This window comes from Capra hircus, chromosome 28, assembly GCF_001704415.2.
Source record: "Capra hircus breed San Clemente chromosome 28, ASM170441v1, whole genome shotgun sequence".
Lineage (NCBI taxonomy): Eukaryota > Metazoa > Chordata > Mammalia > Artiodactyla > Bovidae > Capra > Capra hircus.
Window position 1 is genome coordinate 18879284 of NC_030835.1, and position 144179 is coordinate 19023462.

At 51.0% G+C, this 144179-nt stretch overlaps 2 protein-coding genes across 6 annotated transcripts; one reads left to right on the plus strand and one right to left on the minus strand.

Moving 5' to 3' along the window:
* PALD1 (phosphatase domain containing, paladin 1) lies at positions 17906 to 106495 on the minus strand. Of its 5 annotated transcripts, none has more exons than XM_018042536.1 (21): positions 106348 to 106495; positions 100182 to 100290; positions 60826 to 61039; positions 55601 to 55703; positions 54169 to 54348; positions 52988 to 53152; positions 51969 to 52129; positions 51692 to 51767; positions 50860 to 51062; positions 50417 to 50516; positions 50121 to 50213; positions 48140 to 48235; positions 47576 to 47704; positions 46981 to 47097; positions 46746 to 46901; positions 46254 to 46436; positions 45127 to 45267; positions 44817 to 44888; positions 40287 to 40427; positions 21687 to 21842; positions 17906 to 19743 (listed from the first exon to the last, which is right to left on the minus strand). In XM_018042536.1, exons 3-21 carry the CDS (start codon positions 61008 to 61010, stop codon positions 19591 to 19593), a joined length of 2610 nt encoding a protein of 869 aa, XP_017898025.1. In that variant the 5' UTR covers positions 61011 to 61039; positions 100182 to 100290; positions 106348 to 106495; the 3' UTR covers positions 17906 to 19590. The 5 variants fall into 5 exon arrangements, with proteins under 5 accessions (XP_017898025.1, XP_017898023.1, XP_017898027.1 ...); XM_018042534.1 differs by lacking the exon at positions 106348 to 106495 and adding an exon at positions 105948 to 106297; XM_018042538.1 differs by lacking the exon at positions 106348 to 106495 and adding an exon at positions 105948 to 106296 and having other exon boundaries at positions 50860 to 51011.
* On the plus strand, positions 136918 to 143894 carry NODAL (nodal growth differentiation factor). The gene is made up of 3 exons (XM_005699147.2): positions 136918 to 137113; positions 141436 to 142127; positions 143742 to 143894. Exons 1-3 carry the CDS (start codon positions 136918 to 136920, stop codon positions 143892 to 143894), a joined length of 1041 nt encoding a protein of 346 aa, XP_005699204.2.

The following is a 144179-nucleotide window of genomic DNA, read 5'->3' on the forward strand; positions in this document are numbered from 1 at the left end:
ACCATGCCATGCCCCACTCAGCCCAGAACAGCCCTCAACCAATGCTTGATGGGAGGTGGTATATAAATACCCCAGCTCTCTCCATCTCAGGGCTGGAGTGGAGGTGGGGATAACTCCAAGGGACATACTCAAATTCAGTGACTCCCAGAGTTTCCCAACAGGGTTAAGCTCCAGTATCCACAATGGTGACCTGCTTGACCACCCATGCTCTCTTGGCTGTCTCCCTTCCCTGGCTCAATTCTCCACTCCCCTATGGGGTATTTTCTGGGATTACTTCCTACACAAACAACTCTCATTGGCAAATCCCTGTCTCAAGGTTTGTCTCTGGGGAAACCCAGCTAAGCAAACCACACCACTGCCTCACTTAAAACTCTTCATTGGTTTCTTGTGGCTCTTGGGATAAAGTTCAAAGCCCCTAGTGTGACCCACATTCTGCCCTGATCAACTCTGCCCCAGCCCATCCCCCACCAAGCCCTTCCTCGCTGAACAAGCTGATTCTTCTGATGGCTACACTGTCTCTAGCCCTTCACGTGTGCTGCCTCCTCTTTCTGGAATTTTTATCCTACACCCAAATTAAGTCCTCCTCAGCCTTGGGCTCCAGCTTTCAAAGGTGGCTTCCTCCAGGAAGCCTTCTTGCAGGAAGCCTGGCTTGCAGGTCCGGGTCATGGCCCCCCATACCCTGCTCCCATAGACCTCATCATCTCCCCATCACAGCACTGTGAGGCCAAGGGCCATTTCTATCTTATTCACAGTTGAATCAATTAGTCCAGCTCCTGACATCAGTTTGATGCTTGAAAAACATTGGAAGATCAGATGAATGAATGAATTCTACCAAAGAATCTTCTAGCCTCACCTGAATTCTCCCAGAGATAGAACTCATTACCTCCAGAAGTTGTTCTACATATGGAAAGTTCTAACCATGAACCATCACGTGACATAGAAACCTGCCCCTTTATAAAGTCCAGCCGTGATCACAGATCAGGGATATTGTGTCTAAATATACAGTCCCATCTCTCACTTGGTTGGGCAGAAGGACCACTAAGCTGACTCCAGTCCAGGCAATGGCTGTCCCTCACCCCTCTTTGTTTGAAGGAGCCACAGAAGGGCCACCCACTGTCCAGGTCAAGGTGGACAGGGGACTGGGTCAGTCAGCCATCCTCCTCTCACAGTGAAAACAAGAAGCTTTCATGGAAGGTGAGGGATGGCTCTTGGTTATTATCTACCCAGACCTTTTATTTCTCAATGGGCTCAGTCACCAACTGAGAAAGTCCCAATTGGGGCATAGCTGGTACCCACTTGGTCTAGGCAAGCTGTGACCCCAGAAGGGCCAGGCCCACCACCTTAACCTGCTCATAGAGTTCTCCTTCCCCCATCCGCCTCTGCCCAAAGAGGTCTTTTCCAGCTAAGACTTCCACAGCCCAGGCAGCCACACGCACAGACAGGGGCAGACTGGGCATCTGCCTGGCTTCTCATCATTAGGGAGAGGGTGATAGGGTGGCAGGTGGGTGTATACAGATGAGACCAGGGTCACAGGTGATATTCTCAAGGGGTGATGAGGGTTAGTGTTGCACAGAAAAAGACCAACCTCCATCAGAGACAGGATCCTCAAGAGCAGCCAAGGACTGATGGCCAATCCAGGCAGCAGTGAAATGACTCCAGCCACAGGTTCACCCCAAACTGGCCACAGAAACTCAACCATATGAACCTTGACTTTGATCCAACACTGAGCCCCAACCCCAACCAGTTCTCTTCTGCACCTCATAGTCACATAAAACTCCTTTCAGGCCCCAGGTCCCAGCTGTAGAACATGGAGCTAGAACAATGATTTCTGCGTGGTTTTCCAGCTAGGAGGGACTTGACCCTAGGTCCTCAAGTCGGCTGGTCCTTGACACTAAGTGGGTGTTGGCTGAAGAACCCGATAGCCCTGTTACCCCAAATCTACTGGGTGGGCAAACCCCACAATCACTGCCCCCACCCCCCATTCTCAGAAGTACTGCTCCACAGGCGCTTCTCTTCACAAAGCCAGATTTGCAACCCTGGCCAGCCAAACCAGAACAGCTGCTATTGTTTTGCAGACTATAATGGCAATCTGTTTACTGCCGGGCTTGACTGCACATCTGGAGCTCTCAGTTAATCTCCACAACAGCCGGTTCCCTGTTTCTTCTTAAGAGGCCCATGACGTCAGCTTACTGGCAGGACACTGACTTCTCCCCTGGGAGACCCAAACTCCCCATGAGATCCACCACCATGAAAGACGGCTGGCCCCCCAGGAAAACATATTTGTCTCCCTCTCCTCTCTATTCACAGGACTCATCACCTGGTGGATGGGGGACCTTCCCCCAAGGTCCCGCCTCCGTGGAGGCCGTCACTAAGGATGTCACTCCCACCTCTGCAGATCCTTCTCCCACGGGAATGTGGGGCTTCGTGAGACTTCATTTTGTGAGGCATTTTTCCAAGTTGCAGTAATTGAGAGACCCCCTACTGCCTCTGAGAAGGCAATGGCACCCCACTCCAGTACTCTTGCCTGGAAAATCCCGTGGACAGAGGAGCCTGGTAGGCTGCAGTCCATGGGGTCGCTAAGAGTCGGACACGACTGACCAACTTCACTTTGACTTTTCACTTTCATGCATTGGAGAAGGAAATGGCAACCCACTCCAGTATTCTTGCCTAGAGAATCCCAGGGATGGGGGAGCCTGGTGGGCTGCCGTCTATGGGGTCGCACAGAGTCAGACACGACTGAAGCGACTTAGCAGTAGCAGCAGCACACTACCCTTATTTTTCTCTTACTAACACTACAAGTAAAATACTAATAAGTGCTTGAGTGCTTATGGTAGAATTTTGATGGCTCTACGTGCATTAGCACATTTAATCTTCCCAGCAGCCCTACGAAATGGATGTATTCATCCCTGTTTTAGAAATGAGGTCTCCCAGAAAGCTGAGGAGCATGCGTCTCTGGCTGTCCCACTGTGACTCCTGAGATGTCCAGAATGTATTCTGCACCACGTCCCCTAACGTCTTGTCCTCATAGTCTTCCCAACCATCACCACACAAAGCCGTCATGTGAAGAAGACTCACTTTAGGGGGATGCTCTCAGGACGAGCAACTCCCTGATGCCACCAGCCACTCGTTTGTTGTTTTTTTTTTTTAACTTAATATGATAAGACAACATACAGAGCATAGTAGGGCTTCCCTGGTAGCTCAGATGGTAAAGAAGCCACCTGCAATATAGGAGACCCAGATTCTATCCCTGGGTTGGGAAGATCTCCTGGAGAAGGAAGTGGCAACCCACTGCAGTATTCTTGCCTGTAGAATTCCATGGACAGAGAAGCCTGGTGGGCTATAGCCCACGGGGTCCCAAAGAGTCGGACACAACTGAGCAACTAAGCACGCACGTACAGAGCATAATATTTATCATTTTAACCATTTGAAAGCATACAGTTCAGTAGCATTAATTACATTCATAATGTCGTGTAAGCATCACCTCTATTTTTTATTGTTCAGTTGCTAAGTCAAGTCCCGACTCTTTGCAACCCCATGGACTGCAGCATGCCAGGTTTCCCTGTTCTTCACTACCTCCCAGGGCTTGCTCAAATTCATGTCCATTGAGTCAGTGATGCTATCTCACCACCTCATCCTCTGCTGCCCCTTTCTCCTTTTGCCTTCAATCTTTCCCAGCATCAGGGTCCTTCCCAATGAGTCTATCTATGCTTGAAAGAAAGAAAAGTGAAAATGAAGTCATTCAGTCGTGTCCGACTCTTTGTGACCCCATGGACTATAGCCTACCAGGCTCCTCCATCCATGGGATTCTCCAGGCAAGAGTACTGAAGTGGTTTGCCATTTCCTTCTCCAGGGGATCTTCCTGACCCAGGGATTGAACCTGGGTCTCCGGCACTGCAGGCAGACGCTTTACCCTCTGAGTCACCAGGGAAGCTCATCAATACCTGAAACTTGTTCATTATCTCCAACAAAAACGCTGTTCCCAGTAACAATAACTCCCCCTCCTCAGCCTCTAGTAACCTGTATTCTATTTTCTGTCTCTATGAGTTTGCCTACTCTAGGTACCTCATGGAGAAGGCAGTGGCACCCCACCCCAGTACTCTTGCCTGGAAAATCCCATGGACAGAGGAGCCTGGTGGGCTGCAGTACATGGGGTCACGAAGAGTCGGACACGACTGAGCAACTTCACTTTCACTTTCCACTTTCATGCATTGGAGAAGGAAATGGCAACCCACTCCAGTGTTCTTGCCTGGAGAATCCCAGGGATGGAGGAGCCTAATGGGCTGCTGTCTATGGGGTCGCAGAGTCAGACACCATTGAAGCGACTTAGCAGCAGCAGCAGCAGCAGCAGCAGCAGCAGCAGGTACCTCATATGATCGGAATCATACAGTATTTGTCTATCATTTCTGGCTTCTTTCATTCCACATAATGTTTTCAAGGTCCATTCATATTGTCAGCTGTGTCAGCCTCTATTCTTTTATGGCTGAGTAATAGTCCACTGTATGGATATTTCACTTTGTTTACCCATTCTTCCTTGGATGGACATTTGGGTTGTTTCTTCCTTTTGGCTATTGTGAATAATGCTATGATGAACACTAGGGTACAAGTTTCTGTTTGAGTCCCCGCTTGCACTTTTAGATCAACAACAAGGAGTGGAATTGCCAGGTCAGATGGTATTTCTGTGTTTAACCTCTTGAGAAACCACCGCTCTATTTCCGGCAGCCTGCCATTGGCCTCTCAGCTGGCCTCTGCCTTGACGTTCCTGTGTCTATCTTCCCACCTGTCAGGCCAGGACCTAAAACAAGATCCCACTCAGCTCTCCACCATTAGGGAGACCAACCTCATGCTCATGGTAGGGTCATGAGACTCCAAGCCTTCCAAGCACCAAGGACCTAGCCCCACTCACTGCTCCGCCACCCCTCCCAGAACTCCCTGTTAGAGCAATGCTCCACCCTGGGGTGGGGGGTGGGGGGGGCTGTGAAGAAAGCCAAATGGGTGGGGCTGTCACTAGGCCTTGAGACTCTTTTGCATGGTACTGTCTTGATCATCACTGCCTCTATGTCCCTAATAGGACCTGGCACTTAGCAAGTACTCAACAGACACTGCTGAATGAATGAATGTTGGCATATATTACCCCCTGCTTCACGTAACTGTGAGCTTGTGGGGTGAGGGGGAGACAGAGACCAGGGAGAGTGGGAGAGCAAGCACTGGAGCCTTGCTCCTGGAAAAGAAGAGTCGAGGGTGGGCTGGAGAGAAAGCTTCTGCTCCTCCCTTCCCACTGCCCCCCATGGCCCCGAGCCCCCCAAAAGGCCAGCTCCACCTCTACTCTTCCTCCTTTTACCTTGAAACAATTTGAGATCCCCACTGTGGGGAGCCAGTATTTGGGAGGAAGGGACTTCCGACCAGAGCCAACCCCACTCTCATGCACAAGCTCATGACAATACCAAGGTGAGGATGAGACTTCAGGGTTTCTCGTTTGGCTTTACCTTTATTGACCACTTCTTAAAGTGCCTACTGTGAGACATGTGCTGTGTAAACACGCACGATTTCATTTATTTTTTCTAAGAGCCTACTTTGTAAGTGAGGAAACTGAGGCTAACCAAGATTTGAGAACTTGTCCAAAGTCTCCCAGCTGCTCATGCTGGGAATGGAGAGATTCGAACCAGGGGTTCTGCTGCTGATGGCGCTGGGTATGTCCTGCTTCTGCTCCCACTTCCCCACCTCCCCATCTGTCCTCCCCGGGCATCCACCCCTCGCTCCTGCAGGCCTGTAGCAATGCCCGGGTGCCCTCGGCCACTCCTCCTGTCCTGGCCAGGGCATAGGGCTCTCCCCAGGACCCCTCCACTCTGGTCCACATTAAACTGGAGGCTCCTAGCCCACCCTGGTGCCCCCATTGTCTTCCTTGGCACTTGAAAATGACACCTGCAGGTTTGTACATTGCTTCTCCAGGGGCTAGAATGAGGGGTGCACTTGGTCCCCCTCCCCGGGGCACTCAATGAACCAGACCCCCAACTCCCATGCCCACCCTCTGGATCAGAAGAGGGTGGGGAGGGCTGGCTGGGGATTCCAGGGACCCTGGAGGGAAAGCAGGGGGCACGAACTCCCTGGGCATCCCTGTGTCAGGCACCGTGCTTCTGTGTCACTCTAACCCCCTTGGCTGCCAGGCAGAGACCCCACAGGCAGGGCAGGAGTGGGACTTGCTCCAGGCCACAGACACTGACCCAGAAGGTCTCACTCCTCATCAGCCACTCTCTTTAATTCCCACAACCCTCTCCTCTCCCAGGAGGCCAACTGCTAAGGGAGCAGCCAGTTGCTGAAGGCAGCTTACAGGAGGGGCCCAGGGACAGGACTCCGACCCAGCTAGAAGCCCCCTCCCTGCCCCTTAAAAGCAAGCTGGGGAGAGAAGAAACAGAAAGCCTGTGTTTAAGCTGGAGCCAGCAGTCTAAACATAAGCGTCTGTTTATGATTTCAGAAACAAAACAAAAACACAGTTTGCTGAATCAGTTTGCAGGGCAAATGACATGGCGGGGGATTCTTTACCTTCGTTAGGAACGCAAACTGCTTTTAAGTCTTTTGGAAACCATTTAAAACCATGTAAGCGTGCTTATTAAGCAAATCATGCAAATCAGCTTACAAACCAAGAGTAATCCCGCATGATTCTTATCTGGTGTTTAAGCAGGTGCTGCAGGGCCCTAGCTGGGTCCAGACGGTAGTTTATTCTTGGTTCTCATCTGTAATGTATTTGAAAATAACACTAGGGCTTTCCTTGAAAAAGTTCAATGATTCAGATGTTCTGGTCCATTCTTCCCTAATTATGTCCCCCAACTGCTTCCAAAAAGCATTTGTTTACTGTTTCGTTGCATCAACAAACTGGGCAGAAGGGCCTTTACTGGTCCCACCTGGAGTGAAGAGCATTTTCACAGCCCTCCCAGACTAGATGTGTGTGGCAGGCTATGCTCTTGCTTGCTACATGACCTTGAGCAAGCAGGTTCCCCTCTGGGTCTGCTGTTCCTCACGTTGTCCAGACACACTGACAGCTCAGGCAGGGTGTAAGATCACACGTGGGCTCCTGTGGGGGAGAGGACCGGATGTAGAAGCACCTTACCAACACTTCGGGTACAGCAGCAGCATCGGAAAGGGGCCCAACTTCCAGGTGGATGCCTGTCCTGCCCCAGATCCCACAGGCAGCTAGGGAATCCTGCTGCGCAGCAAGTCAGGGTGTGGAGCAGGAGAGCACTGTCAGCTCCTTTTAGAGACACAGAAGGGGGGCTGCGGTGATTTGTCAGGAACACATGAGATGCTCAATAGCACCCGTCACTCAAGAAACACTCACACAGATGCTACCGTGAGTGGTACCACAGGAACCACAAAGACACCACCGACTGCAGCAGCCTGTGCTGCTCTGCTCTTACCTCTGCCCCGAGACACTGCTGCTCGCGACCAAGCCCCTCATCAGTATGCCCTCCCTGGAAAACCTCTTCATGAAGCTGCAAGCCTGCCCGTCCGGCCAAGGAGAGAGTGCACCTTGCCAGAGAGAACGCCACCCAATGCCCTGATAGGGGAATCTGAGGCAGGAGGGACAAAGGCCTGCTCCTGCATCAGCAGAAGATGGACAGAGGGACCCAGGTAACCCTAAGGGAGTGGGGTCGTCTCACATGGCCACAGCCTCCGCCCCCGCCCAGTACTTCCTTTCCCAGGGAATTGGGGACAGGAGATTGCTTTTGTCACTTAGAGCATGCAATCTCCTGAATTTCACCCAAAACTCTTGTGAGAAAACTTAAGCCAAGAGACAATGATATAACCTCCCCATGTGACCAGAGTTCATGCCAATTGGCAGTCAAACTAGTGGAAATGCCACCCAGGGATCCAAGAGAACCCACGCCCAGCCACCACCTGTAGGGGGTGCCTTTCAGGAGAATTCTACACAGCCACCAGTACACAAGCTCTAAGCAGCTGCTTCTCAGTGGAGGGCAAGATTCCCAAAGACTGGCCTACACTGACTTCTTCAGTCAAGAGTAACATGAGCAAAATAAGGACCATGTAGGGTGTTACAGCTATTGCATCTAATTGGGAGGCCCATGATTTTTATACCCCAGAGAATCTGTCCTTGTTTGGAAAGGTTAAAAATACCCTTTTATGATATGATAGTGTTATAACAGGGGTTCATTCCTTTTTAGTGGGGCAACTTTGCAAAAATTTACAACCTAATATTCTTTGAAAAATTCTATTTGTCTCTGCAATCAAGAAGTTGGGGAACCACAGAAGAAACACATAAAGGAGCCCCCACCCACTTCTGGGGAGTCCCAGTTTTTGTATTTGTTTTGAAAGCCGGACGCAAACACTGGATCCTCTCCTGAGCTAAGTATATAAACACCATTCCACACACAGCTTCAAGCATCTGAAGCCCATGGGGATCTTCAGTGAAGAAGAAGAAAGACAGGCACCATGAGCTAGGGCCTGGGAAGACACCCACACAGCCTTAGGAAAGGTGGCTTCTGTGGGTCTCCAGGCCCTGGGTTAGTGAGTGGTACCAGTGCAGATGCTCAGATAAATCTGGAGAGGAAGGGGAAAGAAAGCGCTCTGCAGGGAGTCAGCACACTGGTCCCTGCACGACTTGGGCTGTCATCGCCCTTCCAGCTGCAGACCCCTCCTCTGCTAAGTGAAGAGGTGCCCGAGCGCCCTTTAGGTGTCATATTCCCATGGTGAATGAATTTCCAGCAGCGAGTGACATATTCCAGTAGTATGAAAATACTCAGCAAAGGTTCATTCACTCATTCTTTCCAAAAACATAGAGTTTACCTGCTAGAGTGTACCTGCTAGTTGCCAGGTCCTGGGACATTCAGAAAAGCTCAAGCACAGTCCCCAGCCCCAAGTAGCCTCTAGGCCACAGACAGGGCACGGAGTCACCAGCATGGGTTTGAGGGAATCTTGGTGTCCTGAATCCCAGATCCCTTAGGGATATGACGTGAGCCTTGAGTAAATTACAGAACCTCTCTTGGTCTCATAAAACAGAGATCGTAATCCCAGCCTCATCTGTTTTGGGAGGCTCTGGTGAAATAATGAATTCAGTGCCCCAACAAGATCTATGAAAACCACCCACAGGCATTCAGTAAATGAAACTCCCCTTTTCCTGAGAAACACCAAATGCCTTGTGAATTATCAACTCATCAAATATTTACTGACCACATTCCGTGTACCAGGCCATCACAGACCCTGAGATACAGAGTCCCCAACCTCCGGGATCTAATGCCTGATGAGCTGAGGTGGAGCTGATTTAATAATAATAGAAATAAAGTGCACAGTGAGTGCAAGGTGCTTGAGGCATCCTGAAACCATTCCCCCCACACCTCGTCCATGAAAAAACTGTCTTCTGTGAAACCAGTCCCTGGTGCCCAAAAGGTTGGGGATTGCAGCTTTAAGGATCTGACAAGTTAGAGGAGGTTTAGACAAGCTTTTGGACAATAGTGTGAAAGTGTTTTTGAGAAATGGGCACAGAGGTACAGACTGTTCTCCATATAATACTTCCAACCTGCCTGTACTTTTGAAATTTTTGTAATGAAACGCTGGAGGTAATGTGGGCACAACATCTTGAGAAGTCAGAATCCTTTCTCTACATATCTTACGGGTACTTAGATGGCAGGGGTGAGCAGACCTGAATCAAACTGAACTTGAACCATCAGGAGCAGTGGGCTAGAGAAAGGAGGAAAAACAAAGGGAAGAGCAGAAGGAAAATCTGGAGGTATCACTGGATCTAGGTGCCTGAGCCTCTTTTGTGAAATAAGGAACAGGCCGACCTCCTTGGGCTGTCGTAGAACTACAGGAGGTGATGACATACTTGGAAGAGGCTGCACTGGCTCTCCTGTTGACTCTCCCCGCTCCCTTTCTCCAGAGGCTGACCCACCCTGCGGACCATGCCACTGGCGCCCCCTGCAAGCAAAGGAAGGGACTGATGGGAGCTCAGAGGACAGGAGAGGACAGCAAGGCAAAGTATTTGCCCCTCTTCCATCAGTCCCATGTTCAACGATGCTGCTCTGGCTGTGGTTACCCCCTCAACTCAGTTTCTGCTGGATGGTCCCGAGTCCCCTGCAGCAGGGGCAGGAAACACAGTGCTGTCCCTTTGCTCCCTTAGGTCTAGGGACAGTTACAGCTTCCCCCTGTAACTAGTTCCTCAGCACCTCACCATGGTTCCCTTAACCCTGCCCACACCTCTGCAAATGGTCCTTTCATTAAACTCTCTTCACCGTCGGATCTCAAGTTTGTTGCCAGAATCCTAACCATTACAGGGCAATAGCTACATAGTGTGAGTGATTTTTATACATAAATTACGATTGAGCATATGTTCTGATTTCCCCCTCCCAACCCACAGTCCTCAAAATATCATTTGAAGTATTTATTTGTTAAATTCTATGCCAGTGCTCGAGTTAGAAGGGGTCAGAAATGGTGAGAAATCCCTGAAAGACAGAGGTTGACAGAACTGGATGGGCAGGGGAGGTGACAGCCCACAAGTCGTGCAGGTGAAAGCCTCTGAGAGAGGAGGAACCAGCTTTGAGGAAGCCTGAACACCCATCAGGACATAGGCTGGAGCATTCCAGCGCAGTGGCTGGAGAATTTGGCTCTCCTTGTGCCCCCTGAGGAGCCCAGGTCAGGTCAGGGTAGTGTGTCGGCAGGTAGTAGCAGTGAGAGGGGCACTCGGGGCAGCAGCCCAGGGCTGATACCCACCCTTGTCCAGAAGGACAGCCACCAGTACACGCTGTCACCAACACAACTCATCCCTGCCCAGCAGTCAGTCGTCTGGGATATGCTAAAGAGTCACAGGTCTCACAAACAGGATAACCTCAAATCTCAGGACAAAGATGAGTGCTCAACCAAACTCAGCAACCACTGTGGAAAACCAGCAACATGAAAAACAAACCCCAAACTCAACAAAGAGAAAAACTCACATCCAATAAAACAGAGCTAACAGAATAAACCTTCACATACGGATAACTAATGTCTTCAGGGGATCCCAGGTGGTGCAGTGATCAAGAGTCTGCCTGCCAATGCAGGAGATGTGGGTTCCATCCTTGTGTTGGGAAGATCCCCTGGAGTAAAAAGTGGCAACCCACTCTAGTATTCTTGCCTGGAAAAAAAAATTCCATGGTCAGAGGAGCCTGATGGGCTACAGTCTATGGGGTCACACAGTCAGACACAACTGAGCATCCACACCATGCTAATGTCTTCGAGGAGACAAGGCGTCTCATGCTTTTAGGCTTCCCCTAAGAAATGAACTGAAAATCTTTAAAAGTAAAAATGTGACCTGGGAGGGTGGCAGTAGGAAGTGAAGTGAAGTGAAATGAAAGTCGTTCAGTCGTGTCCAACTCTTTGCGACCCCATGGACTATGCAGTCCATGGAATTCTCCAGGCCAGAATACTGGAGTAGGTAGCCTTTCCCTTCTCCAGGGGATCTTCCCAACCCAGGGATCAAACCCAGGTCTCCCACATTGCAGGCAGATTCTTTACCTGCTGAGCCACAAGATGGTAGGAAACATACCCATTACACACCTATTAGAATGACTGAAGTTACAAAGATTGACAATTCCAGGGTTGGTAAGGGCGTAGAGGCACTGGAACTCCCACATGCTGCTGGTGGGGATGAAACCATCTGGAAAATAGTTTGGCAGCTTCTCAAAAAGGTAAACATACATATACCACATCATTCATTCTCTCCCTAAGTATTTATCCAAGAGAAACGAAGACATATGTCCATACAAAGACCTCCACATGCTCATAATAGCTTTACCTGTACTAGCTAAAATTTGGAAATGACCCAAATACCCGGCAACAATTTGGATTAACCAACTGAAGGTATAGCCATATGGTGGAATACCATGCAGCTGTAAAAAGAATGACCAATTGACATATATTAAACATAGATGATTTCAAAATAATCATGCTTAGTGAACGAAGCCAGATAACAAAGAGTACAAGTTGATGATTCCATTTATATAAAACCCTGGAAAAGGCAAACAAATCTATGATTTCAAAAAGCAGATCAAAGTGTGCCTGGTGAGAGGGATGGGGAAAGGGGAAAGGAGGAATAACAAATGGTCCTGAGCAAACTTTTGGAGATGATGGATATTGTTCATTAACTTGAGGATCATTTCACAGGTGTGTATATATATCAACACTTAAAAAATTATATACTTTGTGGTTTAGTGTATGTCAATTATACCTCCATAAAGTTGTTTTTGAAAAACTTTATGGAAGTGTGAAAAAAAAAGACTGGAATATTTGTAAAAGAGTTTTAAAATGAACAATATTCTTCTCATCTATTTTGTGTATGCTAATTTATATAGGGGGTAGGGTACCTCAGGGAGAAGGCAATGGCAGCCCACTCCAGTACTCTTGCCTGGAAAATCCCATGGACGGAGGAGCTTGGTAGGCTGCAGTCCATGGGGTCGCTAAGAGTCAGACAGGACTGAGCGACTTCACTTTCACTTTTCACTTTCATGCTTTGGAGAAGGAAATGGCAACCCACTCCAGTGTTCTTGCCTGGAGAATCCCAGGGACGGGGGAGCCTGGTGGGCTGCCATCTATGGAGTCACACAGAGTTGAACACGACTGAAGTGACTTAGCAGTAGGGTACCTCAGAGTAAGAGATATAATTAGTAGTCACTTGACAAATCATAATAAACTTTTCAAAGCATATTTTCCAGAAAAGAGAGAGTTAATGACTCTAATATCCAGGCAATAGATCCTTTTGCAATTTAGGTGTTTTCCAATTCTCTGCTTATAAAAAAATATTACAGGAAGGCTTCCCTGGTGGCTCAGTGGTAAAGGATCTGCCTGTCATTGGAGGAGGCAGGGGTTCAATCCCTGATCCAAGAAGATCCCACCTGCCATGGCACAACAAAGCCTGTATCCCACAACTATTGAGCCCACGCTCTAGAGCCCAGGAGCTGCAAGTTCTGAGCCCCCATGCCTCAACTACTCAAGCCAAGAGCTCTACGGCCTCTGCTTTGCAACAAGAGAAGCCACTGCAATGAGAAGCCCGCACAGTGCAACTAGAGTAGCCCCCACTCGCTGCAGCTAGAGAAAAGCCCTTGCAACAGTGAAGACCCAGCAGAGCCAAAAATAAACGAATAAAATTATTTAAAAAAATTATAGGTGTACTCCCTTGATTGACAGCTAATGAAAAAAAATTTTTAATGTTTTACAGAGATATCATGACGTGATTTTTGGCATATTACTCAGAAGAGGTTCACAGAATCAAGCAGCATGACTATAGCAAAAATTCACCTCTATTACTTTACGTGATCACAAACTCTCAGTGTTCACATTTATAAGAATGAAAATAGCTTATTTGAAAGCAACAATTGAATAGAGAAACCTGCGAATGTAACCAAGAAAGATATGTAAGATATTCATAAATATTAAAATTGAGAAAGAAGATAGTCACACATGAGACTCTTTGTGACCCCATGGACTGCAGCCCACCAGGCTCATCCATCCATGGAATTCTCCAGGCAAGAATGCTGGCGTGGGTTGGCACTTCCTTCTCCAGGGGATCTTCCCAGCTCAGGGACTGAACCCCAGGTCCCCTGCACTGCAGGCAGATTCTTTACCATCTGAGCCCCTGGAGAAGGCCCACAGATGCAGAGGAGGCTTTTAAATATTTAAGAGAATATTACATATGATTTTACATTAAGAAATTTGAAATTCTTGACAGATGTCCATATGTTATTCTGGGGAAATGTTGATATTTTATCAAAATTGACCCAAGAAAAAGTAAAAGGCCAGAAAAGAGTAAGAAAGATTTAAAAAGTTAAAAATCCAGTCAAGATTTTTTTAGATTAGGATGGAAAGTCAGAAATGGTGGCTGGATGATGAGTGAATGCTATAGGCAATGGCAACCACATGTCTGTCGTATGGACCCATCAAATGACAAGGACTGCAGTTCAAGGAGTAGAGAATCTTGGCTACTCAATAAATTAACGTGAGCCAACTGGATACCCATTAAAAAAAATAAATTATATTCTGTCCCTCATGTCACTCACAAACTTTTATTCCAGGTCAATGAAAGAATGAAACATAAAGGACAGTATTGTACAGTGATCAAAGAAAACCAGAAATTAGATCAATAATCCTAGGTAGAGAAGGTCTGCTGACACAAGACACAAAATACAAAAATTTGGCAAAAGACACTCCAAAAGAATTACGAGACCAGATAAATGAGGAGAAAGAACTGGCTACAGATCTACCTACCTACAAATGAAGCAGATTATGTTAATATCTTACGCCTATTAATTTAAAAAAAAAAAGTAGAAAAAATAAGCAAACACATAAGAGAGCAAATCCAAATGGCCAACAAAGGAATAAAAAGATGTTCCATCTCATTCGTAATTGGGAAAATCATATTAAGATAAAAATAAAACAGCTTTCTCCCTTATCAGATGGGCAAAAATTAAGAAGACTGGTGACCTCAAATGCTAGGGTGGGAAAGGAGAGATGGGTGTTTTCATAAATTATTAGTGTCTAATTCAGCCCAGAAGATGGTCTCATTTAGTTCAAAGAAAGAACGAAAATTACTTTTGGATAGCATGGGCACTCTGTCATGTACGGCAGGTCAACGGGTGAGGTGGGCAGATGGTAAGGGAAAAAATACGCTAAGGGGAGGCACAAAATGAAACTCAAAAGCCCCTGTCACTGATAATCTATCAGAGTGACTCATAGGAAACAAGCCCTTCTTGTGGGTGTTGAGGGGAACCTCTTGAAAGGACACAAGGGTTTGAAAAGCATCGAGTCTGAGAACCACAAGACCTCATGGGAGGGTTTTCAAAGCAATCATTCTTTCCCTTCATCCCCCTCCCAACCCGCCCCAGCAAAGGCACGCTTCCAGAAGGACTGACATTTCTCTCCTATCACTGAAAATGTCAGAAGGGATTCCAGTACCCAGAGCTGGCACCAACATTCATCTCTAAAATGAGCGCAGGCTTGGAGTCAGATACTCTCTGGGCACACAGATGAGCGGGACAGAACAGGGAACCTAGAAATAAACTCATGCACTTATGATCAATTAGTCTTCAACAAGGAGGCAAAACTATCCAATGGAGAAAAGACAGGCTCTTCAATAACACTATGGAGGGTCCTCAAAAAACTAAAAATAGAGCTACCATATGATCCAGTAATTTCACCCCTGAATATATGTCCAGAAAAAGAACAAAGACACTAATTCAAACAAATGTACCCCAATGTTCATTGCAGCACTATTTACAATAGCCAATACGTGGAGGCAATCCAAGTGCTCATCAACAGACAACTGGATAGAGAAGATGCGGTCTGTGTGTGTGTATAAACTAACACACACACAATGGAATAGTACTCAACCATAAAAAGAATGAAATTCTGCCATTTGCAGAAACATAGATGGACCTAGAGAATATTATGCTTTGTGAAATAAATCAGATAAAGAAAGAAAAATAGAGTATGATGCCATTTATATGTAGACTCTAAAAAATTACAACAAACCAGTGAATATAACAAAAAAAAACAAAAGCTGACTCATGGACATAGAGAACAAACAAGTGTTACCAGTGGGGACAGGGAAGTGAGGAGGGGTAATACAAGGGTTGAAGAGTAAGAGGTACAAACTATTAGGTATAAAAAAGCTACAAACATATACTGTACAACACAGAGAATATAGCCAATATTTTACAAGAACTCTAAGTGAAGTATAAGCTTTAAAAATTATGAAAACTAATATAACATAGTTGCTTTACAGCAACTATACTTCAGCAAAAATTAATTTTAAAAATTATAAATCACTATACGTCTTAAGTGTATAATACCGTAGAGCAACTATATTTCAGTTTTGAAAATAAGTAAATAAACTATAAAATTAAACACATATGAAATTCTATTTTGAGCCACAAAACTATCAAGAACTTTAAAAAAAAATGTAATAGACCTGGATGGGAGGGGAGCTTGGGGGAGAAGGAAAACACGCGTATTCATGTATGGCTGAGCCCCTTTGATGTCCACCTGAAACTATCACAACACTGTTAACTGGCTATACTCCAAAATAAAATAAAGTTAAAAAAAAATGTAATAGCAGTGCTGGCCAGGCTGGAGAAACACTAAGCTCATTAACTGCTATTTGAGACCATCAGATAGGACACTTCTGGAGGACAAATGAAGTACATCTTGAAAAACCTTTATAATGGGCATTCCCTTTATTTAGAAAATAATCAGAGGTTGGCACCGCCACATGCAGATTTGGGGGTGATCCACCCAGATCACACTGAGCGCCTCAGGCCTGCCTTCCCCACCCCACCCTCCTCTATACGGAAGATGAGTAATCATTTCCTGCCCTTCCAGCCACAGTCCACAGGCCCAGTGGCCTTACACTCAAGATGGAAGGGCAGGGCGATGCAAAGAGAGAGAAAGGCAACTGATTCTGGCTGGAACTATAACATATGAAGTTGGAAACCGGGCTGGTGGCTTCCCTAGGCAGTGCCAGAGAAGGCTGCCTTCACCAGAAAGAAGGCCAAAGCAGCTGCCCAGAGAGACAAAGATGAGGGTGAGGGTGTGTCCCTCAGATCCTAGAGCGGCAGACACTGGGATTCGACTTGCAAGAGATTTATTTGTGGAAACCCCTGTGGAGGATGGAGGAAGAAGGCAGGAAGAGCCAAGAGAACCACAGTGCAGGTCTGACACCCACGAATAGAGAGGGGCAAGGAAGAGCCCCACATAGCAGGGCGGGTCTGAGGAACGCCCAGCCAGACCAGTGGGGAGGCTCCAGGCAAGGCTGCCATGGGCAGCAACAGTGCAGCTAGTGGCTCAGAGTCCTGCCGGGCTCGGTCATCTTCCGGGAGAACCCGAGTAGGGAGGGTGCTGTACAGGGAGTGCAGCCTTGGCACGAGCTGGATCGAAGCTGCAGCGGCTGGAGGTTGTGCCGACTGCTCTCACAGCTGGTCCTCCTGAGGGGGAACCAGAGCAGTGTACCCCGTGGATGCTGCAGAGGGCTTCTGGGGGTCCCTGGGCAGTTTTCCAGTTGCCAATCCAGGTCATCCCAAGAGCCTGCCGCATCTCTATCAAGGATCCCAGATTTTTGTACTGATCATATTTTTATAATCCCTTCATCCCAGGCAGAGAAGTTCAGGACCACCCCCTCACACTTACACACACACACATGGATATACACACCACTGCACTCATTCAGAAGCCACACAGAGCATCCTTGGACTCAGGGCACTGGGAAGTAACCCCAGGAGGCCTCCCTTCACCCAGGGTGGGGAGAAACCCAACCTTAGTGCAGTCGGGGCTCTGGATTCCATTCTGACCTTGAAAATTCCATTCCAGCTGACCTCGGAACCACAGCCCAGAGTTCTGATTGCCCCTAATCCTGGAAGAGCCTAGGGAGAAGCCTGGGTCTGCACTCTGCCTGACTCACTCTCCCTCCTGCCTCTTTACACATCCATTTCTCAACACAACTGTGTTTGAGCCTTTGAGGGGCCTAAAGGGACCGAGAAAAGTCTGCAGGGATGAGAAAAGGAAGTAGAAGCTGAGGACCACCCGGCTTTCACTCTGCTTCATAGCCCATGAAATTCAATTTTGCTCCATCTCCCTAAATATAACAGTCCTTCACACTTTAGTGTGAATTAGCCTGTTACATTACTTTCTTCAAGGAGGGGCTCCTCAGCACGTCAGCCCTGGGCATCCAGAATGAGATGGTCATACATGATTGGGGATGTGAAGGAAAGAGAATGATGTCCAGGAAAACCCACCTTCTCTGAGAGTCAGGTGCACAAAGGGCAGGTGCTCTTGGCTCACCCTGCCCTCCCACCCTACTCTGAGGAAACAGGGACCTCAGCTGGTACCAGTTCTGTAATACCTGCCCCACACTAAAGACATTGGCAGCCAAGCACACTTCACATTTAGCCATTTTTAATGCTCAAAAGATCTGTTAAAAAAAAAATCACAAATGAATCCTCACAACACCCCTGTGAGGTAGGTAGGCAAGTATTATTCTCCCATTTTACAGATGGGGAAACTGAGGCAGAGAGGTGATGTGACCGGCGAGTAATCCCAGCACAGCTGAAAGTCAGGGCCAACTATGAGAACACAAAGGATCCCTCCCAGTTCAGCCCTGATCTCTGACCCCTCATCTAGACCTTGTCTGCAGAGAAATTAACACTTTTTACTACATGCAAAAATAAAAACCAAAAACAACAAATCTAAAAAGGTAGTGAAAAGACATACAGTAGATTTGCAAAAGAATTCAGCCAAAATGGTCATAAATTTTCCAATACTAGGTAGATATGAACAACTTTGGCCTCATCCACCTTTTCAAAATACCACGACCAGTGATACATCATCTATTTTTCTGCCCAAGTGCTGGTGTCCGACCAAAAGAGGCCTGCCTGGCCCCAATGAGCCAGGCCAGGGGGACAGAGTCCACACCATTCAGCCCCTGCATTTTAGGGGGAGACCAGTCCCTGGAGGGAGAGCCACAGGCTCAGCTCAACAGCCGCCTGCCTCTCTGAGCAACCTTCCCACCATCCACACAGAGTTGGTCCCAGCAGCTGCCAACTCGGCAGGCCTTGGCCTCTTCTGTTCCCATCACAAGGCACCTTGAGGGTGCTCAGTGAGGATGGCCTGCAATCCACATGCCCCCTTGTGCCATCCCTGGCCCACTCTCACACACCCCACTGCTCACTCAGGGTCACCCAGGAGTCCCCACGGCTCCTGCCACACCAGGTGGGGGCTCAGACCACTGTTGGGGGGCCAGGCAGAGCAGGGAGGAGGTGCTTCCCCAAACCTCCCCCCCATGCTTCCAGGGAAAAGGAGCAGGCCTCTCCCACAGGGCGGCATGCACCTCTGGGAGCTCTTTCTTGCCGCCTCCAACTCCAAGAGGGATTCCCTTTTGTTTTCAGCTCCATGGAAACCTCTACAGTCCTGCCAGCCCAGGGGAGGGGAGCGGGCAAAGGCAGGAGGGGCAGAGGCCTCCACTGAACCCGCAGGGAATGTGGTTCTCTTTTCTCATGTCTTGAGGTTGAGACAAGGAATGAGAGGCAAGAACACTGCGGAAAACTGCCTTTAAGGTAACAAATCTAGCCAGAGCGAAGTCCACCTCCCAGGGCCCATCTCCCATCTCCCAGGGAGCCCAGGGCCACCAGGGCAACGCTCAGGCAGCAAAAGGGGAGAAGCCATGTGGGAGAGCTGCAGGGAAGGAACCAACACTGGCCAGGACTGCTCTAGGCCAGGGGCCATCAGAACTGCTCAGGGCAGAGGGGAGGACAGAAATGGCGAGAGGTTTGACTTGGCAACTTGGGGAGTGAGCGCCTTGGAGAGCTGATGCCACACCGGACCTTCCTGCAGGCCCTCCAGGAGCGGCCATTCACAAGGCATCACTGTGGCCAACTATCCTGTAACAACTCTTTCAAAAAGGGGATCCCCACCCACCCTGGTCTCTGGGAAGCCGAGGAGTCGTTTCTCAGGGCCACTGCCACCGAACAGCATCGGGTACCCCCAGACCACATGGGGAGGGAGGTGGCCTGTGGGAGGCAGTGATAACAGGGGCAGGGGGAGCGCATCCCACAGGAAGCCCCCTTCCTACAGGAAGTCCCCTGCTGCGGGGAGCTCGGGGCCACGGTTCTGCTCCTGCCACCGGCAGCGCAGCCTCGAGAAGGGCTGGTCCTCTGGTGTCTCAAGCTCGGGGAAGCCCAGCTGGTTGAGGATCTCGTAGACGCCGGCCTTTGCTGCCACCTGGGGAGGACAGGAGAGTTTGCTCGAGGGGAGGGAGGGTGTCATTCGGGTCCCGTGCCCTCCTCTGTCACACCCCTCACCGGGCTCCGCTTACACATGTGTGAGTCTGGGACCCAGCACTGCCTCCCACCAGCTCAGCAACCTGCACAAGTTTGGGTCTCGATTCCTATTAACTACTCCGAGCTTCCATTTCCTTGTGATGGCAGAGCACAGCGTGGAGGGCTGTGCTGCACAGAAAGCGCTCGGCAGGCAGTAAGGGCAGGTAGGAAGCGGAGAGCAGAGGGGGAGGCCAAGCACACCCCATGCCTTCAGCCCCGATGCTCCCACGGGCACACTCAGGAGCACAAGCCCAGCTGCTCCTGGTGTTACAGCTGGGCCTGCGGGGAGCGCTGGGGAAGCCAGCGTGGAAGCAGCAGCCAGCAAGAGCCCTTTTGCCATGAGTTCCAACTGTGGACCCGGCAGACCCACCAAGGGCCTCAGCTCAGGCAGGTTGACTGAGGCCTCCCTAGACACTCTCCATACAGCTGTAGGGCCCAGGCCCTGGCCTTAGACTCAAACCACTCAACAACCAGCCTTCTCCTCTCCCCACCATCCTGGGGATGGGGAGGATGTAGGCTCCACTCCAAACTAACATCCCCAGGCAACCTTCACCCCCTGCCCCTCTGCTCATCCCCTGAGGCTAGAACCTTGACATCTCCCATGACCCACCACCCAGCTTCAGCTGGGGAGGGGATCAAGCTCCTTCCCCCTATTTCAGCTCTCCCAGCAGAAGTGTCCTAGGTCCCCTACTACTGCCAAGAGGAAGCTGAGCCCAGGCCTCCTCAAGAGGGTGGCCCCACTGTGACCTTGGTGTGACCCACCCCCACATCAGGACTACCTGAAGGCCTGTCTTCGGCACAAATCCCCAGCAGCCACCCGTCCTGGCACCGGGCCCTGCAGTGGCCTCCCAGCCTCTGTCCCCTCGTAGCTCTGACCCCACCTGCACACCTCCTGGAGCCCCACACCCTTCCTACACCTGTCACTCCCGCCTTCCCGTCCACCCTGCCCACGGGAGCTAATTCCAGCCTGGAGTCCAGATGGCAACCACCAGGACAGGCCGGTGAGGTCAGCAGGAGCCAGCGTCCCAGTGGAGGGGTAATTACAGGCCACTCTGCCAAGCAGGAAGGGAGACCTTTCTCCTACCCCAGAGGAGCTGAGGTGGCCACTCTGCCTCTAAAACTAGCCAAGCCGGGAAGAGCCAAGCAGAGGGGAGGGAGGAGGTGGCAGGGGACATGTCTGTCCCAGGCCGGAAATGGTGGACTCTGGAGCCAACCAACTGCTCTAGCGCTGACTATGGACACGGCACTGAACCCCTCTGCGCCCAGACCCCTCCTCTAGAGCAGGAGCGGCCAGCGGCCACGGGAGGCAGGCCGGCTGACGCGAGCTGGGGCAGACGGCCGTGCGCGACTCTCACAGAATCCCCGCCGCGGCCTCCTGAGGGGGCGCCCACTGTGCCGACAGTACTTCCGTGGTGACTGAGGACGGAAGCCCGGAGCGGCTACGCGCCTTGCCCACGGTCATGGCTGGAAGGCGGCAGGGGAGCGGGAAGCCAGAGGGCGCAGGTGAGGGATGAACACGGCGGTGGGCGTGAAGCACCCAGGCGACGCTGCCCCAGGGACGCAGGGCGCAGGGGCCCAGCCCAGCCCCCGCCCGGCTCTGTCTGCTCCTCCGCATCCCCCGCTCACGCATCCCCCGCTCACGCATCCCCCGCTCACGCATCCCCCGCTCACGCATCCCCCGCTCACGCATCCCCCGCTCACGCATCCCCCGCTCACGCATCCCCCGCTCACGCATCCCCCGCTCACGCATCCCCCGCTCACGCATCCCCCGGCCTGCCAGCGCAGACGCGGGCTGGACCAGAGTGAGCAGACACAACCTCGGGCGCAGGGAGGACCCGCCCTCACCTCCCGCATCCAGGCGCTGAAGGGCCTCTGCCAGGAGCCGGCCTTCTCCAGGTGCAGGTAGGCGCTGAAGAGCACCAGGCAGACGTAGCGCTCCAGGTACTGCAGGCTCCGCAGCCGCAGCCTCCGGGCCTCCTGCTCCGACTTGGCCACTTTCGCCTGCAGGACGGACGGCACGGGACGGGGGTCAGAATGGACCTCATCCCCACCCCAGCACACTGCACACCCACACACACACACCACACACGCTCCACAGGCACACACGCCACACACACACACACCACACACACCACACAGGCACACACGCCCCCAACTCACACACCACACACACTCCACACAGGCACGACGCCCCCCACTCACACACACATCACACACGCTCCACAGGCACACACGCCACACACACACACACCACACACACCACACAGGCACACACGCCCCACACTCACACACACATCACACATGCTCCACACAGGCACACATGCCACACACACACACCACACACGCTCCACACAGGCACACACGCCCCACACTCACACACACACCACACACGCTCCACACAGGCACACACGCCCCACACTCACACACACATCACACATGCTCCACACAGGCACACATGCCACACACACACACCACACACACACGCTCCACACAGGCACACACGCCCCACACTCACACACACATCACACACTCCACACAGGCACACACACCCCACACTCACACACACACCACACACGCTCCACACAGGCACACACGCCCTCCACTCACACACCACACACGCTCCACACAGGCACACACGCCCCACACTCACACACACACCACACACTCCACACAGATACACATGCCCCACACACACACCACACATTCTACACATGTACACACACCCCATCCTCACACCATATATGCTCTACACATGTACACACACCACACACCCACACACACACCACACACACTCCACACATGTACACACATCCCACATTCATAAACACACCACACACACTCTACACATGTACACATGCCCCATACTCACACCACATGTACTATACATGTACACACGTCCCACACTCACACACATGCTCTACACATGTACATATCCCCACCACACACACCATACACATGTACACACACCCTATCCTCACACATACACACACTCTACACATGTACACATGCCCCATCCTCACAAACACCACACACAATCACATACACCACACACTCACACATACCCCAGAGGTACTCAGTCACACACCCCACACACACTCACAGAGCCTCACAATCACACACACCACATACACTCATGCACACATACCACACACACTCTACACATGTACACACATCTTAATCTCACAAACACCACACACTCACAGAGCCTCACAATCACACACCACACATACACACACACCACACACACTCACAGACTCTCACAGTCATATACACCATACACTCCACACACACTTTACACATATACAAACACACCACTCACATACTCCACACCTACAGACTCTCATAATCACACACACCACACATACACTCATGCACACACCCCACTCACACACCACATTCTCATATACACACCACACACAGATCCTCACAATCACACACAACACACATACACTCATACATACACACCCCTCTCACACACCACATGCACCCAGTCACACATACCACACACACTCACGGACTCTCACAATCATATATACACTATACACACTCTACAGATATACAAACACGCCACTCACATACTCCACACACTCAGACTCTCATAATCACACATTCAACACACATCCCACTCACACAGACTCTCACAATTGTACACACCACACCCATACTCATACACATATATGTATACACTCACAAATACCTCACTCACATACCACATACCCTCATTCATACACCCCACACAACCAGAGTCACACACACACTGCATACATACACGCACACAAACAAAATCTCTCTCACACACACACTCTCTCCAAGGCTGGGGACAGGTCATAGAAAGACCACAGAAACAGAATTAGCAAGAGGTGCAGCACTTCAGGGAAGGAAGAGGCTGGAATGAGACACAGACCCTTTCAAAGAGTGACCCCCGAGCACATTCTAGGAGAAGAGCACGAGGTCCCTGCTAAGGGGAAGAGAGACAGCCAGGGGATTAAAGAGCTTCCCAGAGAGCGTGGATGCAGCTGGACCATGAGGGCTTCCATGGACTCCGATGGACAGTAAGCAGCAGAAGGGGAAGACAGAGGTGAGGGTGGTGCGAGGCAGGTGGGCATCAGGAAGGGGCCAGCTTGGCTGGAAGGAGGGTGCGAAGGGGTGGGTTGGCACCCACTGGCAGCAGCCCTGGGCTGAGACGGCCACCCTCTAATCAGCTGCCCTGCATGCAGATGGCTGGGCCCCACCCCAGACCAGACGAGCATCTCCACAGGCTGGGCCTGGGCTTTGGATTGTGAAAAGTTCCCTGGGCATCTACGGAGCTAGGGCTGAGGCTTCAGCACTGGGGAGCCACTGAAGGTCTGAGACTAGGGGTGACCTGTTAATGGAGGACTCACAGGAGACTGATGCGCAGGAGGAAGGAGGCTTACTCGGGGGCCTCTCCAGGTTCTCCTCAGCATGGGGGTCAGCGGGCAGCCGGGGGCACAGGCTCAGGACAAACAGGGCCAGCTCCCCCACTGTAGGGTGTCCACCCCAACACCTGAGCATGCCCCTTCAGCCCACCACAGATGGATCGCCACCCAGGGGGAGCCCCAAGGACTGAACGCCACACCTCACCTCGCACCCTCCCTCTTCTCACCACCGCGCCACCATTCCAGGCCTGGCCACCATCCAGGGCCCACAGCAGCCCTCTCTACTCCAGGAAGAGGGTGCGGCATAGCGGCTGTACCTTCAGGCACCAGGAGCACCCAGGGGAGGGCATAGATGGCTCCCAGCCCCCAGGAACCAGGAAGGGCGGTCTCCTAACAGCTGGGCCACAGCTGGAAGCCTTCCCACGCAGGCACACAATGTCAGTCTCATGCATCTCCTTCGGGAAGGCTCCCAGGCGGGCCCTTACCCTAGACGTGACACAACCCACAGCACCCTGAACAGTGAGCTGCAGCAGACAGGCTCGCGGGGCCTGTGGCCCCTCCCACTTCTGCCTCGGGTGATTCGGCCTCTGGGGCCTCTGTCATCATTGCTCCAGGGTCGGGAGTGGACGCTCACTTGCACAGCTGGCCCCTCCCATTACCTTCCAGAAGCACCTCTGGAGGCTTGCGAACGGAGCAAGGGTGGAAGGCAGACAGTGAGTGGGGCCCCACTGGGGCGAGGGGACCACAGCCAATGCCTTGACTCCCTGGGAGACGGGACTGGGTTCTGGTCCCAGTTCTGCCATTTAAACTCTCAGCCTCACATCGCCAGGGGTCAGATAGCTCAGTAAAGTATGGTACGAGGAAACACCTATAAGCCCTGGGGAGCCACACGGGTCCAACCATTCATGGAACAGGGGGTTGGGGCCCAGCACAAAGGTGGGGCACACACAGGCCCTGCCCGCAGAGATGCCTGTGGTCTGGGGGAGGCGAAGGACAATCGGCAAATACCCAGAGCAGCCGGATGGCGGGGTCAAGGCAAGATAGGTGGCTGGAAGAGGAGGGGGCTCTGAGAAAAGGAGGATTTGAGGTGCGTTAGGAAGAAGGGGGCAGGAAGGTGTCCTGAGAGAGGAGGAAAGGGTCAAAGAGTGAGGTGGGTTCAACGGAGGGAGTGGGGAGGGGTTTGTAGCAGCATGGGACCTAGAGCCAGGGGAGGCCTGGACCCTACAGACAGAGGAGCCGGTGAAGGTTTCCAGCGGATGTGAGGGTGGGAATGGCCCCATGGCTGCTGCCCTGGGAAGATGACTGGGCAGGGTCAGGCCAGGATGCCTGTTGTTCTAGGAATCAGGCAACCAAGTGCTCAAAAAAAAAAAAAAAAAAAAAAAAACCTTTTGTTTAGAAATTAAGCAGTGAACCAAAAATTTTAAAAAAAAAAATTTTTACCTAAATACCAACTGTGGCCAACACAGCACAATTCTGCCTGTCTCTAAGGATGAATATGTCATGCTGAGAAGCACTGGGCATCCACCACCCCATCCCTTACCCTGCTCCCCAATGTCCATCCAAAGGCCAGAAGCCTAGTTCAATACAGTTTCTTAGAGAGAAGGAAAGGAGTTCACCCACTGTCCCATCAGGTGAGAGCCACTGAAAACTACTTTCGAGCACTCAGAAGTAAGGTCCTGGGGTGTGAAGAGGCCCCAGCTCTGGGCTCAGCCCAGAGGCACAGCCACACCAGCCCTTATCCTCTTGGCACCCCCTGCAGCTGGTCGGGGGGACATAATCCTGCTGTGCCCTGAAACTCCAGCAAGGATTCTGAGGACCATCTGGGGTGGAGAGGTCAAGTGATTCCTTCCGAGTCCTACTGGCAAGGTAGGGTAGAATTATCTCTAAATTCAGACCACCGGGTCAAGGTGACGCCTGACACCCCTCCGGAAGGTTCCTTAGGTGCATCCTGCCAGACCGCAGTCTATGATTTGAGACAATGACCCACCTTCCTAGCAAAGCCCTGGTTTCCTCAAAATCACCCCGTGTCAGCACTGTCTGGAGAGGAAGACAGGCCAGCCGCCTCCAGTAGATAAAAATAGTGGCTGTTTTTAAGTGGCCCGGCAGGCCAGGCTGTCATTAGCTGTGGCAGAGCAAAGGTTTCCTCGTCCCATTGGGGACTGAACACTAAAATAGACAGGGCCCGGGAAAGGAGGCCCAGGCGCTGGGGAGGTCAGGATTCTCCTGCCTCCATTCTACCCAGCATCAGCACGGGCCCAGCAGTGCCTGCAGTGGCTCCCCTGAAGCTCTGCTGCTTGCTGGACCACCTGGGAGAGCCCCACAGAGGCTACAGGGCCCCTGGGTGCAGGTACCAGGTTGAGCACGTTCATGCAGATCTGATGATGAGATTCTGATATGCCCTCCAGCGACCCCATGAGGGAGGAGGGTCATCTCATGTTGCAGATGGGGCTCTGCAAGGTCGCAGAGTTCTAAGCTGGGACATGAATTCCAAAACTCCAGCTTTCCTACCAGCACCCTAGCCCCCTTCACCACATTAGAGTTCAACCACTCCCTGCCTCACTCTTGGAGCTGTACTTTTACCCTCTTTCTTCCTCCTGTCTGGAATGCTCTCTCCCTTCACCCGGCCAGGTGATGTTCATCTTGTCCCTCCAGGCCCTGGACAAGCCCCTGTTCTCCCAAGGCTCTGAACCATCCAGTCCCACAACCTGCCCTTCTTGGCTCCCATTCTCTGCACCAATTCATTAACTACTACAATACATTCCATCATGAGGGTTTCTTTTTTTTTCCTTAGGCCATGTCATACGACATGCGGGATCTTAGTTCTCAGACCAGGGGTTGATTGAATCCATGACCCCCTTCATTGGGAGCTCAGAGTCTTAACCACTGGGCCACCAGCGAAGTCCCATCATGAAGGTTTCTGACTGCTTCTCCAAGGCATGACTGGTCTCCTCAAGACAATGATAAGTTGGGGAAGATGTCAGATTATAAGCAGGTTTCCATCTCTGCCTCCCCACCACAGCCCCAAGTGTCTGAACAGGACCCGGTGTGCAGAGGGTGCCTGACTAGTCAATGGACACTCACTTCCCAGGTCATGTCACCCTTTCAGTGTCACCAAGGACCGAGAGTGCAGGCAGGACCCCGTGGACTCCCACACACACACCTGCATCAGGACTCAGACGTGCAACCGCTGCTCATGAGCTCCACATGGATACAGTTCAGACTCCACAAATTCCACCCGCACCCCAAACGGACCTTGGGAGCCCTCCCCAAACCTGACCCGCCCATAACTTGCCCTCTTAGAGGAAACTCCATCCTTCCTGCTGCTCAGGCCCAAACTTGACATTCCTCCTCGACCTCTCCCTTTCTCAGCCCCAGTTTCGTTCAGTTCAGTCACCAAGTCATGTCTGACTCTTCAAGACCCCATGGACTGCAGCACGCCAGGCTTCCTGGTCCCTCACCATCTCCCAGAGTTTGCCCAAGTTCACATCCATTGAGTTGGTGATGCCATCCAACCACCTCATCCTCTGTCACCCTCTTCTCCCTCTGCACTCAATCTTTCCCAGCATCGGGGTCTTTTCTAATGAGTCAGTGGATCCCAGCCCCACATCCAACCAATCAGAGAATCCCACTAACTCTACATCAACACACCCCCAGAAGCTACCCACCTCTCATGCTCCGGTAAAGCCATCACATCTCAGGGACAGCTCCTGCCTGGCCCCCCTGCCGCTGCCCTCACCCCCGTCCCTGCCATCTCTTCTCCCCACAGCACCAGAGAGAGCCTGAAAGATCATGAAACCATTACTGGAGCCCCCTGCTGCCCTCTCCCTGCCTGCTCCCCAAGAACAAGCCCTCCTCTGGTTACCACTGCTCTCCAGTTGAAGCAGGGTTCAGACTGGTCAGGAGACTGACAGCACTCAAAGATGGTCAGTTTCTGGACTTCCCTGGTAGGCCAGTGGTTAAGACTCCAAGCTTCCAATGCAGGGGACATGGGTTCAATCCCTGGTCAGGGAACTAAGATCCCACATGCCGAAATACGCAGCCAAAATATCCAAAAAAAAAAAAAAAAAAGATGGCAGTTCCTAAGGGGCAGGGTTCCCGAATTCAGACCCCACCCTTCTTCTCAAAGTTCAATGCTACCCTCTCCTTGGGGGCTCCACATGAGTCCCTACAGACTCCATCCTCAGGCCTGTGGGAAAGAGGGGCCTCAAGCCCAAGGAAGCTTTCCACACCTAATCCCCAAGAGGGATTAGGCCCTCAGCGCAGACGTGGGTAACTGGCTTTCTGAAGATGTCATATTTGGATCAGCACTTTCAGAGCATGAAGGAGCTGAACTTGGCACCATGGGCTTCTCTGTGTGCTGTTTATCCAACAAACGCTGGCGCCCGGAGGCCAGGCTCTGGGATTCAGGGCCGACCAGATACGGTGCCAGCCTCAGGAGCCCACTGTCCCTGCACACGACCCAGGGAGTCTGCCTGGTGTCCCAGCTACCCTACAGCCTACACCCACATCATCCGTACCCAGGCTGGTGCTCACCACCACCCCTCAAAGCAGGCTGGGCGGCAGCAGTGAACCCAAGTGATAGATGGAAAAACACAGATCCAGGCAGGTCAAAGTGATGGGCCCATGGTTGCACCGGAAGTTACCAGCAGAGCCTGGGCTAACACCCAGCTTACCAACCCCCACTAGGGCTCTGTCAGTCACTGGAGAAGAGCGCCCTCTCCTGGAGACCAACAATGAGAACAAAGAACCAAAAGGTACAGAGATGGTGGGGGCCAGTTTCCTGTTTAACCACACAGTGACTAGTCCCTCGTCCCCCTTCCATCCACTTACGGGCAGACATTCATGGAGCCCTGCTCGAGCCAGGCAGGGTCTGAGTCAGGGTCAGGATGAGCCCTTGTGCATGGAACAGAGATGATCAGCAGAAAGAGTCTACTTCAGTGACAATCACAAACTTGACAACAACAGCTGTGAGCACACAGGCTGGGTATCAGGCGAGTGGGGAATATGCTGGGGTTGAGAGGTGAACCCCTTCTAAACCACTGAAAACCCCAAGTCTGATGGTGCCTGCTCGAAAACCAGGCCTGGCACACCATCCGTGCTCACTGGATGGACGACGCTGTTGAAGAAACCAGGCAAGTACGCCCGGAGGATGGAAGCAGTTCCAGCTCAGCCATATGACAGGAAAGAAGGAAAAGCTAAGGAGGCCTCAGACTGAGAACATGAGCCTACTCACACTCATTCATACATTCACATTAACACACAGACCTACAAACACCCACCCCATCTGAAAGCTGCTCACCAATCCACTGGCTCTATTTTGGGCCGATGTTAAAGAGCCTCAGGAAGGATCCTTCTGACATGCTTTACGTGACAGCTCACAGCACTCCAGGACTGCTCTAACTGCACGACCTGAGACATTTTACCCACCAGAACGAGGTCTCCAAGGAACAACTCTGGCCAAGCCAGAGTCTTGGAGAGACTGAGAGAGACCCCATGTGGGGGTCAGGGCCAGAGCTGTCTCGCTACATTTTTCTTAAAAAATAATCTTAGTCTCTGGGGCACTGAGCTGGACCTCTCTGACCTCTTAGCAACCCAGGGTGGTGCATCCAGGAAAGGCTGGTGGCTTCCTTGCCAATCCTTTAATTCTGCCACAAGAGAACCGTTCCCTGGGTTGTGGCAGTGAGGGAAAGGAATATGGGCCGAGGAGTTGGAAGACAGGTTCTGATCCTGCCTTCAGCTGGTCACAAAACTTCATTAGGCTTCAGTGTCTCCCTCAGGAAAATGGGTCTAATAAAACCCACCCGCGCCTCCTCACCAGCTGTTCTGTGGACCCAAAGAAAGAGAGGGAAGTTCTCCGAAAACTCAAAAGGAACAGCTCAGAGTTAAAGCATCAGTCTATAAAACAAACCTCAATTTGAGACCAAGGGATGTTTACGTCTCCCTCTGTGGCTACCTTCACCTCAGATTTTCCTCAGCCTCTTTCTGAAGGAAAGAGAGACACACCATACTGCTTCAAACACAGAACCAATACAGAATTAGCATCCCTAGCCAAGGCTAAGGAAAAGTACCCCTGGCACTGATGATTCTAACAGGACTTCCTGCAGGAGCCCTGACCTTGGTTTCTGTCACAAATATTTTCCCTTTCCAGACCCAGCAGGAAACAACTCATTCACCAGATGGTGTCACCACTGTGGGCTGGTGGCCATCTTGGATTCTCCTCAGTCAGGGGCCCAGCCTTCTCACCTCTACCCCAACTTCATGGAGTGCCTTAGTTCAAAGGATTTTCTCGTTCATTTTTCCGTTTGAGGTATTTTCTTTTAAACACCCTGAGCATTCTGGCCCCTTCGCGTAAGTGGGGTGATCGGGCCCAGACCCAATCTCACTGACACTCTGGAATGGAGGAGGCATCATGAGCTGCAGCCCAGAGGCCCGGCAGCCTGCGGCAGGCCTCAGTGGACAGAGGTGCCCAGGCTGCTGCATCAGGGAAGGTCTGTCTCTACGGAAAACGTGTGTGCAGGTTTGGTCCCACGCCCTTCTGTAGCCGTGACCTGAGTCTGAGATGAGTTCTTGTCTTCTGGCCTCCTTCCCCTGCTCAGGCTGGGCCATGGTTTCCAGGTGGTACTATTCTCCCAGTGGGGCTGGAGGTGGGCAAGGGAGGGGAAATGGTGCCTTCTCCTCCTCGGGCAGCAATGCAGCACAGCAGCCAGGGCCTGACCTGGGAGTCAGGGGCTGAGGTCTCGCCCTCCTCCCGCTGTCATCTACCAGCTGTGTGTGCTTGGGCAAGCCCAGTGCCTCCCCTCCTCAAATGGAGGTAATGTTACAGGCTGCCTTGGTCAGGCACAGCCACACAGTGAAGACTGAGCCAGACCATGGATGTGAAAATGTACAGTCAGCTTGGCAAGGATACCTCCCAGATGGCCAAGGACACATGAGGCCTGGGTCTTCCCACCTCCAGCAACTCCCAGCCTCCCATCCACCTCCCCTCTCTCAGACCACCCCCACCTAGTCAGCCTCAGACCCTCAACACAGACTCCATTGCCATCCGAGTCTGCAGGAACATTAGGGCCCACCAAGTCCCTCCCTTCGGCTTCAGAGAAGCACCTCCCAAAGCTCCTCTGGGAATGGCAAATCTACGGGAAAGCAAGCACTGGCCCTGCCTTCGTGTCCTCACAGCATTTGGGGGGAGTCCCTTTCTGGAAGCACTGCAATCGATCAATGCAGAGGGAATGAGAGAGCCAAGATATCACCGCTTTGTAAACCCTGAAGAAAATAAGGAATCCAGAAGATGAGCGCTAGAGGCTGCCAGCTCACAAGAGAGACCACAGGACCTTCCAGGGCCCTGCGGCAGCACCAGCATCACCCACAACTGTGCCAGCCAAACACCAAGCCAAATCAGATTGAGCCAAAGCTCTAGGTTTACAGGAAGCACAGGGACTGCAACACAGGCTCAACCAAACCCTGCGGTGCAATCAACAAGATCTAGACTATGGGCCGCCCAGGAAGATAACCGGTTACCTCATCACCTTCACTTCAGGGGAGGAAAGGAGGGGAAATGTTCTGTGTTCACTGAGACTTAAGGTCTCATCAGATAAAGGCCACGTGTGGATCTTTTGGGTCCTGATACAACTGCAGAAAGACCTTGGGAGACCAGTAAGAAAATCTACCACCAACTAGGTATTGCAGGATGAGAAATCACTATTGTTTGAGGTGTGATAATGGCATATGACAGCCTTTTTTAAAAGATCCCTTCTCTAATGTATATGCTGAAATATTTCAGAGAAAGTAATACTCAGTCTAGGACTTGCTTCAAAAGAATCCAGAGAGGGTGGTGGGCAGCACTGGCAGGGCTTCAGATGAGATAAGACTGGTCTTGATTCCTGAAGCTGGGAACACAAGCGTTCATGGAATTATTCTCCCTGCTTTGAAATTTTCCAAAATAATTACAAAAAGTAAGTTCCTACTTTTCAATTCAGTCAATAATCCTACTTCTAAGAATCAGCCTACAGAACCAAGCCACGTGGATGAAAGAGCGGCACACGCTATGAGATCCACGGTACCATCACCTGCTCAGAGAACAACAGGGAGCAACCTCACGGGCCACCTCCACAGGAAGAGCAGAGGATGCTGCGACATGCCCACTCCACCACGTTATCATGCCGACATTACATATGGGGATATAAAGGGTATTCAACAGACAGGCTAAAAAGTCCACGAGCCCCAACTACTTATTAATGAGCCTCTCCTCGTTCTACTAGAAGGTAATCTCAGTGAAGCATCACTCACTCCAGACACAGGACAGGCACTCAGTAAGCAATGTGCTAACAATGAGTACACGTTTCGATCCAAGAACATCACCCAGGTGAACACACAGGACAGCCCGGGCACACATCACGATCCTCCTGTTAGAGGAGGTATGTGCACAGGCACAAAAGACTAGAAAGAGAAGGCAAACTGAAACCATTCCTGGGAGACTGGGTAATGGTCTGATATCGTTCCCATAACCACACAAAAAAGCAACAAACAGTCCTCATCCCTGTTGTGTGACCTCACCGTGCAGACGGAGACTCACACACGCTCTGAGCCCTCCCTCCTGACCCTCAACAGAGCAGCGACCTCCACATCCTCCCGCTCGTCCACCGAGGGCCCTGAAATGGTTTTACTGCCGGCAGAAGTGCACTCGCCAAGTTCCAGGAGTTGTTTTCTTACTTGCTTGTGATTAGGGTGTAAGCTGACTGTTGGACCTGGCAGGGAAGGGAAATGCACTGTTTGAGGGTTCTGGGGTGCAGGGCAGGAAGCCATGTGCTGCAGAGGGTTTCAGAATCCCAAGGCGGTGGGCTCCTGGGAGGAAACCTTGAGGTGAGCGGAGTGTGGACTGGACCTGGAATGTTGCCAGGCACATGGACAGCTGATGTAGGTGGTACACCCATTGCCAGGCAGAGGTTCTGGGGCTCTAACTGGGCAAACAAGCGTATACATACAGCACTCTGGCCTGTGCAGTCTCCACTGGAGAGCACCTCAGGGCTTCCAGCTTGAAACCGGAGGGCAGGGATCTAAATACACAGCCACGTACCAGAAGTGAGACACAGCTGCCAAATTCCAGAGGAGTCAGTCCATCGGGGGAAAGGGGAGAGAGAAGAGTTGCCTTCTGGAGCCTCAGCAAGCCCCGCACAGCCCACTAGGGCAACAAGGACCAAGACCGCGGGGTTAAGGCATCAGGGGAGGGGCTCAGGGCTGGGAGTGAGGGTCTTTGCCTCTCACCTCTGCTCTGCCTATGATAACTCATGTGGGAGCCTGGGCATCGCATTCCTCTATTCATCTGTAAACAAAGTGGTCAGACGCTCTCTCAGTCCCTGTGGCACTAAAATCTGAGAGTCTGTTCAGGGGGTTAAAGCTAGGAAGATATCACAGGATACGCTGCCCGACAAAGATCCTTGGGGCTCCCTTTCTGGACCATTCACTTTGCACCCCCCAAGCCCTGTGCTTCCAGTGCCCTTGCCATTCCCACACACAGCCCTACCAGGAAGCAGCCACATCCAGTCTGGCAGGTGGGGACACAGGCGGCCAGAGAGGATGAAGGTGGCCCGGTCAGATCCCAGCTCCCTCCAGCTCCCACATCCTCATTCCCTGCGCCAGTCCACCCAGGACAACCTAACTTGCTTCCTTCCCGTCCACACAGGGATCGACAATCATAGGGAAGTCCATTCCAGGGTGCATACACATGCACACGTGCACGCGCGCACACACACACACACACACACACGCAGGAGGCCAGATGCTCCTTCAAGTCTGGAAGCCGCTGAAACAGCTCAGGTCACCCTGCTCCCAAGCAGGACAGGGACTCTGGGTCCAGTCAGGCCAGGGCAGGTGCAGGGTGACCCTGGGGGAGGCATGCTGCCTTTCGAAGTAAACAGCAGCCTCGTTGCCAAAAGCTGCAAGTCCCACATCTAGGTTCACAACCAGTTCCCCAAGTCCACAGGTATTCAGACATACAAATCTCTTCAAGGCCTGTCCTCTATTCAGAGAACAGTCACTCTACTTTTCTGGTATTAAAATAGCCTTTCTTTTATAAACCACCAACCATGTTAGATAGTAGTTGGGTGTTTTCATTTTTGCTCCTTTCTTCCTTTAAAATGAACACGTTTAACAACATCACATATTGGCAACCCTTGAAAGGTCCTTACCTTTGTTTACTCTGGTGTGTGAAATACGGAATAAGGTCTTCAGGTCCTGTCTTTGTTCTACAACAGCACTTCTGGGAGTCTATGATTAGATGGCCTCTGAGATTAGTGTCCTCATAAGAAAGGAGACCAGAGAGCCTCCTGCCTTCCCCCATCTCTGCACACACACACACACACACACACACACACACACACACACACACACGCACACACAGGCCATGTGAGGGCACAGTGAGAAGTCAGCTGTATGGAAACCAGGATGAGAGCCTCACCAGAAACCTGATCAGCCAGAATCTTGGTCTGGAACTTGCCAGCCGCCAGAACCGTGAGACAGGAAATTTCTTTTGGTTACGCCATGCCGTCTGTGGGATTCTGGTATGCCAGCCCAAGCTGACTAACACACTTGGGATGCCCTCTCTCCCTCTCTAGGCTTCTGTGTCCCCGTCTGTAAAAGTTAGAAGGTAACACTGTATGGGTAGCTTCCCTGGTGGCTCAGATGGTAAAGAATCTGCCTGCAATGAGGGAGACCTGGGTTCGATCCCTGGGTCAGGAAGATCCCCTGGAGAAGGAAATGGCAACCCACTCCAGTATTCTTGTCTGGAGAATCCCACAGACTGAGGAGACTGGCAGGCTACAGTCCATAGAGTCACAGAGTCGGACATGACTAAGCAACTAACACACACACACACATACACACACACACACACACACACACACACACACCATTGTATGAGGCCAGCATCACCCTGACTAAGCAACTAACACACACACACACACACACACACACACACACACACACCATTGTATGAGGCCAGCATCACCCTGATGTCAAACCACACAAACACATCATAGAAAAAGAAAACTATAGATCAGTAGCTTTTATGAATTTGATGCAAAAATCCTCAACAAACCAAATGCAGCAAGACATAAAGAAGATCATACACCATGACCAAGAAGGATTTATCCCACAGATGCAAGCTCAGTTTAACACCTGAAAATCAACTCCAATAATACACTCCACCAACAGAATAAGGGCAAAAGCCAAAGAATCATCTCAATGGAAAGAGAAAAGGCATTTGATAAAAGTTAACATCTCTTCACTAAAAAACACACTCAATAAACTAAGAATGCAGAGGAACTTCTTCAGTCTGACAAAGGATATCTGTGAAAAACCCACAGCTGACATCATACTTAATGGTGAAAGACAGAAAGCTTTCCTCTTAAGATCAGAAACAAGAGAAAGATATCTGTTCTTGCCACTTCTAGTCAACACTGTACATGAAGACCTTGCCAGGGAAAATTTAATAAAAAGCATGTAGATTGGAAAGACAAAAGTATCTATTTGCTGATGACATGATCTTGTATACATAAAATTTAAGGAAATTCACTAATAAAAAGTATTAAAACTAAAAAATATGTTCTACAAGATTGCAAAACAGAAGATCCATATATAAATACCAGTTGTATTTCTATACAGTAGCATTAAACAAACTAAAAAATAAAATTAAGAAATCAATTTCATTTATAATAGCATAAAAATAACAACACACTTAGGAATAAAATTAGCAAAGGAAGTACAAAACTCACACTCTGGAAACTACATCATGTAAGAAATTAGAGACCTAAGTAAATGGAAAAATACCTCATTTTCATGGGTTAGAAGAGTGACTGTTGTTAAGATGGCAATACTCCCCAAACTGATTCCCTGCCTCTTCCCAACTGACTCTGTCAGCAAGAGCACCCCACCTCCCCTTCCTCTTGGATCTGCTGGACCCCCACTCAGGGACCTTAGGGAAACCCATCACTCCACACTCTGCCAGAGCACCCAGTCACTGCCTCCTAGAGGGGCAGAGAGACACATAGTCTCCCATACAGGAGGCAAGGACTTCAGGTCCTATTTCACCCACAAAAGTCCTCAGTGACCAGGTAAGAAGCCATCTAATCATCTGGACCACAGCTATCATGGGTTCAGTTCAGTTCAGTTCAGTTCAGTCGCTCAGTAGTGTCCGATTCTTTGCGACCCCATGAATCACAGCACACCAGGCCTCCCTGTCCATCACCAACTCCCGGAGTTCACTCAAACTCATGTCCATTGAGTTGGTGATGCCATCCAGCCATCTCATCCTCTGTCATCCCCTTCTCCTCCTGTCCCCAATCCTTCCCAGCATCAGGGTCCTTTCCAATGAGTCAACTCTTTGCATGAGGTGGCCAAAGTACTGGAGCTTCAGCTTCAACATCAGTCCTTCCAATGAACACCCAGGACTGATCTCCTTCAGAATGGACTGGTTGGATTTCCTTGCAGTCCAAGGGACTCTCAAGAGTCTTCTCTAACACCACAGTTAAAAGCATCAATTCTTCGGTGCTCAGCTTTCTTCACAGTCCAACTCTCACATCCATATATGACCACTGGAAAAACCACAGCCTTGACTAGATGGACCAAAAAGGATAATTTCCAGGGAATTTCCTGGTAGTCCAGTGGTTAGGACTTCATGTTTTTACGGCAGGACATGTGGGTTCAGTCCCTGATCGGGGACCTAAGATCCCACAAGCCATGCAGTATGGCCAAATAAATAAACAATTTTTTTTAATTTAAAAAAAAAAGGCCAATCACCAGTAACAGTGAGGATACAGTACACTGGAACCTCACACACACCGCTGATGGGCGCATAAAATGGCACAGCCACTCTGGAAAGCAGCCTGGCAGTTTCCCCGAAAGATGGAACCTAAAGTTATGACTCAGCAATTCCACTCCTACAAAAGACGTCCGCACAAATGCATGTCATAGCAGCTTTATATTCATGATAGCCAGAAAGCAGAAACAGCCCATGCCCATCAACTGATGAAGAGAGAGACAAAATGGGATCTGTCCATACAACAAGAAGAGGGTTTAGTCACAAAAAGGAGTGCAATACTCATACATGTTACAGTCGAATAGACCTCAAAAGTACTACACTCAGTGAAAGAAGCCAGTCACAAAGGACTAAACACTGTATAACTCCGAGTATATGAAATGTCCAGAAAAGGCGAATCCCCAGAGGTAGAAAGCAGACTGGTGGTTGCCTCGGGCTGGAGGAAGGGAGGAAATGGGGGAATGATAACTAATGGGTACGGGAAGCTTCTTTTTAGGTCGATGAAAATACTCTAAACTTGATTGTGGTGATGATTATAAACCCTGTGAATACACGAAAAACCATTGACTTGCACACTTTAAATAAGTGATTTGTGTGGTGTATGAGTCACACCTCAAAACAACTGTTATGAAAAGGAGAGAGCAAGGAAACTATAGCCAATATCTTATAATAACCTGTAATGGGAAATAATCTGAAAACATATAGTTACATATATAACTGAATCACCTTGCTATGCCCCTGAAATGTTTTAAGTGAACTATACTTCAATAAAATATATATATTAAAAAAAAAAAAAAAGCAAAGGAGAGAGCAAGAGGGCAAGACACGACATGTTAGACCCCGCTGTGGTCCCTGCCCAGGAGTAGCAGCAGCATCTACGAGCTTGCTAGACACCCAGACCTACAGGAGCAAAGGTCAGGCTGGGCCCAGAAACATGCATCTAACATCCTCCAGGTACTCCGGAACCTCCTAAAATTCAGGGCCCTGGCTTAGAGTATGCAGCGCTCAACTGCTCTTCAGAATTACCTAAGTTACTTCAGGAAAAGATCCATGCCCTGGCCACCCCCATCCCTAGTAGACCAACTGAATCAGACTCTCTGGGGATGGAGCTCAGGCATGGGCCTATTTTAAAGCTCCCAGGTGAATCTATTGTACAGCCAGGGTGAGAAGAATTGAATTGGAGGGTGTCTCAGGCCCCTCAGCTCTTGAGCTCTTTTCAGAGTTTAGCCCAAGCGCAGCTCACTGGGGCCACCTGGTGGCCACACTGGGGAATGACTCTGTACCCTGCTTCTGTCCCAGACCCTTATCCCCCAATCACCAACACCAGGGATGGGGTTCAGGGGTTCCCCTCTTCCCACAGCAGAGGTTGGCACCATCCTGGCCTTTGGAATAGGGGTAAGTGGCCAGATCTTATGGGGAGGGAACGAGAGTCCTCTGCTGGTTCTGTTTCCATTAGAACACCCCAAACTCCAAAAGCAGCCAGAGAATCTTCTGCACTTAGTCCCAGCCACCCCACCCTCCCCTCCCGCTGCCAACAGAGCAGAGCCAGCTTACCCGTCCGATCTCATCTCTGACAATTTCCAACACAATTGTGTTCGTGGGCACCGAAGCACCTTCACCACCTCTGAACTCTGCACTTTTCCAGCTCCTGGCCTTTGCCCATGCAGTCCCTCCCATCTGAAGCCTGCTCTGTGGGACCTCTCCTCTCTCCCGGAGGCTCATGCCCTCCTGATGCCCCCTGCTGCACCCTCTGTGTGCCCCACAGTGAGCATCCGTGGCTGCAGAGCTCAGAGGAGGGAGGGTCTATCAGCTTTGGTGGGGTGGGGAGACCCCCGGATTGCCTGAAGGCAGCGAAGAGCCAGCAGGGCCAGAAGGAAGAGGCTGTGAAGAGGGGTACTCTGACTGAGTGTGGTCAGCGTCGGGAGGGGACCGGCAGTATTTTGAAGCAGAGCCAGGCATTCCTTTCCTACTACTCAGGCCTCTAGCTACAGAGAGAAGTGGAAGCTTGGTTCTCTGCTCTCTCAACGTCTCCTGAGCAGGAGGCACTCAGGCTCTCGGTTCACTGCTGCCACCTGGTGGCAGAATACCAGACCGCCAGGAGGGAGACCCACAGGCAACTCCAAAGGGAGCTGCTGGCCGTGGGGAAAACTATCTCCCATCTTTCAAAGCCCAGCAAAGTCTGAAACTCCTTAACCACTTTCTCCACCCCAAATTTGGTATCCCTTCCAACTGACCGCTGACCCTGGGCATAACCTGACCCCAGGTGGCCTGCCTCCAGCCAAACACCCTTTCCCCCAACCGCGATCTGATCTGTGACCCTAAGCAAAGGTTGGCCTGCCCATTCACAACACGTGCCCAGGGCAGGCTGAGCATGAGGCTGGCTCAGGGACACCCCTTCTTGGGGACCGCTGCCCCACCGCAGGTCAGCACCCATGGGGGTGCTCACTCACTTGGGGCAAGTCTTCTCAAAGCTCCCTCTCCCTTCACAATTGTCCCCTCCCACGCCAGCACCCTCCTCTGCCCAGCAGGCAGTCAAGTTCACTGGGTCAGACAGGAACAGAATTAGACAGGTCAGTATGCTCCACACAGAGACCAGAGGCCCGAGTCTGAGGGCCAGAGCAGCCCCCGTGGGTTATGTGACTGCACCAGCTGGGCCACGTGCGAGAGTGCCTGGGACAATGGTTTACTAAAGGGCTTGTTTTTTCTAAATCGGCTGAAATTCTGAATTTTTATATGAAATCTGGACTTTTATAGAAAACTTCTGATTTGTATAACTGAATGCTCAGTCCCTCAGGCAGCATCAGCTGTGAAAACACTGGATGGCTTTCCTGCCGGATATTAAACAGCCGCTCCCCAGGACCCATCCACCCACCTGCCTCCTGCCCAGGACCCCCCGGGCCTCCCGTGGCCCAGAAACTGGAGGGTGAATGCCTGGCACCACAGGGATCGAGGACAGGGTGTTCCGTCTGAGCAGTCACAGCCTTGACGGGTCCCAGGGCCACAGCAGCTGCCGAATCCTCTGAACCTCACCCCCGCACACACCCCACAGAGCACCGCAGAATCCAGCTGGGAAAAGTCAGGGCTGGGCGTGCTTGCACGGCAGGGATCACCCTAACTTCCCGGAGGTGGAGAAGGGCCTGAGAGCCCCTGCGGGTCCTGTGGGGCGCCCTAGCCACCTCTCACCCAGGTCAGCCCCTCCTGGGCTGTGCACATGGGGACGGCACGCGGGCCGGGGCTCACCTGGCGGAAGGTGCAAATGATGATCTCCCGCAGGTGGTAGTGCATGGGCGTCATGGTCTCGCTGACCGTGTCCAGCGCCGCGTCCACCTCCCTCTTCACCCGGTGCCCATCGGGCAGCAGCTGCACCACCTTCATCACCACCTGGGGCCAGAGGCAGGGGGTGAGCCGAACAGAAACCAAGTCGGGGGCCTCCAGCGCCAGCAACTGGCTCGCCCACACTAAGGGCCGCCCTGGCCCTGATGGCCCCTCACTTCTCAGACAGGGACGGGACCCAAGGGCGTTCCTGGATAGCTCGGAGGCGAGGGCTCCTGAGGGGCTAATTTTTTCAAGCAGCAGGAACCTTGCTTCAAATGGAACCTTATCCAGGACTCTAATCCATAAAACGGATAGTTGTCGTGTAATTGGAGCTGGGGGGGGTGAGCAGCGGGTGTATGATAGGCCTCAGGTGGGGCCCCACTGGCTCTCCCTCCACCCTGCAGGCACTTCGGGGACACCCAGCTCTGGGAGACCCAGTGTAGACAGCGTTCCTTTACCTGGGGAGACTGAGGCCAGTTAAGGCCACTCTGCAGCGCAGGGCTCCTCCCACGCTCCCAGTCACTTGCTGTGGACCTCGCTCTGGCTCACTCTACCCTGCACCCCCACACCCTGCGCCAGCAGCGATCCAGGCCTCCAGCACCCCCAACCCACTGCAGTGGCCCTGCCTCCTCCCCCTCACTGGTAGCCAGAGAGGCCTTACAAAAGTGTAAGTGTGAGCGCTTCCTATTTGGGTAACTTCAATCTCTTCCTGGCTCCCTTACACTCAACATAAAAACTGAAAGCTTCCCCACATCTACAAGGTTGCCCAGTGTCTGACCCCGCCTGCCTCCCAGCCTCACTCAGAACTCCTCCTATGGGCCCAGCGCCTTCCTGGAGCCCTCTCAGTCTACCCACCGCAAAAGCCCACATAGTCCTTTCACAGCCCCGAGGTCGACCGCCACCTACACATCCATCTCACGCACCCACGTGCTCACCTGTTCACATCCACTCCCCACCAGACAAGGAGCCCCCAGACCCCCAAGAGCAAGAGATTTGCCACCTAGGAGGCGTTCCGTGGGATGATGTAAATGAACAAAAGACCAAAACCCGACTAACACAGCTCTTCTCTCAATCTAACCCATCCCCACAGCTGCGTCCTAGCGGGATCACACTGGTGGTTGGGCTGGGGAGGTAGGTCTCCCTTACCCCTGTTTCTCAGAGGAACTGGCCCTGAGCTGGCACACCAGCAGGGTGGAGCTACAGCCGAGTGGGAGGAGAGGGGTCATCACCTGGGAGGACCCTGGGCTAACCCACGCCTGGATTCCGAGCTCTGGGTAGGACACCTCACTGGAGAGGAGTATAGACCACAGGCAGGCCCCCAGCATGACCCCAGGGCAGCTCCCCAGCAGAGGGCTGCAGCTTTTTCAAATGCAAGGCACCAAACTCTTAGCCTCTCCTGGTAAATCATTCCTCCCTTTCCTCTCCTTGGCTCACCAGCACCAGCCGGAAACCCAAAGTCATCCTGCTGTCTTCCCTCTTTGCCCCACCACTAATGGTCCCCAAGACCGACCAGTGGGGACTGGGCTCCTGTTCACTGGGCAGGCTCATCCTCACTTAGGCCCCAGCTTCCCCTCTCCATGCCTTCCTCCACACACTGGCCTCCAGCATAAGACTCTGATCCCAACCTCCCCTACTTCCCTACCGGCCTCAAGGTTAAGATCAAACACACAGTGTGGCCCTCCAAGGTTCTCACAAGCAGTGGCCCCCACCTTCCATTCTGCTCAACCACAGCCTCCCATAGCTCCTGCCCTTTCCAGACTCCCTCCTCTGCACACTTGATCCTCTCCGTATACTACCCCTCCCCACAGCCCCAGGCAGACTCCTTTGTCCTTCTAAAAATGCACTCAAATGTCACCTTCTCCACGAAGCCCTCCTGGACTCCCCCAAGCTATACCCTCAGCCCTCAGCACCAATGTCTATTTCAGCCCTCTTCATACTCTATTAAATGCTCCCCACTGGGCTGTGGGCTTGACAGACCTCAATTAATCACACAGGAAGCTGGTCTAGACATGAGGATGCTAGAGGCAGGTGAGGATGTGGGTATAGAGTATTCCTGGGTCACAGGATGTAACGTTAGAACACAGATTCAGAGGCTGACTTCCTGGCTATGCTCGGGTCCCATCCCATCCCTGATGTGGTTCTAGGGTGATGAGCTTGGCTCCCGGCATTAACTGGGAGTAGTCAGGGCACCTAACCCTTGGGATCTGTGAATGGTGGAGAAGGAAGCACATACAGAGCTCCTGGCACGGGACTGGGTGTGAATGGAGAGAGTTCTAACTACCACGTCTGAAGGACTCACAGACTAGGAAATAGACCGTCATGCATACGGTCAAAAGGTTTTCGCCAAACCATTAGATGCGGAAAGGACATTCTATCCAACAAATGGTGCTGAGAATACTGGATATCCACACGCAAAAGAATAAACTTGGACCCTTAACCGTATACTATATACAAAAATTAATTCAAAATAGATCAAAGGCCTAAACTTAAGAGCTAAAGCCATAAAATTCTTAGAAGAAAAGCTTCATAATACTGCGCTTAGCAATGACTTTTTGGACATCAAAAGGACAGAAAACAAGAAAAAAAATCTACTAATTTCATCAAAATTAAAAATTTGGAGGACTTCCTTGGCAGTCCAGGGGTTAAGGCTCTATACTTCCACCGCCGGGGGGGTGCAGATTTGACCCTTGGTTGGGGAACTAGGATCCCTCCTGCTGCATGGTGTGGAAAAAAAAAAGAAAATTGAAAACTTTTGCATGAAATGACACTATCAACAGAGCAAAAAGGCAATCCCCCAAACTATCACATACCTAAGAAGGAACTGATATCCAGAATATATAAAGAGTTCCTACAACTCAACAACAACACAACGTAATCCAAAATGAGTTGAATAGACATTTCTCTGAAGAAGATAAACCAATGGCCTTAAAACAAATGAAACGACATCGACATCACTAATCACTGGGGAAATACAAATCAACACTGCAGTGAAGTATCACTTCACACCTACTCAGAAGGCTATTTAAAAAAAGATTAAAAAACATGCAGAAAACAGAAAACAACAAGTGTTGGAAAGAATGTGGAGGAACCAGAACCCTGGTACTTTGCTGGTGGGAAGGTACATGGTGCAGTTGCTGTGGAAAATAATACAGTTCCTCAAAACGTAAGCAGTGAGTTACCAACTGATTCAGCAATTCCTCTTCCGGAATTGAAAGCAGAGACTCAAACAGATATGTGTACACCCATGCTCACAGCAGCGTTACTCACAATAACCAAAAGGAGAGGACAACCTAGGTCTCCAGAGACAGATACAATGGATAAACGAAACACGGGCAGTACTCACAGTGGAACGTTATGCAGCCTTTTAAAAGGAAATCGCAACACTTGCTACGACATGAGTGAACTCTGAAGATACCATGTCGAGTGAAATAAGCCAGTCACAAAAGGACAGAGGCTGCATGATTCTCCACACAGAAAGCACGTAAAGTAGTCAGATTCATGGAGAGAGAAAGTGGAATGGTGGCTCCCAGAGGCTAGAGGAGGGAGGGATGATGGGGAGTTAGGGGATACGGTGAATCTGGCCTGAGGAAAACGCTCTGGAGATGGTGGTGAAGGCCGTACAATAGCGTGGATATACTTAATGCCAGAAGGCAGGCTCTACGTTAGGCATATTTTACCACAATAAAAAAATCAAAGGAGAAGAATCTGTGAATCAGCCAGGAGAAAGAGAGAAGTGGTCCAGGACAAGGGGACCGGGCAAAGGCCCGGAGGCCGAAAGCGCTTGGGGCGGTTGAGGCGCTGCACCGAGGCCCGGGTGTCAGGACGGCAGGGAGGGGCTGGGCGGCAGAGGGGCACTGGCGAGGCTGGCCAGGGAGGCAGGAGCTGAGCACGACGCTGACACTGGGCAGCCCCGTGCCAACTCCTGAGTTCCACATGCCCGGTCCGTCAGACAGGGAGGGACACTGCCACCTCCCTGCAGGGTGTCGGGGAAGATGACACATGGCAGGGTAGGGCACCTGGCGGCTGAATGTGCACGGTCAGTGCGGTCCATCCAGGACCCTGACCTGAAATGAGGGTGGGTGGAAAACGGCCCTGCACAAGGCCGCCAGCCACAGCTGGGCCCCAGGTGCCTGTGAGGTGGCCAGCAATGTTGCCTAGACGCGACAGTGGCCAGCGGCCTCCCGAGGGCACACAGCCATCCAGCAGCAGGGGCAGGAAGAATGGGGAGGGGTTCAGCCCCCACTTCTCACAGCCATCTGCCAGGGCCCAGAGCCAAGCCACCCTGTGCCCTGGTTTGCTCATCTGTGAAATGGAGACAGGGAAGTGCTGATACGAGGAGGTGGAAGAAGGTGATGGCCTTGGGAGGAGCTTTGAACATCCCTCCAGACCTGCCAGGGAGACTCACCCTCTCTCCTCCCCCAGGTGTCCCCCGGAAACCCTAGGGGGCACACTCACCTCAAACTCGCCCTTGGTGAACTTGGCATCAGGCACGCTCACGAGCTCTTCCTCGCCCACCTCGGGGAAGCCCTGAGAGAGGATGACTGCTAGGACTGGGAGCCCAGCTACCAGGCTGCACCGTCCCCAAGCCCCGCGCCCAGAGCCCGTACGGGGGTCTGCCGGCCCACACACCGTCTGCCCAGGGTTAATGGGAGGGGCCTCTGGGACCACACCAGGCACCAGCTCAGCCCCCCAGACCATCCTGCCTTAGCGGGGTCCCCAGGGACCAGCTGGCCCCCTGCCTGGGCAGACCCCTGTCCTCACATACTCTGATGTGCCAGAAGGCAAGCACAGCCACCACCATGGCGGTCGTGGTCCGGCCCTGGCCGCTGAGGCAGCTGAACACGAAGCCAGTACCCGGGTCCTTGGCAAGGGCAGCCTGCAGGGCCCCCAGCAGCCGGTCAAAGTCCTGCACAGGGAAACCGAGGTCGGAGTCAGCAGGTGCTCCTGCTGCACTGATTCCCGAGGCAGCCCAGGCAGCTGCCCTGGGAGTGCCTGTCCAGTGCCCGGTCGTGTCAGGCTCATAACCTGGTACTGCACACACTCAGCTCACTGAGGTGCACACAAGACCTTGTGCGTGTAAACAGCCATACCCCCATATAACCTGGCATTGGACAGGTGAGCGCACACAAGCACACACCTGAGGCTCCAGCTGCTACCACCTGCCAGGGAGAACATACATATTCCCATGTGCTGTGCCCCCAGGCCACATGTGGACCCCCAGCCCTACTGCCCACCGGAGGCGGACCCAAGCCAGGTCCCAGCTTCAGGGCAGTTTGGACCTCAGCCAAGCACTGCAGCACATGACCACTAGGGGGCAACAAACCACAGGCAACCAGACCACAGAGCCAAGCGTGGGGGAAACACAAGCCGTCACGACTCATCACACCAGGCACACAGCAGGCCTGGTGCAGACAGACATGCCCCCCCAACAACGGACACATCACACAGGCACACAGTGACCCCCACACAATACATGCCAGCCACACACTCCACACAAACCTTAGAGACAGACTACATAAGACATACACACGCACAAACCTATAGATAACACATGCACAAACCTATAGATAACACACGCACACACAAATGCCCTCCATCACGCAAAGCATTCTGCAGCAGCCCTTCCACAAACCCTGTACACACACCACCTCACAGCACTCCCCAAAACCCGCTCTCCATACGTCCCCTAGGAAAGACAAGCAGCACCTCACAGCCGCCAGACACGCACGCACGCACGCACGCACGCACACACACACACACACACACACACACTCCACAACCACACTCCCAACTACTCTGAACACACACAGACTCCACCAACAGCCCAGGCCCGAGGGAGACAGCGAGGGCGTCCTCCCCTCCCTGGAGGCCTCAGCCGCTCGGCCCTCTCACCTCCTCGCGAGGGGCGCAGAAGTCCGGGACGGGGATGCGGTGGTAGGTAAGGCCGGGGCAGGCCCCGCGGTGCCGGCTGAAGACCTCCTGCATGGTAAGGCACGTCTGGAACCTGTGGGTCCGCGGGCCCTCAGCATCGGGGGGAGGCCTGGTCAGGTGGGCCTGCAGCTGGGTCTCCAGGTTCTAGGGGAGGGTGGGACAGAGGGCTCAGGCCACAAGGCAACCCCCAGGCCAGCCCTGAAAGACCAGAGCCGGCTGCGGCCAGGACAGTCCTGGCTTTGGGGCCTATCACTGCACCTTCTCGAGCCTCTAGGTTTCTAAGCAGACTGGGCCTAGCATGACAGTCTTGAATCAGTCACTCCCTGAGACGCTCCTCTCGGGGCTCGTTTCTCCAACTGTACAATAGGAGCATACAAGCTTCTGAAGACCCTTTCAGGCCAGCTCCCCAGAAGGCCTCCAATGGAGGGGTGGTACAAGGCAGGGGAGCCCCACCTCCAGCTGGTCAGGGGCCATGGGGGGCCCAGGCCGCCGCAGACTGTGGGTTCGCCCGTCACACTCGAGCACAGCCTCCTCCCTCAGGTTGACCCACACGACTTGCTGCAGTTTCCTCTTGGAGTCGGTCAGGTAGGCCAGGATACTCCCCAGGGCCTGGGGAACAGGAAGGCCATCAGTGAAAGGGCTCAATCACCCTCCCCCGCCCCACAAGTGTGCTCCCCAGGGTGGTCACCTTGGCACTGGGCTGGGCCATGCCATAGATGGGCAAACGGGGCACCCGGCGGAAGTTGGCCACGTCCATCTCTCTGATGGTGCTGAGTGCATCTGGGGAGACGAGGTCATCTGCCACCTGTCAGGACAGCAGCAAGCCTGGGACCCACAGCAGCCACTGAGGTTCAGAGCCTGGCCCCAGGTGGGCGTGGGGGATGGGGGATAAGACCAGCACTTAACAGTTTACAAAGCACTTTTGCACGCGTGGAGCCTTATAACCACCCCAGCATGGACAAGAACGATGGTGCCCACTCTCCAGATAAGGAAGCTGAGACTCAAAGATGCGACGCTGGCGGCAAAGCTACCAGAAGCAGTTCTCCTCACTCCCTGCCCAGAGCACTTGGGTTTGAGAAAGAAGAGCAGGTACTGAACAGTAACCAGAGCTACAAGCACTTCCTAAGGCCTGAGAATGGCCCCATTTTGTTCACAGGCAGATCCCATCACCCATCATCAATGAGGGCAATGCTTAGCCCAACCCCACAGGAATCAGGGCTGTAACCAATCCCAGGGCCAGCCCACACCCACTCCCACTTCCCCAGTCAGTCAGGCACACTCACCAGGGAGCCCAGGGCGATGAGGTCCCTTGGGGCTACAGGCCCCGCTGAGCTTAGTGTCACAGGCAGGCGGTACAGTTCAGGATGGACACACAGCCAGCGGCTGAAACTGAGGGCAAAAGCCAGCGGGTACTGCAGCCCGAGGCAGAGAGAGACGGGATTTCAGGGGCACGGGGCCAGCCCAAACTCCTCCTGCCTACCCCGTGGTGGGGGACCCAGGAGACACCCATCACAGCCCCAGAGCAGGGGCAAGGGGGTGGGGAGAGAGTAACAGGATGTCCAGAGCGAGATCCCTCCGGGCCCCGATGCCCTGGCTAAGGATACAGAGATGGACCCAGAGGAAAGAGAGATGGGGCCTCTCCTTGGCTGCCCTGCTCAGGGATGGTCCCTCCATCTGGGTCTCTCCTTGCTTCCTCCATTCCCACCTTCCTCTGAAAGCAGCGAACGTCCCCACTCCCCTCCCCAGCTCCACAGAGGTCCCCACCGACCCCATGCCAGTCACCAGGTGGGGAGACTTGAGGGGCCCCAGGAGAAGGGGGGGTGTGTCCGCTCATCCCCCAGCCCCACCTGCTCGTGGAGATAGTAGTTAAACAGGATCAGGTAGAAGTATCGCTCCAGGCTCTGAAGCGCCCTCTGCTGGACAGCGGGCCGGCTGCTGCTTCCCTGAGAGGGAGGGACCCAGAAGGGCCAGCGGTGAAGACGGGGCAGCTCAGGCCACCCAACCCCATCCCTGGAAGTCAAGCCTCAGAAATTCCCAGAGGGCAACCTACCCTGCCCTTCATAACACTGTTTTGCCGGGCTGGAAGTTCCTGCAAGCACCTAACTCTATCCCATTTGCTGTGGTTTACCCGTGTTCAGGGACCAGAGCTGCTGCTGGACCAAGCATTCCAGTTCTCGATGAGACTGCCCAGAGAGGCTGGGCCTCGCTGCATGGCCCCGGTGCCACCCACACAATCCATGCTGAAGCAGTAAAGTGTATGAACACCCATCCCTGAGCCAAAGGCCCCGCCTAAGAGCTGCAACCCTCCCCACCCCAGCATCCACTGGGCAGGGGGGCTGTCACAGAGAATTCCAAGGGTCCTTCTCTTCACCTGTGGATCTCAGACTTCTCCTGCTGGGTCAGCACCACCTTCTGGAGGGTAAGTGAGATTTGTATAGGCCCAGAAAAAGAGGCCATGCCCTTGGATGAAGTTTAATCCCACCTCTGGAAATCTAGGCCTGAGGTCAGCAAACTTATTTCTAAAGAAGTCCAGACAGTAAATATTCTAGGCTTGCGGGCTACCAGATCCGTGTTGCGACAGCTCGACACTGCCAACGCAGCACAGGACCACCGTAGCCTGCAAGTAAATGGATGGGCAAGATCTCATGTCAACAAAACTTACTTATCAAAACAGGTGGTGGGCTAGATTTGGCCTGTAGGCCACAGTCTGTCAAGTCCTAATCCAGACCTTATAAGGCAGAAAATCCTAAATACAAAAGAGCCTCATTTGCATGAAGCAGTTCAATGCAAAGTAGGTACATTGGTGACCCCACTGTGCAACAGGAAGGGGCTGTACATCACAGCAGGGGGTGCCCGGGAACAGGTGCTCTGTGGGCTCCCTTCTGAGACTTTATGGCCTGAGCTCCCCTAACTCACAACAACCCTACGGAGTAGTTACTGTTAGTGGCCCCATTTTATATGTGGGGAAACTGAGGCACAGAGCAGTGAAGGCCCACATGCCTGTAGGTGGCCAAGCCAGAAATGGAAGCCTGATAATCAGGCCAGAGCCCTGCTCCTAACCTACAGCCCAGGGAAAGCCGAGCCTCACAATGGCTTTGGTTCCACAGCAATAAATCTCAACGATGACAAGCAGGGATGACATGGAAAAGACAGGGTTACATGAAACAAACAGGATGCGAACACGCCCTGGGCAAGCCACAGAAGAACATCAGAAACATGGAAACTGAAGGAAGCCAGCCCCAAACTCTCCTAGCAGCTGTGCTTGGATGACGGGCAGTTTTACTTCTTCTCTAATTTCTCAATTTTCCATAATGTTGCTTTTATAAGATATTTCTTTAAGCATTAAAGAAGAAAAAGGCTCTGTGGGCTTTAGATTCTTTCCATGAGCTGTGTGCAAATACTGTCAAGCCAGCCTCCTCTCTCCAGAGCACGGGCACGGGCCTGCTGAGACAGCCCAGAGCGCATTGCTCTTCCAGAAGATGGGCTGGACCTAACCCCAGCCTTCCCAACGAAACAGCAAGCGTTTCATCTGCAGAGGGGGCCCGGAGCAGCCTGGAAAGCGTCTGCAGTCAGAGGCCTTCAGCACCTTGCCAGCAGCCCCTTCCTCCATCCTGTTTATTCTGCAGTGAGGGGTCCTAATCAGGGAAAGTAAACTTCCTCTCTTCCTGCAGGCCCAGCTCCCTATCTCCCCTTCCTCTGAAAACTGCTCTCTACTCATGGAAGCAGCAGCAGCAATCAAGAAAAGCCAGGCTGAAAGGGGCCAGTCAACAGGCCTCACCCAACGAGGCTGCCGAGCTCCAGCAGAAGCAGCAGCTCTCCGCGCCTCACCTGTGCCCGGCTGCCTTCCAGCTCCCTCTGGTTTCCCAGGACTACTTCCTTCAGGTCGTGCAACTCTGCACAGGCGGCGACGGCTCTGTCCACCTGGAGTCAGGGACCGGGGCAGGGGAGAGAGGACAGAGGCAGGGAGGGAGCAGGGCCAAGGAAAGATGGCAGGAGGCAGCAGAGAGGGGCAAAGAGAATGACCGGTTAGGACGGGAGGGCTGGGGAGGAGAGCTCCTCAGCAAGGGCAGCGAGTGCTCCCCACTGCTCCCACCCCCAGCTCTTTGCCCAGTCCCCACGCTCACCTCCTCCACCATCCTCCTCCCCTCGGGCACCATGTGGAGAAAGCTCTGGACCACCTCGAGCTGCTCCATGGACAGAGGCTTGGTCTTCACAGGGGCAGCCCTGACAGGCAGGGACAACAGCATAATCAGCGCTCCCGAAGGCCGCCGTCCACACCCTCCCATTCACCTGGACTGCACTGGACTACACGCTCAAGTTTCCCTTCCAGATCAGGTAGGGGAAACAACAGGCCTTTGCCCTGCTGGGGAAACCGAGGCCAGAAAGGTCAAGTGACTTTCTCCAGGTCACCCAGGGAAGTCTGTGCAAACCAGGAAAGGAGCTGCAGATGCCCGATATCCAGCTGTAGCTCTGGGTTTCTGATGTGTCCCCAGCATTCTGAGGAGGCCCACCCCCTCCGCCCCCCATCCCCACAGCCCTCTGGGGCACTGGCTCCCATGCTACTCACTCCGGCCGCAAGGCAGTCCCACCACGGTGAAACAGGACGAGTGCGCCCAGAACCATGCCCAGGCTGGCCCTGCCCACGCCCGTCTGGCAGCTGAAGAGGAGAGCAGGGGGAGGCCCGTGGGCATCTTGGAGCAGCAGCAGGCTGGGGGTCTCCTGGGAAAGGACCGTGAAGAGCAGGGAACAGTGTGACCGGAAAGCCCTCAGCTGAGGACCAAGTTAGGATGCGGGTGGAGGGGCATCATGTCATTGATGCCTCCCCTGGTCTGTGGCAAGATGGGGACAGACCAGCAGCCTCTGGAGCAATCCCATGGCTCAGCCTGCTCCACCAGCCCCAGGAGCACAGGCCCTGCCCCTTTTGCACACTCCAGGAGGCTCAGCGAGGCCCTGGAGGGGAGAACTACTCAGAGGGGACTCAGGGCCACAGCTACACTGCTATGCAGTTCACACTGCAGATTCAGAACAGCAACCTCCCAGGGGCGCATAGACTGCAACATGGGTCCTCAGGAAATACCAGCTGCAAACCCACGGGTAAGAAATTGTAGTTCTAATAAAGAAATGAGGAACCTGAGACCTAGAAAAGTTAGGAGATTCACCCAGGATCACACAACAAAGTGAGGAGCCGAGCCACAGCCAGAGAGCCCAGTGCTGCCGACGCTCCGTGCTGGGCTCTGTCCTTAGACAGTATACAAGTACACACCCACACAGACACACACACCCCCTCGGCCTTCCTCCAGGAGGCACACCACCCAAGCACCTCCAAGGAGTCAGGGCCCTGACACAGACTCACTCTCCAGGCACCTGCGCACCCCACCACTCCTCCCGTCCCCACTCACCCGGAGGACACTGACAAAGGCATCGAACTGGGCTTCCAGGGGGGCCCCTTGCTCTGGCAGGGGCAGACGGTGGTACCTGCCGGGTAACAGGGAACAGCCCATCATGTAAGCCACACACCGCATACCCCGGACATCCACCATTCCCAGGGGAGACAGAGGCATGGGGGACTCAGCCCAATATGCAGACGGTGAGACTGAGGCCGCACCAGGAGAGCAGGCCCAGCGAGCACCCATGCCCAGCACACTGGGGCCTCCACACAGGCCTGGCCCCCAGTACCTGTAGGAGGGCTGCAGGAAGAGGGGCCTCTTAAACACCTCCTCGGTCACGTGCACGTCGTCCTCGCCCCGGATGGCCACGGCGTGGGGCTCCCCCCGCAGGTCCTCGGTGTTGTGGTACACATAGTACTTGTTCTCGCTCAGCTGGGCAAAGTCGTGGATCTAGACGGAGGCCAGGGGCCGGAGGGCCATGAAGGACCTTGCTGGCTGAGCTCTGGAGGCACCTAAGCCGCACGGAGGCCGTGGACAGGCTGCCTGCCCTCCAGGGAGAGCTACAGCCAGAGGCGCTTTCTGCGCCCTGCCAGTGCTGGAGGGACCGGAGGGACCGCTGGCCCGAGGGCAGCCAGCTATGCCTCAGCTGCTGCATCCCACCCCGCGGTCAGGCTCGGAGGGCTCTGCCCGGTGGGCAGCAGGAATTGGCCAAACCGCCAGACTGAAGGACAGGAGGAAGCTGGTCAGCTGGGAGCTGGAGGGGGCGAGGCCTGAGGAGGAGACGGGGAAACGACCACAGCCAGCGCGACCTCTGCTCCTGCCTGGGGATGTCTCAGAGGAGGGGGGACACCATGACCCCTATACACTATTAACACAGCTCTGTGGTGTATGAACAGCCCCAGAGACCTGGACAAGTCCCCATGCTGTGAAGGAGGAGGCCAGAGGAACCTCAGAAACAGAGGCCCAGGGAGAGAAGTGGCCCAGCCCAGGCCTCACGGCTCACAGAAGGCTGAACCTGGTCTTGGGACTTTCAGTCAAGTACTCTCTGCCCTCCACCAGACCCTTTTCTAAATAAGAATGCTGAGTTTGGAGGAGAAAAGCAGGGTGGGGAAAGAGCAGAGTCAAACAGAGCTGAGAAGAGAAGTCTTTACCCTGGTGCCCCTGAGCTGGCCTTGCAGCAGCCACTGGCCCAAGTGGGACAGCTAAGTGGGCAAGCATGAGCGGGTGAGAGCAGAGCGGGCTGGGGCTCAGCTCAGGTGCCCGAGGCTACCAGAAGGGCAGCCTCCCACCCACACAGGTGGCCCTCACCTCCTTCCGGATGGCCAGCTCCAAGCGCTCCGCAGGGACCCCGGGTCCAAGGCCCTGGAGGTTCTCATGAAGACTCTGCTTGTCTCGAGGCGTGTAGGGTACAAAGTCCTCAGCAGCTTGCAGAAACAGCACGGGTTCCTCCCGCACACAGAAGATGACACACTCCTGCCGGGCATCCAAGGAGGAAGGAGCCATCACCACTATCCGGCATGGACACCCGCTCCACCGCCCCTTCCCCGGATCCCCTCGAAGGCCCATCACCCCACTCTGCCCCTGCAACCTGAATCTTACCCCAGAAACAAAGCTCAGGCCAAATGCCACCAGCTCCTGACCCTCCCTCCTCTTTACAGCTTTCTCCCTTTATGGACTACAGGGTCTTTGCAGGTAGAAGCATGTCCTGGTCATTTTCATGTCCCCACAAAGCCTAACATAGAGCCCTGAGTAAATCAAGTGCTGACAAACATCAGCTGAAGACATGAATGCCCACCACCACCATGCAATCACTCACTCACTGAGCACCATACAGACAGAGGGAGCTGGTGGGCAGGCTCTACCCTCGAGAACCTGCTGGGACGATGGAGTGGGATCCAGGCTCAGCTAACACCCCCTCGTCACTCTGGTTCACTAAAGCCTCTCCATCTTCACCCAGGTTAAATCAGACTGCCCACTACGAGCCTGCAATGACAATGGACCCTCCACCTCTGTCCTGGAGATGCCACAGCAGGCGGAGAGAGGAGTCATGCAAAGCAGACACATGGAGTCCAGAGGTCTGGGTTTGGGTCTTGGGACACCACTCGCGGTCTGTGTTTCTTATCCTCTCTGGGCCTCAGTTTTCTCCTCTGTAAAATGGGACAATAGCTGCCCCACCCATGTAGGGTCAACATGAGGATATACGTCTTAGCTGTAATCATCATCCTATGGGTGTATAGAGGGGCTTCTGACCTCAGGGCTCCCATGTCCATACAGGACAACGCAATAAACACTTGCCCAGAATTTCCCCGTCATGCTGAGCACAACAACCATCGACTTTCAAGGCCTGGCAGCACCTGGCCCTGGTCACCAGTCACCACCTCCCCCATAATATGCCCAGGCCCCTCCAGAGCCTCTGCAGTTGCCCCTCCGGGAAACCCATTTCCCCAGATTTGGGGACTGGCCCCTGCCTGGGAAACAGCCATGCTTACCCGGTGTCCATCCTTCTGGAGTTTCTGGAGGACTTGCCTGAACCCCAAGAGGCTGGGCTGTCCCATGCCGAACACAGCGAGCCCGCCCCGCACCTGCCGGAAGTTGGGGGCCCCACAGCTCTGCAGGGTGCCCAGCATGTCCATCTTCTCAGTAACATCCCGCACCAGGAAGTAGCGGCCCTGGCAGGGGAGAGCCACAGGGGTCACTCAGATGACGCAGGGACGTCTTCTACAGACAAGGCTCTACCCCAGGCCCCAGAGGATGGGGAGCAGGGAGATGGGGTGGGGAACACGGTCCTCAGGTTGTCTACAGCCTCGTGGGCAAAGTGATGCCAGCAGGGGTGTCATATAGCGTGGGAAGAGAGAAGACAACTCTTCCTGAAGGAGAACCAAAGAGGGCTTCAGGCCGGAGGCGGCATCTGAGCCAGGACTTGAGGAAGCAGAGCAGGCAGAAGCACTACAGGGACAGGGAACTGAGACCAAAGCTGCCTGCAGGGCTGCCTACAGCCCCCAGGGCAGAAGACAAACATCTCTCACCCAGAGGCGAAGCTCATTGGAGAAGGGGTTCAAGTAGGGAATCACAGCTGGGGCACCAGCAACCAGCTAGGAGAAAAGTGTGAGCCACTTCCCAGGGGCCTGCAGTTATGCACAGGGGCAAGTCTCTCCCTTCCCCAGCTGGGGACGCAGACCACAGAGAAAAGAGGGGTCAGGTGGGAGCAGGAGGAACCAGGAGATTCATTCCGGGCAAAAAGAAACCATGAAGTCATCTCATCCACCCGTTCACCCACCTCCCCATCCACCACGACCTCCCACCCAGACCATCTTTCAACAAATACAGTTTAATCATCATGACTATCATTAATTCATTCACTGACTGTTTTTGAACACCTACATGATTACCCAAGCACTATTCTAGGACCTGGGACTATAGCAGTCAACAAGACACGTAAAAACTCATCTGCCCTTGGAGACTTTACTTTCCAGGGGATATTTTAAGGATTAAAAAAAAAAAAAAGACAGATCTAGATAGATGTACGTCTATGCCTACATCTCTATCTACGCACCAAAGAAGTCCTAAAACTTCAAAAGACCATGGGATGACGATTCCTAGCCTGAGAAGAGCAGTCTGGGGCCCCAAGCCCTTCAGGTTCCCATGTGTGTCTTCTTTGGTGCTCAGAGAGGGGGGTGTGGCCAGGCTGGGGCCAGGCAGGGGCCACATGGGGACAGAAGAGCAGGGTCCCCACAGGGCAGCAAGAACAGGCCCTAGGGTATCAGAGACTGAGAGCAAGTGGGATCAGGGTCCCAGAGGATGGGGTGAGGCAGAGAAGGAGGCCATGGGGAAAGCAGGGGGAGATTGGGGAGGGAGCCTGAGAGGAAGGAGGGCTGGAGGGGTGGGAGGCAGGAAGGGAGAGAGGGGCAGGCCTGGCCTCACCTGCACCAGGTAGTGCTCAGGGGTGGCATCTGAGAGCCGGCCCAGGGTGTAATGGGCTTTGAGCAGCTCATCGTGGATCTGGAACTCCTCCTTGCAGTTGTACCTGCCGGGGCAGGATGCAGATGGTGTCAGGCAAGCACAGTGGCCAGGACACACTCCACCCTCACCAGGCCCACAGCAGGGCCACCCCATCCCACACATGCATTTATGACAGACGCTGCCTACTGTCCCCCAGTATCCACTCTCCCCTTCTTCCTCAGCAATAGTTCCCTGAATTTGTGACTGGGCCATCCAGCTGGAGACTATAAGTCCCAGCCTCCCTTGCACCTAGTATGATCATGTGATTCAGTTCTGCCCAGTGGGATGGGAGAAGAATGCAACTTCTGAGCCATTCCCTTAAAGGAAAGAAGACGTACTCTTTCTACTGTTCCTTCCTTCCCTCTGGCAAGCACCCAAAAGTGAAGGCAGGAGGTAGATGCTGGTGATGGCAGGGCAACAAAAGGAGGATCCTGGCCGATTATGGAGCAGTCATTCCAGCCTGGAATGCCTCCTGGACTTTTGTGTAGAGAGAAGCTGCCGTCTTGTTTAAAGCCTCCTTAAACAAGGCTTACTTTAGACCCAGATGGTCCCTCCATCAGATTGTCTCTGAGAAGAGCCCCCACACTGACAATCCCACAGCACAGTGCAGTGCTTCAGGACACAGGCCTTGGGGCCTGGGTATGACTTCGACTCCACCGCTTTGAAGTTACTTAGTCTGTAGTCTCCAGGAATTCCCACCTCCTAAGGGCTGCCGTTAGAAGACAAAGCATCAATGAAGTAAGTGCTTATTTAGCACAGTGCCTCAGGGACTCTCATCATCTAGTAATCGAATTACTATTACAAGCAAGAGTTCTACCTCCACCCAGGGCCGTTTCAAACAAAACACAGATTTCTGAAGATGCTAAACCTGAGGGAGGGCTGTGCATTACAGACCCCAAATGCTTCTGTGCTGATTATAACAATAAATCAGACACAGCCTCCCAGGGCTCATGATCTGGGGTCTGACATCTCTTTAGAAAAGGATAGGCAAGGTGATGGAATGAGTAGGGTGGGGAGCACTAGACAGGAGTCGTGAGACCTGGGGTCCCTCAGCCAACTCTGTCTCCCCTTCACACATGACCCATGGCGGGCAAATACTGCCTTCCCAAAACTCAGTTTCTATATCTAGGTCAGTTTTCATATCCGATCTTAAAAACCTATTGATTAGATCAGGAGTCAGAAAACCTTTTCTATTAAGGACCAGATAGTAAACACTTTAAAAGCTTCCCTGGTAGCTCAGAGGTTAAAATGTCTGCCTCCAATGCAGGAGACCTGGGTTCAATCCCTGGGTCGGGAAGATCCCCTGGAGAAGGAAATGGCAACCACTCCAGTATTCTTGCCTGGAGAATCCCATGGATGGAGGAGCCTGGCGGGCTACAGTCCACGGGGTTGCAAAGAGTCAGACACGACTGAGCAACTTCACTTAACTCACTTAGGCTTTGTGGGCCCCACAGTCTGCTACAACTACTCACCTCTACCACTGCGGCCTTAACCATCCTTTGATGATATGCAAATGAGTGGGCGTGGCTGTGTCCCAACAAAGACTTATTTACCAAAACAAGCAGTGACCTGATTCGGCCTGAAGGATACAGTTTGCCAGCCCCAGTTTTGGATGATCTTCTAAGGTCCCTTCTACCACAAACAAGCCACAACGCAAGGATCACTAGGTCACAGTTGGCTCTAGGAGGCACGCACAATACCACTGAAGTGGGTTTTTACAGCAGGCCAGAGAATGTCCTGAGCCACGCCATGCTTAAATTTTTTGAATGTCATCCCCACATATCCTGATAAGGAAACTAAGCCTTTATGAGAGGGGAAAAGGATTTGCCCAAGGTCACAGAGCAGGGGAGAGGCAGAGCTGGGCCCAGGATTTCCAACACTGTGCTCAAGACCCAAACCAAGTTCTGTCGTGTGCTAGTCAAAAGACTACATATCAGGTCCCTTTTACTTAACATCTCCTTCCTCCCCTTATCACGAGCAAAGTAATGTATTATGATTACAGCTTTCCTGTCAGGCCCCAAGGCCAGCAGGCCGGATTTATCACTCCTTCAGTTTTCCTTACACAGAAAGCCCCATCTGCCAGGCCTCCACCAAACGTCACTCCATGGAACACATCCAGTTCTTAGCTAATCCTGTCTACCTTCCTCCATCCTGGAGGGGTCCAAAGGCAGGGAGCCCAGTGGGTGGATGCGGGGAAAAACAAGGCTTCCCAAGTCACCAGGAAACAGAGCCAGTGTCCCCCGGCTCCCTGGCCTCAGGCTCTCGGCACCCGCTCCTTCCCCTGGCCCACGGGACACATGCAGGGTATCCAGGTCTCTCAAAGGACAGGGCCAGAACAAACCCGCAGCAGTCTCCAGGAAAGTCCCTGAAGGCCCTCCAGGAAAGCTGACCAACAGCTTCCAGCTTTTTCAGCCCAAGGCCCTATAACAGCCTGGTGTCAACCTCAGTTTTGAACCGTAATTACAGATTGTGGGGAGAAAAACTCTAAATTTTATGTATCTAAGTAAAGCAACGGAACTGAACTGAAGTACATAAACTTTCTTTTAAAAAGTTCAGCAAAAAATTACTTTCAAAAGAGTATCCCAACCTCCCCCCGGCCAGCCACTCCTCCCTTTCCTACACTCCTTGGCAACCACGACACAATCAGTAATACGACCTAGTCAGTTCAGTTCAGTCGCTCAGTCGTGTCCAACTCTTTGCGACCCCATGAATCGCAGCACGCCAGGCCTCCCTGTCCATCACCAACTCCCGGAGTTCACTCAGACTCATGTCCATCGAGTTGGTGATGCCATCTAGCCATCTCATCTTCTGTCATCCCTTTCTCCTCCTGCCCCCAATCCCTCCCAGCATCAGGGTCTTTTCCAATGAGTCAACTCTTCGCATGAGGTGGCCAAAATACTGGAGTTTCAGCTTTAGCATCAGTCCTTCCAAAGAACACCCAAGGCTGATCTCCTTTAGAATGGACTGGTTGGATCTCCTTGCAGTCCAAGGGACTCTCAAGAGTCTTCTCCAACACCACACTTCAAAAGCATCAATTCTTCAGCACTCAGCTTTCTTCACAGTCCAACTCTCACATCCATACATGACCACTTGAAAAACCATAGCCTTGACTAGTCGGACCTTTGTTGGCAAAGTAACATCTCTGCTTTTCAATATGCTATCTAGGTTGGTCATAACTTTCCTTCCAAGGAGTAAGCGTCTTTTAATTTCATGGCTGCAGTCACCATCTGTAGTGATTTTGGAGCCCCCAAAAATAAAGTCTGACACTGTTTCCACTGTTTCCCTATCTATTTCCCATGAAGTGATGGGACCAGATGCCATGATCTTCGTTTTCTGAATGTTGAGCTTGAAGCCAACTTTTTCACTCTCCACTTTCACTTTCATCAAGAGGCTTTTTAGTTCCTCTTCACTTTCTGCACAAAGGTCATATCATCTGCATATCTGAGGTTATTGATATTTCTCCCGGCAATCTTGATTCCAGCTTGTGCTTCTTCCAGCCCAGCGTTTCTCATGATGTACTCTGTATATAAGATAAATAAGCAGGGGGACAATATACAGCCTTGACGTACTCCTTTTCCTATTTGGAACCAGTCTGTTGTTCCATGTCCAGTTCTAACTGTTGCTTCCTGACCTGCATATGGGTTTTTCAAGAGGCGGGTCAGCTGGTCTGGTATTCCCATCTCTTGAAGAATTTTCCAGTTTATTGTGATCCACACAGTCAAAGGCTTTGGCACAGTCAATAAATCAGAAATAGATGTTTTCCTGGAACTCTCTTGCTTTTTCGATGATCCAGCGGATGTTGGCAATTTGATCTCTGGTTCCTCTACCTTTTCTAAAACCAGCTTGAACATCAGGAAGTTCTTGGTTCATGTATTGCTGAAGCCTGGCTTGGAGAATTTTGAGCATTACTTTACTAGCATGTGAGATGAGTGCAATTGTGCCATAGTTTGAGCATTCTTTGGCACTGGCTTTCTTTGGGATTGGAATGAAAACTGACCTTTTCCATTCTTGGCCACTGCTGAGTTTTCCAAATTTGCTCACATATTGAGTGCAGCACTTTCACAGCATCATCTTTCAGGATTTGAAATAGTTCAGCTGGAATTCCATCACCTCCACTAGCTTTGTTCGTAATGATGCTTTCTAAGGCCCACTTGACTTCACATTCCAGGATGTCTGGCTCTAGATGAGTGATCACACCATCATGATTATCTTGGTCGTGAAGATCTTTTTTGTACAGTTCTTCGGTGTATTCTTGCCACCTCTTCTTAATATCTTCTGCTTCTGTTAGGTCCATACCATTTCTGTCCTTTATCGAGCCCATCTTTGCAAGAAATGTTCCCTTGGTATCTCTAATTTTCTTGAAGAGATCTCTAGTCTTTCCCATTCTGTTGTTTGCCTCTATTTCTTTGCATTGATCACTGAGGAAGGCTTTCTTATCTCTCCTTGCTATTCTTTGGAACTCTGCATTCAGATGCTTATATTTTTCCGTTTCTCCTTTACTTTTCACTTCTCTTCTTTCACAGCTATTTGTAAGGACTCCCCAGACAGCCATTTTGCTTTTTTGCATTTCTTTTCCATGGGGATGGTCTTGATCCCTGTCTCCTGTACAATGCCACGAACCTCATTCCATAGTTCATCAGGCACTCTATCTATCAGATCTAGTCCCTTAAATCTATTTCTTGCTTCCACTATATAATCATAAGGGATTTGATTTAGGTCATATCTGAATGGTCTAGTGGTTTTCCCTACTTTCTTCAATTTAAGTCTGAATTTGGCAATAAGGAGCTCATGATCTGAGCCACAGTCAGCTCCCAGTCTTGTTTTTGCTGACTGTATAGAGCTTCTCCATCTTCGGCTGCAAAGAATATAATCAATCTGATTTTGGTGTCGACCATCTGGTGATTCCATGTGTAGAGTCTTCTCTTGTGTTGTTGGAAGAGGGTGTTTGCTAAGAGAACCCCAAAAGACAGCAGCTCTGTGACCCACTTGCTGTGTGACTCCAGACACACTGCTTAACCTCTCTGGGCCTCAGTGTCTTCCTCAATGGAAGCAGATTGGAGACGTTAAGTGCTATGCCACCACCCCTCCAGGCAGCTCCCCCCAGCCATGCCTTCTGGGGACAGGGTCATACTTGTCCTGCCACTCACGTGATCACGACGGGGGCCACCTTGTTGGGGATGATGGACTTCGCCTTACTGTTGTGCAAGCCTGTGGTCTGGAAGGAGTGGACGCTGAGTGAGTGCCGACCATCCATCGAGCCACCGTCCTGGAGGCCCTCAAAGGGGGCACTTGCCGAGACCGTCTGCTGGGCTGTGCTGGCTGTTGTACCCATAGTCTGCTGGCAGCCTCAGGACCCAAGACCTGTGGGGTAAGAGGAGGTGCGATCAAGGAGGGGATGGGAAAAGCCACAGCAGGAAGGGACCCAGCCCACCCCTCACCTCTGCCTGTGAACAAAGTCTGAGGCCCAGAGAGGGCCTACTCACCCTGCAGCTGTCACTCAGCAAAGCACATGTTGGGTGAGGCCTACCCTGTGCCTGGCCCTCTGTTACTGCTTTGGAGAGAGTTATGGACATGGACAGATAACAGATACAGCCCTGACCCCTTACAGTTTACCCCTCCCTAGTGAACACAAGACAGAAAAGAGCTAACCATCCCCACCAGGTCAGGACCCAAGGCTCCAAGTACCTGGGTCAGGCCACATGGAGACCAGGCCTTCCAGATCGGGAGAAAGGGAAGGCTGTCACCAGAGGGAGAACCAGAGGCAGAGGGAAGTCTGGAGATGGCTTTGAAGGGTTTGGATGGGAACAGAACATAGCTGTGAATGTCACAAAAGAGGCCAGGGAAGTCCAGACGGGGTGAGTTCTCAGCAGATCAAGGCCCCTGAACTCTACATCAACAACGTCTATATCACCAACAACATCTCAACAGCCAAAGCTTTTGCCCGACATCCGGCATGCCGGGCATCCTTGTGGTCTCACAATTCCCACTGCAGGGCTCTCTCTTAGGGAAGCAGTGAAGGATGTGTGCAAAGAGTGGGCTACAAGGGTGTTCTGCTGATCACAATGTTATTTATAGTAACAAAACACTGGAAAGGGCCTGCAACAGGGGATTTGTTGAATAAATTATGGGGCATCTCTAAGGTGGAATGTTAAACAGCCTTAAAAATATATTGACTGATGTGGAAAGAAAGCTAGGCAACCAGAAGGGAAGAGGAACAGGCTGCAAAGCAAGCCCAGGATATAATCCATTTTGATACGTGAGCACAAATCAGGAGAAAAGTCTGGGAGGGCGCATACCAAGACGGTAACCTAAGTCATCACCTGGTGATGAGATTACAGACAGTTTTTACTTTCTCCTTTTTCCTTATCTGCATTTTCTGAACACTGGGTAGTAAAACCTACTTAAAACATAAGAATGGCTGCAGAAGCAGGCCAGGAGAGCCACTAACAGCTGGAAGAGGGTGTGGGGAAGACTGGCTCAGGGGTCCGAGAACCAGGGCTGCTGGGAAGGGAAGGGGCTGGGAATTCCACACAGACTCAAGAAGAGGGCGACAGACATGGGAGACAGGCTCACAGAACTTTCTCAGAGCCCAGTGGCAGCTGGTCCCCACAGCACTGATGGCCCAGGATCAGGAAGGGGAGGGAGTTCCCTGCCTGCTGGTTCCCACTCCCACCTGCACCCTGAGAGCGTTAGTCGCTCAGTTGGGTCCAACTCTTTGCAACCCCATGGAATGTAGCCTGCCAGGCTCCTCTGTCCATGGGATTCTCCAGGCAAGAATACTGGAGTGGGTAGCCATTCCCTTCTCTAGGGGATCTTCTCGACCTAGAGATTGAGCCTGGGTCTTCCGCAATGACAGGCAAATTCTTTACCATCTGAGCCACTAGGGAAGCCCTCCATTCTGAAAGCACAGGGACAACAGTCTTTAGAACCTGATGACTCCCCTCTGCTCCCCTCCCCAAGCTGTCCTAATCTGGGCATGAGCTGCTCCCCTCCATCCACACACTCCCAGCCCTGCCCTCTCATAAGCAGCAGCAGCACTTCAGGAAGTGGATGGTGGGGTCAGGAGCCAGCACGGAGCCCGGGAAGCAGGTCACTCTGAAGGCTGAGCTCACCACACCCTCATTTCCCCAGGGGTCAGAGTTCCTGGTCCCAAGGCAGTGCTCCCCAAGCCTTCCAGGGCGATGCCCTCAGGCTCCCCCTTCCCAGAGTCACCCAGACAGAATAACTGTTCATTCTGTCCCCCCTCAGCACCCCAACCACTGCCTCTCCTTCCCCAGCCTGGAAGGGGTCCCCTCTCTCTCCAGTCCAGCCTTGTCATCCTTGACAACTCCCAGCAGGCGTGTGACAGGTCTGCTAACACGCACACGTTGTGTTTATAAGAGCCTTGTCACAGCTCTCCACACCCAGGCCAATCTCTCTCTCTCATTTTTCTCTCTTTTCTTCTTTTTCTTGGTAGAAGGTGCAAGGACTAAGCCTTTATTTCCAAACAGAAACTCAGGAGCTCAGAGAAGGTGAAGGACTCCACAGTGGATCTCCTGCTGACTGTCAGCAGAGCCAGAACCTTCTCTCCATGGCTCCTCAACGTTCCCCAGACCCCTCTCAGCAGCCTGGGCCAAGGAGGCATCGGGCAGGGTGGGTGGGGGTGAGGGCAGGAACAGCCACCTCTAAAAATGGGCTCGGTGGCTGTCCCAAAGGAGGGAGTGACGGACGGGCCATGGGAAAGACCTGCAGGAGGCAACAGCTGGCTTCAGCTGCCAGGCCAAAGCCAAGCCCTGCTCCCACGGGGTGCGGCTGGGCCTGACACCTCTACCTCGCCGCCCCCACAGCTCCAGCTCTAGTCTCTCACAGGCTTCAGAGGCAATGACAGGCCCCAGCCGGTCCCTGAAAGGACAGCCCAGAGACAGCACAGATGTGCACAGCTGTAGGCTGCAGAAGTGGGGGAAGGACCGCAGCCTCTGAAAGCTGACCTGTCTCCGAAATATCTACAGGAGGGGGAAGCCCCAGGCTTCCCAGGTTTCTCCCTCTGCAGCTCCCCCCCAAAAATCTCTTTCAACTCGGTCTAGAGTGAGCCTCACCAGTCCAGGGCCCTTCATCCTGCAGGCCCCATGCTCTGGGGCCTTCAGCAACTTACATTTCCCCTCTGGGCCTCAGTGTCCCCATCACAAAGTGACAGTGAAGGATGAGATAGTCTAAAGGCCACTTCCACATGGGTCTGGCTCCTAAGATTGGCAGTCCTAGTGGTGATACCACTGCTATCCACGGTCAGGGCCAGGGGCCAGCAAGGGCAGATGTGGGGGAGGTCCCTACTGCTCAATCCTCTGCTAGACGGAGAATCAGGGGTAGACTAGGATGAGACTAGACAGTAAGATAGGAGGACCTATGAGCCTGGATGGTTTGCAAACATTTATGCCTTAGTTTCCTAACTTCTGACTAAAAGCAAGCATTTCCTTCAATCACGAGTGAAGGCTGCCCCTGTCGGAGCCCAGGACATAGTCACCATTGAGCTCAGAGACATTTTCGCATCACACAGTGGCTCTGCAGGCATCTGGAAATGTGGCTTGCTCTCATCACTCCCTTCATACCACCACATAATGATCAGACCCAGGACCACTCTGGTCTCAGTTTCTCCATCTCTATTTCAAACCACCACCTCCCCTCCATCCTTTGTCCTGGACATGACACAGAAACCATGATCTCCAGCTTGTCAAACCCTGTGAGCTTGGAAAAGATGAATGGTGGCTATTCCAAACCAGGGTCTGGCTCTTGCAATTGAAGCAGAAAGCTGGACATCTGCTCCTGAGCCAGCCATCACCCTGCCACATTCCTTTCTTTGCCTTTCCTGCCCACCAGACCCTCTTGCAAAATCCCAAGTCCTGCCTTAAGGAATGCTGTGACCACAGGAACCTCCACAAATGCCATCACCAAAGCCACCAAGAGCAGATTCAGAGTAGCTATATCCCTGGAGTCAACTAGTCCAACCTTCCCTTTCTACAGATGAGGTAACTGAGGTCCAGAGAGGAAAAGCGGTGAGCTCCAAGTCATACGGGAAGAGGTCATAAGGAAAGAAGGGGGACCCTAAGGCCCCTAGCCCCCATCCCAAGTCCCCTGGCTGGGCGTGCTGACTCCAGCCTGAGGCAAAGGGGAGCCTGTGTTGTGAGCACAAGGAGATTGTACTGGGCGGACACTATACCGCTGGCCAAGTCAGGGGCTGTTGGTGAGTATGTGATTCCCACGCCTACCTGGGTTGAACAGAAAGGGGAGGGGCTTAACAGGTACCTGAGATAGCCAGTGATCCTGAGTACTGACCCAGGGGCATGCCAGGAGGACCAATGAGTGGACCTCTGACAGCAAAGCACCTAATATATCTCATTTATTCCCAACCCAATAGGAAGAGCCGACTTATTGGAGAAGACCCCGATGCTGGGAAAGATTAAAAGCAGGAGAAGAAGGGGATGACAGAGAATGAGATGACTGGATGTTTGAGCAAAGTCCAGGAGATAGTGAAGGACAGGGAAGCCTGACAGGCTGCAGTCCATGGAGTCGCAAAGAGTCAGACATGACTCAGCGAATGAACAACAGCAGCAACAAAAAAGAGGTGCCAACTCTTACAACTCAGTATTAAGTTAACAGAATATCCAGTTTAAAATGGCAAAGGATTTGAAGGCACATACGGATGCCAAATGAGCATATAGAAGTTGTTCGGCATCTTACATCATTAGCAAAACGCACTAGAATGGCAAACTTGAAAAGACCAACAATATCGAGTGTTAGTAAAGCTGGGGAAGAGCTGGAGACACGGTGCTTACGTGTGACGTCGCATAGCCACTTTGGAAGACAGCGTTGTAGTGTCTTACAAATTTAAACACACACGTAACTCAGCACTTCCACTCTCAGGTAGCTAACTACCCAAGAGAAATGAAACCACATCAGCATTATTCATCATAGCCCCAAGAGAAATCAACCCACAAGTCCATCAACTGGTGAACAGATGAAAAAAACGTGCACTTTCATAGAATGAAATTGCTGTTTAGTCGCTAAGTTGTGTGTGACACTCTTGCAACCCCATAGACTGTAGCCCACCGGGCTCCTCTGTCCACAGGATTTCCCAGTCAAGAATACTGGAGTGGGGTGCCATTTCCTTCTCCAGGGGATCTTCTCAACCCATGGGCTGAACCCACGTCTCCTGCATTGGAAGGCAGATTCTTTACCCCTGAGCCACCAGGGAAGCCCACAATGGAATACTACACAGCAATTTTAAAAAAGGAAAAAGTAACTGATATACACATGACATGGGATGAACCTTGAAAACATCATACTAAGAGAAACACCAAGCCTCAGAGACTTCAAACTATATAGTCCCATTTGTATGACAGCAAGCAAAGGTAAAACCCTATGGGCAGAAAGCTGATGGATGGTTGTCAGGGACAGGGGAGTCCAACACACAGGGGCTTGAGGGCACCTTTGGGAGATGGAATTGCTCCATTTATTGAATGGGCTGGTTACATAACTCCATACATTAGGCAATGCTGACCTGTACATTTAACATGGGTGAATTCTGTTGTATGAAGTTTACCTAAATAAATCTGTTAAAAACAAGAGGAGCTCACTCCTTCCCATCACCTCTTCCTCCTTAACTCCAGAACTCACCCACTGTGAAACCTCAAAGCTACCTCTCTGGACCTTAGTTGCCATGTTTGTGAAATGGGGACAGTGGTAGTACCTCCACTGCGGGGTTGCCATGAAGGGTAAACAATAGAGTTGATCCCTGAACAACATGAAGGTTAGAGACGTTGACCCTCTGTGCAATCTAAGGTATGTACCGAGTATATGGATCCAACCAACCACAGACTGCACAGCAGGTATCTATGAAAAAAACTCAAATAAGTGAACCCACGCAGTTCAAACCTGTGGGGTTCAAGGGTCCACCATGTAATTAGACAAGCCTGCAGAACAGGGCCTGGTCAGTGAGTGCTCCATAAAAATCAGCTGCTAGCATGCATGTCAGACTAACACCCATCAATCAGACTCTGGAGCTGCGCTGTGCAATACAGTAACTGCCAACTGGGATGCACAGCAAGTGTAAAATAAACACTGGGTTCAAAGACTTAGCACCAAAAAGGTGAAGCATCTCATTAACAACTTAGTATTGTTGATTATATGTTTAGTTCAGTTGATTATATGTCAAAATTATAGTCTTTTGATATTATTGGGGTTAAATAACATATGTTACTGAAAGATGATGCTGTGAAAGTGCTGCACTCAATATGCCAGCAAATTTGGAAAACTCAGCAGAGGCCAAGACTGGAAAAGGTCAGTTTTCATTCCGATCCCAAAGAAAGGCAATGCCAAAGAATGTTCAAACTACCACGCAATTGCACTCATCTCACACGCTAGTAAAGTAATGCTCAAAATTCTCCAAGCCAGGCTTCAGCAATACGTGAACCGTGAACTTCCTGATGTTCAAGCTGGTTTTAGAAAAAGCAGAGGAACCAGAGATCAAATTGCCAACATCCGCTGGATCATCGAAAAAGCGAGAGAGTTCCAGCAAAACATGTATTTCTGCTTTATTGACTGTGCCAAAGCCTTTGACTGTGTGGATCACAATAAACTGTGGAAAATTCTTCAAGAGATGGGAATACGAGACCACCTGACCTGCCTCTTGAGAAATCTGTATGCAGGTCAGGAAGCAACAATTAGAACTGGACTGGTTCCAAATAGGAAAAAGAGTATGTCAAGGCTGTATATTGTCACCCTGCTTATTTATCTTATATGCAGAGTACATCATGAGAAACGCTGGGCTGGAAGCAGCACAGCTAGAATCAAGATTGCAGGGAGAAATATCAATAACCTCAGATATGCAGATGACACCACCCTTATGGCAGAAAGTGAAGAGGAACTAAACAGCCTCTTGATGAAAGTGAAAGAAGAGAGTGAAAAAGTTGGCTTCAAGCTCAACATTCAGAAAACGAAGATCATAGCATCCAGTCCCATCACTTCATGGGAAATAGATGAGGAAACAGTGTCAGACTTAATTTTTTTGGGCTCCAAAATCACCACAGATGGTGACTGCAGCCATGAAATTAAAAGACGCTTACTCCTTGGAAGGAAGTTATGACCAACCTAGATAGCATATTGAAAAGCAGAGACATTACTTTGCCAACAAAGGTCCACTAGTCAAGGCTATGGTTTTTCCAGTGGTCATGTATGGATGTGAGAGTTGGACTGTGAAGAAAGCTGAGCACTGAAGAATTGATGCTTTTGAAGTGTGGTGTTGGAGAAGACTCTTGAGAGTCCCTTGGACTGCAAGGAGATCCAACCAGTCCATTCTAAAGGAGATCAGCCTTGGGTGTTCATTGGAAGGACTGATACTGAAGCTGAAACTCCAATACTCGGCCACGTCATGCAAAGAGTTGACTCATTGGAAAAGACCCTGATGCTGGGAGGGATTGGGGGCAGGAGGAGAAGGGGACGACAGAGGATGAGATGGTTGGATGGTATAACCAATTCAATGGACATGAGTTTGAGCAAGCTCCAGGAGAAGGTAAAGGACAGGGAAGCCTGGTGTGCTGCAGTCCATGGGGTCACAGAGAGTCGGACACGACTGAGCAACTGAACTGAACATATGTTACTAAAATTAAGTTCATCTATTTAGTTTTACTTTTTTATGTGGCTATTTAAAATGACATGTGGGATTTCCCTGGTAGTCCAATGGTCATAACTCCGTGCTTTCACTGAACGGGGCATGGGTTTGATCCCTGGTCAGGGAACTAAGACCCCCATATGCTGCATGGCACAGTCAAAAACTTAATCAATTTTTTTAAAGTGACAAATATGATGAAACTATCACAACATTATAAACCATTAATTGAAAAAATATGTGGCTCACTTTCTACAGGTATCCCCCATCTTTTTGAAAGTTCGCTTTATGCCACTTTGCTCTTCCAAAAGACCTACATTAATAACTGTTTTCACTAACCAAAAGAAATCCAAAGAGGATTTTGCTTTTATAAAAAAAAAAAAAGTGGAAGATAAAAATAGCATTGAGCATTTGTCTTGCAGGAGACACGACAGAGGCTGTGCACCCTATGTGGGAAGAGTGGCCCCGCCAAAATCCTTCCCAGAGCCACTCTCTGCATCTCAGCATCAAGCCCTGGAGCTCCGAATCACAGGGCGAGCATCTGTGCTTTACATCCATTCATTTTGTGCGTCCATCAGCAAGAGGTGTCCTAAGGTCATTCTGTCTCTGCTTAACGCCATTTCGGCTAACAAAACTTCCATAGAACACTCTACTTTCGGATAGCAGGGAAACCCATATTCCTGTTGGACGGTGCTACTGAGTCTCAAGTCCTCCATGGTCCCTGAAGGTCCCCCTCGGTCAGCTCAGATTCCTCAGAGTTGAGCCCAGTGACTGTGGCAGGTATGAACTTGTAACCTTCTGTGTGGGGCATGAGAAAACCCCAGGAAGGCAGTGCTAGCAAATCCCTTCAACAGAAAAGTGAGAACTCCCCAATATCTTCACACCTAGTTGGAGAAACAGTGATTTCAACTCAGTGTGATGGCTCAGATGGTAAAGAATCTGCTTGCAAGGTTGGAGACCTGGGTTTGATCCCTGGGTTAGGAAGATCCTCTGGAGGAGGGCATGGCACCCCACTCTAGTATTCTTGCCTGGAGAATCCCATGGACAGAGGAGCCTTGCAGGCTACGGTCCTTGGGGTCGCAAAGAGTCGGACACAACTGAGCGACTAAGCACAGACACAGACAGAAAACTTAATGTGAAAGGCGGACTCTGGGGCCGAAATTCCCATCCCTACCGCGTGCTAGTCACGTGGCACGTGGCTTAACTTCTCCGGGACTCAGTTTCCCCAACTATAAACTCTATAACCCCGACTATAACTCAGCTCCCTAACTGGATCATCTGGGGATGAAGTAAGTGAATGTGTTTAAGGTGACACCTACCCAGCTCAACACACAGCAGGGGCACAGCTCACTAGCTGCCCTTCACATCACCCCAGATCCCAGGCTTCCTGTACTCTCTCCCCACCTTCTCCATATCCCCTCCCTGTAACCACAGACTGGTACCAGATCTAACCCTCCCCGGCCAGGACCAGGGCCACATCTAGACACTGCCTATCAAAGGAGAGTCTGGAGGAATAAGTGGGCTCGGTAATCCCCTGGCTCTCATGCTGGGCAAACAACAGGGCCGAGCGGGGCTGAGCCACAGCAGCTGCCCTGCTGTAGAAACACACAATTGTAAGTCTCCCCGTTTCACTCTGTTTTAGTAAGCCACCTAGGAAAGTTTCAATCTGCTTCTGGTCTTAGTCAAAAACCAATAGAGGGGATTCCCTGGTGGCTTAGCGGTAAAGAATCTGCCTGCCAACACAGAAGACATGGGTTTGATCCCTGGTCCAGGAATAGTCCACAAGCTGTGGGGCAGCTAAGCCTGTGCACCACAACCACTAAGCCATTATTCTAGAGCCCGGGAGCTGCAACTTCTGAAGCCCACACACCTAGAGCCTGTGCTCCGCAGTAAGGGAAGCCTCTGCAATGAGCAGCCTGCACGCCACAGCTACAGAGCAGCCCTCACTCGGTGCAACTAGAGAAAGCCCACGTGCAGCGAGCTAGACCCAGCACAACCAATAAATTTTTTTTAATTTTTTAAATAAAAAAATTATTAAAAAAAAAAAAAGAGAGAGAAAAGAACCAAGAGAGTCTAGCTCTTCTCTGGAGCCTTGAGCAAGTCCTCTCTTTGCTCTGAAAACCCAGCCACATCCTTAGTCAGTCCAACTGCTCTGCCACCACTGGTCACTGGCCCCTGACTAGTCCACCAATAGCAGCCTCCAGGAAAGAAGGCTTCCTCCTTCTCTCTGTCCCCCTGCCACCCATTCTCCAAAAAGCAGCCAAAAGGATCTTTAAAGCCCTAAATCACGTCGTCCGCCCTACTTAGCTGCTTCCTCTTCTGTAGAGTGGGAGTCATAAACCCTGTCTCGCCTCCCTTAAGGGCTGTTGTCAGTATCACAGATAGAAAAGCCACAGAGACACAGAAAGGCCCCAGTAGGCTGCAGGAAAGGAATAGTTACCATGGGAACACGGAGGACCACAGGCAGAGGGCACTCAGGCGGAGGTCATGTCATTTCCGTCCATCACACTGTGACATGCAAAGCCCTCACCCCGGCAGACAGGCCCCCACCCCCTCCCCTTGCTCTGATGCTCCAGCCACAGGTCATGTCCACCTCCTCCTTCCAACACCACAGGCCCTCTCCTCCTCATGAGCACCCACCACTCCTCTGCCTGGAACACCCTCGAGCTTGTTCACGCAGCTGCCCCTACCGCTGGTCGTGGCTCAAATGTCCAGCCTCAGAAGCCTCTCTGAGGTCCTGGCTATACTGGCTGTCCACACTCCATCCCCTCAGCACTTCTGCTCATGACCTCCTTTTACTTTTCAGTTGCCTCACCAATGGGATTATGTCTACAGCAGTAGCCTCCCCAACTTCCCAAGAGCTGGTCGGTGCCTAAAGTGCCCACGGCTTGGCCCCAGCACCAAACCACACATGGGTCCCAGCAGATGCTCAGGAAACATTTCTGAGATGAACACGTGATGACTTGGGGGCATCTTCCAGGACCACAGAAGAGCGCCTGACATCAAGGACCAGTCTCAGCCCACACAACAGGGTGTGGGGAAAGATGCTCCCACCCTGGACTCTCACCAGGACTGCCCTCCTCCCCACCTTTCCACATCCTATCTGCCAGCTCCTCCAGGAAGCTCTCCCTGACTACACACCCACCCCCATCTCTCAGCTCCCACTGCCCATTCTGAGCATCACAAAATGGGACTCTCCATTCTCTTCCACTGCATGCTGTTCCCAGCAGTGGGTATCCTATGTCCTGGGTCCCGCTGCCTGGCTCCAGGGAAGAACCAGACACACACTTGCTGAGGGAACAAATCAGCTCCATCACTTCACCCTCTCACCCTGGCCAGCTCCTTGTTGATGGGACCAAGGATGGTCCTCAACAAGCAGGCACACAAGGTGGAAAGATGTCTAAACATTATAGTATTTATTTCTGAGCTGGGGGAGTAAATATGGTTATTTATCTTTGCTTATTCACCACTTCGAAATCTCCTACAACAAACATTATTACTTTGGGAATGTTTTTGCAACAGTTTCAAAGCTGGACAAAGGTCACAGCTCCCCACCCAGTGTAGCCAACACCTCACCCACCCGTAGTCCCCCAGTGCACCCTCAGCTCGGTGTCTTTGCCACCCGTGTGCCCTCTGCCTGTGGTCGTTCATGCTCCCATGATAAACATTCCATTTCTACAGCCTGGAGGAGTGTCTCTGTTGTTTCTCTGTCTTTGCTCCTGACAACCACCCTCAAGGCAGGTGAACAGGGTTTATGGCTCCCACTTTCCCAAAAGAAAACCGCTCAGCAGGGCCAGCTATGTGAATTTCCCCAGGCTATATGGCTTAGCAGAGGCAGAAATCTGGTTTCTGCTGCGTGGCCCATCACCTCATGTCTTTGGCAGGTCACCCAGATCCATCCCTTCACACAATCTCTGCTCCTTAGCCTCTTTAAAACTAGGATGAGGTCAATTCAAAAAAATTAAAAGAGGCTTCCCTGATTCAGTGACTAAGACTCCGCACTCCCAATGCAAGGGGCCCAGATTCAATCCCTAATCAGGAAACTAGTTCCTGCATGCCCCAACTAAAGATCCCACTGCTGCAACTAAGACCCAGTGCAGCCAAATAAGGAAATAAATATTTTAATAAAATAAAATGAAGCTATCTGGGATCTGAGATTGCAGGAAACCTTCACCAGCTGAATATCTTTCTGAAATGTTTCCATTTTTTCTAAACTGAAAAAAAAAAGGTTTAAAATTAAAATCAGAAGGTGAATGAATGTTTGGAAATAATGCCATATGTTCAGCAGTGGGCTGCCTCTGTGAGGCGGGCCTTGAGTTCCAGACTTCGGCCTGCAAACAGTGGGGAGCCCCAAGAGATGGAACTTGAAGTGGGACAAAGGCAGGCAGGGCAGAGTGACTGGGCAGCCAGCTAAGGGACTGCAGTGAGTAGGGGCCAAGGTCAGAGTAAGGGGATCACCCTGCAGGTGGACCCCTGGGCTGGGAGAAGCTGCAGGTGGAACAGCAGGCCCCCACTCTCTATGAGGGGCAAAGGAGCGTCACTCAGCTCACCTGACAGGTGGAGAACAGAGAGAGGGCTCCTGCCACCAGCAAAGACCCTGCCACGTGTCACCAGAGGCTCCAGTAGGGCCTGCACGCTCCTGGAATCTGGGACCCTCAGGAAGGAAAAGCGCCCTTTCCAGCACCCCTTGTTGTCTGCCTCCAGGTTTAGGGAGCCCCCTACCTCAGGAGCTCCCCATGGTGGGTCAGCTGTCCTGAGAGGAAGCTCTGCCTATGTGATGGGACCTTAGATTGGAGACGGGGGCAGGGGGCTACAATAGACATCTTGAGGAGAAGTCAGAAAATCTGAACATAGATTATATTTTGTGGGATAAATAAGCTGACTTCCTTGGATGCCACAATGAAATGTGGAAACGAGGAGCATGCCCTCATTCTTAGGAGATACAAGCTGAAGGGTTTACAGGTACAGGATCCTGGCGTCTGTGAATTTCACACGGTTTAGGGAGTGGGAAGCAGAGGGAACAAATACTAGCAACGGGTGAGGAGGGGCTTGCGTTCTCTTCTTTCAACTTTTCAGTAGCTTTGAAATTTTTCAAAATGAAAAACTGGTATTTAAAGTATTTTTAAAATTAAAAAACGTTTAAGTATTTAGCTACCTTATAAGAAGCTACCTTCCCACACATTCCCCTCACTGAACCCTCAGAGAAGGCATCTCATCTGGAAGGACAAAGTCTTCAGTCCACACAGGCAAAGTGCTTGAGGCCTGTGGTTTTCTTTCTTTCCATTCTCATTAGCTGCTAGGACCTGAACGTCAAGGAATTTCAAATACAGCTCCAGATCTCCAGAGAACCCAAATATGCCCAACAACAGGGTGCTGCGGGATGCCCCTGGAGGGGCCCCTGCCACCCTCCAGGCCATGGGCCAGGTGGGGACCATGCTCCGGTTTAGCCCTCGTCCTGGGCCAGCCCCATGAGCACCGTATCCGGTCCACTTGTGTCCCTGCACCTGTGGGTCTTCCATCTTTCCCAAGCGTGTCCTCTTCCCCCAGGCCCCAGCAGCCCAGACAGGGCCACACTGTCTCAGCACACACCGACCCTCTGAGAAGAGGGTGGCCCACCTCCCTCATTGTGACCACTCCATCGGGCTGGCTCCAGCCCCTGGAAAGCCTTTCTCTCTTAGGCTCAGCCCCTACTTCCATTCTTGTCCTGGAGCATGTGGCTTTCTGGTCCCAAGGCAGGACTGGCCTCCTCCAGAGAAATCTCCCTCGTGGAGATTCTGCCACCTTTGAACCACTGGCCCAGCCTCTCAGCCTGGGAAAAACCTCCAGTAAATGCCCACAGTGGGGACTTCCCCGGTGGTTCCGTGGTTAAGATTCTGTGCTTTCACTGCAAGGGGTTCAATGCAAGGTTTAATTCCAGGCTGGGGAACTAAGATCCCACAAGATGCATAGCCCCCCCCACAAAAAAAAGGAAGGCCCACATTGCCTTCAGCCCCCCTCCCTCCCTTCATCTGTATTAAACAAACCGGGCGAGGGACAGGGCAGCTAGCGGAGCGTGTGGCTGCCTACAGCCAGGGCCAAGCTCCTGATCTCCCCCGCAGCTACTTGGGCCAGGTGACTAATCCTAGCTAATGAAACATTAGGGGCAGTGTCCTTGGCAAATTCCGGATCTTTCCCTATAAGCCCCCTTTACTCCTTTCCTCCAGCCTGCTGCCTGGAACACAGACATGATGGCTGACATTTTGCAGCCGTCTTGAGCTGTGAGCACATGAAGCCACACCCCGGGAATCTGTGTAGCAGAAACACCACATCGTGGCCTGGACCGCAGAGCTCCGGGCTCAGACAGGACACAGAAATAAACTTCCATCTTGTGTAAACCACTGTCATTTGGCTTTTCCTACCACTCGCAGCCAAATCTAATCCTGACTAATGCACACTCCGTTATTTTTAGGGATGGCCCTCAATGACCACAAGCTGCAAGGCACAACTTCCTTCTTCCTCCTTTCTCAGGAGAACATCAAGTTCTTTCTGGTCGTGCTCCGGCAGGTCAACAACACCAGGATCCTGTGAGTCCAGCCCATACTGGGGCCACAGCGGCTCACGGAATACAGAAGACGCTGTCCACAGCCACCAGGGCCCATGGGGTAGCTGAGGATATGCACAAATGTCATGCCACCACTGACTGACAGATCATGAGATGCAGAAGCCTTCTCCAAGCCAGCTGCAGAAATCTAGAAGGTTCCAAGCTGCTAAATGTTCGTTCCACCCTATAGATAGAGGCTTGGGCTCTATTCCTCCAAAAAGGAAGACAGAGACCACAAGTCTCCCCATCTGGAGTCTCTCCAAGTCCCTCTCGAGGCCTTTCTGAGGACAACTCTGCAGAAAACAAGAAGGCATTATCTGGCTGGGAGGGACTCTGCCTACAGGGTCTGTAGAGCAGGAGGGGAGTACAGACATCCCTGGGGAGATGTCAGTCAACTCTGGGAAGGACATTCCTTCTGTGCCTGAAAGAGGCTGAAACTCCTCTCCATCTATGATTAGGAGTAGTGGGAGGGCCCCAGAGAGAGCAGAGTTAGAAGAATCTGGACACCCTCACACGCCCAGTGACGCTGCCCCAAGAAGCTGGCCATTTGGGCTTTTCAAGGCCAGCAGAACCTACAGTCTCCTGACACCACGTCTAGGGCCCTGACCCTGCCAACACTCTCCTGGCTGCTTCCAGGGACTGGGCTCCAAAGGGCCAGCGGGAACTTACACTTGAACCCCATCCCTGACCTCCAGCAATGCCACAGGGACCTGAAGCATCATTTTAAGGAGCTGGGAAGAACGATGACCCAATTCTGCAGCTGGTCCCCATCCGTCCCAGCCCTGTGGCCTCCAGTCTAGACTCCCGTGCCTGGCCTTCAAGCCTCCAGCTCCCATCCTCAGCATCCCCTATTTACCCTCCACACCCCTGACACTCCAGGCAAAGCCAAGTTCTCAGCTGCCCCATGGGATGGAGCAGGTCAAGCCACAGGAAATGTTCCCCTCCAGCACAGGTTCTCTGAGAAGCCTCAAGTTCAACCGAGCCCTCTGTGGGTCACACTTGACGTCCACCTAGGAAGTAGGAGGCCTGGTCAAGATTGGTAGGACGAGATTTTAGCAGCTCAACCCTCTGCACAAAATCAATCTTTCACAGAAGTTCAATGTATAAAACAACTAGAAGCAGAGCTGCTGTGCTGACCGCTAGCCCAGGAAGACGGTTGCCAAGCTTTTGGTCCCCAGACCCACTGTGGGGCCCCTCCCAGGGAGGAACAGACCAGAGCAGCTGACCAGGGATGCTCAAGGCCCTTGACTGCCGGAATCTCCCAGGATGCATCTGGCCCTTCCCTGCCTCCATGCCTCTGCCCTCCTGGTCCTACAACCAGGAATGCCATCCCTACCCTCACGCCTTCATCCCATCCATTAGCGTGCAGTGGAAATGTCCCCTTCCCCTCCAAACCTTCCAACACACAGGCTGGACCCCAAACGACCCTGACCTTGAACCCACCGGACTGGCATTTGGTAAGTACAAGCCTCATCTCCCACTCTGGATCTGATGCTCCTCTGCGACACGCCCCGTTCAACCCCCCACCCAGGGTAGAATCCACAATAGCTGTAGGTTCCGAAGTCACTGTGCTAAACGAACTGCACATCTACTATCATTTCAGCTTCAGAACAACGCTATGAGAAAGGCAGACGCACAACCTTTTGTGCCATTTAACAGATGGAAAAACTGAGGCTCAGGGAGTTCACTACATGACATAACAGAGCCAGGCCTCTGGTTCCGCAGCCTGGGCCCTTTCCACTGCACCATCCACCCAACACTCTCCCATTTCTCCTGAAGCCAGCCTCAGTTTCCCAAAAGACACTGGGAAGCTTAACCCAGGGACCTGCAGCAGGCAGAAAACAAGCTGGACCCAGGGAAGAGTGCCCCTTCCAGGGCCACAGCCTCTCACAGACCGCTGGCAGCCAGATGCCTGGGGCGGGTAACAATGGAGCTAAAAATAGGGCAGGAGGCTGAGTGGCCAGCTGCAGGAAACATCTGTCTCAGCCACAGAACAAACACAGAGGAAGTCACCATGCTCCAGGATTCCCCTACTGCGGGGCCAGGGGAGAGCTGGGGAGGAGGGGAGAGAGAGGGGTTTCAGATTTTCAGCCTGGGCCCAGGGCAGGGGCTCACACCAGCCCACCCCCGGCCCTGGGTCTCATCCCCCAACATCCAGCACACACACACATGCAGACACGGGACAGGGTCTAAATTCACCTTAAGCAGCAACATGTATCTTAAGTTAGAGCCACACCTACCTCTGAGACTCCAGTCTGTCCCTCTCATTTTACAGAAGAGCAAACTGAGGTCCAGAGACCTGCCCAGTCACAGAGATAGTGGAAGAAAGAGCCAGGACCGGGGGCCTCCCACCCTTCTCCCTCACCTCCCTGTACATCTGCTTCACTTTCCTGAGCAGGGAAGACCCTGACCAGGAAGAGCTCTTTTGCTCCAATGAATGAAGCACAAGGTCAAAGTGATCTCAGGTACTAAGACATCATTGCCCTTCTCACCATGAGGAACAAAGGCCACAGTGGGTGAAAGTGCTAGACGCTCAGCAGGAGGCTCAGCAGTGGCCCCAGACTGGGCTGGTCGTCAATTGCGATGACAAAATACACCACCGTCGCTTAAAGATGTCCTTGATAGAGCAGTGAAGTACATGTCTTTTCAATAACGTGGGTAATAACCTGGGAAGAAGAACGTGGGCTGGTTACCAGCACATGGCAGCTGTCTGCAAGATAAACCCTCGTGAACTGGTCTGCACTGTGCTGAAGCAGCCCCTTTGTCCGTGGAGCATCCCTTTTATGCAAAAGAATGGCTGACAGACAAAAAAATGTTATTCAGAACTGGGTATCTGGTAGACATTTTCTCTAGAACGAACAAAGTGAGCCTGTCCCTTCAAGGAAAATAACTGACAGCATTTGTTGCCAGTGATAAGTTTGAACATTTAAAGAAAAATTAGAATTCTGGAAAATCTGAATCAGTCACTGTGAATCTGAAAGCTTCCTAAAACATAAAGATTTTGCAATGATATACCTGATGATGCTAACACATGCAATTGTTGAAAGCTCATATGATGAAATGAGCTGTCCCACATTTGGAAGATCCAAACTCAATGAACCAGTATTTTCCCAATCACTGATATATGTCACCAAACCACACCTGGTCACAGAGCCATTCACAGTACCAGAGAGTCCAGTGAATTTTAATGTAACAAAATATGAAAAGTTCATCAATGTGTTTTCAGATTCTATATTCCCTTTAAGAAATTATTACTTTTATGCAGCATCAAAGGAAAACATCCTCAGGCTAACAAAATATTCCTGCCCTTTCCAATGACTTCCCTGTGTGAAGCTAGATTTTCTTCCTATACTTCAACTGATTAGCATATCATGACAGACCAAATGCAGAAACAAATATCAGAATCCAGCTGTCTTCTATTCAACCAGACATTAACGAGATTTCTAGATTGGCCAAACAATGCCACTTATCCCCCTATAGTTATATTTCAGAAAAAAAATTATTTACGTGTAACATATAATGGGTTTGCTATTGTTATTTTGAAATGAACGTATAAATATGTCTTTAAGTATACTGTTTTAATTCCTAACATGAAAGTGAAAGTGAAGTCGCTCAGTCGTGCCCGACTCTTTTTGCGACCCCATGGACTGTAGCCCACCAGACTCCTCCATCCATGGGATTCTCCAGGCAAGAATACTGGAGTGGGTTGCCATGGATCTTCCCGACCCAGGTATCGAACCCAGGTCTCCCACATTGCAGGCAGATGCTTTAACCTCTGACCCACCAGGGAAGCCCATTCTTAACATGGTCAATATCAATTTATAAATATATCACCCACATAAACAAGAGCTCTTTGAGGCTTCATTTTTAGGAGTATAAACAGGGTATTAAAGAAGGGTATAACGAGTATAAGGGAAGCAGTATTGAGACTAAAAAGTTTGCAAATAGCCACGGTTTCACCCCCACCATAACCCAACGGTTATTGTGGCCTAGCATCCCATTTTTTGCAGGTACAGACACTGAGGCACAGAGATACTGCATAATCTGCTCAAGGGTACACAAGTGGCCAAAAGCCTCCAAGTGCACGCATGCTCTTAACCACTAAGCTGTCCCTCACCTAACATCACGCTCTCAAGGTAAGCAGAGAAGGATGCACAATGGCATACTACAAAGGCAACCAGAGAAGTGAAAAAAGAAAACGTAAGTAAATATGTAGATAATCCTGGGGCAGAAAAGAACTTTCTATGCATAATGCTAGGGGATAAATATAGTAAAATATTGATAGAGCAGACTTCATTATAAAATAGCCAGCTTTTCAACAAATTTGAGTCAGTTGAACTGAGGTGGACAAACCTAGAGCCTGTTATACAGAGTGAAGTAAGTCAGAAAGAGAAAAACAAATATATGTTAATGCATATTTATGGAGTCTAGAAAAATGGTGCTGATGAACCTATCTGCAGGGGAGGAATAGCAACGGAGACATAGAGGATGGACTTATGGGCACCGCAAAGGAAGGAGAGGGTGGGACGAACTGAGAGATGCTTTACCAAGTGTCAAACAGAGAACAGGTGGGAGCCTGCTGTAGACACAGGGAGCTCAGTTTGGTCTTTGTGACAACCGACAGGGGTGGAACTGGGGGTAGGGGATATATATGTATACTTATGGCTGATTTACACTGCTGTAGATCAGAAACCACACAACACTGTAAAGCAAGTATCCTCCAATTAAAAATAATTTTTTTTTAACGGTCAGGTTTCATCTAACACAGAAAAACCACAAAGTTATATGACAACTGACAAATTGGATAAAAATACTTTCAACATATTTTTATTATTTATCATTTTATATAGAGGGATTTTTTTAAATGAGAAAACAAGTATATCTTAAAAGTAAGCATACAAAACAAACAAACAAACAAAAACCCAAAGACACAACAAAGAAGAAATACAAATGACTGATAACTGTGAGAAAAGATATTCAGCCTAAGCTGTAATTTTAAAACTGGGAGCGGCTGCCACGTGTTGCCTTTCATGGCCTCACAGGTTCAGCAGGGTGAAAACACCTGGTCTCTGCAAGGGTGCCAGGGATGGGCGTCCTCCTAAGGACGGGGCAAGGTTTAAACTGGCATGGCTCCCTGGAGGACAAACTGGCAATAATTCCGAAGTACCTTAAAAATGTGCAACTCTTCAGCAATTTTCCAATCAAGTCACAGGAAATACTCAAAGATATGGCCACTAAGGTGTTCGGTACAGCTTTGTTTACATTAGTCAAAGACTGGAAACATCTCTCACATCAACAGTGGTCGAAGCTGAACATACCACAGACATCATCACATCATCATTCAAACAGATGGAACCTCAGATGACCGTCGCTAGCAGACTGTGGAGCCAAAGAAGCCAGACTAAGCAAACACTATATGATTCCATTTGTCTAAACCTCAAAATCAAGCCAAACTGCTGCAGGGAGCTGGAAGTCACATCTGGAAGCAGGAAGGAGCGGGCGGCGATGGGGTACGGGGCCAGGCTGCTGGAGGAATTATGTTCTTTGGCCTGGTAAAGCTCTGAAGGCTGTGCTCAATTCATATGACCATCAAGCTGTACATCCGTGATGTGTTGTTAAGCTCCAACTTAAGAGTTTCAAAAGAAAGAAGGAGCCCCTTATTTACTGATAGGAAAATATCTACTGTACGTTTAGTTTGGTGGGGGGGAAGAAAAGACACTAAACAGCAATTTAGAGCTTTGCCCCATTAAAAAGGAGAGAGGGATCCTGTACAAGAACACGCACTCACGCTACACAACGAAAAATGTCTGGAAGAACAAATCTCCAGACATGAATGGTCAACTGTGGTTATCACTGGGAAGTGGGACCACAGATGATTTTCCTAATCTTTCTGCATATCTTTTATTTCTCTGATTTTCCTATGTGAACAGAGACTATTTACAGAGAAAAAAGAAAAAAGAGGGGGATAAAAGGACATTCACAGTATGCACACCACACTGATGCCAGGAACCAGGCTTCTGTGTCAACTCAACAGCCCAAGAAGACCATGATTCACAGGAAAAGGTCAGAAGAGGCTGTTCCTGAGTTGTCATTGAGCAAAAACTAAATACCTTCCCTGGAAGATGGAAGAAACCAGGGTTTTAGAGTCAGAAAGACCTGGCTAGATCCTCAGCACCATTCCCGACAGAGACCCAGGTCAGTTCCTGAACCTCCATGAGACTCAGGGTCCCTGCAGCGAAGTGAGGGCTAAACGAGGTCAAGGACGTCCAGGGCTGACCAGATCAGTTCTGGAAGCAGATCTGACAGCAGGCTCCCCCAGGTTCCACAGAAGAAGAAAAGGAGGCCCAGGGAGGCCGAGCAACCTCCTTCCTTTACCCTGCAGGCCTGCGACCCCAGGGGAAACCCACAGAGGCCCTACAATTGCAGTGTGGTTCAGAGTCCTGACCTCAGGAAGTGCCCTGCCCTCCCTGGGTCTCAGTGCCCCCAGAATAAAAGGCATCAGCTGGACACTGAACTTGACCTCAGGTAGCCTCCCTTGGGCCCCACACCCATGATTACTGTGAAACCCCCACATGGAAGGCTATGCAGGAAAAGTGGCTGGCTTATCCAGACAGGAAGTGACCTTGCCGGATGAATGACAAGCCAAACATTCCATGGGGAGCCCCACCTGCTGATGACCTTCAAGGTCATGGGAGCCAGGAGTGGGTGGGCACACAGAAGCCCAGGAGGAAACAGGATTTACTGCGGAAGGCCAGGCACACGGCAGACCCCCAGGCGGGGAAGTGACTTCATTTCACACTCAGTCCTCCTCGCCTCCGCCCCTGGCAGGGCAGGGAGTTAACCCTGAGGCGGCCACGCTTCACTGGCCCCAGCCACCTTTACACAGGCCAGGGCATGAAAATGAAGGCTTTCTCTTCTCCCTCTGTCCTTGGGTCCCCAACCTACGGATGAAAAGTGAGGCTCAGAGAGGCTGACAACAGAGCAGGGTTTCTGAGACCTTTCCCACTACCCTGAGCTGCACAGAGGAGGGAGACGCTAATTCAGAGTTGGAAACTCCAGGAAGACTTCCTGCAAGAGGAGGCCACTGAGCTGGGCCCTGAATGATAAGCAACATATGCCAGATAAGAAAGTCATTCAGCACAGAGGGAACAGCGTAGAGAGAGAGATGCCTGGCACTGTGCAGTGCCTCCTAGGAAGTAATATTACTCTGGCCTTGCGAGGCCAGAATACAAGATAAGGTAAGGTTGATTTAAGTCCCAAGTGTCTTGAGGACCATGCCAGAGAGTTAGAATATTGCTCTGTGGGGTGAGATGTGCTGTCCAGGCCAAGGCAATAGGAGAGAGCCATGACAATGCCCTGTGTCAACCCAAAACGGCTGCATGGAGGAGGCAACCTAAGGGGAGCCAACTTAGCAAGGGGGACGTCTGGGGCCTAGACCTCAGCAGGCTTTACTCCACCATGCCATCACACCCAGCTCAACTTGATTTCTCTGTAAAAAAGAAGGGAAAGGTATTCATACTACCTGTGTTGACTCACTGGAAAAGACCTTGATGCTGGGAGGGATTGGGGGCAGGAGGAGAAGGGGACGACCGAGGATGAGATGGCTGGATGGCATCACTGACTCGATGGACATGAGTTTGGGTGAACTCTGGGAGTTGGTGATGGACAGGGAGGCCTGGCGTGCTGCGATTCATGGGGTCGCGAAGAGCCGGACACGACTGAGCAACTGAACTGAAGTGAACTGATAGTCCAGTGCACCCAGGTCTGCACCAGATGCCAAACTGATAAAACAGCAGGGCCCTATGTACATAGCCACTTAGGTTCCTGTGAGCTCCACCACCCCCACCTGTGTGACCTTGACAGAAACACTTGACCTATCTGCTCCAACAGCTGTCACATAAAGACAAACCCCTGCCCCACTTGGAGGACTGTGAGGATTAACTGAGATGACAATCCTTGTACACACCACTTGAGCACCCACAGCCCGTGTTCGATGCATATTCAGTTTGTTATCTCTCCATTCTGACCCACAGTGAGGCGGAGTGAGTTAGCTTAGATCACATGCCAAAGAAATAGCAGAGCCAAGATTCAAACCCAGGCCAGACCCACGCTTAGCCCAGCCCATCAGGGAAAAGAAAACCTGAAACCCTCAGACCTAAAGCGCCAGCCTCGGCTCCCCAGCCTCAGTGTGGTTTCTGACAGGTAGAGAGCTCCACCACCTCAAATTTCCAGTGGCCAAGGAAAGAGCGGGGAGCAAACACCAGGGCACAGAACGGGAAGAAAAATATTTCTAAGCTTTTCCCTCTTCCTGTTTATCTATCCTCTCAAACCCAGAGCTCCTGGTAGCTATTTGTCCAGAGCAAGGTCTGCCAAGAGAGACATCCTGCTGGTGACTGCCCGGCCAGGCTTGTGCCGGATTAAGTGCAGGGGACACTGAGGCCCACACCCACCCCTGCAGCTCCCTATCTGGCCCAAGAATGCTGCTTCACAAAGGGACTTTCAACAGAAGCCAGGGTCCAGGAAGAGGGACCCAGGCGAGGGAGGAGGGGCCGCCGCCACTGCCTCCTCAGCGCCAGCTGGCACCTGTCGGCTCCATACTCAGCTCCCAGCAGCTGATGAGGATTCAAGGGAACAACTCTAAGCTTGTGCTGGGCACTCAGATCACAGGCTGTGCAGGCAGGCAGACTCAGCATCCAATCCCAGCTAACCAATGGCCTGCTGTGTGACCTTGGCCAAGCTAGTGAGCTTCTTTCTCTGAGCCTAATACCCTTATCTGTAAGTTGAGGATAATATTAGTACATATTCCATAAGGATGTGGAGAGGATTACATGAGACAACATAAGGGAAGGGCTGGTGCCTAGTAGATGTGAATAAATGTTATTTATTTCTCACTCACACTGTCAAGTTGATCCCCTGACTCAGTCCTGAAGATCTGAGGTGCCTTTAAAATGTGCTCAAAAGAACAATGAAGGCCTTGAAAAGGAATGAAATTTTGACACATGCTCCAACCTGGATGAACCTTGAAGACATGCTAAGTGTGTAAAAAGCCAGACACAAAAGGACAATTACAATGATCCCACTTATATGAGGCACCTAGAGAAGTCAAATTCGCTGAGACAGAAAGCAGCGAGGAGCTGCAGGGGGTGGGGAGGTAGTGTTTAACAGGCACAGTTTCTGTTTGGGAAAATTAAGAAGTTCTGCATGGTGATGAGGGTTACACAGCAATGTGAATTGTACACTTTGAAACGGTTAGAAGGGTACATTTTATGGTCTGTATATTTTACCTCAATAAAAAATTTAAGACCCATTAAGAACATTTTTTGTGAATGTTCACATTCCTTGGAGAGCTCAGGATAGAGAGCTGGAACAGGTATGTGAAAAGCTAAAGGCTCCACCTGCCAGGAAGTTGGTAGCACCAACCTGAGTGGAGGAAGCTAAACAAAGAGACAAAAGGCTGCCTGGGAGGGCTGTGAGAGGAGGCAGCCCTAGCTAGGCTCCTTCCTATGTGAGCTGGGGTCTGACCAACACCCACCAACGCTGGGAAGAAGCAGGCCAAGGGCAGAAAGTGGGTAAGCCCACAGGTGAGAGGCCTTGGCGGGGTGGGTGGATAGACTGAACTTCCCCCATAAGTCACCATGTGACCTTGAGCAAGTCATTTCCCCCTTCTGGATCTTCTGAAATCTTCTTTGCCTTCCTTGTAAAACCAGGATTTTACCCCATCACCCAGCAAGCATCCCTGAATCTACATCCTAGAGAAGCAAGTGTTTGTGTCCACCAAGAGATGGCAAGAGTGTTCAGTAGTTTTTCTCAGAATCCCTCCGAAACTGGAAACAAGACAAAAGTCCAGCTACGGGGGAAAAAAAAAAAAAAAAAAATATATATATATATATATATATATATAGTGATGCATCCATACAGTGGAATACTACACAGCAGTGAAAAGGAGCAAAGTGCAGCGTCAGTGATGAATCGCAGGGCTCACGTTGAGAGGAAGAAGTCAGAAGAAGCCAGATAAAAACACCTCATACTGTATGATCCCATTCACATAAAGTTCAAGAACAAACAAGACCAATCCTTGAAAGGCACTCAGAAGCGTGGCCACTTGAGAGGATGGGAGGGTCCAGTAACTGGCTGGGAAAGGATACCAGGAACCTTCCAGACCACTGATAATGTTCCACATCTTGCTCTGAATATGGGTTGCACAGGGGATACACCTGTAACAATTCATCAAACTACACCCTGATTTACTGTCTGAAAATTATATCTCAATTTACAAAATAAAATACAAACAGCTAGTAACTCATACTCTGTCTTGCGAACTGCAGTGAGGTGACTCTGAGAAGCCAGATGTGGAAAGGTTATAGAAGTGTTGCGCGGTGCGTAAGAACACGAGCTGGGAGTCAGAAGGACCAGGGTTCAAGTGCTAATGCTCCCTCTGACTGAATATGATTTTTTTCTTTTATGATTTTGTTGTTGTCAGCCAAACTTTTCATCATGAAATTTGTACTTAATGCCACAAGTCAAACAAGAACACGTAAAAAAAAAAAAAAGTCTATGCCCTTCCCTCCCCCTCTAAGCCCAGCACTTAAGCATCCTCCTATAACAAGATTTTTTTTCCCTTAACATCACAACACAAAAACCCCTCCAATTAACTACACAGATCTCCAACTGTGTTTAATAGTGACGCGCCATTTCATTGTATCACTACTCATTCAGCAGATACCTACTATTGACCCTGTCGACAAGATAGGCATCTGAGAACAGACATTCCCACAACAGAGAAAAAGGATGGGAGGGAGGAAATCAACAAATAAATACAGTAATGACACACTGTGTACACTATGATGAGGGCTCCGAGGCTGAGATGCTCAGCTAGAAAATAAGACAGGAAAAGACATATAGAGCTTCAACTTACAACAGTATTCAGTTCAGTTCAGTCGCTCAGTCGTGTCTGACTCTTTGCGACCCCATGAATCACAGCACGCCAGGCCTCCCTGTGCATCACCAACTCCTGTCCCAATAAACCCATCAAAAGTTGAAACTATCACAAATCAAAAATGCACTCAACACACCTAGCCACTACACATCGTAGCTTAGCCGAGCCTACCTTAAATACGCTCAGAACATTTACGTCAGCCTACAGCTGGGCAAAATCATCTAACACAAAGCCTATGTATTTTATAACAATGTCGAATCCCAACTCCCTTTAGGGCACTGAACGTGAAAAGCAGCAGGGTTGTGTGGATGCAGAATGATTGTTACATGCAAGTAACATATATATGATTATTCACCCTCCTGAGGGCGTGGTTGATGGACCTGCCGCTACTCAACATCACGAGAAGAGTGCACTGTACATTGCTGGCCCAGGAAACAATCCGAACTCAAAATTCCAAATACAGTTTTCCATGGATGCACCGCTTTCACGGCATTATGAAGCCAAAAAACCCTAAGTCAAACCACCGTAAGTTGGGGACCATCTATATTTGAGATATGATGGTCCCAGAAGGCCTACACTGGCATCCAAAGAACAGGGAGGTTTGGGCCACACGAAAAGCAGGCCAGGCAGAGGATACAGCCGTGCCAGGGTCCTGCCGTGAAGAGGATACAGAAGTGAAAGGAGGCAGGGTGGTCTCTGGAGCAAAGTCTTACATCCTGATCGTTCTACTTCTTTAGGATAGGCTACCGAAATTTGGACTGCTTTGATGAAAAGGCATGTGCATTTTAAAAACTAGAGTAGATCCTGCCGTATTACTTTTCCATAAGGTTGCAGGACTCCATACAGCAACCAGGATCATTTAAGAGGGCCAGTTTCCCCACAGCCTCACTGGTTCAAAAAGTTACAGATCCTCTTCATTTTCGCCCACATGAAAGCTCTACTTCCATAGGAAAACTCTCCAGGCCCAGTTCACAAGAAGGTAAATGACAAACCCTCCTCCTCAGCTGAGAAATAAATCCACCCAACCTGCTGAGCCCAGTGCCTAGTACAGAGTGAACACTCAACAAATGGGGCCTGCTGTTCCATCACCTACACGAATGCCAACTCCACAGTCACCATGCTAACACAGGGAGCGTCTATGGGGAGCCTAGACGCCTCAAACCCCAGAGGCTTAGCATGCCTGTCCCTGGAAACAGGGCTACAGGGAGAAGGAGGTGGAATTATGGCTCAGCAAAAGAGCACTGGGCTGGGAGTCAGGAGACTAGGTTCAAGTCAACCTTTCTGAGACTCCGCTTCCTCATCTGTAAAATGGGCCAAACCACTCCCTCTTCATGTAGCCATTCTACCAACGTTGCTGGGGCATCTACAAGAGATGACTCTGCACACAGACATCACCAGACAGTCCATACCAAAATGAGACTGATTATATTCTTTGCAGCCGAAGATGGAGAAGCTCTCTACAGTCACCAAAAACAAGACAGGGAGCTGACTGTGGCTCAGATCATGAAATCCTTACTGCCAAATTCAGACTTAAATTGAAGAAAGTAGAGAAAACCACTAGACCATTCAGGTACGATCTAAATCAAACTCCTTACAGTGGAAGTGACAAATACAAATAGAAGGGACAAATAACAGTGGAAGCGACAAGTAGATTCAAGGGATTAGACAGGATAGACAGAGTGCCTGGAGAACTATGGACGGAGATTTGTAACACTGTACAGGAGGTGGCGGTCAAAACCATTCCCAAGAAAAAGAAAGGCAAGATGGTTGTCTGAGGAGGCCTTACAAATAGCTGAGGAAAGAAGAGAAGCGAAAGGCAAAGGAAAGATATACCCATCTGAATGCAGAGTTCCAAAGAATAGCAAGGAGAGATAAGAAAGCCTTTCTAAGTGATCAATGCAAAGAAAGAGAAAAAAATAATAGAATGGGAAAGACTAGAGATCTCTTCAAGAAAATTAGAGATACCAAGGGAACATTTCATGCAAAGGTGGGCATAATAAAGGACAGAAATGGTATGGATCTAACAGTAGCAGATGTTAAGAAAAGGTGGCAAGAATACACAGAAGAACTGTACAAAAAAGATCTTCATGGCCCAGATAACCACCATGGTGTGATCATTCACCCAGAGCCAGACAGACATCCTGAAATGTGAAGTCAAGTGGGCCTTAGGAAGCATCACTACAAACAAAGCTAGTGGAGGTGATGGAATTCCAGCTGAACTATTTCAAATCCTAAAAGATGATGCTGTGGAAATGTGGCACTCAATATGCCATCTAATTTGGAAAACTCAGCAGTGGCCACAGGACTGGAAAAGGTCAGTTTTCACTCCCGTCCCAAAGAAAGGCGATGCCAAAGAATGTTCAAACTACCATACAATTGCACTCATCTCACACACTAGCAAAGTAATGCTTTAAATTCTCCAAGCCAGGCTTTAATAGTATGTGAACTGAGAACTTCCAGATGCTCAAGCTGGATTCAGAAAAGGCAGACGAACCAGAGATTAAATTGCCTACATCTGCTGGATCAACGAAAAAGCAAGAGAATTCCAGAAAAACATCTACTTCTGCTTTATTGACTATACTAAAGCCTTTGACTATGTGGATCACAACAAGCTATGGAAAATTCTTAAAGAAATGGGAATACCAGGCCACCTTACCTGCCTCCCGAGAAACCTGTATGCAGTTCAAGAAGCAACAGTTAGAAACGGACACAGAACAACGGACTAGGTTCAAAACTGGGAAAGGAGTATGTCAAGGCTGTATATTGTCACCCTGCTTATTTAACTTATATGCAGAGTACAACATGCGAAATGCCAGACTGGATGAAGCACAAGCTGGAATCAAGATTGCCGGGAGAAATATCAATAACCTCAGATATGCAGATGACACCACCCTTATGGCAGAAAGTGAAGAGGAACTAAACAGCCTCTTGATGAAAGTGAAAGAGGAGAGTGAAAAAGTTGGCTTAAAACTCAACATTCAGAAAATGAAGATCATGGCCTCTGGTCCCATCACTTCATGGGAAATAGATGGGGAAACAATGGAAACAGTGAGAGACTTTGTTTTCTTGGGCTGAAGAATCACTGCAGATGGTGACCGCAGCCATGAAACTAAAAGACGCTTGCTCTGAAAAAGAAAATCTATGACAAACCTAGACAGTATATTACAAAAGCAAAGACATTACTTTGTCAACAAAGGTCCATATTATAGTTAAAGCTATGGTTTTTCCAGTAGTCATGTATGGATGTGATAGCTGGACCGTAAAGAAGGCCGAGTGCCGAAGAATCAATGCTTCTGAACTGTGATATTGGAGAAGACTCTTGAGAGTCCCTTAGACTGCAAGGAGATCAAACCAGTCAATCCTAAAGAAAATCAATCTGAATATTCATTGAAGGATTGATGCTAAAGCTGAAGATCCAATACTTTGGCCAGCTGACGCAAAGAGCTGACTCACTGGAAAAGACCCTGATGCTGGGAAAGACTGAAGGCAGGAGGAGAAGGGGACGACAGAGGATGAGATGGCTGGATGGTATGACCAGTGCAATGGACATGAGTTTGAGCATCTCCAGGAGAAGGCAAAGGACAGGGAAGCCTGGCGTGCTGCAGTCCATGGGGTCGCAGAGTCAGACAGGACTGAGCGACTGAACAACAGCTACGATATAAAGGGCACTGTTCTAGGAGTTAACAATACAGAATAAAATTTCTGCTTCATACATGCCAGCTGGACACACAGAAATAAACTATAAATTAGTAAAATATATGGCATATCAGGGGGCGATGAGTGATTTTAAAAAAAAGGCTCTGTGAATGAGCTATTAAATTTTACTGCACCCAGGGCAGGCTTCACATTTGAGTAAGGAGGAGAAGGAAGTGACAAGGCAAGCTTTGTGACTCTGGGGAGGACAGGCATCGCTGCTCAGGGTCAACATGCAGATGCCCTGTGGTCGGGGTTCCCATTGTGTTGAAGGAGCCACGCGGCAGCCGGTCGGCTGGAGCCAGGTGGGAGCAAGCAGGTGAGTACTAGATGGAGGCCACAGGAAGAACACTGGCCTTCACTGCAGGTAAATGAGGAACTACTGGGGCCTTGGGGCAGAGAACTGTCCTGATCTGACTTTGACATTCCAATAAGGTCACCCTGCTGCTGTGTTAGATGAGTCTTTTCGGCAGACAGGATAGAAGAGAAAGGCAGAACCCAGCAGCCTGTTAGGAGTCCACTGCAACCACTCAGGAGATCCTGATGGCTCGGACCTGCAGTGTGGCTCTGGACCTATTCTGAAGGTGAAGCCAAAAGGGCTTGCTGAGATGTGAGAGAAACAGAGGAACCATGGGCAACTTCAGGTTTGGCCTGAACAACTAGAGGACAGGCCCGCCACTGCCTGAGACGAGACAAAGGGAAGCCACGGGTGGTGAGGAGTGAGCGGACAGAGAAGGGTGGGAGGCTGCAGTCTCTACTTCAATCTCAGAAGGAAGCCACAGGGCCTGGGGACCTGAAAAGAAAGAAGAGCTGATCCAGAGGCCTGTGTGGCTCCCTCTGGGAAGCGGTATGAAAGTCAGAGAGAGGAAGGGAGGCCAGAGGGAAATCACGGCAGCATGTACGACCTGCTACAGGCCTTGCTGCCCACAGAGCCCGGGCCACGGCCATGACTGGCTGCTCATGGAACCATTTCACAGGTGGGGAAACTGAGGGAACTGAGTTTCACAGTGAGCACCTCTCTTTTAAAAGCTGGAAGGGCCAGGATGAGGTACGGCGGGGTGGCAGGCAGCTCACACCCACCATCCCAGTCAGGGACCAGGGGGCTGAACCCGGCGTCCCCACCAGCCAGGAGGTCTGCACGATCCCAAGAGGTGACGAGAACTCCGGGCTTCTCAGAGTTGAGACTAGGACTCAAACCCAGATTCCAAGGGCATCTGCTTTGGGACCCAGGAGCTCTTCCCTCCTTCACCCACTCCCTCATGGGAATTTAATTCATGCCCCATAAAGCTCACCCTTATAGGATATACAACTCAGGAACTGCCCCGGTGGCCTAGTAGCTAAGACTCTGCTCGCAGTGCAGGGGTTCGGTTCCTGCTCAGGGAGCTAGATCCCACACACCACAGCTAAGAGTTCGCAGGACACAACTGAAAGATCCCGCATGTTGCAATGACGACAAAGACCTCACGCGCCACAGGTGAGACTTGGCATGCACTCAGTCGCTCGTCGTGTCCAACTCTTTCAGACCCCTGAACTGCAGCCCACCTGGCTCCTCTGTCCATAGCGATTCTCCAGGCAAGAATACTGGAGTGGCTTAACATGCCCTCCTCCAGGGGATCTTCCCAACCCAGGGATCAAACCCAGGTCTCCCGCACTTAAGGTGGATTCTTCACCACTGAGTCATCAGGGAAGCCCTGGCATAGCCAGATAAATACATAAAAATATTAAAACAAAGAAATAAATTATACCACTCAGTGGTATTTAACACACTCACATTATTGTGCAACCATCACGGCTACCTAATCCCAGAAAAGTGAAAGAGTTAGTCGCTCAGTCGTGTCTGACTCTTTGTGACCCGAAGGACCTGCCAGGCTCTTCTGTCCACAGGATTCTCCAGGCAAGAACACTGGAGTGGGTTGCCATTCCCTTCTCCAGGGTCCCTTCCTGACCCAGGGATTGAACCCAGGTCTCCCATACTGCAGGCAGATTCTTTATCATCGGAGCAAGCAAGGAAGCCCCAATTCAGGAATATCAAACCCCAAAAGTTAAACATACAATTATCATATGACCCGGCAATTCCATTCCTAGGCACATACCCAAAAGAACTGAAAACTGGTATCCAAACAAATGCTTGTACACAAATGTTCTAGTTACAACAGCTGACAGGTAGGAGCAATCCAAATGTCCATCAAATAATAAACTGATAAACAAAGCATGGTATATTCATACGTTACAATCCAAACACAAAGAGTCACATACTGTATGATTCCACTTGTATGAAAAGTCCAAAATAGGTAAATCCACAGAGAGAGAATGCAGATTAGTGGTGCCAGGGGCTGGGGGAAGCGGGTAATCAGGAGTGACTGCTTTATAGATACAGAGTTTCCTTTGAGGTGATGAATATGTCTCAGATGTTGAACATTACTAATCATCCAGGAAATGCAGATCAAAAGCACAGTGAGATATCACCTCACACCTGTCAGGATGGCTATTATCAAAAAGAGAGGCAACAAAACGTTGGCAAGGATGTGGAGAAATTGGAACCCTTGCACACTGTCGGTGGGAATGGAAAATAGCACAGAGGTTCCTAAAAATTAAAAATATTAATTAATGGAACTTCCAGACGATCCAGCAATCCCACTTCTGGGTATTTATCCAAAAGAACTGCGTCAGAATCTCAAAAGAGGCATCAGCACAACACCCATGCTCACTTCAGCACTAGGCACAACAGCCAAGAGGTGGAAGCAACCCAAGTGTCCACTGATGGAGGAATGGATAAAGAAAACGCGGTGCACTGACTCAACAGAATATTGCTCGTGCGCGCCAAGTCGCTTCAGTCACGTCCGACTCTTTGCGACCCCATGGACTGCAGCCTTCAAGGCTCCTCTGTCGATGGGATTCTCCAGGCTAGAATACCAGAGTGTGTTGCCACGCCCTGCTCCAGGGGATCTCCCCGATCCAGGGATCAAACCTGCGTCTCTTACATCTCCTGCATTGGCAGGCGAGTTCTTTACCACTTTACCAAAGCCGGCTGGTGCTTCCCAGTGGAATATTATTCAATCTTTAAAAAGAAGAAAATTCTGCAGTATGCTTCGTGGACAAAACTTGAGGTTGTTATGCTAAGTAAAATAAGCTAGTTATAGAAAGACAAATACTACATGATTTCACTTATGTGAGGTATCTAAAACAATCAAATTCAGGACTTCCAGGGGTGGTACAGTGGATAAGAACCTGCCTGTCAATGCAGGGGACATGGGTTCGATCCCTAGTCGGGGAAGATTCCACATGCCGTGGGGCAATTAAGCCCTCAAGCCACAGCTACTGAGCCTGTGCTCCACAAGAGAAGCCGCCACAATGAGAAGCCTGTACACCGCAAGGAAGAGTAGTCCCTGCTCATTTCAACTGGAGAGAGCCCCCGCGCTGCAACAAAGACTCAGCCCAGCCGAAAATAAATAAAATAAAATTGTTTTAAAATAGTCAAATTCATAAACTCAGAGTGGAATGGTGGTTGCCAGGCTCTGGACGGAGGCGGAAATGGGAAGTTACTAATGAACAGGCACAAAGTTCCAGTTAAGCAAGGAAAAGAAGCTCTAGAGATTTGCTACACAACATTGTCTTTATAGTCAAAAATGATATTATACACTGAAAATTTTGTTAAGAGGGTAGTTCTCATGTTAAGTATTCTTACCACAATAAAATAAGAAATTTTTTCAGCATTTTGGAATTAGGTAGACGTGACATGTGCACAATTTTGTGCATATACAAAATACCACTGAACTGTACACTCCAAAATAGTTACCTTTATGTTATATGAATTTCACCTCATAAAAGAAGTACTGAGAGCATGTCCATGCATCCAAATGACTATCTCTCCCAAGGAAGTGCTACAGCGCAATCTAGGGCTCGAGCCTGCTCCTGTGTTCACGATTCAGTTCCACTTTTGTAAATACCAAATGACAAGGTTGTGGTTCAAATAAGAGAAGGGGTGTAGGGTGGAGAACGGAGCCAGCATAGCAGCCTGGACATGCCCAGTGCAAAAGCCTGGTCTCTCAGCAGTCAGGACTATGTTCATCCATGTGAACAGAGCAAAGCCCACCTCTGTGCCAAATTCCACAAGAAGTGGGTTGAAGAGCAACAATGTGTAGATTTTGATAACACCATTATTTCAGCCTTATCTTTGATCAAACGAGCTAGCATTCCAGGTTATCAAGTGATGCTCTATTAAAACAGACAGTTGGGGGATTACTCATTGGCAGTTCAGTCTCAAATGTTAGTACAGTCAGCCAGCCACATCTTTGGGTTCTGCATCTTCAGAATATATTTGGGGGAAAAAAAAAAAAAACCTCCTGAAAGTTAAAAGAAACAAAACTTGAATTTGCTGTGTGCTGGCAACTTTTTACATAGTATTTACATTGTATTTACAACTATTTACATAACATTTACATTATATTAGGTATTATAAGTAATCTAGAGATGATTTAAAAGCTAGGGGAGGCTACGTATAGGTCATATGCAAATACTATGCCATTTTACATAGGGGCTTCAGGGTCTTTGACTTCAGAATCCAACTTTGGAATCCATGGGGGTCCTGAAACCAATCCCACCACCAAAGATGCTGCGGAGGGACAACTGTAATCAGAATTACCCCAAACCAGCCAGCCAGCCCCTTTTCTAAGGCCCCTCTGCACAGCAGGCACAAAAGACAGAAGCAGGGGAAACAGAAGGCGCCAGCTCTCGGCCATCAACCCAACAATGGCAATTTCGTTTCAGTTCACATCCTTCCAATTAAATTAACATTGTTCATCTGAAATGCACTGGCTTTCTGGTTTTATTAGTTTCACTCTGGTTTTATTTCATGCTCGCTTCATAGTTATGCAAAAGCCATGTAAACATGTCTAAGGCACTTACAATTAATTTTATATTTGTACCTTTAAGTTACAGTTTAAGAAAATTCAAATAAACAAGTGAGGCTTTTTTTCCTTTAAAAAGCCACAAAAAAACATATACTTATGATTCCATTTATACAAAATGTCCAGAATAAGCAAATCTATAGAGACAAAAAGTAAACTGGTAGGGTGGGGAGTGATGACTAACGGGCACAAGGTATCTTTCTGAGCTGATGAAAATATTGCAAACTGAGACGGTAGTGAAAGATGTACAACTTTGTGAATACGTTGAAAGCTACTGAATTGTAAACCTTAAATGCCTGAATTGTACAGCACGTGAGTTAAACCTCTATAGAGCTGTTTTTAAGAGTGGGGGAAGGGGAGTCGACCTATTACCCAGCTTTGAACAGCATTAAGCTAGAGAAGCGGAAGTTGAACCATTCTATGAAGACCTACAAGACCTTTTAGAACTAACACCCAAAAAAGATATCCTTTTCATTATAGGGGACTGGAATGCAAAAGTAGGAAGACAAGAAATACCTGGAGTAACAGGCAAATTTGGCCTTGGAATGCGGAATGAAGCAGGGCAAAGACTAATAGAGTTTTGCCAAGAAAATGCACTGGTCATAGCAAACACCCTCTTCCCACAACACAAGAGAAGACTCTACACATGGACATCAACAGATGGTCAACACTGAAATCAGACTGATTATATTCTTTGCAGCCAAAGATGGAGAAGCTCTATACAGTCAACAAAAACAAGACCGGGAGCTGACTGTGGCTCAGATCATGAGCTCCTGATTACTAAATTCAGACTTAAATTGAAGAAAGTAGGGAAAACCACTAGACCATTCAGATATGACCTAAATCAAATCCCTTATGATTATACAGTGGAAGTGAGAAATAGATTTAAGGGACTAGATCTGATAGACAGAGTGCCTGATGAACTATGGAATGAGGTTCGTGACATTGTACAGGAGACAGGGATCAAGACCATCCCCATGGAAAAGAAATGCAAAAAAGCAAAATGGCTGTCTGGGGAGTCCTTACAAATAGCTGTGAAAAGAAGAGAAGTGAAACGCCAAGGAGAAAAGGAAAGATATAAGCATCTGAATGCAGAGTTCCAAAGAATAGCAAGGAGAGATAAGAAAGCCTTCCTCAGCGACCAGTGCAAAGAAAAAGAAGAAAACAACAGAATGGGAAAGACTAGAGATCTCTTCAAGAAAATTAGAGATACCAAGGGAACATTTCTTGCAAAGATGGGCTCGATAAAGGACAGAAATGGTATAGACCTAACAGAAGCAGAAGCTATTAAGAAGAGGTGGCAAGAATACACAGAAGAATTGTACAAAAGAGATCTTCATGACCCGGATAATCACGACAGTGTGATCACTCATCTAGAGCCAGACATCCTGGAATGTGAAGCCAAGTGGGCCTTAGGTGATGTAGGTGATGGAATTCCAGTGGAGCTATTTCAAATCCAGGAAGATGATGCTGTGAAAGTGCTGCCCTCAATATGCCAGCAAATTTGGAAAACTCAGCAATGGCCACAGGACTGGAAAAGGTCAGTTTTCATTCCAATGCCAAAGAATGCTCAAACTACTGCACAATTGCACTCATCTCACACGCTAGTAAAGTAATGCTCAAAATTCTCCAAGCCAGGCTTCAGCAATACGTGAATCAAGAACTTCCTGATGTTCAAGCTGGTTTTAGAAAAGGCAGAGGAACCAGAGATCAAATTGCCAACATCCGCTGGATCATGGAAAAAGCAAGAGAGTTCCAGAAAAACATTTATTTCTGCTTTATTGACTATGTCAAAGCCTTTGACTGTGTGGATCACAATAAACTGTGAAATTCTGAGAGAGATGGGAATACCAGACCACCTGACCTGCCTCTTGAGAAATCTGTATGCAGGTCAGGAAGCAACAGTTAGAACTGGACATGGAACAACAGACTGGTTCCAAATAGGAAAAGGAGTATGTCAAGGCTGTATATTGTCACCCTGCTTATTTAACTTATATGCAGAGTACATCATGAGAAACGCTAGACTGGAAGAAACACAAGCTGGAATCAAGATTGCCGGGAGAAATATCAATAACCTCAGATATGCAGATGACACCACCCTTATGGCAGAAAGTGAAGAGGAACTAAAAAGCCTCTTGATGAAAGTGAAAGAGGAGAGTGAAAAAGTTGGCTTCAAGCTCAACACTCAGAAAACGAAGATCATGGCATCCGGCCCCATCACTTCCTGGGAAACAGATGGGTAAACAGTGGAAACAGTGTCAGACTTTATTTTCTTGGGCTCCAAAATCACTGCAGATGGTGACTGCAGCCATGAAATTAAAAGACGCTTACTCCTTGGAAGAAAAGTTATGACCAACCTAGAGAGCATATTCAAAAGCAGAGACATTACTTTGCCGACTAAGGTCCGTCTAGTCAAGGCTATGGTTTTTCCAGTAGTCGTGTGTGGATGTGAGAGTTGGACTGTGAAGAAGGCTGAGCGCCAAAGAATTGATGCTTTTGAACTGTGGTGTTGGAGAAGACTCTTGAGAGTCCCTTGGACTGCAAGGAGATCCAACCAGTCCATTCTGAAGGAGATCAACTCTGGGACTTCTTTGGAAGGAATGATGCTAAAGCTGAAACTCCAGTACTTTGGCTACCTCATGAGAAGAGCTGACTCATTGGAGAAGACTCTGATGCTGGGAGGGATTGGGGGCAGGAGAAGGGGACGACCGAGGATGAGATGGCTGGATGGCATCACTGACTCGATGGACATGAGTCTGAGTGAACTCCGGGAGTTGGTGATCGACAGGAAGGCCTGGCGTGCTGCAATTTATGGGGTCACAGAGTCGGGTACAACTGAGCGACTGAAGTGAACTAAACTGAAGCTAGAGAAATCACAGAGAAATGAACACACCCACCTCTTCACGGCTTCCCTGCCAGGCCCACTCCACATCTCCGTCCCCCTATACTGTCCCCAAGGGCTCTGGAGCCAGAAGAGGCTAAGAGGGAACCCTAAGTCACAAGCTAAGCCCTCCCTGGGTGAGCAGGTGGCTGCTCTAGGACACTACAACTCAGGATTCCTATCTCCTGAACAGTATTAAGGCACTGTTTTGAATTATTAAATTGGGAAAAACTTGAAAACAATGAATACAACCAGTGTCAGTAAATATGCAGGGAATGTGATTCTTGTATACTTCAAAGGCAGCGTCAAGGGAGGATGCATGACAATAAAGATTCAGCACTTCAGCAACCCAACTGGCTGGGATTTGGGTAGAGGCAGGAGCACTCCAAAACTGAGCACAGGCAGCCCCCCTTCCTGGGGAGGCAGCTGCCATCCCTGCCCTCCACCCAAACACGCTCAGCATAGCCTGCAGCGCAGGAGAGGGTCCCTATCCAAGCATGCTGCCTGCAGCCAGCCTCAGCAAGGGGCAACTCTGCTGCAACAAGAAGGGGGGCCTCAGCCCATCTTCTGTCCACCCAGCAAACCTCCCTCTCCTTGGCCTATCGCTTCCAGGGACACTTCACAGAGACAGGAAGAGGAAGCCCCTGCTGGCAGCTGCTGCGTAGGAGGCGCTGGGGAAGCCAGCAGGAGTGCACGTCTACCCATAACAGGTTGACCCCTTTTGTCCCAATGCCTTCCTCCTCTAGAAACCTGCCTGGAATTGACCACCTCCACAAAGCCGTCATTCTGTCTCCCCCAAAGGCTCACTGAGCCCCAGCTTGGAGCCAGAGGAGGGGGAGGAGTAGACACCGGTTTGCCTGGCCCAGGACCCCCTCCTCTGGGCCCTCAGCTCAGGGATGGCTCCCAGGGAAGGTATAAAACTTGGATAACTCTGCCGGCCACACTCCCAAAAAGTGCTAAGTGAAGAAGTGGGCCCCAGAGCCATGGACCAAGTGCAATTCTGCATCCCCAAATTAAAACTACACAAATGCACACAGAGGCACAGAAAAGATGACTGGGGGGATATCCACAAACTGCTGACAGAGACACCTTGGGCCAAGAGAGGAAGTAAGGAATGGAAGGGCTTTCCCAATTCACTCCCTTTCTCTAGGAAGCTACTACCCGAATCCTTTGTAAAGATAACCACTTAATTTTTTTTTAACTGAAAACATTTTCAAAAGCAGGGTAGATATCCATCAACTGGGAACTCGGTAAGCAAGCTATGGGCCCTACACACACTGGGATACATACCCAGCAAGGAAAAAAGGAATACACTCCTAGAACACATGACATGACACCACGTTGAGGACTCGCCTGGCAGCCCACTGATTAAGAATCCACCTGCCATAGAGAACAGATTTACAGGGACATGGGGAGAGGGGAGGAGAGGGTGAGATGTGCAGAGAGAGTAACAAGGAAACTTACATTACCATATGTAAAATAGATAGCCAGCGGGAATTTGGTGTATCAACCTAGAGGGTTTGGGTGGGGAGGAAGATGGGAGGGAGTTTCAAAAGGGAGGGGACATATGTATACCTATGGCTGATTCAGGTTGAGGTTTGACAGAAAACGGCAAAATTCTGTAAAGCAATTATCCTTCAATAAAAAATTAATTAATTAAAAAAAAAGAATCTGCCTGCCAATCCAAGGGATAAGGATTCAACAACCGTCTGGGAAGATCCCATATGCCTTGGGGCACCTAGGCTCCAGCCTCACAACTACTGAAGCCGCTGTGCTTGCTCCACAGTAAGAGAAGTCCCGCGATGAGAGGCTCATGCGCCACAGCTAGAGAGAAGTCCGCACTTACTGCAACCAGAGAAAGCCCACACACAGCAAAGAAGACCCCGTGCAGCCAAAAACAAATTGAAAGAAAAAAAAAGAAAGAACATCATGCTGAATAAAATAGGCAGAAATAAAAAGTACCTATTAACCAGATGAGTCCACCTATGTGAAAATCTAGAAAAAAGCAAAACCAGAGTGACTGGAGATACCAGGCATGGGAGCAACTACGGACTGCAGGGGAGCCCCAGGAAACTTCTGGGTGATGGAAGTGTGCCCACACTCGACTGGGGTGGGGGCTGCATGCCCACGACATTCGCCAACACTCAGCCAGCTGCACCTGTCGGCTGGGTGAATGTTATGGTATGCACACCTCAATAAAACTTAAGAGAGGCAGGAGGAAGGGAGTCAGCACTTAATGGGGAAGCGGGTCTCCCTGGGAGTGATGAAAATGTTCTGGAACTTGACGGAGGTGGTGCCACAACATGGTGAATAAACTCACTGCCACTGTAGCTGTACTTCAAAATGGTTAATTTTACATCAAGTGAATTTCACCTCATTTTTTTTTAACTTTTTAAGTAGACAAGGGAAACATTATTATTATGCCCATTTTGCAGATGGAAAAACTGGGCTCAGAGGAAGTAGTCAACTGCTAGTCCTGGGTTTATCCACCTGCACCTTAGACCTGATTTAGAGCCCAGGAGAGGCGAGAGAGTTGCTCTGGACATCCCCAGGAGGCTCTGCAATGCTGGGCCTCTACCTCCAGGGAGGGCTCTGGGTCTTTTTCTCTGGGGCATTTGAAAACCAGAGCTTCCCCACAGACCCCGGAGTAAGCCAGCAGTGCGGCACCCACAGGGGCTCCTGAAGGCTGTGAACTCCATCAACAGACAGGGCTGCAGCCATGGCAGGGACCGAGCATCAGCAAGAAAGTGGTCAAACTAAGGCTAAAGCCAGGATGGGGGTGGGGATGAGCCCAATCAGATCCAGGCTGGATGAGGTCTTCTGGGCCCTGCCAGTCAGGGCCCTAGGGAGATAAGGGGTCAGCACCAACCTCAGGGACCCAGGAGAAGGCCTCAGCAACTACAGGACGGCAGTCAGAGTAGACACATCCACCAGCCTCTTTGTGACTAGCAGGAGAGGGGTTCACGCCTTCCTGAGCTCTGCAGGAAAAGAAAAGAGGAGGACAGGTTCCCCTCTGTGCTTTCTAAACGGAATCTTCAAAAACACCCAGTGGCCCTGTCCTCCACTCTGGGGAGGGCCCGGACAGAGGCCACCGCCTGCAGACATGCAGAGCCTAGAGCCCAGCAGCATGTAGAGGCCGACAAAGCCCAGGGTCGTCTGAGGGCACCCACTTCTCTCCCCCCTAAATGCCCCTGCACCAGCCTCTTGGCAGTGGGGCCTGTTTCTCATGGGCGAGGGCGGGAAGCCCAGCCATGGACCCACGGCCGTCCCAGCACCACACCCTCCCTCTGCCTGGAATTTCCAAAAGCCCTGCTCCCTGGGAGCCCACAGGGTCAGGAGCGGCACACCCAGTTCCCAGATGCTCCCTACTGCCGGCCACGGGCACGGAGGTAACCCCAGATGCCCCATGTCTCTCCTTCATCAGCGTGCTTCAGCTCCAGCCCCAACAGGGGCTGAAAATCCAGTACACATGTCAGGTACAGAAAATAAAACAACTTCCAAGGTCCAGGAATTCCACTATTAGACATTCTCTCCTTAGGAGAAGTTTCAAAGGCCTCAGTTCATTCCTGAGAAAGGGGATCTGTTAACCCATAGGTATTTCAGCTAAGAGCAAAAATAGGCATGTTGATGCTGCAATGGGGGCAGTCTGGAGCCCCCAGCTCAAAAATGAGGGGTCCCAGGGAGGGCTGGCAGGGCTTCCCCAGTGGCTTAAATGGTAAAGAATCTGCCTGCAATGCAGGAGACCCAGGTTCAATTCCTGAGTCGGGAAGATCTCCTGAAGAAGGGAATGGCCACCCACGCCAGTATTCTTGCCTGAAGAATCCCATGGACAGAGGAGCCCGGCAAGCTACAGTCCATGAGGTCGCAAAGAGCTGGACACAACTGGGCATGACAACTAACACACAGAGAGGGCTGGCAGGCCTTCATAAGAGGGCAGGGAGGTCCCCTGGAGAATGGGGAGACCAACAGCGAAAGAGATTCCTTACAGTAAAAGGAGGGGCCTCTAGGCGTCTCACGTCCTAAAAGGGAGGCCAGGGCTGCCTCTGAGCCCAGTGTGGAACAGCAGATCACAGGCCGGGAATGCTGAGCCTGGGCCCCACCCCAGGTCTGCGGATCTGCTCAAGTTCCCTAAACATGCCAAGATGCCACATCTCTGCACGGGTTGCTCATTCTGTTTGGGAAGCCCTTCTCATCCTTGTAAACTCTTGGCCATCCTTCAAAGCCCCCCTGAAGCATCACCTCGTGCCCAGGCAAGCCCTTCCCTCCCTTCAGCTCTGACCATAGCAGACACGGCCCCCAGCAGGTACCAACGGCAGAATGTACACAGGTGCCTCTCTACCTGGCAGGGACTGTGCCTCACTCACCTTTGGTCCCCTGCACCTCACACTGAACCTGGGGCATGAAAGGCCAGGAACTGGAGCCAAGACAGCATCCCGGGGCCCTCTCACCTTGAGCCACTGCGCAAACAGCCTGGCCTCTGTGGTTTCACAGGCCTGTCGCTCTGCTGAGATCACTCTAATCATGATACTAGCAGCACCGAATGTTTACTGAGCACTTACTATGAGCCACATGTTACTGCGAGGGCACTCCATATGCTACCTCCTTTCATCTTTGTGACATTCTTCTAACGGAGTTACTATTATTAATCCTGTTACACAAGGGAATCCGGCACAGAGAGGTTAAGTGAGTTGCCCAATGCCACAGAGCCAGGGAGGGAGGAAGCCAAAATTCAGACCCTAGTGATCTGGTTCTGGACCCAGTAATCTTAATCACTAAGATGTACTGCGGGTATGAAGATGGTCAGTTGTCAGGACAAGCTCTGAGTGGAAGAGGAACTCAGGGGTTTTAAAGGCTAGTTTTCCCTGGGCCTTCTCTTTCCCTGGTCCCAACAGAAGACTTAGGAAGAACAGCAAGGCCTCTGCCCAGATCCAGCCTGCTGCTCCCAAGCTCATCCCTGTGCTGAGTGCCAGTTACAAGAAACACAAAAGGCCCATCTGCTAGCCCCTTGGCCCAGACTGGGGAGGTACACAGCTGTCCGCTGGGAGGCAGAGCCATAATTTGGGACTATTCTTAGCAAACCACTGGCTCCCCTCCCAGAGGCCAGCAGGCCAGGCCCAAGCTTCATACAGCCTCCTACAAGCGTGGAGAGGTCCCACAGAGCTAAGGAGTGACTGCGGGGTGAGAGGGGAGAACAAAGCCCTCGAGCTTTCAAATCAGAGGTGCTGGCCTGCCTACCTTCCCAGGGCTTGGCCACCTGGCTGCTGACCAGCTCTGGGGAGTCCTGGCCACAGAGCAAGTCCAGTCACCAAAGTTCCACCAACAGGGCTCGCTCTGCGCCAGATCCTGGGCCACACACTTTCCACTCACATTAAACCCTCGCCACACCCCAAGGGTGAGGGGTTACTGGCCCCATTTAAAGATGAGGGGTTGCACTTTAAAGATGAGTTAGTTAAGACATTGAGTAACTTGCCCAGGTAACACAGTGAGTCAGTGTCAGCTGTATCTCCCATCTCCAGGTCGGGCCAGAGCCAAATGGTGGGGCGGGGCCCTTCCCTGTCCAAGCCCAGGGTTTGGGGGAGGGGCAGTCCACACTAGAGAGCAAAGGTCTCACCAAAGATCCAACTCAAGTCTACTCTTTCTCTCTCCCCTGCCCCCTGGGACTGTCCCTTCCCTGCAAGAAACCCTCAGGTTTAGGCTAAGAAGGAAAGTCCCCAGCAGGTTCCTCCCCTATCCTGGCCGCACAGTCTCACTTCAGAAGTTGTGCAGACCCAGAGGAGATGAACCTCAAAGTTCAAGGAGCCCCTGCCAGTGCTTAAGGCATGCGCCCAGCCCTTAGAGAATAGGGAGGTCAATGAATTCTCAGGCTTAAACAGAGGATCCTGAGCCCTTTGGGGTCTCCAAACCCCAAAGCAGGAGTCTAGAAATGAAGCCATACCACTCAGCACCTGCACAGCCACTATCCCAAACAAGTCACCTTTCAGCCACCGCTGCCACACAGAGTCACAGGAATAACTCAACAGTGCCTGCCTTGGACTACATCTTGGTTGTTGCTGTTTGGTCACTAAGTTCTGTTCGACTCTTTGTGACCCCATGGACGGCAGCACGCCAGGCTTCCTTGTCCTTCACTATCTCCTGGAGTTCGCTCTAACTCATGTCCATTGAGTCAATGATGCCATTAACCATCTCATCCTCTGTCACTCCCTTCTCCCCCTGTCCTCAATCTTTCCCAGCATCAGGGTCTTTTCCAGTGAGTCAGCTCTTCATATCAGGTGGCCAGAGTAGTGGAGTTTCAGCTTCAGTATCAGTTGATTTCCTTGAGAATTAGCTGGTTTGATCTCCTTGCTGTCCAAGAGACTCTTGAGAGTCTTCTCCAGCACCACAGCTCTCGGTACCCACCTCTGACTGTGTTCTGCCTTCTGCTGCCGGTGACTCAGCAGGTTTAAGTGTCTGCGTTTCAGGTGTTCACAGCCAACTCCATGTCTGCCCAGGGATTCAAGCCATATCCATGTGGCTCCATGTCTCCCATCAGTGAATGTCAGCTCACATCCCTGTCTATGCTCCTCTGAGCCCACCAACACATCGGTCCACTTTTGCCAGCCAAGTCTCCATGATGGCATAGATCTGTCTATATGGTATCTGCAGCCCATTCGTTGTCCCCGCTTGTCTGTTCACACTGTCTGCCCCTGCACGTGTCTGTGCCCTGAGTTGCTTGCCCACCTCCACTGTCTTCCTGTGTCTGCCCTCATGTCCACTGTATCCAGTTCCTCACCGGCCCACCCCACGCAGCTATAAACCTGAGCACGTTGGCACACATCTCTGCCCACACCAGCATTCCCCACCTGTCCCTGGGTGACCCCATGAGCGCCACCTGTTTGGAGGCAGGTGGGTATGTGTTCACCCAAGTACTCACAGTGCCGGCCAAGGGCTAAAGGGTAAGCTCAGCAACTCCCACTCCCAGAACAGTGTCCAAGGCCACAGGCACGAGCTCACTGCCACCTCCACAAAGTGCTCCAGGACATCTCGACAGGGATGATGGGGGAGGGAGCAGAGCCCAAAGCACAGCAGAACCTCAGAGGTGAGGTCAGAGATGCCCAAGGTACCACTAACCTCAAGCCAGTTCTGCCGGGTCTGTCCACTTCCAACACCCCAATTCCAACCCCAATGGCCAACGAGAGGAAGACTGTCCGTCTGCACTCACAGGAAATGGTGCCTGGCTCCAGCCTGCCAAGCTCATCCCCAGCCCCCAGAGACAGAGGCTCTTCAGAAAGGAAGTGAGGACTTCCTCCTGTAAGGCTGGATCTAGACCCCAAGCCTCAGAAGCCCCAGGGAAGCTAGGAAGGTCCTATGGTCAGCCTGACCCCAGAAACCAAACGTAATTCTCCTGAAGTCCGGAATAGCTTCAGTCAGCAGGAAAAAAAAAACAACTGGGAGTGGGACTGGGGCACATTTCTGCTGCTCCCTGTCCCTGGAGGCGGTGAGAGGTCCTAAGCATCAGGGTAATCAGAAAAGAAGGGTATGGAGGCAGAACAAGAATATTTCAAACATATTTGCATGGCTGCATGAGAACTGCATCCCAGCTTCCCTGGCAGTTACAGCCTGTGTCACTCATTCAGCAATTAATCATGTGTATTCTCTTGGTATTTCCACTGTTACTATTAGTCCAGGACTGGTATGGAAACCCTATGGTAACGAAATTTTTCTGTGTTTACGCCTTGCATCCCACCCCCCTCACCGCCCCCCATGGGGTCGCAGAGGGGCTAAGCCACCTAAGTGGAGAACCCTCCAACCCCTTCCACCACTCCCATCCTCCTTGGCAGAGCCCAGCGCCTGGCATTTAAAAGATGCTGTCGGGGGTCCAGGCTGCTCTGCAGGAAGCCAAGGAGTTGTTGCTTGGAACTCTAGTGGAGAGAGCGAGAAGCTGGAAGCTTCCTGAAGTCAGGGGAGCTTTTCTTCCATTTCTGACTCCCTAAGAGGTAATAACATGTTCCAATCGTCCTGGATGTTTTTAAGAGTCTAGGGCAGCCGTCTCCCTGACACTGCACTCCGCTTTCTGACAGGCCGCCTGCCCCTTCAAGAAAAACCTCTGAAGATGAAAAAAGGGCTCCCCTGGGAGACCCAGGCCTTCAGAAGGCAAGAACCAGATGCGGCCCAACATCAAAGCTTGCACCCACTGGGATCTCTGGACTCTTCCCAGTTCCATGGACCTCAAGTGCCTAAAGAGGAGCCCAGGGACCTCAGGTGTGGAACATGAGGCTGCTTGCCTCGCCGCAGCTGCACAGGAAGCCCAGCTCTCAGATCTCGCCCGAGAACCAGCCATCAAGGGTGGAGGCGTCGCCATCCCACATCTACCCTAGTCGGAGAGAAAGCTCCTGGAGAAAGTGCGTAGCCCAGAGCCGGACAGATAGAACGCCTCAATAACTCCTGTTTAAAATGTGTGGTTTCGCTTCTCTCCCAGGCACCGATCCCGTGCGGGTTTCGTTGAGGGGGCCAGGCTCTCTCCTCTCCACAGAGCCCAGGGAGGCTTGTGACCTAGGGGATGGGGAGTGGGTGGTCGGAGCAGCCCCGGCCCGGGAGTACCGAGAAGAGTCCCTCATCAGCCCTCCCTCGCCCGCCCCGGTTCCTGACGCGTCGGTACCTGCCAGCCCGTGGCTCCGGGGGGCATCCGCGCTCCTGCGGCAGGCGCGCGGCGCCCGAACTGCGGGCGCCGAGTTAGGCAGCGGCGGGTCGCGCCGGGTACTGGCTCCGGCTCGCTCCTCCCAACTTCCCCAGCCCATCCGTGGGCAGAGGCGGCACCGGAGGCTGGCAAGCCGGGCGCGACGAGGCGAGGGCACAACCGCAGGAGGCCGCGCTCGCCGGAGCAGAGAGCCGCGCACCCCAGCAGGAGCGCGCCGCTCGGCTCCCGGTGCCCGCGACCCCCACGCCGGGGGCGGACCCGGCGGGGCCGCCAATCACCGCGCCCGCCGTCGCCCAGCCAGCCAGAGCCCCGGCCCCAGCCGCCGAGGGGGCGGGGGTCTCGGATTTAAAGACACACTCACCAAGCAGCGTCCGGACTGGCATTCCAGAGCCGCTGCTGCCAGGGGGAGAGGGAAGGGCGGGCCCCACCTTTCTCGGCCCCGCTTCCTCCCTCCGCCAGCCCACCCTCCGCCTAGGAGGAAAAGTTTGGGGCGGGGGAGACCGCCTGGGAAACCAGTTCCGCTTCCCTTGTCATGAGTTCGGCTCTTTCTGGAAGAAACCCAAACCCTACATCCAGCCTCCCTGGCAGGAGAAAGAAGCAAAAGCTCTCGGCGCCACACCCCCGTCCAGACTCCAGCTCCCCGGGAGATCGGCGGGCCCTCGCCGCTCTCTGCTTTTTAAAGCCAAGCCAAGCCTCTGCGGGCGCCGGAAGAATCCTCGCTGTGCTGTGCAACCTGAGCTAGGCGACTGCTCTCTCTGGACCTCGCCACCACAGGAGTCAACGGTTAGCCCTTAAAGAGCAGACTGTCCGCTCAGCTGTGGGCTTCTCCCAAACCTTGGACACCCTCAGTACCCGGAGACACAAAGCGAAGAACCCGGCAGAAACTTCGGAAGGGGAGAGGTCCCTTTGTCCCCACCCATGGCTCCCTGCAGTGACAGGCACAATCCTAACCCCCAGGGGGGTCTGTCCCCGGCTCCCCTGACCGGGGGAGGCAGTCCAGCCTGGCCCACCGGAACCCCAGCAGTCCCTGCCAGCCCTCCGCGGGTGCGCGCCTCCAAGTGAACGCTGGTGCGTTCACTCTCACCACTGTTTTTCTGAGGGAGACGAAATTGGTTGTGGTTAGTGAGTCACTTGCCCCTTCTCTCTGCCCTGCACTGGGGACCTGCGTCTTCCTCACCTGTCACTCCCGGCCTCACCCACAATCAGGGATGGAGCGGGAGTCAGTGAAGTCCAGGTTTGCCCAGGGATGAAGGTAGTGCAGGCCTGCCCTTTCTCCAAAGTCAGGCCAGAAGGCACTGGGCTAGGAGAGGGACATGCAGGCCCTGCAGCCCCTGTGAGCCCTAAGAACAAAGACAGACAAGAGGAATGGCTGTTATTTATGGTGCTCTTACCAGGCCTCCAGCACCTAGGTCTCAAGTACTTCACTGGGTCATTCTATGAAATGACTACTTTTATTACCCCTCTTTAAATGTGAGGGCTTCCTCCTGTCCCATCCAAGGTGTGTGAAGAGGCGAGGAGCAGAGGAAGCCCAGGAGTGGCCTTGGGAAGCAGATCTACCTTCAGAGACCAGTGAGCAAGGCTCAGGCTGATACATACCTTACTGCCTGTATGGTCTGTGACATAGTCTGTCTTCAAGTCCCTCAGCCAGAGGACAGCCTGTCCTCCTTCAAAGTGTTGACAAGTCAGGGAGCTGGGGCCTGTGATGCCCTGGTGTGGTGCGTGGCACACTGTGGCTCCATCCTTAGGCACTGCTCCCTTCCTAACTCTTCTGCACAACCTCACAACCCCCACTCCTTGCCCCTGCAGATTCCCCATCTGATGCCCTGCCATACTGAGGGTGCTGTTGCTGTTGTTCAGTTGCTAAGTCATGTACAAATCTTTGTGACCCCATGGACTGCAGCATGCCAGGCTTCCCTGTCCTTCACTATCTCCCGGAGTTTGCTCAAACACATGTCCATTGAGTCGGTGATGCCGTCCAACCATCTCATCCTCTGTTGCCCGCTTCTCCTGCCTTCAGTCTTCCCAGCATCCAAGTCTTTTCCAGACTTTGCATCAGGTAGAAGGTGCTGAGTTCCAGGATAATGTGCCCTTGCGGCAAGGACCATGGTAGGGGTGTGCATGTGTACTAAGGCTGTGCTTAAGCACACACCTATACACATACACACATGCACACTCATCCCTCCTCCTCCCTCAGGTGCTTGCACACTCATCCCTCCTCCTCCCTCAGGTGCTTGCACACTCATCCCTCCTCCTCCCTCAGGTGCTGGGATCCGTGGCTGGCTGCCTCTCTAGACTGAGCTCCTGGAGGATAGAAGTCCATGTCTGAACTGTCTTTTGGTCCCTAGCACAGTGCCTGGCACATTGGTCATTCATTCATTTGTGTTCACCATGCACACAGTAGGTGTTCTTGTTGAATCAAACAAAAAGTTCAGGACAGAGAATCACAGCCCTTCTGGCTCCTATGGACAGCCTCCGGGCTCAGCTGATAGACCCCAGAAGGAAAGGGATGAGGGTTTCAAGTTTATCTCAGAGACAAGTACAGATGATAAGATGTATAAGTACAAGTACAGATGGTGTCCAGTCCACAGTGTCCAGCCTCACCAAGCCACCCTCAGCCTCTAAGGTTCTGCCAAGTCCCTGCTCAGAGCAGCATCCTAGGGGTTCCCCCCAACCACAAGAGAGCCTGCAGGCTTTCTTCCTTCCCCACCCCCTACCCCTGGCACCTGGGAGGGGGACGGAGACTGAATGTTGAAGAAGAGAAAAAGGAAAGGACACAGCAGCCCTAGGCATACCCAGAAGAAGCCACTCTGCCTTTGCTCTCCAACCCCAGGCAGAAGGGAAGAATCAACTGAACCAACACTCAGTGCAGACCGCCACAGAAGCCCCTGGAGTGGTCTGGACACTCAGAGCAGAAGCGCAAAATTCCCTGATAAATGATCAATGGTCCCAGAACAGGATCTCAGAAACCAGATGGCTCAAGACCCACCCTTCCTCACCCAGCACCCCCACCAGCTCTGCCACCACCCACCCCCAGATGCACAAACACCCAGAACACCCCCTTATCATCTGAAGTGGGGGCCCTGCAACAACCGTCTGCTTGCGTGTAAACACATGTATCCACACATACGTACTTCTGTTGCTCGTGTATGTTTGCAGAGATGTGAATGAGAATGTGCATGTTTGTGTGGGTATGTCTAGTGGGCATGAGTGCGGATGTCCAAGTGAGCATGTGTGTGTATGTGGGCAAGTATAGCACACACATAGACTCACCCGCCACCATCCGAAACCAGGCAAGCTGCTACTGCAAAGGATAGTAAACCACCCCATTACTCACGCTTCCAAGAGAATCACCAGTGGCCCTCCACAGCCCCTCTGCCCAGGCAAGCAAGTCCCAAATTCAGTCCCTGCAAAGAACCATAAGCTGTGCAAACATCCAGTTCCCTTGTGGGAACACTCAAGCCAAGAATTATTTCCTGACAGGCAGAAACAATTCGCTGGAAAGCAGAGGAGCTGGGTTCAAATCAACAGAGATGAGACTTGACAAAAGATGAGAAACAGGCCCTCCTGCTCTTTCTGCTCCTCACTGCGTGCCAAGCCCGCCACAGGCTGAGGGACACTGGGCCCAGGGAATGGACAAAGTCAGGGAGGGTGCTGTTCTGGCTCTGCTCCCCTGTATTGCCAAGACTGGGACCCACATGGGCCCTCCAGGACAGGTGTCTTGGAACCTGCGTTCTCCCCTGAGACCCAGGTGGTCTCTGAGCCCCAACACAGAACCCTTCCCCTTTGCCCTGGCTGCCCCTCCAGGCCCACTGTCCCACCACCTGCATCCAGTAGCCCTCCGTTGTTCAGGCCCTTCCCTCTGCTGTGCAGGGCTGAGAGACCCAGGCTCTGAGGAGGGCTGACTTGCCCTGGACCTAACCTTGGCAGTTTTACCACTAAGAGACGCCTACCCTAAAAGTCGCCATATTTCTCCAAGTCTTCTTTTCCTTGTTTGTAAAATGGTATGAAGAGCTGTTCATGCCTCCAGAAAATGGTTGGAAGATTAAAGGAGTGCCTGGCTCTCAGCTGGTGCTCGCACTCAGCCGGAGCTCACTGACTAAGCTATTTTATCACTATTGTTATTGCCACCTGAACTCACACTCTGACCCAGTCCCAAACCTGCCAGGGCTAAGAGGTTCTTCGAGGCTGAGTTCAGGTTATTCCTCCTCCAGGCATCCTTCCTTGTTCCCAGGATCTCGGTTTGCTCCAGACTCCTTCCCCCTCACCTCTACGCAGGAAGCTGGGACCTGAGCACTCCTGCTTGGCACAGGATACATGGCCAATAATTGACATTATATTAATAATTATCAGCAGGATTATTAATTTCATTGGTTGGCTTTCCTTTGGGTCTAGGTCCAGGGATAGTATCTCTTATCTCCCAAATTCACACACTAGGTTCAAACTTTTTTGAGAGATTCAATGTAAGAAATACATTTTAGGGTATAAATCCAGAAAAATCAAAACTCTAATTTGAAAAGATACATACACCCCAACGTGCACAGCAGCACTGATTACAATAGCCAAGACGTGGAAACAACTCAAGTGCCCATCAACAAACATTTAGGGACTTCCCTCGTGGTCCAGTGATTAAGAATCTGCCTGCCAATATGAGGACACGGGTTCAATCTCTGGTACAGGAAGATCCCACAAGTTGTGGTGCAGCTAAGCCCTGGCACCACGAGTAGAGAAGTCCCAGCTCACTACAACAGTGAGAAGCTCACTACAGCAATGAGAAGCTCACTACAGCAATGAAGACCCGTATGTGCATGCCCAGGCGCTCAGGCGTGTCTGACTTTTTGCAGCCCCGTAGACTGTAACCCATGAGGCTCCTCTGTCCATGGAAGTTTTCAGGCAAGAATCCTGGAGTGGGTTGCCATTTCCTCCTCTGGAGGAATCCCTCTTCCTGACCCAGGGATTGCACCACAGTCTCCTGCATCTCTTGCTTGGGCAGGAAGATTCTTTACCATCGAGCCACCTGGGAAGCTGACAAAGGCCTAGCACGGTTAGAAAATAAATTCAAAAAAATTTTAAAAAACCCAGACATTTGGCTTAAGAAGATGTATACTTATACAATGGAATACTACTCAGCCATAAAACAGAATGAACAATTGCCACTTGCAGCAATGTGGATGGAATGTTATACTTAGTGAAGTCAGAAGAAGACAAATACTGTGTAATACCACTTATCATGTTATACTTATCATGGAAATATGATACAAGTGAACCTATACACAAGACAGAAACAGACGCACAGACATTGAAAACAAACTTATGGTGACCAAAGTGGGAGGGAGGGAGGGACAAATTAAGAACATTTTTTTGAATAACAAAGTCAAACTACTATACACAAAATAGATGAGCAACAAAATAGATGATCTACTATATTCAACATCTTATAACCTATAGTGGAATAGAATCTGAAAATATATATATATAGCTGAATCACTTTGCTGTATTAATATAAGATTATCATGGCCTATAACCAACACAATATTGTAAATCAATTATACATATATATACACACATACAAATATATATACACGTATCTATGTACTGTATATATGTATATATACATATATTTAGTTTGGGACCACCAGCTACACAGAGACATAAATATATAAAAAATGCTTAGCTTTACTACATGTGATGCACGCTGACACTTTCTAATGTATCCTATCCTGTTTCTTTTTGTTTTTACTGATTACAGTGCACAAAACTGATTTTATCTGTGACCTGCAGTTGGAAAATGCTTCAAAGAACAATGAGGTCCCGAGGGCAAGAGAACCTGGAGGCCTACCTCAGCACCACTCAGAACCTGACTAAAGAGTGCCCAGGACAGGTGGAAGGAGGGTGATTCTATCTCCAGAACATTCCTCAAGTACTACAAGGAGAGTGCTCCATCAGAAGAAAAAGAGAGAAAAGGGAAAAGGAATCCTGGTTCATCCATTCAACAGATATCCCATTCATTCACTGTCAATCAACGAACATTTACAGAGCCCCTTCTCTATTCCAAAACCTTGGCCTTGAGCAGTGAATGAGGCAGACAAGGTCCTGCCTTCATGAGGCTGACATTTTAGTAGAGTGGGGGCAGGGGATACAATAAAGAAGCAAATATTAATAACAACAGAAGCAAGATCATTCCCAAGTGACTTAGCTAGGAAGAAAACAACACAATAGAATAGTAAAGAAAAGTGTGCTGGGGGGGCCGTGTCTCCAACCTCAGGTACCCATGATGCATCCCTCACTCACCTGAGCTGGTGGTTGGTTGAGGGACCTAAATGGGATGATGACTTCAAAGTACTTGGCACTGTGCTGGCACCGAGCAGCTTTTATGCTCATCATTATTAGATGGATAACCGTGGTTGAAGGCAGGCTGTGATAATGTTCCGCAAAGTGTAAGGTTGCACTGGGGTTCAGAGGAGGATGAGGGGACAGTGGGGGCTACAGCGCAAGTCCAGGACCCACGCATGTGTTGACCTGTCCCTCTGCACAGCTCAGCTGGCTGGTCTCTCCCCATTTCCCAAGCCACAGCTCCCTACTTCCACCTCCCCGCACAGTTCAGCCCAGCCCAGTTGGAGCTGTAGCCTCTAAAGGCTGGGGCACTGAAAGAGTTAACTTCTTTCCTTCCCAAGCCACACAGGGACAGATACCTAGCAGCCTCCACCACCCTACCCTACACCTCTGTAGACTCTTGCTGATCAGGCCACACCTGCCCGGGGAACATGGGTGCTGACTCCCAGCAAGACAGCACAGGAGTAGAGATCTGGAGCCCAGCCCCAGGACATGCTGAAGGCTCTGGGTCTGTTCAGTGGGGGCAGAGACAGCTCAGTGGCAGGACACTGTCTTCTGGTCCCCACAGGGCTATCAGGAAGAGAGTGAGGATTTGCCTCAGGTGAGCTGCTCAAGGATCTGAGCTCCAAGCAGCAATGTTGAGTACCTACTATGTGCTTGAACCTGGGCTCAGGGAGAAGACCCCACTTTGCCAGAGGTGCTCACAGGTCTATAGGGGAGGCAGACCAGTAAACTGATCTTTCAAAATGATGTTTCCTGCAGGGTAGAGTGGGAACTGGAGTACTGGGGATCAAGCTAGTTCAGAGTGGAAGTGGATGTCCTACCAGCTCAGTGATGTAAAGAGATCTGTTTTGACTTTGGCATCAGACAGACTTGAGTTTGAATTCCAGTTCTGCCACTTCTGAGCTATATGAACTCAGGCAAGTTTTCTGAGCTTTTATGAGCCTCTGTTTCCATATCTAGAAAATGAGGATTGGGACTTCCCTGGCAGTCCAATGGTTGAAACTCCGCACATCCACCACAGGAGACTCGGGTTAGATCCCTCGGTTAGGAAGATCCCCTAGAGAAGGAAATGGCAACCCACTCCAGTATTCTAGCCTGGGAAAGCCCATGGACAGAGGCGCCTGTCCATGGGGTCGCAAAGGGTCAGCCGTGACTTAACGACTAAACAACAGGGAACTAAGATGCTGCATGTTGCATGGTGAGGCCAAAAAAAAAAAAATCTTATAAAATGAGGATAGTCATACACATTTTGATAAGATTTTGAGATTAGGTTGGAGAAGGAAATGGCAACCCACTCCAGTACTCTCGCCTGGAAAATCCCACACCAGGTTCCTCTGGTAGATTACAGTCCATGGGGTCACAAAGAGTCAGACACGACTAAGCAACTTCACTTAAGATTAGGTGAACTAAAAAAAAAAAAAGATTAGGTGAACTAACAAATTCAAAACCCTTACTAGCTGTCCATGAAGAAGCTCAGCAACATAACAGTAGTTATGGCTGCTAGCATCATCAGAAGATCCCCTCCAAGGACTTTCCTGATGGTCCAGTGGTTAAGACTCCGAGCTCCCAAGGCAGGGGGCCCAGGTTTGATCCCTGGCCAGGGAACTAGATCTCATATGCCGCAACTAAAACCTAATGTAGCCAAGTAAATAAAAAATAAATATTAAAAAAGAGAGGGAGAAAAGAAGATCCCCTCCAAGGTGTCTCCCTCTGCCTTCACCTCCTCCCTTCTCCCCCTCCCCTACTTGCATAGTGCCTCCCAAACGCGCAGAGAATCCCCTCCCCCGCTGCTATCAGTAAGAAGTGCCCAGTGGCCTTCTGCCGGGTCTCACTGCAGAATCCCAGGCCCTGGACACTGAAACTAATGAGGCGGGGTGGGATGGAGGGGGCCGCAAGGGGGTCTGCCAAACCTTGCAGCAGGAAGACCATCCATCCCTGAATAAACAGGCTGTCACCCCTTCCCTCCCACTCTCCCTCTCCCTTAAATAACCCAGATCTGTTGCCCAGTTGTATCCAAGCAACACCACTCAGGCTCCCAAGGATGTCTCTCTCTGTCAGAGCCATTTGTGAAGATGCTGCAGGGGAGGGGGGCGGGGCAGGGGTCAAGGGAGCCACAGCGGCCCGGCAGCATCTTCCCAAGGCCTTCGTATGGCAACGAGACCCTGGTCCCCAGGAACAGAGCTCCTGGGCTGACCCCTCACCAGATCAGTGGGCAGGGAGGTGTCTTGCTTACCAGCAACATTCCAGAAGAGGCCAAGACCTCCCAGACGCACAGGGAAGATCCCAGACTCCCTAAAGCTTGGGACACATGGGAACCAGGGAAGGGCCTTGGCAAGAAAATTGGCCCAGGCCCAGCCTTCTGAGGTCTAGTCTTGGTGCCAACATTCACAGGCTGTGTTTTTCCAACCAGGTCACCCACCCTCTCTGAGCCTCAAAGAAATCTTTATGCCAAAAGAGGATAGGGAAGGGACGCGCTCACACTTTTTGATAGCATCTGTCCACATGACGCATGCACAGACTCTTCGCCCCAGCAATTCCACGTCTAGGAATTTAGCCTAGAGATGTGCCCACACAACCAAGATTAACAACTGCATAGAGTTATTCCTCGTTTGAGATGGTGCAAGATTGGAAACAAGTGATGAGTCTGCGGACAGAGAGATGATAGGCTGGATAAACTCTGGAACACCCAGGAAACTGGAAATGCCATACAGATATTTGAAAACACGAGGGAGATGTATGCGGGCTGACAGAAAATGATCTCTAGAGCTGGGAGTGAAGTTCAGGAGTGGACACTGACAGAGACAGTGGGGGCGCTGTGGTCTGGACGGTGGTGCCGGAGCCAGTCCTGGCATCCATCTCTAAGGGAATAGATAAGTCACACGGACTCCAGCCACAGAATCCCGTTCAACAGAAACACCCAACAATCCAGGTGCACACACAAAAATGTGCAATGAGCTTGAAAACAGTATCCTGTGATAAAATAGTAGAGCTGGATTAGCCATACAATACCCATTGATGTAAAGTAACCACGGTCATACACAGAAAAATCACCATAGTTTTTTTTTTTTTTTTTTTTTAATGAGAATGTGTACATTAGGCAAAAACGTTTATCAGACACGCTACCACAGGCACCTATGAGAAAAAGGAATGTGAGGAAGGGGACACAAAGCAAAGAGGACTGTAAGAGAAAGGCCTTGCATGTACTGATGATGGTATTTTAAGGAAATTTACTTATTCAACTCTGCAGCTGAGGTGAGAAGGAAGGAGAGACGGGGGGAGGGAGGAGAGAAAATTGAAGGACAGAGTCTCATATTCTAGCACCTAAGGAGCTGCATAGATATTGCCCCTCAAGGTCCACTGGGATTGGTTCCAGGACCCACTGGGTATCAAAATCTGCAGATGCTCAGATCCCTTATATAGTAACAGCCATATCAGCTGTACACACAGTAGTATCAGCTCATGCGGATACGGACGGTTGCCTATTTATATGTACACACATAAACTACAGTTGGCCATTGACACAGGGGTCTGAACTGCAGGGTACCACTTATATGTAGATTTTTTTTCCATGAATACATACTACAAGATTCATGGTTGGTTGAATCTGGAGATGGAGAACAGGGGATACCGCTAGGGGCCGGCTATAAATTAAATGACACTACGATTTTTGACTGCAAGGAGGTGGGCACTCCTAACCTCTGCAATGTTCAACAGTCAACTGTACATTAAATGTCTCTGAAGGACAGATAAGAAATTGGTGATTTTAGTCACCTCCAGGGATCTGGGGCTTCCCAGATAGCTCAGTTGGTAAAGAATCAGCCTGCAGTGCAGGAGACCCCAGTTCAATTCCTGGGTCAGGAAGATCCTCTGGAGAAGGGATAGGCTACCTACTCCAGTATTGCAGGGCTTCCCTTGCGGCTCAGCTGGTAAAAAATCTGCCTGCAGTTCAGGAGACCTGGGTTCAATCCCTGGGTTGGGAAGATCCCCTGAAGAAGGGAAAGGCTACCCACTCCAGTATTTTGGCCTGGAGAGATTCATGGATGTGTAGTCTGTGGCTTGCAAACAGTCGGACACAACTGAGCGACTTTCACTTTCTTTCCAGGGAACTGGGTGGCTGGAGGGAGACTTTTCACTGCATACCTTCTTGTGCATTTGAATTCTGTTCCGCATGGATGTGTTATCCTACTTTTAAATAATGACAACAACTCTCAGCTGATAGGTTTGTATACAAGAGGTTAATCTCTGGAAGGCTACCAAAGATGCTGGGAAGAGGGCTCAGCCCTCGTAGGATAGTTGAGGCCTGGGGAAGGGAAGCAGGAGGCTTGGGGAGGAGAATCAGACCTGCCCTCCACTCACTATCCTTTTGTAGTTGTTTTGTTTTTTTTAAACCCTGGGCATCTATGATAAAGTCTAATAATTGTCATTTTCATTATTTTTTTTTGTATGTGCCATGCAGCTAGTGGGATCTTAGTTCTAAGACCAGGGATCAAACCTGGGACCTTGGCAGTGAGAGTGCAGAGTTCTAACCACTAGATCACCAGGGAATTTCCTCATAAATGTCATTTAAAATTTTCATTTTGAACACTTTATATATGCACAAAAGTAGAAAACAGCATAATCGACTCTATATACCCACTATCACATATGAGAGTTATCAAGATTCTGCCACACTTGCTTCATTTACCATTAGCTTTTTTTTTTTCTCTTTCGGTTTTCTTTCTGGAGTATTTTAAAGCAACCCCCAGATATCACACAATTTCACTCCAACCTCCATCAGAATATGATGGATATAATAAACACATCTTAAAGACATAAAGTCGCAGAGGCTAGACTTAGAGGGACCACCCCCCCATACAAGATTTCTGAGGGCTAGTGGTCCCTGTCTCTGCTTGACTGTCCGCAGAGACAAGGAGCTCACTCCTGACCCAGTTTCCTTCTTTGTCCTGATGGCCTAGAGTTAGGCTTCTCAAAGTGGCAGACACCTCCCCCCTCCACACTCCTTTTGTTGTCTTGGAGGCACCCAGCCATGAGCAGGAGCAGCTCGAAGCCACAGAGTAATAGCCCAGCTCATTAGAGTCCCTTCCTTTCCAAAACAAACGCAGAAGCAGAATGGCATGCTACACACAGTCCCCTTAACTGGAGGCCACTGAAGACCTGCTGGTTTAGAAGGCCTCTCCGGACACCCCCACCCCCCACAACCGCCCCCACCAGGCCATCTGAGACAGACATTCACTGTCCGTGCAGTCAGGGGTAAAACTGGGACCAGAACCAGGCAGTTGTTCCCAGCCGACGACGTGTGCGTTTGAATCACCCAGGGGAGGGGCTCGACCACAGATTCCCAGGCACCACTCCCGCCCTCCTAAGCCAGGGTGTCCAGGGCTGGGGGCCTGGGAAAGCCCCCTGGGTGGTTCTAAGGCAACAGTCAACTGTCTGGTGTTTGGGAACCACTGGGGCAAATGACTCTTAAGCCTTCTTCCACTTCCATGGGCCAACCCAACTCTTAGCAGCCTGCCTTTGTACCGAGATTCTGGCCTGCCCCCTGACCAAGCCAGGGTGTAGTGTTCCCACCTGAATATGGCAGGGGACTAGGTGATGCCATCCACTCTCAAGAGTGTGCTGACCAAGGCTCAGAGGGGCACAGGCAATCTCCCAAATCCGGCGTGTTTTCTGAAGCCAGAAGCACAGATTGAGAGATGGCAGTTCGCCACCGTCCCTGCATGGTCCTTCCCCTGCAGGGGAAGGGAGACACTGAGTGTTTCCTTTGCGCCACAGTTCACATGCAGGAACCCACTGCAGCCTCACCCCGCCCCCTGAGGCAGGAGGCATCTTCTTCTCCTCCTTCCTTACCTCCTCCCTAGCAGGTAAGGAAATGCAGGCTCCACGAGAGGCAATGATCTGCCCCAGGGCACATGGCTGGTAAGACACCGAGCTGGGATTCACAACAGGCAACCTGACTTCAAAGCTCCCCTTTCCAAGTGGAGATGTGTATATGACTAACTGATCCACTTTGCTGTACAGCAGAAACTAACACAGCATTGTTCATCAGCTACGTGCTGAGTCACTTCAGTCGTGTCCGACTCTTTGAGATCCAATGGACTGTAGCCCGCTAGGCTCCTCTGTCCATGCGATTCTCCAAGCAAGGATACTGGGGTGGGTTGTCCTTTCCCCCTCCAGGAGATCTTCCCAAGCCAGGGGCTGAATCTGCATCTCCTGTGTCTCCTGCAATGGCAGACAAGTTCTTTACCACTAGCGTCACACAGTCCATGCGGCTGCAAAGAGCTGGACATGACTGAGTGACTGAGACACACACATACACCCCAATAAAAATTTTTTAAAATGAAGCTCCCCTTTCCTAACCACAACAAAAGCTCCGGGACCCCACTGGGCTCAGCCACTGACCAGGAGCCCAGGGAGGTGGCGGCCTCCATGTGAGTGCAGCAGTGGATCCCCAAAGCGGGGGGTGGGGAGGTGAGCTGAGGGCAGTCAGCTAACTGCATCCCACAGCAAGTTCACCGCAAGGAGCTCAGCATGGTGCATCTCGAGGCTGCCACAGCTGCATGGCCCATCAGCTTGCCTGTCCCCTCCATCACTGGGCAGTGAGCTTCCAGAAGAAACGCCCACCGTTCATCACTGCGTTCCAGCCCAGGGCACGGCATATGTTGGGAGCTTAGTAAGTGCTTGTATAATTGGTCCGGCCAACCCTCCAAACACTTCAAGACAGCTGCTTCCACTATGAGAGGCGGTCTTGGGCAGAGGAAGCAAGAAAGTCCAGTCCTCTGTACCACACCATGCTTGGACTCAAGTCTGATCTGAGTTACAAAGGGCATGCTCAGAATCACGGTGCTGGCTATTTTCAGCCACCCAGAGAGGTAAGTATCCCTCCTGTCTCCCCAGGCACTGAAGCTCGGAATGGTGATATCACTCCTTCTGAGGGTGGCTCTCCTGACCCCAAAGCCTGCTGTGCCCCGTCCCCTGTAACAAGTCCACAAGAAGCCCTGGGCAGGGACCCCTCTGGGGGCAAGAGCAGGGAAACGGGAGTCCACACTTAGGCCTTGGGGAAAAGAAGTTCCTTAACCTTGCCTGGTACCCCTCATCCCACCTTCTTTCCAGTGAGGCAGGCAGGCAACCCCTCCAACTGAGTGGAACGCCTAGAGGCCAGACTTGGTAAGGGCCATGACCGGGCAGGTGGGGTGGACAGGGCCCCTGACCAGGCTTCTGGAGATTCAAGCCCTAATTGAGATACTGCCTTACCAAGTCAAGGAGCCTCTCTGGGCCTCAGTCTCCTTATCTGTAAAATGAGATAAATAATTCTTCCTTGCACATAAACACAGGTACTCTTCTCAGACCCCATCTGTGGTGAGACAAATTGCCCATTTAGCGGCAAGTGACAAACCTCAGACAGCTCTCAGGCACTGACAGAAGGAACCCTACGGTCCTCCTTCCACAGAAAAGCAGGGCTAATGGGCTCTTCGTAGGGATTAACCCAACTCCCCACCTCACCCACAAGTGCTCCCTACAATATCCAGTCCTTCACTGGCTGCTGAGTACTAGGTACTACATTGGACTTCAGAGCCACAATCCCATGCCTCACTTTGGAAAAGCACAGTCCACTACCATCCTCATTTTTTGCATGTGGCAACTGAGGCACAAAGAGGCTGACGAACTTGCCCAGTGTCCCCCAGCCATCGCTGACTCCAGAGCCCTTGAATTCAGCCTCCCGAGTACTGCCTGACTTTAATTGTCCCAGGGATGGGAGCTCATTCTCTAGGGAGACTTCTCTGCAGAGCTCTGCTGACCTTAGAGCATCCCTCCTCCTCCTCCTAACATGAATCTGACCTCCACCTCCCAGCCAGTCCCCAACTGGTCCTGTCTCCCCAACCCTGGAACACCAGTACACAGGTACATAGCTCTTCCTTTCAAATATTTGAGAAATGCCATCTCCGACCCTGATCACAGACTTCTCCAGCTAAACAACCCCAGGGCTTTCAAAGGTCCGTGGGAACTTCCGAGACCCAAAAAGTCCTTGGCTATTATTCTGTCTCCATCCCCCACCCCAGGGCTTTTTCCCAAGGGAGTCCAGAAGAGAATGAAACCCTTCTCTCTCTCTCTCTCTCTCTCTTCACTCAGCACCTCCCACCCCCCAACCCCTAAGCTGGTCTCCCAGCTCTGACTTCGCACCTAGCTGACATCTGCGGGCAGAAACCTGCCACAAGTCTCCTTCTGGAGCCTCCCCTTCCCCGCACCTCCCAGCCTGTGACCGCCCCTCCTTCAAATCTCTGAAGGGGGTGCAGCCTGAGCTGCTGCTGGCAGGAAGCAGTGAAGCAGTTAAAAATTCCCGCTATCTGCAGAGAGAGAGGGAGAGGCCAGGATGGGGGTGGTGCAGGCAGCTAGAGTCTGGTGGGAACAGGACGGCAGGATCAGGACAGGGCAGGGTCTGCTCAGGCAGGCGCCCCAGTTTCTGCCACAAATCCCTGCCTTCCCCACTCATTTGTTTCATGTTCTCTTTCTTCCTCTCACAGCTTCTCCCTGGTCACTCAGAGACGCTAACCTCCCAACTCCCCTCCAACACCACTATTCAAAATGTTAGTGTTTAACGAGTACGGAATTTCACTTGAAAGTGAGGTATTAGTTGATCTGTTGTGTCCGATTCTTCGCAACTCCATGAACTGTAGCTCATCAGACTCCATGCTTCTGTGAAATGAACATCTCTCCTGCCATTTCAGTATACAAGAAATGTGTTCCATCTCTGGTCAGGGAACTAAAATCCCACATGCAGCGTGGCCAAAAAACAGTGGTTAAAATGGTTCAGTTCAGTTCAGTTCAGTTCAGTCACTCAGTGGTGTCCAACTCTTTGTGACCCCCATGAATCGCAGCAGGCCAGGCCTCCCTGTCCATCATCATCTCCCGGAGTTCACTCAGATTCACGTCCATCATTTTATGTTACGTATACTTTACCACAATAATAATAAACACAGAATGGGCAAAATAATTGCCCCATCCCACCCCTCCCCCCCAACACATGAAAGGGCTCCCCAAGAAGCTCGAGGTCATGATCTGAGTAGGAAGACCACTGTGTGGAGACAGAGACCCCCTGGAAAAAACGGCACCTGTCAGGCCAGTGAAAGCCTGGAAACCCTGAGTCCCAACCCGCGGGCAGGGTTGGAAGTTACCAGAGGCACCAAGAGGCAGTGCCTGGCCCAAGGTCACACTGCAAGGTAACCATGAAGTTGGGGCTTGAGGTCCAGTGATCTGACCTAACCCTGAGCTGTGCTCAGCAGGGAAATGCGGGCCAGCTGGGGTCTGGGGGAGTTTAAAACAGAAGGCCCTAGGCTATTTCTCCCCACTGCTTCCCATCCTGCCTGGCACATCCTGCTGATGTGAGGAGCTCCCCAAGTTTCTCATTTCTGCAGGTTCTGCACTTGGCCTTTGCAGCCCTGCCCGGCACATAGAGCTTTCACCACCCTGGGTGGTGGCATGCCATGGAGGATTAGGGCTTCAGCATCAGACAAACCTGCCCAAGTCCTGATTCTACCTGTATATATATGCTTCTAGACTAGGCCCCTCATCTGTGAAATGGGCACAATAATGTCTAATTTGTAAGGTTCTTTTGAGAATTAGAATAGATAATATAATACATTTGAAGGGCCTAAAACACAGTAGGTGCTTAAAAAATATTTTTTCTCTCCTATTCCCCACCAGGGGCCCAGAACCTTCTGCCTAGAACAAGTGGTACAAAAACGGTCAGCAGGAGGGCCTCCCTGGTGGGCCAGTGGCTAAGACTCTGTGCTGCCAGTGCACGGAGCCTGGGTTCAGTCCCTGGTTAGAGAACTAGATTCCACATGCTGCAACCAAGAGTTTACATGCCAACTGAGATCCAGTGCAGCCAAATAAATATTTTATAAATAAATAAAGCTACCCTTAAAAAAAAAAATGGTCAGCAGCCTTCCCCACCCACCCACCCTGCCACTGATTGCCTGGGTAACCTGGCAAGTCCATTCCCTTCTCTGGTCCTGTTCTTCCACCTGCAAAATGAAAGAGCTCGCTGACCCTTCACCAGTGTATATAACATCCCAAAAGGATGTATATAATACCTGGTTGGGCATGCCATTTACAAGGATGTTCTTAGCAGCATTATTCAGGATAGCCCAAAGATATTCATATGTAGACAACTCCAGTAGGCATCAAGAGAAGAGTGGATGAATTGTGGTGTGATGGCATAATGAAGACTTCCTAGCAAATAGGGTGAATGACCTATAGACACAGCAGCAGCAGCATGGACGAACATCAGACTTGAGAGTGAAAAGAACTAGATCAAATGAAAACCGTAGCATAAGATTCCATTGTTTGGGGAAAGTCCTAGGACAGGCAAAACTAGCCTATGATGATCAAGGGCAGAGGGGTGGCCACCTCTGGGTAAAGGCCAACAGTGACTGGGGGAACCTTCTGGGGCGCTGGGAATGTTCCATGTCTTGATCTGGATAGGGGTTGCCCAGATGTGTACCTCTGTGAAAATTCATCCAGTTATGACTTCAAATCAGTGCACTTTATGTGTTATGTTTCATTATCCCCTTCACCCACTAAGTTCCAGCCCAACTTCTTTCAGTTCCTCAGACTAGCCAGCTGTGGTCCCTCCTCCGGGTCTTTGCACTCACTGATCCCTCTTCCTAGGATGTTCTTCCTCCCAATCTTCCTTCCTTCCGCTTAGGTCTTCGCTCACCTGCCATCTCTTTGGAAAGGCCGCCCCTGTTGCCTGCACCTAGAGCAACCTCTCATTCTCTTGCTATTTCATTCCCCTGTTAAAATTCTCAGCACAGCACCCATCACTGATGCTTTCCTTGTTCTGGCTGTTTGTTTATTGGCTTTCTCTCCCTACTAGGATGTCAGCACCTGACAGTGAGAACGTGTCTATCTGGGTTCAAATCTTGGTTCCATCCAGAGCAATGGCTGGCACACAGTAGATACTAAAATTTGTGGGATGAACAGGCCATTTTTAGAGAAGGTCAGATTATGTCTCAAAAATTTACCCTTCAAGGTGGTGAGAGGGAATTCATTTTTGTGTGTTTTCATTCACCCCACAAACAGAGAGAAGTCAATGAGGCGCTGGCACAACCCTCTGGGGCGTGTGAGGGAAGACCCGGAGCGAGCGGCTGGCTCAGCCTCCCAGTTCCCAGGGCAGGGAGACTGGTGGGCTCTGGGTGTGGCCACGGCTGCTCATGCCAGCTGAACGTCTGAGCAGCAGGAGAGCCTGTGCTTTGGCAGGAAGCCACCCCCTTTAAAGAGCCAGACAGCTCAGCCAAAGCCCAGCCACTGTCCCAGCCTGCAGGCCTAGTCACCCGCTGCCATGGCAACTGTCCTGCCAAGCCACTGGCACTGAATGCAGGAGGCAGAGTGCCAGGAAGGCGACAGGGCATCTGCTGGGCTCCCCTGTCCTGGCAAAGGAGGCACCGTGGCCTGCCTGAGCCCACAGCTGGAAGAGGTGTGTGTTGCTGTTGTGTTTTTCCCTGCATGTGTGTGTGTGTGTGTGTGTGTGTGTGTGCTATGCACAAGCACAGGTGGTCTCTCCCACATCTGAAATGGGGATTCCTTAGTGGGTAAAGAATTGTTCAATAGTAAAAACTGTCATTCACTGATCATTTACTACACACAGATACCATCCTAAATACTTGCCATGTATTTCCTCATTCTAGTCTCAAAACACCCTATGAGACAGGAACTATTCCCATTTTTACAGAGGAAGAAAATAAGGCACAAAGCGGTTAAGTAATCCACCCAAAGTCTCACACTGGTAAGCAGCAGAGCAAGCACTGGAACCCAGAAATCACGTGCCAAAACCTTAACTTCCCAGGTGGCACTAACGGTGAAGAACCAGCCTGCCAATGCAGGAGGCATAAGAGACTTGCGTTCACTTCCTAAGTCGGGAAGATCCCCTGGAGGAAGGCATGGCCACCCACCCCATTATTCTTGCCTGGAGAATCCCATGGACAGAGGAGCCTGGCAGGCTACAGCCCACAGGGTCGACTGAAGCAACTTGGAACGGCCCGCAGTCAGGCTCCGAGCGTTAATGTTCACCTCCAGGGGCACCCTCTATCCTTGAGATTGAGTCATTTGCTTTTCCCGCTGGTCATTCAGTTTCCCGAGTTCTGCACAGGCACCAAGGAAAAAGAAAGGGGTTTGATCTGGCCTCTACAGGAGAAGCCTCTAGCAAGAGAGTTGCCACTAGCCCCCTGTAGGAGATGACGGTAAACATAACCATGATGTGCAACCTCAAGACTCAAAGAAGTGAGCAGAGTGCAGAGGGCTCCGGGGCAGGGGCTGGGGGAGGTTGGAGAATGGAAGGAGGGAAGCCCTCCTGGAGCCAGCGGACTGATGAAGTTCGGCCCTGGAGCGCCACCTGCTGGAAAAATGGCAGCAGGACAGCCTCCGCGTCTGGCCTCTTTTCTTCACAACAGTTATTTCTCTAGCAGCATGCTAAGTGCAGGGATGCAGAATAACCCAGATGTTAAACCCAACACCCTTGGTGCTTTCAGTATTCTGAGAGAGGCAGACATGAACCAATAGCCCCCAAGTAAAGGTGTAACCATAGCTGACAATAAGCACCCTGAAGGAAAAATACAGGGCGCTCTGAGGAAGTGTGAGGTCACCTTTAGATAGGGTGGCAGGGAAAGGTTTCTCCAAGGAGGTTGTATTTAAGCAAAGACTTGAAGGCTATTCGGTGTTTGCCAGGCAGAGTGGGAGAAAGGGCATTAAGGCAGAGGGGATGGTGAGGGCAAAGGCTCATCAGATTCTAGGAACTCAAAGAGGGCTGAAGGCAGCTCAGGGTGAGGGCAAGGGGGCCTGAGACCCAGGCTTCAGGAGCCGCGGCCCTCCTGGGAGGAGTGGACCTTGGGAACCAGCCAGGGGGCCCAGGCGAGAGATGAGCCCAGCTGCAGCAATCCTCCACCCCCACCACCCTGGGCAGTGTGGCAGAGGAAGCAGACAGACCAGGTACCAGGAAAGACCACTTGTTACGGGGCCTGAACCTTAAACGGTCAGGGGAGGGGGTTTTGAAGGAAAGAACACAAAAATACAAATACAACTGAGGCCTGGGGACCTTGGAAGGGTGTGCAACTCACTCTCCTTAGCGTCAAGGTAGCTGAACTCCAGCTGCCTTCACCTCTCGGTACTCGCACCTGCCCTGCACTAAACGATAACTGTGCAAAGCGTTCTGTTGGTGGGTCTCCAGGTGAGCTCTGACCAACTGTGGTGGTAGCTACTGGTAACTGGGCTCCCCTGGGGTCGGCAGTCTCAGACACACTGTGGAGGACAAGAAGGTGGTGGCGACCCACCCCACCCCAGAGCCAGCCTGGCACCAAGTAGGGGCTGTGCAGACGTCTCTGAGCCATAACTTCCTTCCAGGGCCCCCAGCTTAGAGAGTGGGCACATGCCCCCACCCCTCAATCCCCACCCGCAAAGCAGGAGAATTGGGCCCAGAGAGGGGACGGGATAGATGGGAAGAGGACACATCCCGCTGACCCCCGAGCCTCGACCACTCGGCCCAGGTCGGGGCTCACTCCGGAGGGTCCCTCTTTCGCGGGGCTCCTGTCCGGGACCCCAGGATGCACAGAGCCGCGGAGCTGCCAGAGAAGCGGCGCCAGGTGGTGGACCCGAGGCGCTCAGATCCGGACCTAGAGAGGGGGCGCCCCGCTGCTCGGCTCACCTCCGCTCACTCACCGCTGTCTCCTTTCTCTTCCCTCAAGCCACAGCCGCCTCTGCCGCTCTGCTCACTGGCTGCTGAGCCCTCCTCCCAGCCGCCTCGGCCGGCAGCGGCCAGACTCGCCGGCAAGACTGGGCACCGCCCCGCACACATTCCCTTTAGGACCGTCCTCCACGAACAAGAGAGCAAAACCAGAGGCAGGCACCCACGGTAAAGGGCACGGCTTCGAACCCAAGTCCAGGGCTCCTTTCCTTTGCCTCAGGCACCTCCCCGTGACAGCAAGCAACCTGTCTGGGAAAGCAAGTTCTGTTAAGAAAAGTGCTCTTTTTCAGTCCCATCTATTAGCACCTGTTGTACACCGGGCACTGAACGCAGGGGTCCAGAGGAGACTTCTGTCCTCTAGACGCTTATTATCTAAGAGGAGGTGGGTAATAGGGGGCATGATATGAGGGTCCTGAAAGAGGGCTGATCAGACTGGAGAAACCTCAGCTGGCTTCCTGGTGGAGGCAGTCCTTTAAAATGAGCAATATTTATTTCTAGATAGTGGTGAAGGATGCCTATTGGCTTGAAAAGACGTTCAGGTTACATGAAAGAAGCTGTCTACAGAACAGAACAGTTCACACAGGGGATTGTTCCAAGCAAAAGATGTATGTGTACGTAAACGCCTGAGGTGCGGGTGGGATGGAGCAAGACCGGAAGGACATACCCAGAATACTAACCAGGGTTACATGTGGATTGCAGAATAAGAGAGGATTTTTCTTTTTCTCTCTGTACTGTTATGTAGTAAATTTTCTTCAGTGAATATACATTACATTAATGTATATTACAAGCACAATATATAACAGGGGAAATTTTTTGTTAACATTTCATCAACTGGTTAGGATGAGGAGAGGAGGAAGAAGCTGCAAAGCCCACCTGGGCAGGACCTGAATGTCAGGAAACACTTTCACCCACAGGGCTCAGAGCTCCACCAAGTCCACGATGGCCGAGTGGGGGACAGAGCCAGGGGCCATCCCAGATGTAGAAAGTGAGGCCACCTGGCCATGCTGGTCCAGCTTGAGCTGAGAGGAGGACCTAGCCCCGCCCTCCACATACACACACACACCCTCCTGTCAAGTCTAACTGGTACTGACTTAGACCAACACCCTCTCCCCCTCCCACCCTGCTCTTTGGGAGTTTTCTTGACTGATCTTCCAGTCTGGGCAGGGCCCTCTTACCAGTGGGAAGGAACACAGTTCTGAGGGGTACAGTCCACAGGGAGGATGGAAAGGGGAGCTGAGGGCTGGGGTGGGAGTCGGGAGGGCAAAGCGCTGGGAGCCAGGAGTAGGCTGGGAAGGGGCATTGGGCCAGGGTCTCCCTGGGAGGGGAATCAGTGTGGCCAGGACTGGATCTGGGGAAGCAGAGCCTCCCTCAAGCCACATGACCCTGGTCCTCAGGCTCTGAAACAGCAGGAGGGGTTGTCAGCTCTCTGTTGAGGGTGACTAGGGTGTGGAGGGTGGAGGGAAGAGCCACAGGATAAAGTAGGGTCGTGGGGGGGATCAGGGAGCTTGTGGACATAACATCTCAAATCATGGGCACACTCTCTCAGCAGCGGATTGCCCAGTGAGTCCCTGTTCTCAAGATGTGAGTGTGGTAAGTGGGCAAACCAAGAGCACCCTCTACACCTCCTGCCCTCACACTAGAGTGGAGGAAAGATGAGAAGAACACCTGGGGCCGCAGCTATTTGTTCTCCTCTGAATGACAGGGAGGAGAATGAAGGTTAATGTCAAAACAGATCTGGACTCCAATTCCAGCTCAGCTGCTCGGCACCAACTTGACCCTGGGCACGTGTTTAAGCTGGGCTTCCCAGGTGGCACCTGCCTGCTGGTGCAGGAGACATAAGAGACCGGGGTTTGATCCCTGGGTCAGGAAGATCCCCTGGAGATTCCCATGGACAGAGGAGGCTGGCGGGCTACAGTCCTTAGGGTCAAAAAGTAGCACACGACTGAAGCAACTTGGAATGCACACAAATGTTTAAGCAATTCAAGCCTCAGTTTTCTCATCAGTAAAATGGGAAACAATATACCTATAGAATCCACCTACAATGCAAGAGACCTGAGTTCAACTGCTGGGTGAGGAAGATCCCCTGGAGAAGGAAATGGCAACCCAGTCCAGTATTCTTGCCTGGAGAATTCCATGGACAGAGGAGCCTGGCCAGCTACAGCCCATGGGGTTGCAAGAGTCGGATACGACTTAGAGAGTAAACCACCACCATACCTGCAGAACACAGTGTGAAAGGAATCCCTCAAGCTGTGCATGAGGCATGGGTCCACAGCTTTAGCACTATGCCAGCGACAAAGGTAACTGCTGGCTTTCAATGTGGTTTTCCCTCCATGAAATGGAGGGCACAGTCCCCAGTTCAGTTCAGTCGCTCAGTCATGTCCAACTCTTTGTGACCCCATGAATCGAAGCACGCCAGGCCTCCCTGTCCATCTCCATCTCCCGGAGTTCACTCAGACTCACGTCCATCGAGTCCGTGATGCCATCCAGCCATCTCATCCTCCATCGTCCCCTTCTCCTCCTGCCCCCAATCCCTCCCAGCAGCAGAGTCTTTTCCAATGAGCCAACTCTTCGCATGAGGTGGCCAAAGTACTGGAGTTTCAGCTTTAGCATCATTCCCTCCAAAGAACACCCAGGGCTGATCTCCTTCAGAATGGACTGGTTGGATCTCCTTGCAGTCCAAGGGACTCTCAAGAGTCTTCTCCAACACCACAGTTCAAAAGCATCAATTCTTTGGCGCTCAGCCTTCTTCACAGTCCAACTCTCACATCCATACATGACTACTGGAAAATTCCCAGGTGTCTGGAGGTTCTGTCAGTAACCATAGAATGAAAGGCACGAGGGTGAGAATGGATTCAAACTGCTTCCACTGAATTATCTGCTTTGTGAAAATTCACCCTGCCCCATTGGGTCTCTAGTTAATCATATTAGCTCTCTGGGGCTCCCCTGCATGCCCAGCCAGGTATGTGCATCTCCCTCCAAGCTGCCTTTGAAGTCTGGGGTTCTTTGATGTGAATGGGGGATGGACCAGCCTTGGATCCCTCCAACCCTGAGGTCAGTGGCTAAATGATTCCTTATACCCAGTCATATATACAACTACCATGTTAATCAAGATGATGATTATATGATTGGAATCATTTTAATTAAAAATATATCACTAAATTCACAAAACTAAGTAAGTGTAAAAGGAATTTTTTTAATTATACCATCAACATGGTTTTTGTAAGTTTCTATCATTTAGACTTTTGAGACTATTACAGCTTAAAAGAGCACTAAAAATAGTACATGATGCCTTTTGGACTCCCTTTACTTGAATAAGTGCCCCAGGGGATTATTATGGTCAAGCGATTTGGAGAGACACTGAACTCACAGTACACATAAATGCTTGAGCAGAATCAGTACTTGGCCTGCTCTAAGTACTCCCCAAGCACTCCTTACTCCCACAGTAAGCACTCCCTGTTTGTTCTTAGTTGTGATTTTTTTTCCTTGCCCTCTACACACACACACACACACACACACACACACACACACACATGCACATAGGCACAGAGCCTTCTCCCAGCACAGGCTCAGCTGGGTCAGCAAAGTCAGTAGCCTTGAGTGGCTATGGAAGGGCAATCAGGCGGTGGGAAGGCAGGGGCAGGGGTGGCGGACTGTGCTGTGGGAATCTCTGAGAAGCTCCTGGTGGTCTCTCTGTTTGTTTCCCAGGGCAGGCTGAGCCTTCACCTCCTGACCCTGTGGGAAGCACAAGTTGGGCCTGGGCTCCACCCAGGAAGGGGCCTCCAGGAAGGGGCCAGGCACGAGAGTCTGGTCACGGGAGCTGAAGGGAGCAGGAGATTCAGGCCTGGCCCCTACCCGCTCCACCGTGTACAGCCAGTCACTCTCAGAGGGTTAGACCAGCCTGCAAGGATCAGGGGAAAGGATGGAGGCCAAAGGGCACCATGAGCAACGCACACAAAAGGTGTAATAATGTGAGTTGTGTTCATAAGGAGCCCAGAGCGCTAGGGAAGCGTTCTCTCACTAGTGTCAAGACATCTACATGCCAGAGAAGGTGGACTGAGCACTTATTGAGCACCTACTATGTACCCACAGCCGTACAGGAGAGTCAAGAACTTGAAACCAGAGAAAGCTGGTAACCCGCGGGGCTCACATTGTCTTGGTGGCCACTGGATGGAGAAAGAACTCTCCTTCATACCTCCATGTTCCCCAGTCCAGGGACTGGGTTAAAAGTTTTCATTCAACAAATACATACCCAGTTCTTGTATTGAGAACTGAGCTAAGCATTGGGAGTTCAGTGTTGAACTGAACATACAGGAGTCTGGCTGAAAGCCCAGTGCTGGGGGAAGGGAACAGACAAAAAATCAACAAACAGTACCAAAGTAAACAATGTAATTTCCAGCCAGGGAAGTGCTGTGAAGGAAATGAGCGGGGTGACGTGACAGAGGGCAGGAGGTCCGTTTAGACAGGGGAAAGGCCTCACCATGCAAGGGAGGTGATAAACGACATGTTGGGACATGGTAACATCCAGTCTGGCTTCCAAAGTCAGAATGACTTAGTTTCCACCACAGCCTTACCGTTTGCAAGGCACTCCATCCTGGGCAAGGTGCCAAACTCCTCAGAGCCTCAGTTTTCACACCTGTAAAATGGGAGTAAATATCCAGTCTGCTTAGTAGGAGTGATAGGAAGGATAAATTAGATAATTCAAACAAGTATGGGAAATACTTTTAAATAATAGATTATTTCTATTTCATCTAGCTTGGGCCAGGTGACCACAATCCATGGGTTAGTCCCTGTGGAAAAGGACAGTGAGGTGGACTACTCCTGAGTCCGAAATTCCAAACTGATTCTGGACTGTCTTTCTCTCATCCAACATATAGCAGGGGTCTCAAAGTAATTTGTCTTTAGGCTGGGCACATGGGTGCAGTATGTCAAGGAATGGTGGGGGCACCTCTCTGGTGGTCCAGTGGTGAAGAATCCGCCTGCCAATGCAGGGGACATGGGTTTGATCCCTAGTCCAGGAAGATTCCACATGCCATGGGGCAACATAGCCCGTGTGCCACCACTACTGAAGCCCATGTGCTCTCTGCACACTGCAATGAAGACCCAGCACAGCCTAAATAAATAAATGAAATTATAAGAAAAGAAAAGAAAACAGGCATGGTGGGGACTGTGGTACTCTTTAGAGAACAGACCCTGCCTAAATGAAGTAGCTCCTATTCTACTGAAGGGAATCCTTGCCTTGATCAAATGAGGGCCTAGCCCATTCCATTTTTTAAATGATGAAAACAAACTATTGGGTTGGTCAAAAAAACTCGTTTGGGTTTTTCCCTAAGATGTAATGGACAAACTCGAACAAGCTTTTTGGCTAACTCAATATTTTTTTGCAAAATCTTATGAACTTTCAGCATTGGTGATTTAAATAAAAAACTTTTCAGGGCTTCCCTGGTGGTCCAGTGGTTAAGAATCAACCGTGCAATGCAAGGGACATAGGTTCAATCCCTGGTCCGGGAAGATCCCACATGCCTATAGCAACTAAGCCCAATATGCCACAACTACTGAAGCCCTGGCACCTGCAGCCTGCGCTCTGCAGCAAGAGATGCCACCACAATGAGGAGCCTGCACATTGCAATGAAGAGTAGCCCCTGCTTGCCACAACTAGAGAAAGCCCACATGTAGCAGGGAAGATCCACCACAGCCAAAAAGTAAATAAAAATTTAAAACCAAATAAAAACCTTTCAAAACACCCTTATGAGACGGTAAAACACTGCAGATCAGCCAAGGTGGTTTGGTGGCAGATTTACAAGCTCCGTCTACCGAGGCCAGGCCCTTGGCTGAGCACTGCAGAATTCAGAGCCAGCTTACAGCAGGTTCCTGGTGGGAAACTCCTAGGGCCTCTAGGAACCAGAGCCTAAAGGGGGAAGGAGACCATGTAGAAGAGAGACCCTTGAGCTGCATTCTCTGGGATAACTAGGTGTGTCTTGTGTGAAGGAAGAGGAGGTGGAAGCATCCTGGGCAGAGGAAGGACAGCTTTGAACTTAGGAGAAGGGCAGACATTTCCATGGGGCCAGGGTGCTCTTGGGGTACAAGGGAATTGTAGCAGAGAATTGAGGTCTTCAGATCACAGAGAGACAGCCAAGTGTGCCCACAGAGGCACCTAGACAGTCCCTCCAAGACCAGCAGTGTGGGGTCCAGAAAGTACCAGAGACAACTACTAGAGGTGGAGGCCAGGCCCCTGTGCTTAGTCCCACCTCCACCATTTGCAGGACTCCATCCATTCATTTAAGCCGAGGATCACAGCAAGCAACGGTCAATTAGGAACCAGGAACCGGAGCTTCAGAGAGTCAGGAGTCATCCTGCTCACAGAAGCTCAGTCTGGCGGCAGCTACTCATGAGAGCTTGGACAACTGCTCCATGAAGTTAGAAGAGGACTCTGCCAAAACCTAGGGAGCTAGTGACAGGTTTGCAGAGGAGGTGACAATGTGTAAGCCCTGTCTCAATAGGTGAGAAGGAGTTTATCAGGGAGATAACAGCGGAAACAGCAGGAGGTTGCGTGGAGAAGGAGCACATGAAAGGCAGAGGTGTGATTTGGGAACCTGTTTCGGGAATCTGGGCCTCCTTCAATCACATGACAAATCCTGACTGATTTCTGTGCAGCAGGGGCTGCGCCTGGCATGGGAGGCGCATAATAAAGCAGACACCCTCCACCTTCAGAATGATGATGCTATTTAATTCCTCTGTACTTCACTTTCCCCTTCTCTGAAATACCTTACATGCCTCAGAGCTTCAGGGAGGGGTGATTAGGATTACATGGGCTTCTATAGGCTACATATATGCCACGACAGCCAGGGTCATACTGGCATATAGGAAATGCTCATTAAATATGTTCAGAGGGACTCCCCTGGTGGCTCAGTGAATAAGAATCTGCCTTCCAAAACAGGGGACATGGGTTCAATCTCCAGTCTAGGAAGATCCCACGTGCTGCAGAGTATGTGCCCATGTGCCGCAACAACTGAAGCCTGTGCCCTAGAGCCTGTGCTCGGCAACAAGAGAGTAGTCCTTACTCACAGCAGCAAGAGAAAGCCCACGTGCAGCAATGAAGACCCAGAGCAGCCACAAATAAATAAATGGGGAAAAAATATGTGCAGAACCGAACCGTCTTCCTGTCTTGACTTCCTGAGAACCTAACACTTGCAGTTATCTTGCTGAGACTCCTAGATAAGCAGGTTTGTTCAATAAATGAATAAACAGATGACCAATCGCCACTTTACACACATTTACTGCTTACAGCATTCCTGTCGAGTAAATACGATTCTTTGTTTCCATTTTGCAGCTGATGAGCAAAATCTTCAAGATGGTAACGATCTAATATGTCCAGGATTTTGCCTCCTGGTGGCCTGACCTCAAAGCTCCAGCACTTAACCCGGCACACTGTCGCTCACAGGGAGGAAGGGTCCAGAAGGCCCGATGGAAAGCATTCGAGAACTTCGAGGTCTTGGCTCCTCACTCTCCAGCTAGCTGGGCTGACCCTCAAAGGTTATCTCCCAGGTCAGGTGATCTGCCGGTCAGTTCGTCTGGGGAAGGGGAAGCAAGAAGGTGTCATTCCCCTCCTGGGAAGAAGGCACTTCTGGTCCTTCTTGCAGGAAACAGGTTCTCCATGAACAAATACCTCTTACAAATGAGAATGACTGTTAACCTCTGTCCTGAAGAGTGCCCCAGCTGGAAAAATCCAGTGATGAACGGGCTTTGACAGAATCCCTCTTGCAGGTCCCCACATGGCTTTGGGCCAATACACATCAGAAATGAGCTCTGTCTGCAGCTCCCAGACCCTCGGAAAACAAAACTTTGAGAGGTTTTCTTTCTTTTTAAGTCTTAGCACAAGGCCCGAGGAGGGCATGGCAACCCATTCCAGTATTCTTGCCTGGAGAATCCCATGGACAGAGGAGCCTGGCGGGTTATAGTTCATAGTGTCGCAAAGAGTCAGACAAGACTGAAGTGACTGAACACATACACACACACACGGCACACACACACACGGCACACACACACACGGCACACACACACACACGGCACACACACACACGGCACACACACAAGCCCATGTCCACCTTGTCATCTTTGGGGAAGCCAGAGGGCTGAAAGCATGGGTTTGGGTAACCAGCAGAGCTGCCCTTCACAGACTGGATGTTTTCATCTGTAATCGTGTGGCCTTGAGCAAGTCACCTGGTTCCCTCTGAGCCTCCCTTTTCTCATCTCTGAAGTGAGGATGAGAATAAAATCAATGCAGTGTTTATCAGGATGCCTACTGTATTTGGTGCTCAGTAAGTGTTAGCTATTATTATTATCATTTATTTTAACTGAAATATTCACCGAGCACCTACTAGGTACCACATAGTATGAGGGGACACGGAATGAATAAAGCTTAATAAAGAGATCATCTGTTTTGTTCCTTCCCAGTTCTGGTGCTGAATGCCCCTGTTTAATCCAGGGACCCCCTGGATTCTAGGACACGTGGGTTTTGAGGCAGGCTGACCGCTATACCTCTGTGTAACCACAATCTCTCTCTTTCTTTTCTCCAGCCATGCGGGATCTTAGTTCCCCGACCAGGGGTAGAACCTGTGGCGTCTGCACCAGAAAGTCCCTCGTTGCTTTTTATGTATTCATCACTTGGGTGAGGGCATCTTTTGCCTCTGGGGACAGGTCTGATGCAGAGGGACAGGACAGACAACCCCCATCCTGCAAGCCCCCAGGCTGGGGAAGTTGAATGACAACCAGAGCACCCATAATAATATCTGTGCTTAAGGCTTTACAAAAACACCAGGTTTTAAGAGCTTGCAAAAGATTTTACCATTTGCTTTATTGAATCTGCATGGAAGGAGGTACCTCCAGTCACAGTTTATAGATGAGGAAACTGAATGCAGAGAGGTCAGTTCCAAACTGCAACAAGATCCTAGACTCATCCAGGTTCTCAAAGTTGTCTGGTAAGAATCAAGGGGGTGTTTGTTAAATATGTAGGTTACCAAGGTCTCTCTCCAAGTTCTAATTCTGAAGGCCTAGTTGGGACTCAAGAATCAGTAGTTTACACACACCCCAGGTGATACTTATCTTCAGGAGAGTCTGGACACTGTGCCATTCACTGATTAACTTACTCAGCTAAGATTCTTTTCTCAAATTTGACATGTACTATAAGAAGATCATGATGAACAAGACATTCTCTAGCTTTGAAAGGAACTAACAGGCATCTGGTTAAGGAGACTGTTCTGTCCCGAAGTCAGCAAGGGTCTACAGCCCACATCTCTCCTGGGTGAGACCCTTTCCTGCTGGCTAGGCCGGCTTCCACCAGACTTGGGTTTAGAACTCCTGGCTTAGCCTGCTGGGCCTCCTTCCACTGTCTAATACCTGCTCAGCGCAGAGCCTGTGGCTCTTTGGATGGAGGCATCTTGTGAAAGAAGCCTAGGTGTGCCTGGCATGTGTGCCTGGCATGTGTGTCATGCTGTGCTTTGTTGCTCAGTCGTGTCCAACTCTTTGCAACCTCAGGGACTAGAGCCCCGCAGGCTCCTCTGTCCATGGGGATTCTCTAGGCAAGAACACTGGAGTGGGTCACCATGCCCTCCTCCAGGGGATCTTCCCAACCCAGGGATCGAACCCAAGTCTCCCGATTTGCAGGCGGATCCTTTACTGTCTGAGCCACCAGGGAAGCCCGCATGTAGTTTCAATAAACGCACATCAGGCCTAGGAAAAGACCAGGGGCACAGGGCAGGTGGGGGAGGGGAGTGTGGGGGAAGGCTTCCGGTGTAGAGAACTGCTGGGTGCAGAGATTTACATTTCTTTACAGGTAATTCCAGCTGAACAGAGGCCAGACAAGGACTACTGTTGTGTAGGGGAGGAAAGCAGGGCCCAGAGAGAAAAAAGTGAGTGTCCCTGAGCTGAAATCCAGGTCTCTGGGGTAACTGAGTCCCCAGGGGAGGCAGAGACTGAGGGACGCTGACAACACAGGCAATACCTTTTTCCTGAAATCCCTGGGGTGAAGTGCATCTGTGAAGGAAGATCCTGATGCCACCACAGACTCCCCTCGAGCGGGCAAGGATCACCCTGTTAGCTGTGCCCTGGGCTCCGGCTTCCAGACACTTCCTTTTCCATCCTTCATCTTGGTCACTCCTGCCCTCTGTCTTCTCCAGGAGGGAGCTTCAGTCTTTGAAGCAGGTCCCCTTGGACTTCCACTGGCACTCGTCTTTTTTGTTCCAGCGATTCCCAGTACACAGTACTTTTTCAGAGGCTAACTCTCCAGACAGGCCCTGCCAGATAAAGCCAGGGGTGCTCCCAGAGGCCATCGGGACAGTATCCTGGAAGCTTGCACAGGGCCAGGCTGGGCTGAAGCCTCCTGGGCCAGTGTGGGGCCGCACCCTGCCTGAGAGCCGCTGGTATCCACAGCTTCCTTTCTCCACCGCTCCTGGCTGAGCTAGATGTCTATTTGGAACCTGGAGGAAGAGGAAAGGGGAGGGATCCCAGGTGGGGCAGAGTAAGGAAGCTATTAATTCTGACCTGGGAGTTTGGACAAGCCAGCTGTATCTGGGAAACAAAGCCTGGAGGAGCCCCATGCCAGCGTGCCCAGGCTAGGCAAAGTAGACAGACCCTGAACCTAACAGCGCCTACAGATTTGGAGTCTCCTCCCTACCAGGCTCAGGTCTCACCCGCCCTCAGCAGGTGGTCCCTGTAGGGGGCCACCCCGGGTGACGGTGTGGGAGGGTGGGGTAGGGGTGTTATATGATCTCAAAGCTTCCCCCTAGGGAGGAAGGGCAGGGGCGGGGCGGCTGCGAAGGCCCAGGATATAAGAGGAGGAGGCTGCCTTTGGGGCTCAGCCAGCCTACCATGCACGCCCACCGCCTGTGGTTGTTCCTCTTGCACGCCTGGTGGGCTCTCCTCCAGGAGGGCGCCGCGATGGTGGCCCCGGTGCCCCTTCGACCGTGGGGGCAGCCCTCGTCGCCATCCCCCCTCGCTTATATGTTGAGCCTATATCGCGAACCCCTGACCCGGGCGGACATCATCCGCAGCCTGCAGGCGCAAGGTAGGCAGCCCCGCCCCGCCCTGCTCCCTTCAACACCCGGGGCGCCTCGGGCACTCCCTCCCCCAGACTCCCGGAGGGCACTTGAGCATCAGGGCCTGCGGCTCGGTGCCGGTGCCGGGGACTTGTCATTTGAGGACGTACCCGCACGCTTGAAGGGCACGTCCAGGGGCTGGGCTTGAGGGTCTCTCGGCGTCCACGTTGTCTCGAGGCGCAGGGTTGGTGGCATCCGAGGTGTGTCCCGGACCGAGAACTCAGCGTTCGTGTCTTGTTTAGGGCGGGTAGAGTGCGGACTATAGGGTGAGAGCCTGATTGTGCCACTTCTTATTTGTGCGGTCTTCAACTACTGTAATCTCCGGGCACCTCGGTTTGCACATCTGTAGAACAGGGATAGGGCTTCCCAGGTGGCTCAGAGATAAATAATGCGCCTGTCAAGGCAGGAGACATCCCTGGATGGGGAAGATCCCCTGGAGGAGGAAATGGCAACCCTCTCCAGTATCCTTGCTTGGGAAATCCCATGGACAGAGGAGCCTGACAGGTCGCGAGAGCGTGGACCACTGAGGGACTGACGAAGCAACACAGAACAGGAATAATAGCGCCTCCTTTATAGGACTGCGAGGGCTACTGACAATGCACATAAGATGCTTAACACATAACCAGGCCCAGTAACAAATCGTCCTTATTATTGCTACAATTATTTTGTTGAATTTTTTTTTCCTTTTCACTAGTGAAGGTGAATGCGCCCCTGGGTCTGCCGTGGAGAGTTTCTCAGGCTGAGACCGAGTTTCGAAGCAGGATGTCAAGCATGAACATCGGGATTAGGTTTCAAAAGTTAGGGATTAGAGATGAGGTGCCCCGAAATCGAGAATTGAGGCAGGCTTGGTAGGTAGGTGTCAGAATCCCAGGTGACACAGAGCTCAGGGCCTAGATTTGGAGGGATTGAGGTCATTCCCATGGTGACTGTGGGAGTATGGCCCTCGGAGATGGGGCAGCGTGCCTTGCCTTCTGCCCACTGGATGCGGGTAGATGTTGAGAAGAGGGAGCCCTTCCCGCAGGGCTCTTCTACGCTGGGCAATCCACATCCTAGCGCGGGGGCGGTGGGGGGGGGGCGGTGGTGGCCGCGGGGTGGCCCCTGCCTCCCTGCACCTCGCTCAGCCTGCTGGGGCCAGACGGCCCTCCCCAGAGTTCCGGCGAAATCCACATCCGATAATCTGCTTTGACGGCCACCCGCCGGCCCTCTGTGATCCGAGGATAGGGGCTCCTAGTTCGCTGGCCTGCCGCGTCCGGGGTCAGACGGCCAGTGACCCTCTCTAGAAGGGTCGTCTGGGGACCAGCCAGACTGGGGACACCCCGGGGTGGGGCAGTTTGAAAATTACTGGCGTGTTCCACCCCGCCAGAAAGGTGGGGGTGGGGTGGAGGTGGGGTTGGTGGCCGCAGAGTGAGAGGTGCGCTTTTCCCGATCTCTCCCTCCTTCCAGAGTTCCAGATTTGCAGTAATGTGACAATCTGGGAGTCTAGAAAACTAGATTCTGGTCCCACAAACCCTGCTTCCCCACTTACCCCTGTGTCCCTGGCCTATCAGTTGACTTTTCTAGTTTATCCTTTTGTAAAAATAAAGGGCCTGACTTTCTTTCTACCTCATTTGTGTGAGTGTGGTGTAAAATACATAAAAAGGGTTAAATTGCAAATTTTATGATGTGTATGGTGACCTTAAGTATATACACATTGTTGTGAATTGGCTTGTTTTTCAAAAGCAGCAAGAGCCTGCCTGGAGGGAGCCTGATGGAGAAGGGATGTCCCACACTGGCTCCTTTCCATCTTGGGTTTATTTGTAAACTGCACAGGATAAGGGGAAATGGGTGTTGGAGTCTAACTAAATTAGGTCTTTCACTGTTTAACCATCTTCACCTTGGACCTTAGTTTCTTCATCTGCAAAATGGAGATAATGGTGGGGAGGATTTAAAGAGACAATGCTAGTAAAATACTTGGCATGAGGGAAGCAGTTAATAGTAATTGGCCTCACAATTTATAATAATGTAGGGTGGGAACTTGGTGTCACACCCACCCTCTTTTTCTACAGAGCCCTTAAGTCTAACTCAACACCCAAGGTTATGAACCCAACCACTTCTTTCTTTAGAATTGGAAATCGGTCAAGATTTCCAATTCCAAGGAATTGGAGCCCATGTGGCCAAGTCTGCATTCAATTTCAGGGTGTCCATGAACCCCTTCTTTATAATCACCCTCCAATCACATTTATTGTGTAAGTAGGAAATACAGTTTGTTCTGGGGACAGCATTCTTATCTTTTATCAGGCATTGGTGATCCTCAAAGATTAGACACCCCATTCTTCTAAGATGAACCAAAACCAGATCTAAGAGAACTGGCTAGCTTTGTGTCCTGGGGAGCCTTTGGCTGCGGGTAGAGTTGTAGGGTTGCAGACTCTTCCAGCAGGAAGGAATATGCTCCTCCCCACCCCTGCATCTGCTCTATCACCCCAGCAATAGATGATTTTGTTCCCCTGCCCTGGCCCCTCACTGCCTGGACATCTTCATTTCCAACCTGGACCTGAGTAATGAGATAGTTGATGATGGCCATTTATTGCACTTTGCTGGTTACACTGGGCAGAGCACTTTACACACATTATCTCAGTAAATCTCAACACTCCTGTGAGGTGGATACTGTCACCATCTCCCTTTTACCCAGAGGGAAACCGAGGCCCAAAGATTGCATCCCAGTCTTAAACAGCAAGTGGCAGAATTTAATCCATCATGGGAGACACCAGGCCCCTGCTCTTAAACACTGAGCTGGAATCCCTTCCTCTAGAAAGCCATTTGTGGGTACTTGAGATAATAAGTTTTAAGTCCTGGTGTAGGTGGAGTTGTAGAGGAGTTGCTACATGTCCCACCTAATCCCCAGGTGGCCAGGTGGTGCTGAGATGGGCAGTGGGTAATGTCAGCCTCCTGCCACACCTCTGGGGAGTTGCTAGTCAGGGGCTGGTTATCGTTCCCTGCAGGTGCTAATGAGAAGGGAAGTGGAGATTAAGTGAAAAAGAACAGCTAGGGATGGGCTGGGAGAAGCTTCAGGAGGCTGAAGCTGAGAATTACCTCTTTCTAAAACAGGCTGGACTAACCAGAGAAATCCACTTACTGACTAAAGATGTCCTATGAAACAACTGAAAAAAAAAAAAAACAAAAAAACAACTGTTACGTGGTCTTTCCAGAGTGGACCTAAATCAGAGATCACTGCCTTCAGGATTGATTCACGAAAGCGTTTCTGTTTCTATTTCTAATGACTAGCCTTTGCCTTTTATTTAACAATCGACTTTGAAACATCTTCATTTCCCTGGGTCCTCATGTCATGCAGGGAAAGGGAGGACATTACTGTTCCCGTTGCAAAGAAGAAACTGGGCTCGAAAAAAGTCAAAGATCACTTTCAGGTGACCTGAAAGATGCACCCATGTGTGCTATTCCCAGACATCAGACCAAATTGATCCAGGGCTAAAATGAATGGAATGTGCTTCCCCATTCCATCCCTTTTCATTCATTTGGGGTTTCACTGTGCTGGGTGTGTGACTGCTGTCTGTCCCAGATGCATAGAGGACCTGGAAGGAGTGAGCGCCCTGCTGGGTAGGAGAGACCACTGGGTGGAAAAATACAAGATCAGTGCACAGTCAAGCTTAGAAATGTATTTGTAAGGTTGCCGAGAACTCTTGGCATGTCTGCCTCTGTCTTTAGGAACTGGTGGGGGAAGGGTGGCCAGTCTTTGGCTTCTGTTGCCCGTGCCTTCCTGGGGGTTCCAGTCCTTTCCATGATCTGCATAGCAACCTCATTGTGCCTGTGAAATAGGCCACCCTTTCCAGTGAGAAGAGAGCCAGAAAAGCTGACCTGCTCCAGAGACACAGGGTGGGTGGAAGCCCAGGGTTTCTGTCCGAAAGCTCAGGGTTTGGCCTTAGACTGTACGTGTGAGGGGAGAAAGGAGAAGGAGACGAACTCATCCAGTTTTTACCAATTGTTCTCTGGAGTGTCTGAAGCAGGAGTGGCAGAACCGTGATTTGGAGATTAGGCTTTGCAGTTGGGCTTATTCTTGGCTTTGCGACCTTCCAACAATTGACACCTTGGGCAGGTGATTTAATCTCTCTGAGCCTCAATTTCCCTCGTCTTAAAAATGGATTCAATACTATTCCCAGCTCATAGGGTTGGGGTGAGGATTAAGAGAGACGATACATATAAGGTAAGGGCTCAATCATGAACTGCAGTGGTTGTTACACCAACTCAGGCTGCAGGAGGGCCCCACTCACCAGCTTCCTTCTGGCTTTTTCTCACCCAGATATGCAGGTGGATGGGCAGAACTGGACCTTTGCTTTTGACTTCTCCTTCCTGAGCCAAGAAGAGGATCTGGAGTGGGCCGAGCTCCGGCTGCAGCTGTCCAGCCCCGTGGCCCTTCCTCCCAACATCCCGCTCTCCATTGAGATTTTCCACCAGCGGAAGCTGGATAAAAACCCACCCGACTGCCTGGAACGTTTTCGGATGGACCTGTTCACTGTCAGTCTGTCCCAGGTTACCTTCTCCTTGGGCAGCATGGTCCTAGAGGTGACCAGGCCGCTCTCCAAGTGGCTGAAGCACCCGGGGGGCCTGCGGGAGCAGATGTCCAGCTTGGCTGGAGAGTGCTGGCGGCAGGCTCCCACCCCACCTGTCACCGACGTGCTCCTCCTGCTCTATTCCAACCTCTCCCCGGAGCAGAGGCGGCTGGGTGGCTCCACCCTGCTGTGGGAAGCAGAGAGCTCCTGGAGGGCCCAGGAAGGACAGCTCTCCCGGGAGAGGGGCACGAGGCACCGTCGGTATCACGTGCAGGACAGAAGCCAGCTTTGTCGGAAGGTCAAGTTCCAGGTGGACTTCAACCTGATCGGATGGGGCTCCTGGATCATCTACCCCAAGCAGTACAATGCGTATCGCTGTGAGGGCGAGTGTCCTAACCCCGTGGGGGAAGAGTTCCACCCAACCAACCATGCATACATCCAGGTATGCAGCCGAGGCCTGGGGAGGGGAAGCAGTAAGCTGTGGGGGTCAAGTGTCCTTTCTTCAACATCTAGGGGACAGGACTCCAGCTTCAAATGGCTGTATTCCCATGTTCTTTCACTCACAATTATTCGAGCACCTATAAGGTTTTGTGCTAGGTTTTAAAGACAGAGAGATGACCAGCAACAACATCCTCAGAGAGCCTATGAGGAGTCATGCCCCATTGGGTGGCCTTGAACACCTAGCTTTTCTGGGGCTTTTTCCTTCTTTCATAAAATTACGGGTGGGACATGTAGATTGGAGTGTCTTAGCTCCTTCCCCTGCCCTGACATTCCAGGAAAGGAAGTTTAGGATTTGGCATTTGGGTATAGATAGGTTGAATCCTACTCATTGGCTATGTGATATTGATCAAGTTGCTTACTCTGTCTGAGCCTGTTTTCTCACCTGTAAAATGGGGATAGCAGTGCCATATTCTGTAGGGCTATTGTGGGGTCACATGAGATGATATGTCTACCGCACGTGTAAGTTTAGTGGGTAACAGGTATGATGTTGTATGATCATTATTAGAAGTCTGTGATTCATTGATGCAATGGGGCCATGATTATGAGGCCAAGTTAGAGATAATACTGTTCCAGCCACTGTACTTTGCTGCGTAAAAACAGGAGCTGACCACCCATTTTGTGGGAGTAGTAAAGCCAGAGGCTACCACCAGGTGCCACTAATCAGCCTCTATGGTCTAGAAGGTGGTGGAGGGGGAGGAATGGAAGGAAAACGAGATGGAAAAAGCAGAGTAGAGCCTAATGTGGTGGTCCTGACCCACTCTCAAAGGTCATACGGGACCAAAGTGTTATTTTACCCTATGAACCCTAGACTGAGACTCTTAGACCTGTAATACATCCTCCATGCCAAGCCTCAGGCAGAGTTCAGAGGTGCAGCATGTGAGCTGAGTTCATTCGAGGGAGGCAGTGGTGGGGGCCACTGCCCTAGAGGACCTGTCCTGGGCGCAGGCCCTCCCAAGCCTCTCTTAGGCCCCCCTGCAGTCCACCAGTCTACCTGCAGCAAGGTCAGAGGAAACTAGAGACTTAGATAACCGCCACATCACCAAATCTTAATGCTGATCTGAAAAGCCACCGCTGGACCCCAGAGATAGGGCCCAGTTCCAGAATGCCAAGAACTTAGTACCTTTTCTCCTGTTGACTCTGTTTGCCCTTCTCTGGGTAACAAAGCAACTCCCTTGTGAATTTCCACATGCCTTTCTTCTGCTTCATATTTCTGGAACTAAACCAGAAGTTTCTTGGAATATTTTTAAAGTTGGCATTCACTCTAGACTAGAACAATAGAACATACAAGTTAGCTACTGCTTCATCCAGACACAGCTTTCAGAGTCTTCTGTTTAAAGGCTGTTTTAAAAGAATTATTTTAGCAAAAAGAAAAAAAAAAGTTATTTTCAATATTAGAGCTGATGATGTATTGGCATTCTGATTCCTTTATGAAAGGAATTTTCTATTTTTGCACATAGAAACTGGTTTTAACTCTGTAACTTCACACTTTACCCAGAAATGACAGTGTTGACCTGACCATTGGGATGTGAATTGACCTTCCTCTCCTCCCTTTCAGAGTCTCCTGAAGCGGTACCAGCCCCACAGGGTCCCTGCCACCTGCTGTGCCCCGGTGAAGACCAAACCCTTGAGTATGCTGTATGTGGACAATGGCAGAGTGCTTCTCGACCATCATAAAGACATGATTGTGGAGGAATGTGGGTGCCTTTGAGGAGCTCCTGCAGGGGTGTTGTGTTTGCCTGTACCCGGGAAGGTTGGGAAGCTCCTGGAAGACCTAGTAACCATCTAATCTGATGAGGAGAAACAGAGAGGAGGAATAGTTGCTCTGTCCACCAGACCTGATGAGGAATGGCTGCCGCCCTGTCCATGAAGGCTCTGCGGAGTCTGGGTGAGCACAGAGGAGAGGAAGGACGAAGCCTGCTGAAGCAGCCCTGCTGGGTTTTCTCTCTGCTGAACAGACAGTGACATGCGACGGTACTAGTGCAGGAGTCCTTTA

What these genes read in the sequence shown, in the direction of transcription:
- PALD1 (XM_018042537.1), bottom strand. Translation starts at nt 61,010, where the DNA reads ATGGGTACAACAGCCAGCACAGCCCAGCAGACGGTCTCGGCAAGTGCC. An exon ending in CCTTTGTCAGTGTCCTCCGG is followed by an intron (nt 51,063 to 51,691) that starts GTGAGTGGGGAC and finishes CTTGGTCCTCAG; the next exon opens with CTGAGGGCTTTCCGGTCACA. An exon ending in ACTACTATCTCCACGAGCAG is followed by an intron (nt 47,705 to 48,139) that starts GTGGGGCTGGGG and finishes CTCGGGCTGCAG; the next exon opens with TACCCGCTGGCTTTTGCCCT.
- NODAL (XM_005699147.2), top strand. Translation starts at nt 136,918, where the DNA reads ATGCACGCCCACCGCCTGTGGTTGTTCCTCTTGCACGCCTGGTGGGCT. An exon ending in CCGCAGCCTGCAGGCGCAAG is followed by an intron (nt 137,114 to 141,435) that starts GTAGGCAGCCCC and finishes TTTCTCACCCAG; the next exon opens with ATATGCAGGTGGATGGGCAG. An exon ending in CCAACCATGCATACATCCAG is followed by an intron (nt 142,128 to 143,741) that starts GTATGCAGCCGA and finishes CCTCCCTTTCAG; the next exon opens with AGTCTCCTGAAGCGGTACCA.